Source organism: Bufo bufo, chromosome 2 (assembly GCF_905171765.1).
Source record: "Bufo bufo chromosome 2, aBufBuf1.1, whole genome shotgun sequence".
Taxonomy (NCBI): Eukaryota; Metazoa; Chordata; class Amphibia; order Anura; family Bufonidae; genus Bufo; species Bufo bufo.
In genome coordinates, this window is record NC_053390.1 from 769449575 (window position 1) to 769593753 (window position 144179).

General features: G+C 44.9%; 1 protein-coding gene across 6 annotated transcripts; it reads right to left on the bottom strand.

The window, feature by feature from the left end:
- Positions 1 to 9622: 9622 nt before the first annotated feature.
- On the bottom strand, positions 9623 to 95172 carry CPEB2 (cytoplasmic polyadenylation element binding protein 2). 6 transcript variants are annotated; one of them, XM_040419089.1, is made up of 12 exons: positions 93878 to 95172; positions 78392 to 78670; positions 59714 to 59804; positions 48657 to 48707; positions 38590 to 38673; positions 33675 to 33698; positions 24090 to 24260; positions 23820 to 23909; positions 18272 to 18390; positions 16599 to 16713; positions 14474 to 14655; positions 9623 to 12183 (listed from the first exon to the last, which is right to left on the bottom strand). In XM_040419089.1, the coding sequence occupies exons 1-12, from the start codon at positions 94934 to 94936 to the stop codon at positions 11956 to 11958; spliced, it is 2493 nt and encodes an 830-aa protein (XP_040275023.1). In that variant the 5' UTR covers positions 94937 to 95172; the 3' UTR covers positions 9623 to 11955. The 6 variants fall into 6 exon arrangements, with proteins under 6 accessions (XP_040275023.1, XP_040275022.1, XP_040275025.1 ...); XM_040419088.1 differs by having other exon boundaries at positions 78383 to 78670; XM_040419091.1 differs by lacking the exon at positions 38590 to 38673 and having other exon boundaries at positions 93878 to 95171.
- Between the last annotated feature and the right edge of the window lie 49007 nt (positions 95173 to 144179).

A 144179-nucleotide genomic window follows, 5' to 3' on the forward strand; every position in this document is an offset into this window, starting at 1 on the left:
ATACGGACGCGGCGATACCTAATATGTATACTTTTTATTTATTTATGTAAGTTTTACACAATAGTATCATTTTTGAAACAAAAAAAAATCATGTTTTAGTGTCTCCATATTCTGAGAGCCATAGTTTTTTCAGTTTTTGGGCGATTATCTTAGGTAGGGTCTCATTTTATGCAGGATGAGATGACGGTTTGATTGGCACTATTTTGGGGTGCATATGACTTTTTGATCGCTTGCTATTACACTTTTTGTGATGTAAGGTGACAAAAAATTGTTTATCTAGCACAGTTTTTATTTTTTACGGTGTTCATCTGAGGGGTTAGGTCATGTGATATTTTTATAGAGCCGGTCGATACGAACGCGGTGATACCAAATATGTCTACTTTTTTTTTATTTATGTAAGTTTTACACAATAACAGCTTTTTTAAAACAAGTTTTTTTATTTTTAGGGCGATTGTCTCAGGTAGGGGCTCATTTTTTGCGGGATGAGGTGACGGTTAGTTTAGTACTATTTTGGTGGGCAAACGCCTTTTTGATCGCTTGCTGTTGTACTTTTTGTGATGTAAGGTGACAAAAAAATTGTTTATTTAGCACAGTTTTTATTTTTTATGGTGTTCATCTGAGGGGTTAGGTCATTTGATATGTTAATAGAGCCGGTCGATACGGACGCGGCGATACCTAATATGTATACTTTCCCCCCCCCCCTATTTTTTACCAATTTTTTTAACTTTATTTGGGGAAAATGACGTTTTTGTTTATTTTTACTTGAAACTTTTAATTTTTTGGGGGGAAACTTTATTTTTAAAACTTTTTTTTTTTTTCACTTTATTTTTTGTCCCACTTTGGGACTTGAACTTTTGGGGGCCTAATCCTTTACAATGCATTCCAATACTTCTGTATTGGAATGCATTGGCTGTATGAGTAATACAGTGAGTAATACTCATACAGCTTCCGGTCTATGAGATCCAGGGGGCTGGATCTCACAGGCTCATCACTGGAAGGCAGCGCGATGCCTTCCTTAGACATCGCGCTGCCTTCCATGCCATCGCGTCCCCCCCACAGCCGCATGGGGACCCGATGGCACCGCCCGTCGCCGCTGCAACCGCAGGTAAAAGCCGCAAACCGCAGGTCTGAATTGACCTGCGGTTTGCGGCGATCGCCGATACGGGGGGGTTACATGACCCCCCCCGGCAATGTGACAGGATGCCCACTGAATGATTTCAGCGGGCATCCTGTTCCTATTAACCCCCGCCGCAATCTATTTTTAAACTTAGGACGTACCGGTACGTCCTGAGTCCTTAAGGACTCGGCAAACGTGGCGTACCGGTACGTCCTAAGTCCCTGAGGGGTTAAAAATCAAGTACCGAAAGTATTCAACGAACTCTCGCGTGACTTAGCGAATAACTGACTTCAGAGCCCTTACAACATCAAAGGGGTATTCCCATCTCAGACTGTAATGCAAGGCACCAACGAAACAGACCAGTGAGGATGAAGTAAAAGGGGTTTATTTACAAAATAAACAAAGTCCAGGTAAACTTTACTGGGCAAACATCAGGCAAACAAAAAACTAAGAAAATCCAGGAGTAGTCCTGATCCATGCATAAGTCTCTGTGCAACTTGCCAGGTAAACGGATGCATCACGGAAAGTCCCGGGTCCCACTGGAACGGACGGAGTCGGAGCAAACTTCAGTCAGTAGCTAGCAGTACTGCCCTGCACCTGGATAAGGAAGGATAACAGTGGGCACTGACCGACCTGGGAGGCCACCTTTTATGTGCCTGCTAACAAATCCCAGGGCGCCAAGTGTCCATTCCCCATAGGTCATGATCCTGCCCTACACCTGTGTACAAGGCTTTGGTCAGTCATTAGTCAATTAGACCAATGCCGGCCCCCTAATCTGCTTTAAACTTGAGGCCAGGTGCTATTCCCTTCGCTGGTCGGTGAAGCGCATAAGAAGCGTGTACACGCGACCGCGTATCCCCTTGCGAACCCGCTTTCGAACGTAAATGCGGATGCACGACAGGCTCTGCAAGAGTGCGCGAGCACGTTGACATGGACACTAGAATGGAATCCGCAATAGGCACCGGAGACAAGCTTGGTAGCAGCGTACTGCCACTAGCCCGGCCAAGCTGTCCCTGAAAGCCATGCGATCTTCCCCTCCGGTGCACATGCAAACCTATCCCCACGTTGGTTCGCAAAGGGGACGGAGCTGGTGTATCAATGGAGACACGCGTAACCTGTCCCGCAGCTCCACGAGGACCCTTTTTGGTCACACCGGAGTGCGAGACAGGTGAGGATCTTATACAGACAATGGGGGCATATCGCTAAGATATGCCCCCATTGTCTGATAGGTGCAGGTCCCACCTCTGGGACCCGCACCTACAACGAAAACGGTGCGGGGAGAGCTGTGGCTGGAGGACCCCGGATTTCCCAGGGTCCGTCCACCACCAAGCGCTGCTCCTCGCTGCTCCCATAGAAGTGAATTGGAGCGCACCGCGCACGCACGGCGCCTGCTCCTATTCATTTCTATGGGGAAGACAGAAATAGCCGAGCCAGCTCCCCATAGAAAAGAATGGAGGGCGGCTGCACATGCGCAGTGCGTCCTCCGTTCATTTCCTCTCTCCGTTCTCATTGTAGGTGCAGGTCCCAGAGGTGGGACCCGCACCTATCGATTAGAGAATAGGGGCATATCCTAGCGGTATGTCCCCATTGTCTGAGATGAACAAAGTGACTTTGGATGTAGCATCCCAAGCTCGCTTCGCTCATCAGAGGTACAGTATATGGTCTCATAGAAAGTTGATCAATTCATACACCATCCAAAGTCCATAGAACCCCTGGCAACCTATATACTGTACATACAGGTGAAACTCGAAGAATTTGAATATTGTGCAAAACTCCATTTATTTCAGTAATGCAAATTAAAAGGAATTGCATTCATGCAGCTTAAAATTAGAATTTTGTGAAGAGGTTCAATATTCTAGGCTCAAAGTGTCGCACTCTAGTCAGCTAATTAATCCATAACCCCTGAGCAAAGGGGACCTGAGATTGTGACTTTGGGTTTTCATAAGTTGTAAACCATAATCATCCAAATTATGACAAATAAAGGCTTGAAATATCTCGCTTTGCATGTAATGAGTCTCATCTGTTCGTTTCACCTTTTAAGTTGCATTACTGAAATAAATGAACTTTGCACGATATTCTAATTTTTGGAGTTTCACCTGTATCTATAGTAGGGGGCTGCCCCAATGGTAGCCTTCAAATAATAACACAGCAGCAGCCTTTTAGCGGTGAAAGCAAAGCAACGATTGTCTTTTATTCTTGACAAAACAATAAGGCAGTAAACGGCTTGCTCCAGCCGGCCTCAGAGAAACAATGAAGTCCCGTAACTATAGCACAACACAGGTATGGTTTAGCACAGTACCGTAACCCCACGGGGTGTATGTGGATTTCGCATTGTCCTCAGTCTTTCAAGCACAACAACTCAGCTCAGACTCTGATCCCACACAGCCCTCCTCAGAGCTCCACTGTCAGAGAGAGGTAATTATCCCCACCTGACACTGATGGCTGTTTTTTTGTAGGCCAGTCAAAACCTGGCCTGGAACGTGGGGAGTAGTCACCCACCCAGCACTATAACTACTACTCCCAGTAAGAGCCGTCCAGGATTAGCTATTCACAGCTATACTAAATAAACAAAGTGTCAACCACCTACTGCCATTGACATCTGAAAATACTGGCTCCTACTTCACCGAGGCCAGGAACCTCGGTGACACGTATCTACCATCAACGATGGTTCCTTCTGCCTTCCTACAATCTAATATATAAAGCTGAGTGTATGTGTGTTTATGTCCGCTAAAGGAATCCGCACCGTCGCATTTACAATCACGAAATTTGGCACACAGGTAGATCAGGTGTCCGGGAATGTTTTAGACTCAGCTCTCTAGGACGTACCATTCCTGAAATATTCCCCCCCAAAAAAATGCATTAGCCAATAGAAGCTTTGTCACATGACCCTTATGTGCCAATAGAAGCTCGCAGGTCCTCCACATACACTCCACTCTCTTATAGTGGATTTCAATTTACTCACCCCCCCCCCCCCCCCCCCACCTGCAAACATGGTGGAGGAGTTGGTCTTCTCCCATCAGACACCTGCTCCTACAGCCCAACTCCACTGTCACCCTCCATTACGATCACCATATTTGTTTGAAGTACACTCTGTTCGCATCTACTCTCCCTACAACCTTCAAGTAGCCGTCATTTACCGCCCCCCAGGCCCAGCCACCATCTTTCTTGACCACTTTAACACCTGGCTACTACACTTTCTTTCTGCCGACATCCCCACTATCATCATGGGTGACTTCAACATCCCTATTGACACCCGCCACTCGGCCGCCTCTAAACTCCTATCGCTCTCTTCCTCCTTTGGCCTATCACAGTGGTCTTCAGCTCCCACCCTCTGCCAATCCGCTCACTGGCTCTCCATTGCCCAGCGAATTCACTCCAAAGTACTAACAAATACATACAAGGCCGTCCATAACCTGTCTCTTCCCTACATCTCTGAGCTACTTTCCCGATACACCCCCACACGCACTCTCCGATCCTCACAAGACCTCCTTCTCTCCTCTTATCGCCTCTTCCCACAATCGACTCCAAGATTTCTCCTGTGCATCCCCCATACTCTGGAACTCGCTACCCCAACATATCAGACTCTCACCTACAGTGGAATCCTTCAAAAGAAACCTGAGAACTCACCTCTTTAGACAAGCCTACAACCAGTGACCCTGCTGCTGCTTTACCGCCATGACCAACTTGACCCGCACTTACTGTGTCCTTCTCCCATACCATGTAGATTGTAATCCCTCTCTCCTTCTGTACCAGTTTGTAACTCGTCTTGTTTATGATTAGTGTAATTGTCTGTATTATGTATGTATACCTCTTCTCATATGTACAGCGCTATGGAATGAATGGCTCTTTAATAATAAATAATAATAATACACAGTTTTACTCCAGGTTTCCATAACAACCCAGCCATTTATCTTCACTGCTGTAGGAGAGCTTTAAAAGGAAATCTGTCACCAGGATAATCACTATTGAAGTAAAGCCATGGCCTAATAGCACTTAGTACCTTATTTCCAGATGTGCCCTTGTTCCAGCAATAGATGTTTTCATCCTCTGAAAATCCAGTTTATTTGGTATGCAAATGAGCCAGTAAGGTGCCCAGACAAGCCCCCTGCCACAATGTGTCCACCCTCAAAAGACTTAAAACCCCGCCCCAATCTGGTTAGGCCACGCCCCTCCACTCAGCCGATTGAAAAAATTAAGGTAAAAAATCAACTTCTGTCAGCTGCAGAGGTGGGAGGAACGGTGACTTTCTCCCAGCAGCTGACACTCAAACAGCACAGTGCTGCTGTCCTAAAATTAGCTGTTCAAAAGGACACGCCCCCGATCCAGTAAAGGCCACTGTTAGGGGGACGGGCCCCTGTGGAGGTCACTGTCAAGGGGGTGGTATGCTGTGAAAGTCACTGTTAAAGGGGAAGGCTGCTTTAAAGGTCAAAGTTAAGGGGGTGGGCTGCTGTGGCAGTCCAATTTTAAGGGACGGGGAACTGTGGCGAGGGGGTTTCAGTGTTAAGGGGTTGGGGTGCTGTGGAGGTCACTGTTTTGGGGGCGGGGTACTGTAGAGGTCACTGTTATAGTGGATAGTGTTGATACCTTTTAATGACACACAAACATTAGATGAAATAGATTAAATATATGAATGACATTATGAGCACTCAACGGAAGCCGCACAATAAAAGAATAAAAGGTGGCAAACCTTTTGATCCATTTTTTGTGTTCAGGGGAAAACCCATAATTCCTACTCTTTGGTACTGGCTGAAATAGATGTACCAAAAATAGCATATATGAAATTGGCCTAAGACTGCATTCACATAGCCATAATACTGGCACATCATAGCGACCATTTTTAAGATGGCATGGTGAACAGCTTAGTAGGACCCCAGGAAGTCCAGATATTGCAGCTGAGCACAAAGAAAGAAAGGGAGAGGGAAGAAAAGAAACAAAACAAAAAGAACACCCCAGCATTCCTCCTTTCCTTTGATTTTGTCTCATATTATAGTAAAGCCTCATTCACACATGTCATCTGAGGTTCATGGACCATTAGGAGATGCAATGAAAATTAATTTTCAACTGTGCCGTGTCCGTGAAACACAGATGACACACGGAGAGCAAAAAACGGACACTGATCCTTCACAGATGAATCACTAACCATCTTATCACGGATTACATCACAGACATGGATGTGTGAATGAGGCTTTGAACTAAGAAATAACTACATCCATGCCCCAGAAACTCATGGCTACCTCCCTCTCCTCACTGTCCTGTATCTTCCTGTATGACAAGCAGCTGGAGCAGGACCCTCCCACCTGTACCGTCAATAGAAGTTACAAAAAAAAAAAAAAAGTGTCACTCAGCAGGCCTTCTACAACATGGTTTGTGTCAGGATTAGTGATGAGCGAAGCGAGCTTAGGATTCCACATCCAAAGCCACTTTGTTCAAAAATTTGGATTAATGAAGTCAGTTATTCGCAAAATTGCGCGAGACTTCGTTGAATAACTTTGGTAGTTAATTTTTAAAGCGGAAAACCACTTTAAACTTGGAACCGAACTTGGCTTTGGTTCCGACTGGTACCTCTGAACCGAAGCTGGATTCGATTTGAAGTTTTAAAGTGGTTTTCCTCTTTAAAAATGAACTACCGAAGTTATTCAACAGAGTCTCGCGTGACGAATAACTAACTTTGGCTCATCGTAGCCCATACATTCTAATGCTGTAAGGAGACGTATCTCCGTACAGCATTAATCCGAAGTTTTAAACAAAGCTTGCTTCACTCATCATTAGTCAGGATCATGCAAAAAGTGCTGCAGATGACAGTGAGGGCAACTATATTTCGTTTACTTTTGTCATCGATTTCTAGGTTTAAGATGAATTTACATGGTGCAATCATAGAGCAGATTATCAGAAAAAAAAACGTTACTGTGAACGCTCGTTCCCCACAATCACCCGTGTAAAGGTGCAGCCGATCACTTGATGAATGAGTGAAACCCTTGTCCATTGGGTTATACTGTCGTTCGTGCAGGCTAAAAATGATCGTTTCTGGGCAGCAGGCCATGCTGTCTTATCAGAGATCTGCTGCCCAGAAACAATGTAGCCGTATGAGGACGAGCGATCTCAATATCGACCTCTCGTCCTCATATGGTGGATGTGATCGCTGCATGTACATGCAGCCCTTCACCTCCACTGTCGAGCAGGCAATTTTTGGGAAGGAACACTTCCTTCCCGACAATCGTCGGCCTTATCTGCTGGATTAATACAGGCCTAAATCCTCTCTTAGCGTTTTAAACAGAATTTGCATATTAAGTCATTTTTCTACCACTAAAAATTGTGCGTGCAAAATATGGATACCATCTGTGTTGCATCTGTATTGTTTGTGGACCCATTGACTTCAAGAGGTCCATATTTTAAGGCCAAGTATAACACGAGTTCAAATATTTTTTTTTTACGGAACGGGCATATGGATGCAGTAAGCGCATGGAGCATCTGTGTGCTTTCCACAAATAGATATACGATGTGTACAATATGGTGACCATGGACCAACTGAAGTCAAAGGGTCTGTAAAAAAAAAAAAATCCACAATTTGTAGACCACAAAACGGACAGAGTCATGTGCATGAGGCCTAAATCAGAATCTTGGTTGCTTATAAATGTTAAAGGGGTGGGCCACTTTCTGGCTACTGTTGACCAATGTGTATGTAAGGTGACTATATGGCACTTACTAATATAGCCTTTGTTCATTTTCTGTGCCGTCTGCTATATTTCATAAGCCATGCCGCCTTCTGTGCTGTCCGTACAGAGGCCCGGTCCATAAGATGGCTGCTGATGGAGGGTCATGTGACTAGACACATCACTCAGGTTCCTCCGTTCAAATACACTGCACCTGTGCTAAACTCCCAACACTGCAAGTGCAGATGGCAGGTCCAGTTTATATGAATGGATGTGGGTTGACTGCTCACACGACCCATCATCAGCAGCCATTTTATGGACAGGATCTCTTTGTGGACAGCACAAAAGACTTGACCAACAAAGGGGCATACCTTATTAAATACAGAAAACTGCAGAATATCTACAAAGGTAATATTAGTAAGTGCCATATGGTTACCTAACAAACATCAACAGTGGTAAGTACTCCAGAAATATCCAAGACGACATCAGTATGGTGAAGAAAATAATAAGAAGCAATAACGAGACAATAAAAGAAGACATGCCAATAACTTAAGTTTATTAGTCAGTCAACAATATTACAAATATTTAAAAATTACTTAATATAAATAGTTGGCAGCAAACTATTTCATTACAGAGTTAAATTACCAGTACAACAGACAGACTGGAGATTTAGACACCTGGAAGATAACAGTAAAATTTTTAACTAAAATATCGTAAAAATAAAAAATAAAAATTCAAGCTGAAGGCAATCACCTAGTGTCCTTAAGCATGGGCTCTTAATTATACAGAATACCCAAAAATAAAATAGAAATCAACTAAATTTGCATATCAAAGAACCTTTAATAATTACAATCCAAACACTCCGTAAGCCACTTGTGCCATTCTATACAGAAACTCTGAATTAGAAACTAGTTGCTTTAATAGTACAAAGATTTCAGCTCCAAAAATAATTCAAAATAAAATAAAACTTTTAGCAATTAGCGTCATAAAATTATATTTTTCCCACATAAAAATACAAAATGATATTAATGACAAGAATATTACTTCTAAAAAACCAAAAAGAAAAAACAAACAAAAAAAAAACCCAACAAAATAGAAATATGCATGAAAAAGTCTCTCCTTTTGTTAGCAAAACACTATCCAAAATAACTACAATCATTTACATCAGTACAAAGATTTCTGGATTTTAAAAAATAGTTGCAATGACAAAAGGGGTATCTTTTCTGACAGTAAAAAATGACACTGTGGATAAAATCTGCAAAATATGCAATGAAAAAAATAAATTTGCATTAAAAAGGTTTACACTGTTTTTATACAAATATTAGAAACAGTATTGCACATCACAACACAGAATCGAGGTTAGTCAGCCTTCCAAAATGTGTTATATTCAAGTTTTCTAGCATCTTTGAGGAGAGGCTTTGTGCAGCCAGATGCAACAGGGATACAATATCAAGTGTTGTCCATACACAAATATATAAATGCTAAATGTTTCCTTCTTAACAAAAAGTGTGGATTTTAAAGTTTTTTTTTTCCCTCCATAGTCATACACTTGGGCAGCAATATGCACATTGGGGAAACAAAAGAGAAGCTTTAAAAATATAAAAATACAATCAAAATCAACTAGCATTCTTCTACAAAAATAGTAAAATAAATATGATTTATAAAAAATCCAATACAGTGTTCAACAATTAGAAAATAAGAATTTACTACACATAAGTACACACACACACAAAAAGCAGGATTGGAACTAGAAGCAGCAAGGGCCGCCTCACACAGAAGTGAAATGACGTATAATATAAAGGACTTTTCTTGCCAATCTTTCCCTTTAATTTTCATTTTGAGGAATTTAAATTTTCAAATATTTGGCTAAAAAAAAATTAAAAATAAAAAATTTCCCGACAGTTTCAACTTTATTTTTGCGTTTTCACCTCTCTAAAAATTTTAATTCATTAAGATTGATGGAAACTTTTTTTTTCCCCTCCTTGTAAAAGCAAATAATCGAGGTATTGCAAAAAAGAGATGTGAATTAAAACAAGCGTGTTCCAAAAACAGCCGACTGTCAAAGGTTTCTTTCAGAAATATAAAATATAGTGCATAATAAAAAAACTGGGATTGTTTGAGGGGGGTATAGGCGGAAAGAAGGGTGAAGATTGATTAAATACTATTAAGAGTTGAAGACCCGGGGAACAGGACAGATCATATTAAGTTACGATTAAGGGTACATAAATAAATTAGAGAGAAGTACTCTTCGGAACAGCAACAATTTTCAAACATTTAAAACGTGAACTACAACCACATAACAGCAAAGTGAGACAAGTCACATGTTGTACAGTACAAAAAAAGCACGCTGTCGACAACCGGTAGGAACACAATTTTTTTTTTCGTACACAGAAGATTGTCCCATGGATTTTACCAGGAAAATCCAATATTTTTTTTTTCCTTTTCAATTCTGTGCTAAAATTTATATTTTGTGGATTAAATATAAATTGCCTTTTTGTACTGATTTAAAAAAAAAAAATTTGGGCTAGTTGCATTACCCCGTGGCCCAATTTAAAATATTGTAAATATTTTTTTCCTAGCCAAAATTTATTTCCTTTTAAATAAATAGATATATTTTTATGAAAAATAATAGAAAAAAATAGCAGCCTTAATAAAATATATATAAAAAAAAAGTGTACTGGGGAATCAATTACAAAATTCAACTTTAGCCACGCGTCACTGTTGTCTTGAAGGTAGAAGGGGCATTGTTATGCAACTAGCCGTCGGCGATATACCATCTCCATTTTGACTTATTTCATCTAAAGCGTCAAGCATTCATTTTCTATTATTAATAGTCATATTATTTCTAACTAGTAGGCGTCAATACGTAGCTCGTGGGTTATACATTTGGTGGCTGATTACAAGTGTGCTGGCCATCTTTGGTCTTTTATGTTTTTGAGATAAAAGAAAGTTTTAAAATCCGTGAATTATTTTTTTTTTTAATTGGGCAGAGAAAACTAATTTTTGAATAAAATTTCAAATTTTTCCAGTTTTTTTTTTCCCTCTATGCTACTTCACGTCACAAGAATCAGAATCACACACCACGACTATTGCACGGGGATTACAATATTACACCCAATCCTTGTAAATTGATGTCCACTACTGACCAGGACACAAAATGGCTGCACTTACTATTCTAAAACATTTTTTTTTTTATATTGTACACATTTAAGGACATCTGTTTTACTTGAGTCACAATTCATGCAAGTATGCTTTTTTTTTTCTTACAAAATTTTGTCATTTTGCTCATGCTACTGTACCTAGTTTCAAAAGAGCTTTTTATTTTATTTTTTTATAATTTTTTTTTTCTTCTATATCTGCAATACCGTATTTGTGGTTAGTTAATAGTTCCAGTGCATGCATATGGTGTAGACAGGTAGGTAAACATGCATATTTCACATTTCTAAAACTATGGCAGTTTCGGCCATATTGTGCTGCCTGCCTTTTTTATTTTCTGCAATGCAGATTTTGAAAACGTTTCAATCCTGTATAAATAGGTGGCATTACACACAACACCTATGTAGCAGCAAAGCTAATACAGCTTATGATTAAAAATAGCTAATAAAAATCAGATTATCTGAGGTATTATTTCTTGCAAGTCAAAATGGAGAGCAAAAAAAATCAACCCTATATTTTCTTTAAATTTACATACACACTTAAAATATCAACGATAAAAATAATCTTTTAGTAGCAGACATTTTCCATTTTTTGTTTTTTTTCACTATTAATTGCTACCTTTGGTAAATAACTGGGGCTGATTTTTAAGTTAAAAATCCATGTCTAGAAATAAGTGCACACTTCATCTATATAGATATATATATTTATATAGCAGCAGACTGTGTTGCCCCTATGCAGAACATTCCCATATCTAATTTCAGCATTACATATAAAAAGAACTTGGAAAAAAATATATATAAAAAAAAAAAAAAAAGAACATGAAAATATATCACAAAGAATTAGTAAGCCTGAGATGTGGGGTTTTGGTGAAAAAACAAGAGGCTTTTAGTGTTTTGGCTGCTGATACAGATGCACGTGTAGAGGACTGGGGTGAGAAGCAGAAGAATGCACTTATTTCTTCTGCAGGTCAGTATCTTTAAACACAGTAAGCCGCATGCACCCTTCTCTCAGTGAGTGGTAGACAAGCGATGTCTAGTTCCAGCGGAAGTGGATCTGACGAGGCCGGTCGGCTCCTTCCTTCACCAGTGGCTTATGGAATTCCCGCCCGGCGCGAGAGTGGATGTTCGCCCAACAAAACTCACAGTAATACTGCAGGCATGTGACATTGGCACAAAAAAACGGAGCAAATTTTCCACTGCAACGGGCTCCCTGGCATTCATCGCACATCTGGTCATCCAAGACGTATGGCTTCACCTCCACCTGTAATCAGAAGATGGACATAATTCGGACTTTATTCAATGGTCCAAAACCAACAGTTCTTCTCCATTCAGGGCTGGATTAAAGGGATGGCACCCAGGACATGCGGCCCGAGGCCTCCACCACCAGATCTGCAGCTTTGGAGAGATGCTCTTTCCGAACCTGCAGATATCACAGTGGAGGCTGTACTATGACCCAAATAGGAGAGAACAGCTGCTGTACCTGCAGTCTGCTCACTCCTAGCACTGTATGGGGGCTGGAGTGAAGAGAAGTACAGCGCTGTAGTCACCTTTCCTATTATGGAGGAGAGAAAACTGCAGCGGCGGCCAGTAGGTGGCAGCACTACACAGCAATGCTACCTCCTCACAGGAGAGGAGACCTGCATGTCCATGGGGCTCTGAAGTAAAAAGAGATGGAGGAGAAGGGGAATGTGCAGCAGTCCTTCATCCCTCCCTACAACCAGAAGTGGATTCATGTGGGCCTCCTATGCACTTATTTGGTGAGTGACTGTGTAAGAGAGGTCAGGGTTCCCTGAAGCTGCTGTCTGGTTTAAGTACAGGGAGCAAATTCAGTGGAATTATGTTTTTCTATGTGCACTTGTGTCCCCTTTCAAAAGCCACTGACACCCACTGTGTCTCCCCCCCCCCCCCCCCCTCCCTTTCCACTGGCTTCTTCCCTCTGTCCCCTATCCCCATAGAGCCCCTGGTAGGCTTAGTTTTCCAATGCCCTTTTCTGTCCCCTTCCCCCAATGAGACCGGACCCTTTATGTTCCCCTCTCGCCCAGCACACATCTCCCCCTCACCCACAGAGACACCCCACCCCCTCAATAAAGTCAGTCCTCTGCACTGCCCTCGTTACTTGTCCCACTTTCAGTTCCCCTGACCCTAAATCCGCCAAATATAGCCCTGCCGCATTGTGCCTCCCTACCCCACAGAATCCTGACTGACCGCAGCATTTACACTAAACTATAGACTGATTGACCGCAGCATTTACAGTAGACTATGGACTGACTGACAGCAGCATATACACTGGACATGGCCTCACTGACAGCAGCATTTACACTGGACATGGCCTCACTGACAGCAGCATATACACCGGACATGGGCTCACTGACAGCAACATTTACACTGGACATGGGCTCACTGACAGCAGCATTTACACCGGACATGGGCTCACTGACAGCAGCATTTACACCGGACATGGGCTCACTGACAGCAGCATTTACACCGGACATGGGCTCACTGACAGCAGCATTTACACCGGACATGGGCTCACTGACAGCAGCATTTACACCGGACATGGGCTCACTGACAGCAGCATTTACACCGGACATGGGCTCACTGACAGCAGCATATACACCGGACATGGGCTCACTGACAGCAGCATATACACTGGACATGGGCTCACTGACAGCAACATTTACACTGGACATGGGCTCACTGACAGCAGCATTTACACCGGACATGGGCTCACTGACAGCAGCATTTACACCGGACATGGGCTCACTGACAGCAGCATTTACACCGGACATGGGCTCACTGACAGCAGCATATACACTGGACATGGGCTCACTGACAGCAGCATATACACTGGACATGGGCTCACTGACAGCAACATTTACACTGGACATGGGCTCACTGACAGCAGCATTTACACCGGACATGGGCTCACTGACAGCAGCATTTACACCGGACATGGGCTCACTGACAGCAACATTTACACCGGACATGGGCTCACTGACAGCAGCATTTACACCGGACATGGGCTCACTGACAGCAGCATTTACACCGGACATGGGCTCACTGACAGCAGCATTTACACCGGACATGGGCTCACTGACAGCAGCATTTACACCGGACATGGGCTCACTGACAGCAGCATTTACACCGGAAATGGGCTGGACACTAAGTAGGACAAAGGGCAACTGTGGTAGTTAGATGTTAGAGGAGTGTGGCAGCAGCAAGTAAACCCTTATTCTCTCAGCTATGTTAAAATGTCTTTACATATTTTAAGGGCCAAGGAAACATAAGCTGTGAACGCCATTCTAGGAAAAACATGTTTTTCTAACCTAGGACAACTCCTTTAGTAGAGATCTAAAAGAAATCTGCCCTGCAGTACATGAACCGTCCGAGTATTACACAGACAACCATTTATCTGAATAGTCACCATGTAAAATTTAATTTCCGTGGCAGTGACCACTAATAACTAACTGTTCACAGACTGTAAAGGTAGAAGGGTCGATAACCCTGGATCTATGACATGACTAAATGCAGGTTAACAATCAAGCACTAACCCTTTTATCAATATCGCCATGCTGAAGTTGCACAAATCGAGCACTGATGGCTGCGATGTAGCTCTGTTGATTGGAGAATGCAACACGTCCGGCACCTTTCGGATACTTCAATTCTGGATCGGTATCAATTCCGGCATAGCAAACTCCCCCGTAGAGACGATCCATAATCATAGCCAGTTCCACTATAGGAAAGAGAATAAACTGATTAATAGCCTGAACTGAAAGTGACTCTCTCTCTTCTGCCGACAGTCCTGATTTTGCTGGAACAATTCCATCAACTGGACTATAAAAAAAAATTAAAAATTCTCCCAAAAGGGCCCGTTTTAGCATTATTCCTAGGGGTGGGGCTTACATGTCCCAATTTTGCCGATTTAAATGCTGATACAGTAAGTACCCTTTCTGGATTCCATATTTCCCATAATGCTTTGAACAATTCCTTTTTTATTAAAAGGTTTCCCCAATCAAACTGAAGACAGGGTACCCCAAAGCTGTCATCTGTGGGGAACTTGGCATCGAGTGTTCAATTCCACTGCAGCACCACCAATGGTAAAATGAAGTATTACACAGTTCTTAGTGAAATCTATGCAATATAAGGACTGGACTGGTATTCTAGAAGGAGGGACGCTCTCTGTATATTCTCTCTGACAAAGAGATGTGGAGATTGAGATCCTTAATAGGGTGACTGACCTTTTTTGTCTTAAAGGCGATATTGATCACCTATCCCTAGTATCAGATCTGCGGGGTCTCACACCCGATCAGCTGTTAGAAATGGCCGGGCACTCTGTGTGCACCGCAGTCTCATCCTAAGGGATCATTCAGACGACCAGATCTAGTTTGCGGATCCACAAAACACAGATACCTGCCGTGTGTGTTCCGTTTTTGGGAAATGGCACGGCCATCTTTTGGAGCCCTATTGAAATGAATAGGTCCGCATCTGTTCCGCAAAATTGCGGAATGGATGCGGACACAAATATGCGGTCGTCCGGATGAGCCCTAAGCCACATGGCCTAGTATGGCGCTGTGCTTGATAAGCTGCCAGGTGGCCAAAGCGATTACTGGAGCTCCACAGCTCCTTCAAACATCTGAGCGGCAGGGGTAGCAGGACTTATTTCTCCACCAATGTGATAATGATGGGGCTAGGTCATTATTGTCCATTCCTGGATAACCCCTTTAAAGGGGCGGTCCTGGTGTACTGGAACAGAGGGAACACCTTTAGTAGAATGAGTTTTTTTATGTTTTATAAACCTGCCTCCTGTCTGGTAAATGTATAAAAGCGTAAAAAAAAAATACTTTTACAACAGAATTTAACATATTAATAGCTGCGCTCCAAGTCACACTGTATAATGTCTATGTTTAGAGAGTGAGTGGGTGGAAGCAGACAGATCATGAATATAGAAATTGCTACCATAACTCAGCCCTTCTTTCCAGACTGATGAGCGCCATGGAAATAGGGTTCTCTCTCTCATACAAACAGAAAAAACTGTTATGCCGAACACGTTTCTGGACTAAAATGCACCGTTAAACCATTGTATCCCAGTGGAGTCACTAACCATACCGAAAAGTTTATCATCTTAAAGGGGTTATCCAGGAAAAGATATTTATATTTAAGATATTCTCAGGATAGGTCATCAGTATCAGATCTGCAGGGGGTGCCACACCCCAGACCCCTGCCAATCTTCCTAGGCCATGTGACGTCACCATATATCAGTCACATGGCCTAGTTGCAGCTCAGCCCTATTCAAGTAAATGGGGGCTGAGCTGCAATACCAAGCACTGCCACTATACGATGTACGGTGCTGTCCTTGGAAAGATGCCGGGAACCTGCATCGCTCATCAGAGCTTCGATGGGTGCAGCAGCTCCCTGCAAGAGCTGAATATAAGCAGGGGTGCCAAAACTTGGACCCCCGCTGATGTGATAGTGATGACCTATCCTGAGGATAAGTCCTCATCCTCATTTACAGGATAATCCCTTTAAGATATGCAGGTGGTCTACAACATGCAGCCCATCAGCCTCTGCAGTGACAACTCCCAGCATGCATGGACAGCCGTCGGGAGCTTTTAAACCACTGGAAAAGCAAAGGATGGAGACCATGGCATGGAAAAAGCCATATTGATAACATTTTACCTGCTCGCAGTGGTCTGGGGACTCCTCCTACAAATATTGTTTTCCGGGGATCAAGCGGCTGGGACCCATCCATCACAAAGTCGCTGTCACTTAAATTCCAGGGGCGAATCTGAACCTTTTTACAGAAATGATAAAATTACTTACTAAACCTGTAACCCTGGACAAACATACATAAGCTGGGACTTCTCACTGCTTTCTCTGGGTCTATGAGATTTTGTGTGAATAATGTTAAAAAGGGGTTGTCCGCCTTTGTTTGCACGCTGCCAGTGCTGAGTGTTGACCCTGGTAAGTATGGCGCATGACCCCCAAGGGAAGGGATTGGCAGCCTGAGAACAAACATGGCAGGTGGCACATATGTGAAGAACAAAAGAGGTGTGGGTGTTTTTGCAGTTTTGAACTCTTGGACAACCCCTTTAAAAAACTTACACAATGGGGCAGATTTATCAAAACTGGTGTAAAGGAAACCAGGCTTAGCTGCCCACAGCAACCAATCAGATTCCAGCTCTCATTTTTCAAAGGAGCTCTGAAAAAAGAAAGGTGGATTCTGATTAGTTGCTAGGGGCAGCTAAGCCAGTTTTCCTTTACACCAGTTTTAATACATCTCCTCCAATGTATATATTGACTTTATATAGTCAAACAATGCATATATTAACCTAAGATAGCTGCACAATGTATGCATTGCCTTAAAGGGAGTCTGTCATCAAAGTTTCACCTTTTTAACCCTTCCCATAGCTTTCTAGCAGCCTTACAGTTAATAAAAACGTTACCTTTATGAGCAATCCTGGAGTCCGGCAAAAAACAACTTAGTAGCATATGCAAATGAGGGCTCGCAAGTGCCCAGGGGCGGCGTTACCCTCGTAGGTGCCCAGCTAGCTCTGCCTTATCATCGCTTCCCCCTGCCCATTCTTTCCCTCTGCCCGCCCAGCTACTTACTTCTTGTTTCGCCGAGATCCCGCGCCTGCGCACTCAGTCCGTCGGCCGGCGCATGCGCACTGCGATGCCCATTCCTTGTACGGCATCACAGTAATTAATACGCATGTGCTGGCTAACGGCGCGAAAACACCACAAAGGAGGCGGTCCATCGGCGCATGCGCATTAATTACTGTGATGCCGTACAAGGAATGGCCATCAGAGGGAAAGGATGGGCGGGCAGAGGGAAAGGATGGGTGGGGGAAAGCGACGATAAGGCTGAGCTAGCTGGGCACCTACGAGGGTAACGCCGCCCCTGGGCACTTGCGAGCCCTCATTTGCATATGCTACTAAGATGTTTTTTGCAGGTTTTATAAGTCCAGGATTGCTCATAAAGGTAACGTTTTTATTAACTGTAAGGCTGCTAGAAAGCTATGGGAAGGGTTAAAAAGGTGAAACTTTGATGACAGACTCCCTTTAAAGGGGTATTACCAGTACAGACATTCTGTAGATACATCATAAATGTCCTAGTATAAACTCTGCTAGCACCAACCCTTGTAGATATAACCGTTACATTCCCCATCCTCTGACAACCATTTGTGGTAATCAAACCAACAAACAAGAAGGAGACGGCCAATGTGCGAATACGATCCATCAATACTGAGCACTAAGCTTTCTGGGGATTTGTTTTATCCAGGTCCCCTGGGTAATTCGATGTGTGATATGTTCCATCCAGTGCCTGGAGAATATCATTGTGTACTTACTGGCTTGTCCTTGATGGTGGGGCTAGAAACGCACAGATAAAGTTTGGAATCTTCTTCGATGCAGGCTTCAATGAGAGCTTGAACTGAGCTTTCTTCTTGAAAAAGAAGAAATGCATATCCTGCAGCAAAAACACATAAAACATATATATTGAGAAAATAGCAACCACAGGTAACATATTACAAACATGAGATATTTCAGTTTTATAGTGTATAATGCACTTTTATGTATTGCATTTACAAGTAACAAAATGTAGCTTTTAAAAAATGTATATATATATATAGATTATATACACACACAATATATATTTATAAAGTCACCATAAACACCCTTCCGAGTACTAATGCTCCAAATCCCCTGCTTGCCTTGACAACATGGCACAGTACAAATAAGAAGTTAAAACGCTGGTACCTAAAGCCACCACTAGGGAGAGCTCACAGCAGATGGATTTACACAGCTACAACATGACTCCATGGTGTAAAATGCTCTAGGTAATGAGCTCCACCTAGCGGTGGCTGCAGGAAGTGTCTGTGACTGTCGGCATGAGGCCCTCACCTACCGCAGTAAGGTGGTCTGTCCGTCCATCTAATATTTTCTACCATATAATTTGTATTGACAGTGCCCATAATTACCACATCCACCACACAGGAGACATGGCTGAGAACAATAGCTGTAGCTGAGCTGTCTTTGTATTGTAAATTCAGGCCATGGCTGTGAATGAGATCCTGAGGCAGATCCGGCAGCTGTCCCCTAGCCTCCAAAGGCCACAGGGATCTGTTATTTATAAACTGAAATGGCTAAAATAAGCCGCAAGTCAGTCACCTCCGGGCGGCCGGGGATTAGTCAAATAGTCACACAACTGCGCCAGCAGGAGAAGGCCCCTGGATGCAAAACACCAGCTTGAAACCAGAGACAATGGCTTTGTGAGCATGACCTGGCTCCGGGTAAGGCTCTCCTCCCGATCAAGTATTTGCCTTTAGAAAACCCAAACATCCTTTTAGGCCAGAAGACTTGAAGTAATAAGAAGCTGTGTCCACAGAAATGACATCATCTTTACTAAGATGCTGGCTGATGACATCATTAACCATTCTGGTATAGGAAGCGTTTTAGATGGAGGCGTCAGAAATATACGACCACTTGAATTTGTAAGAAGAGACTCGTGATGACAAGTAACTAGCATAATCCTTGGCAAATAAAGTATACTTACTACAAGAAGTAGGTACCCACTGACAGATATCTGTAGGATAGGCCGTCAATATCTGATCAGTGGAGGACTGATTCCTCGCAGTAGATGGCATCCACTTCATTGTTTATTAGGCACAGCGCCTTTCATTGGGTAGTGGCTGTATGGGCTCTTTCACACGAGCGGATCCCGTGCGTGTCATCCGCAGAGTGAATGAGAGCCAAGCCACGCTCTGGACAGAAAAGACGCGGAGCAGTAACATGACTGATAATGCTCGGTGCCTCTCTGATCTTTTTACTACAAAATCACAGTGAGATAAAGTTGTCACTGTGGTTTTGCAGTAAAAAGATCACAGAGAGGCACGGAGCGTTATCAATCATGTTAATGCTCCGTGTCTCTGCTGTCCGGAGTGCGTCTCTCTTTCACGCAGCGGATGACACGCACGGCATCCGCTCGTGTGAAACAGCCCTATCTGGTACTGCAGCTTTCGAGACTGTGATGTTGCGCAGTACCAGGCACAGCCACAACTAAATGATATGAAATGAAATGCCGAAGGGGATTGCGGTGCGTCCTTCATCTATCTACTGCAGGTGCTAGGAGCTGGACCTCCACTGATCAGATACCGATGACCTTACCAATCAGATCGGCCATCGATATTACAGTCATGGAAAATGTCTTTAATCGGCAATATCCATAAGTGGCTCAGTCATGTGACTAAAAGAGTGCTCCAACCAGGCACCTCCTTTTATAAGTGCCAGTCAAGATCATGCGCCATATGCTAACTGGCTGACGGGCCACGGGGCACCACTCCTCTCTGCACACATGTGATGCCTCTTGACTAATCAGGCAGTTAGATGTCCTAATTAGCATATGGTGCTCAACTTCGAGTGGTGTCATAGGTGGGAGCTTAGGCCACTGAGTGGACGCAATATCACCAGCTGAAATACTGTACTATGGGCACCTTATAAAGGACTTTTCCAGTCGGAAACCGCTTTCTCTAAAGTAAACCCTGGTGTCTAGCAGATCAGTGCAGGTCCTGCTACTTATAGAGATGCTCCCAACTGAACCATTTGTGGCTGAGATCGAAATACCCATCTTATGTGAATGGGCCGCGCTGAATTATTTCCGTATCTCCTATAGGAGGTAGAGATTCAGTGTACAGTTGTGGCCAAAAGTTTTGAGAATTACATAAATATTGGAAATTGGAAAAGTTGCTGCTTAAGTTTTTATAATAGCAATTTGCATATACTCCAGAATGTTATGAAGAGTGATCAGATGAATTGCATAGTCCTTCTTTGCCATTAAAAATTAACTTAATCCCAAAAAAACCTTTCCACTGCATTTCATGGCTGTCATTAAAGGACCTGCTGAGATCATTTCAGTAATTGTCTTGTTAACTAAGGTGAGAATGTTGACGAGCACAAGGCTGGAGATCATTATGTCAGGCTGATTGGGTTAAAATGGCAGACTTGACATGTTAAAAGGAGGGTGATGCTTGTTCTTCCATTGTTAACCATGGTGACCTGCAAAGAAACGCGTGCAGCTATCATTGCGTTGCATTAAAATGGCTTCACAGTAGGGCTGCACGATATGGGAATTTTGTGCGATTGCGATTAGGGCCCTAAAAATTGCGATAACGATATGCGATGCAATATTTTAAGGGAATTGTGCTAGAGGTCTATTTGCTTGGATTTTCCCATATGAGCCGCTGACGCGGCTGGGTATGACAGTTATGGGGGATCTGTGGATGGCACTGTTGTGGGGAATCTGTGGATAACGCTGTGTTGTGGGGGATCTGTGGATGACGCTGTGTTGTGGGGGATCTGTGGATGACGCTGTGTTGTGGGGGATCTGTGGATGACGCTGTGTTGTGGGGGATCTATGGATGACGCTGTGTTGTGGGGGATCTGTGGATGACGCTGTGTTGTGGGGGATCTGTGGATGACGCTGTGTTGTGGGGGATCTGTGGATGACGCTGTGTTGTGGGGGATCTGTGGATGACGCTGTGTTGTGGGGGATCTGTGGATGACGCTGTGTTGTGGGGGATCTGTGGAGGACGCTGTGTTGTGGGGGATCTGTGGAGGACGCTGTGTTGTGGGGGATCTGTGGAGGACGCTGTGTTGTGGGGGATCTGTGGAGGACGCTGTGTTGTGGGGGATCTGTGGAGGACGCTGTGTTGTGGGGGATCTGTGGAGGACGCTGTGTTGTGGGGGATCTGTGGAGGACGCTGTGTTGTGGGGGATCTGTGGAGGACGCTGTGTTGTGGGGGATCTGTGGAGGACGCTGTGTTGTGGGGGATCTGTGGAGGACGCTGTGTTGTGGGGGATCTGTGGAGGACGCTGTGTTGTGGGGGATCTGTGGAGGACGCTGTGTTGTGGGGGATCTGTGGAGGACGCAGTTATAGGGGATGTGTGCTATGACACATAGGGCCATGAGGGGGGGCAGCATAAGACATATAGCATCTTATGCTGGTCGCCCTCATGGCCCTATGTGTCCCCTCATGTGTCCTAAACTGCGCACATAACTGGCTTTGTGTGTAAAGTATTTTACTAGTGTGTAAAACAAGCTCTCTCCTATTGATAACATGGCCGCCTCTGTACTCACTGTCACTATGAATGCACTACAGCGAGCTGGCCGGCCGGCGCGTGACTGACGTCACTTAGTAACGCCCCTCCCACTTCAGGAAGCAGGAGCGTTACTAAGTGACATTAGTCACGCGCCGGCCGGCCCGCTCGCTGCCGTTCGCTGCAGTGCATTCATCGTGACAGTGAGTACAGAGGCTGGACCTGTTATCAATAGGAGAGAGATTGTTTCACACACTAGTAAAATACTTTACACACAAAGCCAGTTATGTGCGCGGGGCCCCTTCATATATAATCGCAGCATTTTCGGGTCGGCCAAATCGCCATATCGCATTTGCCGATTATCGCGCTTCGATTATTTTTTTGATTTATCGTGCAGCCCTACTTCACAGGCAAGGATATTGTGGCTACTAAGATTGCACCTCAATCAACAATTTATAGGATCATCAAGAACTTCAAGGAAAGAGGTTCAATTCTTGTTAAGAAGGCTTCAGGGCGTCCAAGAAAGTCCAGCAAGCGCCAGGATCGTCTCCTAAAGAGGATTCAGCTGCGGGATCGGAGTGCCACCAGTGCAGAGCTTGCTCAGGAATGGCAGCAGGCAGGTGTGAGCGCATCTGCACGCACAGTGAGGCGAAGACTTTTGGAAGATGGCCTGGTGTCAAGAAGGGCAGCAAAGAAGCCACTTCTCTCCAAAAAAAACATCAGGGACAGATTGATCTTCTGCAGAAAGTATGGTGAATGGACTGCTGAGGACTGGGGCAAAGTAATATTCTCCGATGAAGCCTCTTTCCGATTGTTTGGGGCATCTGGAAAAAGGCTTGTCCGGAGAAGAAAAGGTGAGCGCTACCATCAGTCCTGTGTCATGCCAACAGTAAAGCATCCTGAGACCATTCATGTGTGGGGTTGCTTCTCATCCAAGGGAGTGGGCTCACTCACAATTTTGCCCAAAAACACAGCCATGAATAAAGAATGGTACCAAAACACCCTCCAACAGCAACTTCTTCCAACAATCCAACAACAGTTTGGTGAAGAACAATGCATTTTCCAGCACGATGGAGCACCGTGCCATAAGGCAAAAGTGATAACTAAGTGGCTCGGGGACCAAAACGTTGACATTTTGGGTCCATGGCCTGGAAACTCCCCAGATCTTAATCCCATTGAGAACTTGTGGTCAATCCTCAAGAGGCGGGTGGACAAACAAAAACCCACTAATTCTGACAAACTCCAAGAAGTGATTATGAAAGAATGGGTTGCTATCAGTCAGGAATTGGCCCAGAAGTTGATTGAGAGCATGCCCAGTCGAATTGCAGAGGTCCTGAAAAAGAAGGGCCAACACTGCAAATACTGACTCTTTGCATAAATGTCATGTAATTGTCGATAAAAGCCTTTGAAACGTATGAAGTGCGTGTAATTATATTTCACTACAGCACAGAAACAACTGAAACAAAGATCTAAAAGCAGTTTAGCAACAAACTTTGTGAAAACTAATATTTGTGTCATTCTCAAAACTTTTGGCCACGACTGTAGAACTGTTCCCGCAACTTCCCGAAGTCCAGTGTGAGGGCCATCATGATATCTTTGCCATATCACAGCAGATACCACCCTTTCATAAGCAGCTAGCATCATAGACACAACCCTAACAGCATCCAGTGTGGCCTTGCGACATCATGGCTGAGCGCTTATCTGGATGCTGAGGGACGGAAATAGCTTCTCATGTAAGTTCTAGGTGTTACACATTACAGCAGATCAATGTATCTATGAAGATGGAGGGAATCAACTTGTTACCTTTTGGTGGAAAGTAAGATTTGCTTTCTGCCTTGTGGGGCCAATCTACCACCAGGGGACCAAACCGACGAAAACTGGCAGTGATCTCGTCTGAAGAGAGAAGCAACATTTCCAAATTACTGCATCATGAAACCAGCAGAGACAGAAATAGAGCAGCAGAGTATTTGTCACATCCAATAATAAAACCAATCAATAATTGGTAGACAAAAGGAGCGTAAAACGGTGACAACCCCTCCCCACCACCCCCTCAACATCTCCACCATATCTCACCTTCATCTATATCAGGGGGAAGTCCACCAACAAACACCTTTCGTGAAAAGCGTTCAATTCTCTCGCCGTTTTGATGTCCAGAGTAGCAATTGGGTGAATTCAGAACGCCGACTTGGTCATTATGGCCATCATCAAGCAGACCATCATCTATTGGGAAGAGAGAGGAGCGACCTGAGGGAAACAAAGAGAAGAGTTATCATGTATGGCACCAACATACGGTATTTCTCCAGTCAATGAAGTGACAACGTTTCTGAGATACTTTCAGAACAGTGGTTGTCACTTTTCAACCTCATTCTAGTATTGTCTTTGAAAGCTCAGGATAATGTATTTACTGCTCAACTGTGCAAAGCAGAAAGATGGCGGTTCATTGTATATACGGATAGAAACTGTACAAAGCAGATAGATGGCGGTTCACTGTATATACGGATAAAAACTGTGCAAGGCAGAGATGGCGGTTCATTGTATATGCAGATACAACTGTACCAAGCAGATAGATGGCGGTTTATTGTATATACAGATACAACTGTACCAAGCAGATATGGCGGTTCAGTGTATATGCAGATACAACTGTACCAAGCAGATAGATGGCGGTTCATTGTATATGCAGATACAACTGTACCAAGCAGATAGATGGCGGTTTATTGTATATGCAGATACAACTGTACCAAGCAGATATGGCGGTTCATTGTATATGCAGATACAACTGTACCAAGCAGATATGGCGGTTCAGTGTATATGCAGATACAACTGTACCAAGCAGATATGGCGGTTCAGTGTATATGCAGATACAACTGTACCAAGCAGATATGGCGGTTCAGTGTATATGCAGATACAACTGTACCAAGCAGATAGATGGCGGTTCATTGTATATGCAGATACAACTGTACCAAGCAGATAGATGGCGGTTTATTGTATATACAGATACAACTGTACCAAGCAGATAGATGGCGGTTCATTGTATATGCAGATACAACTGTACCAAGCAGATAGATGGCGGTTCATTGTATATGCAAATACAACTGTACCAAGCAGATAGATGGCGGTTCATTGTATATACAGATACAACTGTACCAAGCAGATAGATGGCGGTTCATTGTATATGAAGATACAACTGTACCAAGCAGATAGATGGCGGTTCATTGTATATACAGTTACAACTGTACCAAGCAGATAGATGGCGGTTCAGTGTATATGCAGATACAACTGTAACAAGCAGAGATGGTGGTTCATTGTATATGCAGATACAACTGTACCAAGCAGATAGATGGCGGTTCATTGTATATACGGATAAAAACTGTGCAAAGCAGATAGATGGCGGTTCATTGTATATACGGATAAAAACTGTACAAAGCAGAAAGATGGCGATTTATTGTATATACAGATAAAATTGTACAAAGCAGAGATGGTGGTTCATTGTATATACAGATAACTGTACCAAGCAGATAGATGGCGGTTCATTGTATATACGGATAAAAACTGTACAAAGCAGAGATGGCGGTTCATTGTATATGCAGATACAACTGTAACAAGCAGATAGATGGCGGTTCAGTGTATATACAGTTACAACTGTACCAGGCAGATAAATGGCCGTTCATTGTATATGCAAACACAGTTGCACAAAGCAAATAGATGGCAATTCATTGTATATACTGAACTGTACAAAGCAGTTAGATGGCGGTTCATTGCAGATACAGATACAATTGTACCAAGATAATAGATGGTAGCACATTGTATATGTAGACACAGTTGCACAAAGCAGATTGATGGAGGTTCATTGTATATACTGATAGTTATACAAAGACAGATAGATGGCGGTTTTGCACACTGTACAGTTTGATGCTGAGGTGAGCAAAACATTGCAGATCATTTCTTAAAAAGGTTAACGAACCAATAATGAAAAAGCATTGACAGCGCCCAGTTTTACAGCCCTTAATTACATTCTAGCAGGAAGCTTCATTACATTGTATCAGGAGGGACCTGTATAGTTCAAAGAGGGCTATAAATCACAGCTTCAACATGGTGTTGGGCTGCAGCAGTATAATAAATGCCTCCGGAGTGTTGTAACCTGACAGGTAGGAGATTGGTTGATGTGAGCGGCCTGACTGAATGATGGATTACTTTGGCGATATAGTGGCCATCTTATATCACAGAAAATGCTCTGAGAAAAATCTTACAAGAACATGCACTTTCACAGAAATCCATGACACGTCAATTTGCTAGAAAACAAGACCAGTTTACCAATTAGCACTGAACTAGGTTATCACTAAACCGTAGAAAACGATAAACTCAAATCCTAGCAATTTAAGAAAGTTTGTTCAAGGATATATATATATATTTTTTTTTTAAGTCTACAGGAACAAGTTCACAATTCTGCACAGGTCTCCACATCCCCTGCACAGACAGAGAAGATAACATGCTGCCTATCTGTAGCCACCACTAGAGGGAGCACAGCTGCTTACTGCATACACTGAATTCAATAACACAGCATGCAGTAAGCTCCCTCTAGTGGTGGCTGAAGGTAGCCAGTATATTAGGTTTTAGCTCTGGATCATTAATATACTATACAGATATATTAAGGAATTAATCAGCAAATGATGTTGGACGCATAAGTGATGTCATAGTGAGGCATTCATCTTAAAATCTTTAAGTGTTCCCTTTAAATTGGGAATAAGCATTTTTATTACATTAACATGAGCAGCATTGTTTTTTTTAAAGTTTGCAAATTCAAAAGGGTAAAGCATAGGATAGGCCTAACCTACCATATATGCACATACTGTACATACAGCATCTACTGATCGATCGATTTATCTAGGATATATATAATTTCCACCGTTTTGAGCAGATGATATAGGTTAGGCGCCATATACAGCACTTTGTAAAGTCTAGCAGCCAGACGATTCTCAACAGTACTTTTTTGTAGGCAGCCCGATACATCGCTCCAGTGCAATACTCATTACTTACATTATAATCTATATGCAAAGACACAATACTAGTATGTATGACATAAGATGTAGCCATCAGTCCAATTAAGCTCCAAGGACATAGACAGAAAGAAGGTCTAGGAGACATCCACCTGTCCATAACTCACAGTACCCTAAAAGTGATCGGTTAGATTATCGCTAACAAGGCCTGTGTAAAGGTGGCACAGATTACCAGATGAACATGTGAAACGCATGTTCATTGGGTGATTGGATCACTCGTGTGGACACCTAAATCATCTGCTTCTGGCAAACAATATTTAGTATGGGGACGAGCGATGGGATTAGCGATCATTGCTCCCCATACAGTGGAGGAGATTACTGCATTTACATGCAGCAGTCATCTTCACCGACGACTGTCAGGAAGAAACTCTTCATTCCCAACAATCACTTGCTACATCGGGCTACGTAAAGGACAGTGGGTGTGAACCAACTGTATCGCTGATCGGATCTGACTTAAGGGCGTTATCTAAGTTGCTCCCCTGGTTTTCACCCCTGTACAGGGATTTGGACTTTAATGCAGAGAAACCACCATGAAGCTATCTCTTGAAGTAGTCTCCGTTCAGAGACAGCCGACGCAGGCAGGTCAAGAGACACCAGGACGGAGCACCAAAGGGACAGATTGTCAGTGGACAAGCTGAGGCCAGGGCAGGCAGAGTATTGTCTATCTGGTAAACAGGCAATAGGTAAGTGCAGGCGGAATAGGGTTAATATGAAGAACAGGTGGTGGTCGGGATGGCAGGAACAGGATCAACATGGGAAACAGGCAGAGTTCAGGCACAAGAGCTCAGAAGACACAAACAGCAGGAACAAGACAAGCTAAAAACCTCTATTCTCAGACACCTTCTCACAGGGCAAGGTCACCACTGGCTGAGTAACAATTAGGCAACAGCAGTCGCACCCTAAGGTACCAGGAGTATACTGGTGGCTGTGTGTGGCGGGGGAGTTAAGATGGTGGCAGGCGCGGACTGCCACCTTTACACAAAGTCTAAAGGGAAGCTGCATGACTTGAACACTAAAGACAGAAGTGAAGCACCAACCTTTTAAGCCATGCACTATGTATGACACAGTGTATCAAGGTTTTTGGGGTGTTCCTATATGCAAAGAGGTATCCCCCAAGAAAGAGAACCATCTCATCAGTGCCACCTACTGGACGCCACTATGATCAAAACCTGACTTTCCAACAAGCCTTGTGATTTGACAAGAGACCAGATATCCATCCGTAGACAGCTGTTTCGGGGTTCTAGTCTCTCATCGGTACAGAGTAGGATTCTGGCTGGCTGGGTGGGATGCCTTGGAAGTGGCTTAGGTAAGGTGCTGAATCTTCTTAAAGAGACCCGTCCCGTATAGAGACTTACTGGAAGTACTTCTGTAAGACATCCGTTTTCAGTCTGTAAATGTGCCATCGCCTTTTGGTTAATTTGATCAGACAATAAGCGGTAAGTGTAGTTACACTATCTTACGAGTCTATCATATTGAGACACTCCATATGACCACATCTACCAGGTGTCTATACACTAGGATGTGGGGTCAGAACAGCACCAGTTTGAATCAAATGCCTCTTGCCCAAACTTTAAGGGGCCGAATAATAATCAGCATTTGTCCTTTGGACTACAAGATAGGTCTGTTTTTAGTCTGTGCTAATTGAGGACCTTTAAAAGGACCTATGATTTTAATTTGAGGTTGGAATCTGAAGCAGTGCACACATCTCACCCTGAAACTAGTTTTTATTACGGCCATTTGTCTGGAAGCTTTAAGTGAAGCAGATGGGGCTAGAATTTCACAGACCTGACCCTCCGCTCACTGTGATCGAGTGACCAGCTGCAGGAGAAGAATGCCTTCCTTAGCAAGTGTCTAATGTCTGAAAAACACGTTCTACTAAATTTATAACCCAGAAGGTACTGGCATTGCAACCCCAGAGTGTCGAGACATCAGGAACTGTGGTTCTGTGGTCTGATGAATGATACCACCAGGAGAGGAGTCCTTCCCATGAACTGGCTCCAAGGACATGGAGATAAAATGTAGCAAGGATGAGCAATGTCATCATCTCTTGGTATTACAAGGATAATGTGATTTTGTGACGAGGACATACTGTGGGTATAACATTGGCATTTTATGCACTGTATTAGGGTATATTCACATGGGCAGGTAGTGTGGCGTCCAGTCAAAATCACATTAGCTGCAAATTACTACAATTTCAAGATGCAATTTTTGGCCAGGTTACATTGATTTTTTTATCTTTATTTACTCTTTTTATATGTTTTTTTTTTTTTTGCGCAGCATGTGTTCAACACTGATCTGTATTGGTACCGTCTTCAGCCCGATACGGATACAATCTAGATCCAAAGATGGAACAAATAGTAAAAAAAAAGAACAATCTATATTGTGCATCAATATCTGATACATATGCAAGTGTGCGGGAGGAAAATAGACCAGACACCGTAGTAACAGTAGTAGATGGTGGACTTACTAAGGGACTGATACATGAAGTCTCCATGACTTAGTGATAGGTCATCAATATCAGATCAGTGGGGGTCCCATTTCCAGCACCTCCGCTGATTGCCTGTCTGTAGGGGCTCCACCACAGCCTGGTTACTGCAGCGCTGCGCCCATTAAGGGTTATAGTACCTGGTTCTGGTGGCCGTGGCTCCTGCAAACAGCTGATTGGCAGGTTGCTGGGAGTAGAACCCCCAAGCGATCTGATATTGATGAAGACCTTTTTAAAAAAATACTTAGGTCCTTATATATAGAACTGCAAATTAGCATGTGTTTTCAACAGACATGGGGGGTGACATTTGCTCACCAGCTGCTCTTGGCTCTAAGCAAACCAATAGTACTTCAAGGGGGCGTTTAAACATTCCTTTTAGCTCATGTCAATGGGATCCCAATCCTGGAGGCCATTTGACCAAATTATTAACGGTAGTTAAATTTTGATAAACTGGATAATGTTGAGACTTCCTTTGTAGGATACATTTGTTCCATGTCTGAAAAATGCTAAAAACGTTAAAGTGGTTGGGAAATGCATCTGATGCGCCAATAGACTTATTGGCCAGACTCAAGGTGGCCATGATATATTCGTCCAAAGATGAGAAAACCAAAATGATAGCTCTTTGGGTGAAACTTTATCAGCGAACGATTGTTTTTGTTATACAAAGACAGATTATCACTGTCTGAAAAGAAGGTGGCCATGATCAAAATTTTTGTCCGATAAACGGGTGGAAGAAAGATTTTATTTTATTTTTTAAATGTTCAGAGAAAGATCTATCGTCCATCGCCCTATTTCATTGAATGTTTATGGGTCAGTCTGAACTACTTTAACGGTCAATATTTAATTGTGCATGGCCGTGTCCGCAAAATGGTCGGATGGCGCAACTGATTGAGAGCATACCCTTCTTTCCCCAACCTGCTGCTTTGTCTAGGAGAATTAAGGGTTTTAAAATATGAAGAGCGCCCATGGACAGGCCTTGGCTACTCAGTGCTTGCTAGGAGACTCCAGGGAAGCAGAGCAGAGAAGCTAAGGTTCAGAGAGCTTAGGGCCTTCCCTCGGTGAACTTGGCGTACTTTCACACATGCGTTGTTGGATTCCGGCAGGCAGTTCCGTTCCATCTGTATGCAAACAGATTCCATTTGCAGACGGATCCGGATCCGTCTCACAAATGCATTGCAATGCCGGATCCGTCTCTCCGGTTGTAATCTGGAAAAACGGATACGGTATTTATTTTTTTCACATTTTTAAAAGGTCTGCGCATGTGCAGACAGCATCCGTTTTTCCAGAACACTTGGGCATTAATGCATTTCAATGGAAAATAATGCCGGATCCGACAAGTGTTCCGGAATTTCGGACGGAGAAAATACTGCAGCATGCTGCGTTTTCTCCGGCCAAACACCGTAAAAGGGACTGAACTGAAGACATCCTGATGCATACCGAACGGATTGTTCTCCATTCAGAATGCGCGGGGATAAAACTGATCAGTTTTATTCCGGTATTGAGCCCCTAGGACAGAACTCAATACCGGAAAAGTTTAACGCAAGTGTGAAAGTACCCTAAAAGAGGTCTTCAACCTTTTGGGTCCTTGGCTGCCTCGCTCAGGTGACCTGTCCCACTGAGCAAAAAAAATGTACAATTTATACAAAAACCTGGGAAGAGTTCAGTCACATGCCTGCGTTTTAAAAAAAAACTATGAGTCAGCATGGAAAATAGATTAAAAAAAATTCTTAAAGGGGATTCCGGTTACAAAAATGTACCTCAATCCATAGAATAGGTGATAACTTAGATCGGTGGGGGTCCTGCCTCTGAAATGGATGGAGCGGCTGGTCAGAATGCCCACCGCCGCTCCAGTCATTTCTATAGGAACGTCAGAGTACCGTGATCTGCTATATCTGGCGGTGTGCATTCTGACCAGCCGCTCCATCCATTTCAAGGGAAGCTACACGGGGTGTGGGGCCCTCATTCTCGCGATCGGTGGGGGTCCTACCAGTGAATAGGGGATAACGTTCTGGAACTAGAATACCCCTTTAGGAGATGTTTTCCAAGAGATTGTAGCTAAACATAACTCAGCCATGCCAGGAATTGGTTAGCTGCCACTTGTGTTCATTGTCACCCGGGGAGTCGATGACGTAGATGCCACAGTCTATGAGGCTTGTAAGCTGCTATTGGGAGGGTGTGACTTCATGGTTCATACTGACCATGTGTCCTTTCAGTAACATCTCGCTGCCTGGGGTGGTTATTACCTTGGTCCTACAGCAAGTCTACAAAGGTCAACGCACTGTAAATGTCCAAGAGATGTCATCATAGTCACAATCTCTGGATGGCTGCACACATCAGAATATGCATGATCAAACCCATCCTTCTGATAACGTGCATTGTGGGTAAGGGAAGGTAATGATCTGAAAGATTTGGATAATACGCGTTTAGGGGATTCTAAATCTGCAACTCTTATGTTCTTCCATGTCTACACACATAACACAAATGACTTGATTAAAGTGAACCTCCACTATAACATTACATTTTTGATCAATTTCTTAAAATATTGTTAAAGCTGTGGCAGCTCCATTTGTCATACAAAGCGTCATATTACCTATATAGGGTTACATGCTAGAAATGCAGCCATCACCAGGGGACCTGAGAAGCTTACTGCATACTGTGTTATTATTGAGCTCAATGTATAAACAGAAAGCTCCTAAGCTCCCTCTAGTGGTGGCTACAGAAAGATAGAATTTTACCATCTAGCCCTATGTCTACTGAAATTAAAGGGGTTGTCTCGCTTCAGGAAATAGAATTTATTATGTAGAGGAAGTTAATACAAGCTACTTACTAATGTATTGTGATTGTCCATATTGCTTCCTTTGCTGGCTGGATTCATTTTTCCATCACATTATACACTGCTCGTTTCCATGGTTACAGACCACCCTGCAATCCATCAGTGGTGGTTGTTCTTGCACACTATAGGACAAAGCGCTAGCATCTCTGGTGGCCGGGACCATGGCATTGCACATAGGCTAGTGCTTGTTCCTACAGTGTGCAAGCACGACCACCACTGGTGGATTGCAGGGTGGTCTGTAACCATGGAAACGAGCAGTGTATAATGTGATATGGATAATAACAATACATTAGTAAGTGCCTTGTATTAAACCTGTTGATTTCAGCAGGACCTGCTGGCCATCTAATGTGTACAGGGGCCTCCTGACTTTACCCTAAGATGTTGACGGAGAGAAGGATCACACACGTGGATTTTAACATGCCCAATCCCTTTCTTTTCAGAGGAGGCTTAGGCAGGGTGCTGAATCTCCTTAAAGAGACCCGTGCTGTATGGAGACCTACTGGAAGCTCTCCATGGTATGGGGGCTTATTGGCAATGCTCCATGGGAAAAGAATATCCAAAGAGGTATCTCCCAAGGAAGAGAACCATCTTGCCAGTGCTTCATCGTGGAAGTGGCAAGAGTCAAAATCCAACTTTCCAAAAAACCTTGGGAATATAGCCAAATCAGATATCCATCTGTAGACAGCTGTTTCAGGGTGCTTGCCCCTCGTCAGTACGTAGGCTTCTGGCTGGCCACCTCCAAGAGGTGGTGCTGGTGGTGATATGGTTCTCTTACTTGGGAGACCCGTCTTTGTATGTTTTCAGAGGAGATAAGTGCACCAGAAGTGTCTGACAGCAGCTTCCATCCCTCTCCTCATTCAGGGAAGCTGTCAGCAGCTGCAATGTGTATCTATTTAACGTCCAAGGCGCTAATCTGCTGACATTTCGTGGCATGGTCAGATGTTCTAACCTGACCATGCATCAGCGCCAGTGACTGGAAGCAGTGATGGACAGTCTACAATTTTTAGGCCCCTTGTCCCTGATGTGGGCCATACATTGCATGTGGTCAGAAAGAAAGTAATTCCTATAGCCCTGATATAACTACAGCTTATGGTGTAATCATCTGATAAGGTTTTATAGGACGCATTCTATTAGTAATCAGTAGATTTGTGTTAATCAAAGCACATCATTCATCCATGAGGGAAATCCAGAAGTTCTGATTGAGGACAGGATGAGAGAGAAATCAATACTGATCAGGCAAATTAATGGTTAACTCAGCTTTAGTAATAAATGGATAGATGAATTACCTCGTCTTCTCCCATAACTCCTTGCTGCATGTAAACAAAGGATAACATGATCAATCTTTTATATAGTCAAAGCGCTAAGAAAACTAATATACGGCAATGAAGACCCAATATCAAACAACAGTACTTAAAGGGCATCTGTCAGCAGTTTTGTACCTATGACACTGGCTGACCTGTTACATGTGCTCTTGGCAGCTGAAGACGTCTGTGTTGGTCCCATGTTCATATGTGCCCGCATTGCTGAGAAAAATTATATTTTATTATATGTAAATGAGCCTCTAGGAGCAACGGGGGCGTTACCATTAGACCTAGAGGCTCTGCTCTCTCTGCAACTGCCGCACCCTCTGCACTTTGATTAACAGGGCCAGGTGTGATAATGTTTATAGTGCATGACCATGTCAAAGTAGAGAGGGCACAGAGTGAGAAGAGCCTCTAGGTGCAACGACAACGCCCCCGTTGCTCCTAGAGGCTCATTTGCAAAGCAGACACATATGAACATGGGACCAACACAGATGTCTTCAGCTGCCAAGCGGATATGTAACAGGTCAGCCAGTGTCATAGGTACAAATCTGCTGACAGATTGAAAGGAATTGTTCAGGAGTAGAAAAACATGGCTGCTTTCTTCCAAAAATAGCACCACCCCTGTCCATGGGTTGTGTCTGGTCTTGCAGGTCACCTCCACTGGATTCCATAGAGCAGAGCTGCAATGCTGCGCTCAACCTGTGCACAGGGGCGGTGCTGTTTTTGAAAGAAAGCAAAAGATGTTTTTCTGAACCTGGACAACTCTTCTAAAGGGGCATTACAAATTTAGAAAAGAAAGGTTATACAATTTTCCAATATACTTTCTGCATCAATTCCTCTACGACGTTCAAGATCTCTTCTATTGAATGACAGCCAGCAGAGATCTTGAAAAATAAGAAACTGATTAGGAAAAGAGATGAGAAAATTGTATAAATTTTCATTATGCAAAGAATAGCCTTTACTTGCTCAAACCAGAACACCCCTTAGGTAAGATGCCCGACCAGAAATAGACATGATAAATTCATATTTACATAGGATTTTAATAGAAGATTCGTATTATAAGTCTATGGCTTTATGGCTGTGATAAGCTTCAAAAAGGGTTTTCTTAATTATGAGAAATGCACCGGCTGGCCTCTGGGGGGCAGTGTTGCAATGTTTTTTTATGAGCGGTTTGAATACTGTACATACTGGGAGTAACAATACTCTGCTCAGAATAAGCAATGATCATCTAATTTACCAAACAAGGGTTAAATAAGGCACATTCCCCCATAGATCTGTCCCTGCTGTGCGGAGAGCTCAGGGTTTCTTGCCCGTCATGAGACTTGCCATGTCCTCTGTATTAATAAATAATCCTCCGCTGAATCGTGTGATATCCAGAGGAGGAAGGGTTTATTTATTAGGCCTGTACAACTCCACCCCACATACATGTATGACCAGTTTGACTGAGGCTACATGCACACAACCGTATGTGTTTTGCGGTCCGCCATCCGTTTTTTTTTTTTGCGGATCCATTGTAACAATGGCTAAGGGTACTTTCACACTAGCGTTTTTCTTTTCCAGTATTGAGTTCTGTCCTAGGGGCTCAATACCGGAAAAGAACTGATCAGTTTATCCCTATGCATTCTGAATGGAGTACATTCCGTTCAGGATGCATCAGTTCAGTCCCTCTTACGTTTTTTGGCCGGAGAAAATACCGCAGCATGCTGCAGTTTTCTCTCCGGCCAAAAATCCTGACCACTTGCCAGAATGCCGGATCCGGCATTATTTCCATTGAAATGTATTTGTGCCGTATCCGGAATTAAGTGTTCCGGCAAAACGGATCCAGTTTTCCGGTCTGTGCATGTGCATACCTTTAAAATAAATACATACCGGATTCGTTTTTCCAGATGACACCGGAGAGACGGATCCGGTATTTCAATGCATTTGTCAGACGGATCCGCATCCGGATCCATCTGACAAATGCCATCCGTTTGCGTCCGGATTGCCGGAACTGCCTGCCGCAAGTGTGTAAGTACCCTTAAACGGACAAGAATAGCACATGTTCTATTTTTTTTTTTGCGGGGCTACGGAACGGACATATTTTGTGGACCCATTGAAATGAATGGGTTCTCATCCTATCCGCAAAAAAAACTGAACGGACACAAACAACGTTGGTGTGCATGAAGCCCGAGTATGAATGTGACGTCAGTGGGGGAGAGAGAAGAATTCAGCTGCCAGGCTCTGGAGGAGGCTCATCTCCCTGGAGAAGAAAAGGATTGGGCGCAGCCCATCCTTCACTCCCCCCACATCCTCTGTCGGGGAAGAGTCGGGAGCTCCCCATACATATTAGATTGTTGGTCGGTCCCACCCACAACAGCCGGTTTGGTCGACAATAGGGCCTTTTTTTACATTTCAAAAAAATTTTAACGGTACATACACAAAATTTCTGTCACTCACTACCCCTTAGATCCGGGTTTCTCAACTCCCGTATTCGGGACCCACCTACTGGTCAGGATTTGAGAATATCCCACAGAATGAATACCTGAGGTAAGTCCTGATGCATGGACACTAATTATATCACCTGCTCAATACTAAGGAAATCCTGAACACATGACTGGTAGATGGGTCCCGAGGACCGGAGTTCAGAAACTCTGCCTTAGGCCTCATGCACACGACCGTTGTTGTGTTCCGTTCTGCAAAATGGGGTTCTGTTGTTCCGTGATCCGTTTTTGTTTCCGTGTGTATTCCTTTATTTTTGGAGGATCACCAGACATGAAGGAAAGTAAAAAAAAAGTCTAAGTCAAGTTTGCCATGCAAATGATAGGAAAAAAACGGACGCGGACGTCAATCTTGTGTGCCTCCGCGTTTTTTCACGGTCCCATTGACTTGAATGGGTCCGCGAACCGTTTTCCGTGAAAAAAAATAGGACAGGTTATATTTTTTTTGACGGACTGGAACCACAGACGACAAACGGTGCATTAGCCGAGTTTTCAACGGACCCATTGAAAGTCAATGGGTCCGCAGAAAATCACGAAAAACGGAACAACGGACACGGAATAAAACAACGGTTGTGTGCATGAGGCCTTAGATGATCAAAATTGAAGGGAATGTGTCATCAGAAAGGGACAGGATCAGAAAGTTTTTATGTTGAAATTTAAAAAATATTTTGTTGAAGTTACTTTTATTCTTCCATGTCACTATGCATGTTTAAAAAATAATAATAATAAAAAAATTAAAAAAATGGCGGTTTTTGCACCGGCCACTAAGTCTGCACAGATCACTTCTCAGCAGTCATCTCATTATCATCACAAGCAAGACATATATATATATATAAATCTAAATAAATAAAACACAGGATCCACCATTCACTAGAGGTGATACCACAGCTTATCTATTCCCTATCCCTGCACAATGACCTTTGCACAGGTCACAGATCAAGTCAGTGAGGTCCCCTCCCATCTATTGTGTCTATGGCTCATGGTGGCTGCTGTAAAGCATCTCTCTATAGGCTGTTAACAGCAGCTTTGGCAAGATGGCCGGCCCCATAATCATGTTCAGAAAATAGAATTTACAAAAAACCTACAATCAGAAAATAAAAACAGATGAGAGAGGGGAAAAAAAAAGGACACTATCCGGTCTTAACTGAAAGAAAAAACGTTATAGTTGACACATTCCCTTTGGCCCCTTTCACACGGGCGAGTTTTCCGCGTGGGTGCAATGCGTGAGGTGAACGCATTGCGCCCGCACTGAATACGGACCCATTCACTTCAATGGAGCTGTGCAGATAAGCAGTGATTTTCATGCATCACTTGTGCGTTGCGTGAAAATTGCAGCATGTTCTATATTCTGAGTTTTTCACGCAACGCAGGCCCAATAGAAATGAATGGGTCTGCGTGAAAATTGCAATCATCCGCAAGCAAGTGCGGATGCGGTGCGATTTTCACGCATGGTTGCTAGGAGATGATAGGGATGAGCAACCCCATTAAAGTCTAATCACTATTATTTTCCCCTATAACATGGTTATAAGGGAAAGGCTACATGCACACGACCGTTGTGTGTTTTGAAGTCAATGGGTCCGCATGCGAGCCGACAAAACTGCGGCTCGGATGCGGACCAAAACAACGGCCGTGTGAATGCTTACTAAAATGTGCCTTGAGGGGTTAAAAAAAAATAATATTAACTCTCCTCATCCACTTGATCGCGCAGCCGGCATCGTCATCTTTTTTCTTCTTTCAGGACCTTTATTGACGTAATCTCGCTCACCACGCGGTGACGTCAGCGCAGGTCCTGCTGAATGAAGATAGAAGGATCTTCTATCTTCATTCACCAGGACCTGCGCTGATGTCACCGCGTGGTGAGTGCAATTACGTCATTAAAGGTCCTTTTGCAGGTCCTGCAAGAAGAAGAAAGAAAACTATGCCGGCTACGCGATCGAGTGGATGAGGCGAGTTAATTTTTTATTAAATTTTTTTAACCCCTAAAGGCACATTCACATTTAGTGAAGAAGTCCGTGTTCGGATCTGGGTATTACATTCAGTTTTTTCTCACGCGCGTGCAAAACGCATTGCACTCGTGCGGAAAAAACTGAACATCGGAACGCAGCAATCGCAGTCAAAACGGACTGCAATTGCGTGCCTACTCGCGCGGGTTTCCCGCAATGCACACGTGACGCATCCGGAGCCAATCCGGGACGCCCGTGTGAAAGAGGCCTTTAACAAAAAAAAATGACATAACACACACCATAAAAGTTTGACTTCTGCATTTATTTCCGATATTACATTGTGTCAACTGTCAGACCCCGGGGCGAAAATGTCATTTTTCCAAAAGAACAAAAAAGTCTTCATAAAAAAAATATCACATGCTCCAAAGAACATCTTGTACATTCGCCACATACAATATAATAGTTGTAATGTCTGACCTTTATCTGCCCAATGCGACCGGACGAAAAAATTGCATGAAGACTTTTTCACCCTCTCGCCCATTGTCCGCTCGACAAAAGCCCCTTGTGGGAATAAACAAATCTTTAAACAAATGATAAAAAAAAAAAATTCCACTGTGCGGAAGAGGATAAAGGAAACGAAAATCCTCGTTTATGTAAGCATTTGGCTTGGACACACATAGCAGCAAGTTTTTGGAAATAATCCCTCCCTGCACAGAATTTTTTGGTACACCTTGAGCTCAACCCTGCAGGGCTAGGGCTTGATGAACAGCAGGAGTCATTTCTATATCCATTTGTTGTCTGTTTTTTTTTTTGCCCAAACTGAATCAGGTCTTTCTGCCTCTCCCAGGAGACTGCGTGCGCTTTAAAGGGATTCTCTCACCAGCGACCTCCCTATCCGAGTAGGGGCCTAGGCACCAAGCTGTGGTTCACCTGATTTAAACTCTGCTTTTCATTTCTTGATCCGAGGCTCTCTTCTTGAGTTATGATACTTTTTAATTATATGGAGATTAGGTGCAACGAGGGCACCATTATTGCTCTTGTTGCGCCAAAGCTTCTCTCCTTTCTGTGCCCAGCCCCTCACTAGTTGCTTTGAGTGACAGGGCCAGGCAGTGCAGACATGATGTCTCTTGGACATGTCTTCTGGCGCATGCGTCGTCGGTTCACATATCGGTGCAGTAGTCAGGGCCGAAAACAAGTGAACTGCGCAGGCGCCGATGATGTCAGCAGAAGAGATGGACACGGACATAACAGAGGACACGGTGGAGCACGCGTAGTAAGTTATTTTCATCCCTGTCTAGAATGAAAGCTGCGAATGCGTCGATACGTGACCCAACGGCGCATGTACGAGAACACTGCGTAAGACGAGATTAAGTCGCCAGTGCTTGACCCTGTCAATCAAAGCCGCTGCCCACAGAAACGAGCTGGGCTTCGGTGCAACCAGTGAGACCCTTGTTGCACCAAACTCCTAATTTGCATATTAACAAAGAAGTACAAGCCTGGAACATTTCCTCGGATCAAGAAGAGAAAAACGGCGTTTTAATCAAGTGGACCACAGCTATGTGCCTATATGCCCTTAGTCAGATAGGGAGGTGGTGGGGGCCGATTCCCTTTGAAAATCTAAAAGCTTCCAAAAAGGTAAAAAAAAATATTAAAAAAAGTACAAAAATACAACAAAACCTGTCTGAAAATTCTGGCAGTCTGGTACTTGTGGCCCAGATTGGTGAGAGTAGTTTATCAGGGGCCATTAGGTAAACTGTGCCAATAAGTAGCTCTTACTTTGCTTCCTTAAAGACCATGCTTTTATTTTATCATTTAGCTTATTTATTTATTTTAGCATTTTTGGCTTCTTTTTTTCCTTCTAAGGGCTCACGCACACGATCGTATGTATTTTGCGGTCCAAAAAAAAATGACGACATCTATTTTTCTTTGCGGATCCATTGTAACAATGCCTATCCTTATCTGCAAAACGGACAAGAATAGGACATGTTCTATTTTTTTTGCGGAAGGGACTTGCGGACACATTAAAATGAGTCATTTCCGTCTTTTTTTGTGGACCCTTTGAAGTGAATGGTTCCGCATACGGGCTGCAAAAAAAAAACCTGAACGGACACGGAAAGAAAATACGGTCGTGTGCATGAGCCCTAACACTCGGAACAAAACATTTTTTTCTGGCTCTTTTTCAAGGCTTATAGGGAAGCCTATGAGAAAAACGGTAGAAAGAAATAAAATAAAAAATACACTGAAAACTGTAAAAACCAGAAGTGCAGCACAAAGAACACTCCACAAAAATGTTTCATATGTACTGCATGTCCTAACGCACTTTAGACTTTAAAACAAAATCAGACAGCATATAAAAAAGTAAAGAAAAACTTAAAAACACTGCAAAAAATGAGAAAATGGCAACATTTTTTGAGTTACAATTATTACTTCCAAATTTGGCGCAAAGACACTTTTTTTGGCCTCTGTCAGGTGAATGGTGTCCTGCAGCTTTCCCCGACACATACCGCAAAAGTAGAGCGACGGGAACAGGCTCTAACATATCATGTGAGCTGCGCCAAATTATCACATGGCCAGTGAGGGAAATTTTGAGGAGCTTATGTCGGACTACTTAACTTTTCCTCATTTTATGCATTTACAGGTAACTAAATAAAAATGTAAAAAAATTAAATAAAAAATTTAAAGGGAATCGGTCAGCTTCCTTTAAAACGTGTGTAGTGTGACGCCAAGTCCGATTATGCGATTTCTTTTTCTTCATACTCCCTTCGACGCTGGGCTCCCACAAACCAGCAGTAAAAGGCATCGAGAGGACTCCTGAGCTCACACAAATAAGGGAGAGGACTCAAAGAGCAGTCCTCTCAATGTATTTTATCGCTGGTTTGTTGGAGCCCAGTGAATATGAAGATAAAAATGAGATAAAAGGAATTAGCGATTCTTACACTATACACCGCTCACTCTGGTTTGGAGCTGATAGATTCCCTTTAAAAATGTAGTAAAATTCCTTTAATCTGACATTCGGAATCTGGAATACTGATAATCTGGTACTAATTTGTGGCAGCAAGAAATGTCCTAATATTTCATGTCCATTTGATGATCCAGAGCACTAAAAGAACATTTTCCAATGCCATATCAATTTTTACTGCCACCTGGAGTCTGACAGAGGGGGGCGGCATGATCCCACGTCCATTCACGTGCACGCTCTGATTTCTACAATGATGCGTCTCATCTGGGGGGGGCGGCACAAATCGCCAGACCCGTGGTAAGAGGAATCTGTACACAGATGCATCCCGGGCCCAGACAAAATAAACGTGGATACTGGAAAGCTGGAAGGTCGGCTGATGTCTGCTGACAGGAAGTCGATGGACAAACAAGGCCTTTTAGCCCTTTTCCCATCTCATTCAGGTATAAATAACTGTCGTATGATACCGCCAATAGCTGACAAATACCAGCGCTACATGGCCTTCCTGTACGAGCCACAGCAGCCTCTGCTCGTCCATGGTGGAGAGCTGGCAGTCTAGGTCATGGCTCAGACTCTACGCGTAATTGACAGCTTTTAAGATCATGGGGAGATGCCTTCTCAGATATTTGCCGGCTCTTCCAGGAGTCCAGGTGAGTTGGCAAATATGACTAGACTGCAGATTTTTGGGCCCTGAATCAGGCCGACTCTAGTAAATAACCAACACTTCAGCTCACCCACGCTTGCCATGCACGGGACCCCCAGACCAAGGAAAATTCCAAAACAAGAACAAGATTCCAGCAACCAGACCGTAGTTAAAATCCCAAACCTTTATTTCTCAGACTACTTTCAAACTAGCGGTTTTTGCGGATCCGTCATGAATGTGCAAAAACGCTTCCGTTACAACAATACAACCGCATGTACCCGTCATGAACGGATCCGGTTGTATTAGGTCTTCTATAGCCATGACGGATCAGTCATGAACACCATTAAAAAGTCAATGGGGGACGGATCAGTTTTCTATTGTGTCAGAGAAAACGGACCCGTCCCCATTGATTGTGTGCCAGGACGGATCCGTCTTGCTTCGCACCACATGGCGGACAGAAAAACGCTGCAGGCAGCGTTTTAGTATCCGCCGTCAGAGCGGAATGGTGACTGAACGGAGGCAAACTGATGCGTTCTGAGCGGATCCTCTTCCATTCAGAATGCATTGGGGCAAAACTGATCCGTTTTGGACCGCTTGTGAGAGCCCTGAACGGATCTCAGAAACGGAAAGCCAAAACGCCAGTGTGAAAGTGGCCTTACTTTTAAAATCCATATGGCAACCGGAGTCACAAAGCGGTCTACGCGTTTCGACGTAGTGTCTTAATCATGACCAATGATTAAGACACTACGTTGAAATGCGTAGACTGCTTTGTGACTCCAGTTGCCATATGGATTTTAAAGGCCGACTCTAGTGAACAGGAATGTGGGACTGTAGGGTGGCACTGTCGCTCCTTATCTGTCCATCCATGTCTACCATGTCTATCCATCTCTCCCACATCGTGCGAGGCTCAGCGGCAAAGACCGCATGACCCAAGACGCAAAATTTAGCATCACAATTTTGATTGTGGCCTAAACAAAAATCGTAAATTATGGAGCATACCATATTTGCACCATAATTTTCAATTTTTTTTAGCTTCTCGCCATTTCATCTGAACATCCAGACCATTACTGCAATGCACCAACTGTTCAGCTCCACAAATTCAGCACTGCTATATCCGCAGTCTAAGGGCACCAAGAAAATAGGGTCATCATATGCTATAAAACCTGTAGGATTCTGAGCATGTAAACTGTAGGCATGTGCCTATAGGAACGCCGTGCCTCATATATAACCCCACACACAGTCACACCCCTCATACCCTTGTAAACCATGAATGAAGCCATAGTCCATCTGTGTAATGGTAAGGAATAAATAACCTCTCTGATTCAGAACGCTTCTCGTGCAGGAAAAGCAGTTCTGATGTTGGAGAGCGGGAATGAAATGGCTGCATTGACCTACAAACGTCCAACTCACGGTAAATGGTAGTTGCGCTGCAGGCAATCCGGAGATTTGCATGAAATTTGCCTGCACTCATTTTCACTCTCAATTACCTAACTCTGTTTTCTTTCCCAACAGCCTAGATCCCCTGCCAGGTGAAAAGTGATGTCAGCACGGATAGATGATGGAAAACGCGTGAGGTACAGTAAAGGTCTTAATCCCACTCCACCCCAGAGGCCTCTTAGATGGTTGTGTTAAGCTCCTGGAGATTTCAAGCAAAACCAAAGTAAATCATGGATCACGGGGAGCCCTTACGGAGGTTGTAAAGGCCTCGGGACTGTAAAACTTGGCCATATATAATGTTAAGTAGAAATAATTGGTGCAATATACATTTCCGACAAGCCTCAACACCAGTCAGAATGGAGTTACGCCAGACTAAAGACCAGTGGCCACTGGTAATTCTACTTTCCTCGACTAACAGTAGCTCTGTAAGGTTGAAGGAGTTTTTCAAGGAGATGATTAAAAAATAAAAAAAATGTTAAAAATAAAAACTAATCATTACTCACCCCCACGGATCCCTGCTGCTCTCCACTTCCTGCTCCTGTTTGACAAGCCAGATATCCCAGAAAAGGCTCACTCAGCCAATCATTGGCCTTAGCGGTGACCCGCCTCAGCCAGTGGGTCTTTTGTGGCATGACCCAGGACCAGTAAGAGAGCAGTGGGTACTGAAGAAGCGTGACACAGCAGCAGGGGGATCAGTGAAGGTGAGTAACTGCGCTTTTTGTTTAATTTTTTTAACCATTTCTGAGCTGTTGTTATTTAAAACCCTTTGGAATCAGATACAGTCATCAGGTATTCCAGTGATAAATATGTCCACTCCATTCAGACTCCTCCTTGCTGTGGTCGTGTGGGATAGGGGGAACTTGGTCCTCTGTTCTAGCATTGAGTGGGGTCCCAGTGATCAGAGCCCCTACGATACAGTCTAGGGGATAGATAAATGTATTGGGCTGAAACCCCCCTCTAAAACACATACAGTGGTCCCTCAAGATACAATGGCCTCAGGACACAATATTTTCAACATACGATGGTCTTTCCTGGGAGATCATAAGTTCAGATCCAACTAATTATTATGGCCATTTCTGTATTGGCGGTCTAGTGGCTCCTCTCTACAGTACAGTGCGGTACTACATGTCCTGTACTGCTCTACACCTGCTCCTATGTACACCGGGGAGGGCGGACCCATGTTATGTTTTTGGTACATTTACGTACAGTACAGGACCCTGAAGAAGCTCCTGTCCTCGCCATAGTTGATTTCCAGTTTCCAGCAGTGCCATTCCTGACTCATAAGTAAGGATTCGCTTTCTGTCTTACTTATCTGCTTATTTTTCTTAAATCTAAATTTTCTCTTATATTAGGATTTTTTTCTGAGTTATGGAGTCATTGTTCAGTGTTGGCTCTGTTCCAGGGGTGTAGCCAGTTTCAACAGGCTGCTTCCCCATGCTATGCACATTGATTGCCATGTACAAATACAACCGCACCACAAGTTTAGCTAGAGATTAGTACAGTGTCATCTGAACCTCCAGCGAGAAAAAAAGTGGATTATCAGGAAAATCAAGAGCCTTAAAGGGGAAGTCCCAAGATTTAATAGAGTCTGACTGCAGTTGGCACCATGCTAAACAGACGCCATCACTAAGTAGGGGCTGGCAAAGCAGGACAAACGTTTGTGGAGCTTTTCTCAAGTGCAGTGTGAATATGAAGTTTTATCCTGCCAGATTTTGCTGTACCAAGTGTCCAGAAGGAGGGGCTTCACAGTGAAGTGTTCTCTGATTTGCGCTGCTTCCAAGCCCCGCCCCTATGATCTGAGTCACAGTTATACAGGGCTCCTAGTGGTCTCTCAGAGCAGAGGGGAGGGGCTGTGAAGCAGGCATTGAAGTGCAGGAGCAGAATGCTGCTGAATAAAACTTCATTTTCTCACTACTCCTGATGAGAAAAGCGCCACAAAAGCTATGTTTGTCCTGCGCTCCCCAGCTCTTACCTAGTGCTGTCAACAGTTAAGCATGGTCAAAAATGCTGACTGACCCCCTTTAAACGTATCCTCCTACCTACAGGGGAGCCTATAAAAGCTTCATTGATTCTGTGGGATAGAACACTGTACTTAAGATACTTATGGCAGTCTGGTAGAGATGAATGGAGCGACAGCGCACATGCTCAATGGCCAGTCTATCAATATGGGGGACATAAGACTCCTATTCGCAGCAACTGAACCCCTATCGATCAGAAACCTATCCCCCATCCACAAGAAAGGGGATACGTTTTTATTGCATGGAGATTTGATTAAAGTAGTCAATGTTATATACGTTTTAACCCTGTAGAGCCAATATTCTGGTACTCAGAGAAAGAAAATGGCCATGACTGCCAGGGGAGATGTGAACCCCTGTCAAACAGCCCCAATATCTCAGCTTCCTGGACTGATGTGAGCATATTACTGTACATCTAGGCAGATTTTATATGAAGGAGACTAGGAAAGTCAGCTGACTACCCAGATGACAGCTGTTGGTTGTCACCTAGCTTTCTCATATACAGATAGCGGATCGCTGGGTGCCCTGATATAGCGAGACCGAATCCTTGGCAACAGAGCTAACAATCTAATTTTCCAAGAGTAGGCCTAGATATAACCAGGACAACCTATGCTGCTGGGGTCAGGAACATAATAGTGGAGTCGGTGACTTCCATGCACATCATTGTCAGGTTATCCAGGCCTTACATTTATGTAAATGCGGAGGGGCGCGCGCAAATACGAGTCGCTTGCGATAGCTGCAATTATTCTTCCCCAGCAATAAATTAGGAAATATTTCTGGTAGGACCTGGGCTCAGGAGCCACGACGTGCAGCTATAAAGTAGGTTTCTGGTGGCTGCAGATGACAAGATCATCCAAACAGTCCTCATGTTTTAGATTTAGCACCACATAAATTGCTGCTGAGGGGAATTTAGCGAGGAAAAGGTTCTAGTAATCAGTCACTAGATCAATGGCCATGGACGCAGACCATTATTCCTGCAGGGGCGAAAGGTCACCACTTCCATTGCCCTCAGCTTATTAACCCCTGGAGCCAAAGGTCAGACGTTAACAACCAACATACAGCTTTGGTGTAAAAAGTAAAAGCCAACCATGAAGACAAACAGATAGGACAAGGAGTGCGCTCCGGAGCTAGATGGGTTCAGCATGTCTCACGAAAACAAAAATCACCTTGACTTGTCCGCTGTTGTCCAGTAGTGAAATATTCCACTGGTAGATCTGGGTAGTAACCAACATGGCCGTCACTGCAACATTCATCACTCAGCTTTCCCAGAATCCTGAATGGCAAATCTGCCAAGCCGTGCGGCAAGGAGGCTTGTCAACCGTGGCATAGCCAAAATCTGGAGCGTCTTTGAAACAGGCTGTCGCAATGGGACACCCTAAAAGTCCATACACCTTAGGCCTCATGCACACAAACGTTGTTGGGTTCTGCAAAAAATGCCGCTCGGATGCGGACCCATTCACTTCAATGGGGCCGCAAAAGATGCGGACAGCACTCTGCGTTGCTCTATTCCATGGCCCCGCAAAAAATTAGAACATGTCCTATTCTTGTCCGTTCAATTATGGGTGGCCCGTTCTGTAAATTGCGGAACGCACTCGGGCAGCATAATTGTTTTGCAGATCCGTAATATGTGGACCGCAAAACACGGCGCAGTTGGGTGCATGAGGTTTTACTTCGATATTTCAGACTCCCTCATACACCTGCATCCTCAGCCTTGAGGAAAGGGGAATAAGCCGCTATATGACTCCTCTGGCAGAGGCCTCCATCTTGTGTGGATAAAGGCATTTTGAAATCTAAAGCTGCCCATGCAAATTCAATGTCGGCCGAACGACGGCTCTCTCTCCCGTCTCCAAGCATCACGTGTACGGCCAGCATAACACGCCTGATCCTTCTTTCACCCACCATCTGATGTTAACATAAAATAAGGGCACCTCACATTAGACAGACGGCTGATCCCACCAAAATTGGTAGATTTGGCCAACTAGGCCCTTTATACATGGGCCATTGATCGGGAACGATCATAGCCCGGTGAACACATGCCACCAATCACCGGAAAGACATTTTTTGTGGCAATAAAGCTCATAATCTGTCAGGGCACATGGCGGCATGTAAGAAGGGAATGTGGTGCTCAGAAATGTAAACGGCATGAGGATGAATGATCGTATGACAAGTCATTCATCCCCACAATGTCTGGCCAACAGTTGCATAATTTTAAGAGTAATACATCTGTTGACCTGCAAATTTGTCTGGCCATTGACCGCCGCAGTTGGGCTGGCTTTTGGCTGCATGTATCTGCTGCTGCAGAAGGTGGATTTAGACAGGACGATTATGCAGCCGATTCTCGGGAAGAAAGCGTTCCTTCCTGACAGTCGGCTGCTCGCTCAGTGACGGAGGCCACGCATTTACATGCAGTGATCTCCTTCACTGTCGGAGGACGCTTTTCTCGACCACACAATCTGCTGCCCAGAAACTATGATCAGTGGTGCCTCCGTGAATGTCAGGATAACCCGATGAACGAGTGTTTCGCCTGTTCATCGGGTGATCGGCCGCGCATTTACACGGGCGGACTGTCGGGAATGACCGTTCGCAGGAATGGTCGTTCCCAATAATCTGGACAATTATTGGCTTGTGTAAATGTTGATTAGAGAAAATTGCCGATTACAAATCTGCGAGACGCGCACAATTCGACATACTGATAGTATCAATCGGAGCTCGTGACCAGGTGGAATATCTGCCCATGCACAAAGACCCCTGTGTATGGGCACCTTTAGGCTACTTTCACACTAGCAGCAGGACGGATCTGACAGGCTGTTCACCCAGTCGGATCCGTCCTGCCGCTATTTCGCCGTGCCGCCGCTCCGTCCCCATTGACTATAATGAGGACGGGGGTGGAGCTCCGGCGCAGCACGGCAGTGCATGGCGAAATAGCGGCAGGACGTATCCGACAGGGTGAACAGCCTGTCAGATCCGTCCTGCCGCTAGTGTGAAAGCACCCTTAGCCATTCACCACTTATCTGTCACGATTCCTCCATTACTGCCGAAAATCCCATCCTGATATAGCTATATTTCTCCTAACATCAAAGGTGGGGTTTGGCTTCTGAAAAGCCACCAGAGATCCTGAGCGGACCCTGCCAAAATGATGGTGAACTGCCATAACAAGACTAATGTCCGAGTCATTTTAAGAGAGCCCTCATTAGTCATGCATTACTAAACGGAGCCATCATGAATCCGGCACAGAGCGGTGTGCACGGAGGTATACCGATACCAACGAACGTGATCATACTGCTCAATATCGTGCCCGTCAGAGACTACCGCGCTCGCTACCGAATGACAGATTACTTGGCACGCAACCAGCGCCAAGAACAAACTTAATTACAGTGGCATTATAATCTGCTGTTATTTCAGCTCTGCTACATATAGGTGGACGTACTACACCAGGAACACATGCAGGATGTAACGCTGAGCTAATATTTAATCAAGTAACTAAATTATTTACCATTCAGCATGAGAAGACTGTCCGTCCCCGGATGGGGGTAGTTCAAACGACCTGGAAAAGAAGAAAAAAGAATTGTTAAGTAACGGAGTTACAAGCAGTCCGGAAATGTGCTGACCTCGGGAGATCTGCCCCCCACTGCCCCTGTACCCCCTCTGTATCCCGAGCAGCAGGCAGCTTCCCCCTGTAGCCAATAAACCAACAGGCAGAAACATAATCCGCAAAACAACAAATTTCTTCATGTTGTGACATCGAGCAAACATTCCTGGTCTCCTGTGTGTCCCGCCACCTTCCTGCACCACACAAGGTGACCCAGGCCTCAAAAATAGGAGGTCATCGTCAATTTATTAAAAGGGTTTGTCGTCCATTTTTTTGTGGCTCAGCTTTCCTAGACCTCTGCACGTGTCCAGTGATACAGATGTGACCGCTACCTCTGCACACCCTTTACCTACTCCGTGTGGTTCCCTACAAATGTATAGCTAGAAGACCCGTCAACGGAGACACTGGGCGGAAATTACTGCAAGTGCCTCAAAGGGAACCGGAAAAGTCACTGATTAACCAGACACAAGGGGGGGCATTTACTAAGCATGTTGCGCCAGAATTATGGTGTAAAATGCGTCAAAAAGAATGGCGTTTTCATTTGCGCCAAAAAAATCAACTGGTTTCGCCCGAATTTTCACCGTGAAGAATGCATCACGCATTCTAAATGTCAAAGGAGGGGGGGCTATCAAATTGGGCGCATATGACACCTCATTTATCATCCTCTTATCGGCAGAAATGGCTCAAATTGTAGTTGATAATTAAGCCGTCTTATGTGGTGGTGTTTTGTGCAAAAAAGTCGCATTTATGGCAGAAAGATGGGACTTTTTGTCAAAAAGTCCCATTTATAAAAAGAAAGCCAACTTGTATTAAAACGGGACACATTTTTTTCTAATAGAAATGAGCCAAACTGCGGGGTTTTGTCAGTAAATTGACATCAAACAAAACAAAAGTCGCAATTTACCACTGGAAATGTCGCAAATATGTTTCAAATGTCTCACGTGTGGTCTGGCAGTGTGGGGGGGGGGTGCCTTAAATGGCGCATTTTAGTTTTAAAAAGTCGCATATTAGTGCCATTGGTGTTAAAATGTCGCAAATAGAGAGAAATAGGTGGATAGTCAGGTTTATATTTTAAAAAGTCACATTTTAAAAGTGGTGTGCGCCTTTTGATATATGAAGTGAAATAAATCACCACTTTTAATTTGTAATTTGCGCCAAAAAAATACTAACATTATGTCATTATTGATAAATGCCCCCCAGTGTCTTGCAGGACTAGCTCATCTGTGTGTAATGATAACTTTCACTTAACTTCAACCTGGGAAAAAAAAAAAGGTATTTAAATCTATATGCAAATGAGCAGTTAGGTGCACCGAGGGCGGGCCCAAGCCACTCGGTGCACCCATGCTCCTGCTGTTACCTTTGGAAGCCCCTCTCTCTCTCCTTATGGATTGACAGGGCCAGGTTTCTACAAAGTCATCTCGCCTGGCCCTGTCAATCAGGAAAGAGAAGGAGGGGCTGGCAGAGGAATCAGGAGGAGCAGTAGTGCACAGAGTGGCTTGAGCCCGCCCTCGGTGCACTTAACTGCTCATTTACTTATGGATTAAAAGTACCTTTTTTTTCCAGAATGAAACACCATATCGCTAAGTAAATGATATCATTACATTCAGCTGAGCTAGACCTTGTGCCTGGTTTATGAGAAGTTCCTGGTGACCGATTCCCTTTAATCTGCTCAGTAAATCTAAGTTCTGGAGAACTTCTTCAAGAACCTTTGAACAACTAAATTTTAAGTCTATGTACAGTATTCCTCTGGTATTAAAAGGGTTTTCCGAGATTTTTTAACTGATCCTCTGGAAAGGTCATCAGTATCTGATCGGTGTGGGTCTGACACCCAGGACCCCTGCCAATTAGCCGTTGGAGAAGGCAGCGGTGATAAGAGTAGAGCGGTGGCCTTCTCTCAGCTTCTACATTGTATAGTGACTGTTCTTGGTATCGCAGCTCAGCCGCAGTCACTTCAGTGGGGCCGAGCTACGGCTAGACCATGTGACCGATGAACGTGATGTCACATGGCCTAGATCAGGAATGCCCAACCTGCGGCCCTCCAGCTGTTGCAAAACTACAACTCCCAGCATGCCCAGACGGCCTACAGCAGGGCATGTTGGGAGTTGTAGTTTTGAAGAGAATCCCTGGCCTAGACTAAACCTGCGAGAAAGCAGTGGCGTTACTGCGAGTGCTGGTGCTTTCTCAAACAGTTGATCGGCAGGAGTTCCAGGTGTCAGACCCCCACTGATCAGATCTGATATCTTAACCACCTCAGCCCCCAGTGCTTAAACACCCTGAAAGACCAGGCCACTTTTTACACTTCTGACCTACACTACTTTCACCGTTTATTGCTCGGTCATGCAACTTACCACCCAAATGAATTTTACCTCCTTTTCTTCTCACTAATAGAGCTTTCATTTGGTGGTATTTCATTGCTGCTGACATTTTTACTTTTTTTGTTATTAATCGAAATTTAACGATTTTTTTGCAAAAAAATGACATTTTTCACTTTCAGTTGTAAAATTTTGCAAAAAAAACGACATCCATATATAAATTTTGCTCTAAATTTATTGTTCTACATGTCTTTGATAAAAAAAAAATGTTTGGGTAAAAAAAAAAATGGTTTGGGTAAAAGTTATAGCGTTTACAAACTATGGTACAAAAATGTGAATTTCCGCTTTTTGAAGCAGCTCTGACTTTCTGAGCACCTGTCATGTTTCCTGAGGTTCTACAATGGCCAGACAGTACAAACACCCCACAAATGACCCCATTTCGGAAAGTACACACCCTAAGGTATTCGCTGATGGGCATAGTGAGTTCATAGAACTTTTTATTTTTTGTCACAAGTTAGCGGAAAATGATGATTTTTTTCTTTTTTTTTTTTTTTCTTACAAAGTCTCATATTCCACTAACTTGTGACAAAAAATAAAAACTTCCATGAACTCACTATGCCCATCACGAAATACCTTGGGGTCTCTTCTTTCCAAAATGGGGTCACTTGTGGGGTAGTTATACTGCCCTGGCATTCTAGGGGCCCAAATGTGTGGTAAGGAGTTTGAAATCAAATTCTGTAAAAAATGACCTGTGAAATCCGAAAGGTGCTCTTTGGAATATGGGCCCCTTTGCCCACATAGGCTGCAAAAAAGTGTCACACATCTGGTATCTCTGTACTCAGGAGAAGGTGGGGAATGTGTTTTGGGGTGTCATTTTACATATACCCATGCTGGGTGAGAGAAATATCTTGGCAAAATACAACTTTTCCCATTTTTTTATACAAAGTTGGCATTTGACCAAGATATTTATCTCACCCAGCATGGGTATATGTAAAAAGACACCCCAAAACACATTCCTCAACTTCTCCTGAATACAGAGATACCAGATGTGTGACACTTTTTTGCAGCCTAGGTGGGCAAAGGGGCCCATATTCCAAACAGCACCTTTCGGATTTCACAGGTCATTTTTTACAGAATTTGATTTCAAACTCCTTACCACACATTTGGGCCCCTAGAATGCCAGGGCAGTATAACTACCCCACAAGTGACCCCATTTTGGAAAGAAGACACCCCAAGGTATTCGCTGATGGGCATAGTGAGTTCATGGAAGTTTTTATTTTTTGTCACAAGTTAGTGGAATATGAGACTTTGTATGAAAAAAAAAAAAAAAAAAAAAAAAATCATCATTTTCCACTAACTTGTGACAAAAAATAAAAAATTCTAGGAACTCGCCATGCCCCTCACGGAATACCTTGGGGTGTCTTCTTTCCAAAATGGGGTCACTTGTGGGGTAGTTATACTGCCCTGGCATTTTCCAGGGGCCCTAATGTGTGGTAAGTAGGTAAATGACGAGTGAAATCCGAAAGGTGCTCTTTGGAATGTGGGCCCCTTTGCCCACCTAGGCTGCAAAAAAGTGTCACACATGTGGTATCTCCGTATTCAGGAGACATTGGGGAATGTGTTTTGGGGTGTCATTTTACATATACCCTTGCTGGGTGAGAGAAATATCTTGGCAAAAGACAACTTTTTCCATTTTTTTTATACAAAGTTGGCATTTGACCAAGATATTTATCTCACCCAGCATGGGTATATGTAAAATGACACCCCAAAACACATTGCCCAACTTCTCCTGAGTACGGCGATACCAGATGTGTGACACTTTTTTGCAGCCTAGATGCGCAAAGGGGCCCAAATTCCTTTTAGGAGGGCATTTTTAGACATTTGGATACCAGACTTCTTCTCACGCTTTGGGGCCCCTAGAATGCCAGGGCAGTATAAATACCCCACATGTGACCCCATTTTGGAAAGAAGACACCCCAAGGTATTCAATGAGGGGCATGGCGAGTTCATAGAAATTTTTTTTTTTTGGCACAAGTTAGCGGAAATTGATATTTTTTATTTTTTTCTCACAAAGTCTCCCGTTCCGCTAACTTGGGACAAAAATTTCAATCTTTCATGGACTCAATATGCCCCTCACGGAATACCTGGGGGTGTCTTCTTTCCGAAATGGGGTCACATGTGGGGTATTTATACTGCCCTGGCATTCTAGGGGCCCTAAAGCGTGAGAAGAAGTCTGGAATATAAATGTCTAAAAAATTTTACGCATTTGGATTCCGTGAGGGGTATGGTGAGTTCATGTGAGATTTTATTTTTTGTAACAAGTTAGTGGAATATGAGACTTTGTAAGAAAAAAAAAAAATTCCGCTAACTTGGGCCAAAAAAAAGACTGAATGCAGCCTTACAGGGGGGGGGGGATCAATGACATGGGGGTGATCAGGGAGTCTATATGGGGTGATCACCCAACTGTCATTGATCACCCCCCTGTAAGGCTGCATTCAGACGTCCGTATGATTTTTACGGATCCGATCAGTCTATCAGTGGATCCGTAAAAATCATGCGGACATCTGAATGGAGCTTTACAGGGGGGTGATCAATGACAGAGGGGTAATCAATGACAGGGGGGTGATCAGGGAGTCTATATGGGGTGATCACCACAGTCATTGATCACGCCCCTGTAAGGCTGCATTCAGACGTCCGTATGATTTTTACGGATCCGATCAGTCTATCAGTGGATCCGTAAAAATCATGCGGACATCTGAATGGAGCTTTACAGGGGGGTGATCAATGACAGGGGGGTAATCAATGACAGGGGGGTGATCAGGGAGTCTATATGGGGTGATCACCACAGTCATTGATCACTCCCCTGTAAGGCTCCATTCAGACGTCCGTATGATTTTTACGGATCCGATCAGTCTATCAGTGGATCCGTAAAAATCATGCGGACATCTGAATGGAGCTTTACAGGGGGGTGATCAATGACAGGGGGGTGATCAGGGAGTCTATATGGGGTGATCACCTCCGTCATTGATCACTCCCCTGTAAGGCTGCATTCAGACGTCCGTATGATTTTTACGGATCCGATCAGTCTATCAGTGGATCCGTAAAAATCATGCGGACATCTGAATGGAGCTTTACAGGGGGGTGATCAATGACAGGGGGGTAATCAATGACAGGGGGGTGATCAGGGAGTCTATATGGGGTGATCAGGGGTGATCAAGGGCTAATAAGGGGTTAATAAGTGACGGGGGGGGGGTGTAGTGTAGTGGTGCAACATATTACTGAGCTGCCTGTGTCCTCTGGTGGTCGATCCAAACAAAGGGGACCACCAGAGGACCAGGTAGCAGGTATATTAGACGCTGTTATCAAAACAGCGTCTAATATACCTGTTAGGGGTTAAAAAAAATCACATCTCCAGCCTGCCAGCGAACGATCGCCGCTGGCAGGCTGGAGATCCACTCGCTTACCTTCCGATCCTGTGAACGCGCGCGCCTGTGTGCGCGCGTTCACAGGAAATCTCGCGTCTCGCGAGAGGACGCACCGGCGCGTCCACCCAGAACAACAGGACCGCCGCAAAGACGCAATCCTGCGTACGGCGGTCCTGAGGAGGTTAAAGGGGTTGTCTCATTTCAGTAAGTGGCATTTATCATGTAGAGAAAGTTAATACAAGGCACTTACTAATGTATTATTATCCATATTGCTTCCTTTGCTGGCTGGATTCATTTTCTTTTACATTGTACACTGCTCGTTTCCATGGTTACAGACCACCCTGCAATCCACCAGTGGTGGTCGTGCTTGCACAATATGGGAAAAAGCACTAGCCTATGTGCGCTCCTATGGTCCCGGCCACCAGAGAGGCTGATGATTTTCCTATATTGTGCAAGCACGACCACCGCTGATGGATTGGTCTGTAACCATGGAAACGAGCAGTGTATAATGTGATGGAAAAATGAATCCAGCCCGCAACAGAGGCAATATGGGTAATATTTAGAATAACTTTCTCTACAGGATGAATGCAACTTACTGACGTGAGACAACCCCTTTAACTGGATAGGTTCATGTCTGAAAACCCCTTTAAGGAGACACGTCCAAAAATGTCATTAGTACAGGTCTGTGGGCTAGGACCCTTATGATCAGAGGCGGCTCTTCAACCTTTAGCTTGAAGATCAAGGATCTCTAATGCTTCTGGTGTTTCAATAAACTTAAATAAAACCTTAACGCACGATTGAAAGGTTTTACGAAACAGGAGGTCCACGTTACAGCATACTGGCTGTGTGTGTTTGCGCAACTACAACATACATATTAGGGAAAAAATATCATTATCCGCTCAGGAAATGTGCTCCAGGTGATTTCAGAATTAAACCAACATTGACATAGTAGTCCTACTGTGCCGCCCCGGCCCAAATGATTTTAAGATAAACACGAATAGGAGAATAAAGGACAATAGTTCATTTACAAAGTCAACTCCACAGCTGTGAAAACCAAAAAACAACTCGCCGCAAGGGTGCGAAATGGTAGTTAGTAAAAACAGAGGCAAGTGGGGGAATTCGTCACCGACCAGCGTTTCAGGCCGGAGGCTGCTCACACCTCGTCAGATATTAGGTGCAACTCCGGCAGTCCGTGCCTCCAGCTGGCATAGATTTCAGTCTTCTTTAAGCCAGAAAGCTGGTGTAAAAGAAGATAAATATACATGGCCGCTAGCGTCGCCCCTCCCTGCCCTTGCCATGCCCTCACTTTGGTAAAGTGGCGAGGGCGGCGCAGCAACATCATTTGCTCCAAAGTTTTTGTGCAAGTGGCATTAAAAAGTTTTCCCCCATGGGCTTTAGGTCCCATTCTTGTATAAGCACCACGCCACCGCTACATGGGCACTTCATCTGGGGTAGGAGTCACGCAATGTGCGATACGGATCCTAAATACAGCAGTAAGGTGTTCCTATAGAAGCAGGCAAAGGGCCACATTTTCATCTACGGTATATGGAAAAAAACATTGTACCGCATTGTTCCCTAAAACCAAGTCAACCGTACATACTAAATGGTAAAACACTCGGTAACACCGACATGGAAAAGGATCTAGGAATTTTGGTGAACAGCAAACTAAGCAGTAAAGACCAGCGTCAGGCAGCTGCTGCCAAGGCCGATAAGATAATGGGTTGCATCAGAAGGGGCATAGATGCCCGTGATAAGAACATAACATAGTCCTACCACTTTACTAATCACTGGTCAGACCACACATGGAGTACTGTGTACAGTTCTGGGCTCCTGTGAACAAGGCAGACATAGCAGAGCTGGAGAGGGTTCAGAGGAGGGCAACTAAAGTAATAACTGGAATGAGGCTACTACAGTACCCTGAAAGATTATCAACATTAGGGTTATTCACTTTAGAAAAAAGGCGACTAAGGAGTGTGACGAGGGGACATCCTCTGCGTCTGGAGGAAAGAAGGTTTGTACACAAACATAGAAGAGGATTCTTTACGGTAAGAGCAGTGAGACTATGGAACTCTCTGCCTGAGGAGGTGGTGATGGTGAGCAGTGATGGCCAGTTCGAATGCGAACATATGTGGGCTACCATCGCCGGACTTGTGAAAAAAGATGGCAGCCCGCATATGTTCGCGGGCGAACAATGCGAACTGGCCATCACTGATGGTGAGTTCACAAACAGTTCAGGAGGGGCCTGGATGTATTTCTGGAGCGTAATAATATAACAGGCTATAGCTACTAGAGAGGGGTCGTTGATCCAGGGAGATATTCTGGTTAGAGCCGGGAAGGAATTTTTTCCCCTAAAATGAAGAAAATTGGCTGAGGGTGTTTTGCCTTCCTGAGCCTTCAGCCTGAACTGGGTGGGTCTTTTTTCAGCCTTACACACCATGTTACTATGTATACCTTTATATGACTTTTTTGTTCTTTTTGTGTGTAATACATAATGGTAGACCTTCCGAAATGCAATTAGGACTCCTGGCTGCAGGGTGTACATCCAATGACCTGCTAGAGTGGATGGGAAGGGCGCGGGGTGTACTACAACACAAGAGTTTTCTGTGTGCGCCCAAACACACGCAGAGACAAGATGCTCAGTCACAGGGGTGCGCTGTGAACCTCGTGCCTCACATTCCAGGCACTTTCTCCTCGGTTCTGCGGTGCTGCACACAAGATGCACTGTCCGTGCCTGTTTTGATTATTCCGATGAGAGGGGAGTTATTACTAGACACAAAGGCTTGCTTTCTTCCAGCAGAAGAATGTGCCTAGGAGTATACACATACACATTCCCAGCTATAGAGCCGGCCAGCGGCATGTAAATGTTAGCATTTATGAATCTGCATCTCTTCAGACCCTCCAAGACACAAGGACTACTCAGTGGCGGGGGCACCTACCTCACCCGGCAAGAACAAGCCAAGCCTTTCAAGGTTAGAAGGCACTGTGCCCGAGGCGAGATGTCGGTCATGAAAACACAAGAAAGGGACACTAAAGGGACGGGAATCATAAAGGGACTCATTTATAAAGCCCACAGCTCACCATCCAGCCACGGCTCTGTTCACTTTGGGCCGTATTTTTCATTCGTGCGCCATCTGCATCCAAACTTTTTGCAGATAGCGCGCTGACCCATTCATTTCTATGCGGCTATGCACACTGCCGTAATATTTGTTACTGAACATTTCCTATTCCGACCGCGTTGTGGACGAGAACAGCTATTTCTCTTAATGTGAGTGAAGAAAATGTAGAGTGCACATGGAATTTGGCGGATCCGTCGTTTGCAGACTTAAATTCGGACACGCGTGAAGCCTTATAATTGAAGCCACAACGCTGCGTCACATCCGCCATGGAACATATGACTACGCCACTGAACAATGGGGAAGCCAAGCCCCTTGCCACAGTTCAATTACCAAGAAGCCCTGAAGAATTAAAGGAGCACTCCGATACACCGTTTTATGCCTAGTGTAGAGTGAGAGAAGTCTGTGCATGACGCAGGGATTCCCTTTTTGAACCTCTTAGTCATGCTCCACCCCCTCAAGCCCCGTACTAGGCATAACATATGTACTTAAAGGGGATGTATCATCAAAATGACCTATTGTTTAAATCAAGTTAAGAGTTTTGTTATATTTTTTTTTTTCCCCCGATCCTATCTTTATCAACATCCACTCTGTTCATTAGGAGCAGCCACAGATACCGTATGCACAAAAGTGGTAGGGACCTACATGGGAGAGCTGTCTAGGCATGCTCTGTGACCTGTGCAGAGGTCTGGAGGGAGTAGATAAGCTGTGATATCACCTATTGGGTATGGTGAATACTGTGTTATCTACACAGAGGTGATATCTGTCATTGTAATCCTGCTTGTGATAATAATGCAATGGCAGCTGAAAAGTTACCAGTACAGAACAGGAAGTCTGCACACAGTTTTAGGCTTATCGGCCAGTGCAAAAACATCATGGTTTTATTTTTTTTATAACTTAGATAGTAATATGGAAAATTAAAAGAAAAATTGCCAAATCTTGTAAAAAAACATGTTTAGCATAAAAATGTGATTTAAATAATAAGTCATTTTGAATGACCTATTCCCATTACAGTAGTGGTCTGGCCAGGACAAAGCACATCTTATTCTCTACCTGCTTGGGCACGTGGAAGTCTCTACACAAGGTCCCCTTCTATTAGCCTAAGAACAGAGCTGTTGCAAAGAGCATCTCTTGTTCCGGAGGACTCGGCGTGACCATATATAACATTTCCCATAAATAAGGGCATTATACTATAATGAGAATACTGTCGTCCACACTACGCTCTCGTGGCTACCAGGTATAGGAGATCATAAGAACTTTTCATAAAGTCAGAAACAGCCAAGCGATTAGCCGAAAAGATAGAACTTGGGAGGTTTCACTAACACCACAGCACAGAGATAAGAAGTGGAATTTGGTGGAGTCCGTTACAGTTCTGAAATGTCAGGCCAGGGAGCGGATCAATAACCCCACTCACTCGTCCGGGGAAGACCCAAAGCAGCACCGCGATACTTCTACCTCGCTCACACCCTAAGGGCTCATTCACATGACCGTAGGTGTCCCGTTGGCCTAACAGGCCGTATGGACAGGAGCTTTCCTGGAAGTACAACCCCCTTTAAGTGAAATGTATTTAACCCAAAACTGGATACCCATTCTTTCCAGCCATGGGCATTTATCAACTATTGTCTGGAAAGGAGGTAAACGCTAGCTCGGCAGGGGTTGGATACAGCGGATAAGCGGTGTACTCTGCTGTTTCCGTCAGTGTCGCAGATGGCCGCATATTCGACTGTCACTTTATTCAAACTCCTCCTCGCTGTGGACTCGCCGTCCTCCATTGTGGAGATTGGTGGGACCTTCACTGATCTAGTACTTATAACCCATCCAGTGAATAAGAGATAAATGCTCCCACCCCTTTTAAGCTCTACATAAGAATCTGTTCACACTCGAGCTGGGTTCCCTTCTGTCAGGCTTGAATGAAATGCTTTTGATGCCCTGAACACTAGAGTCCGCTAGGCACCTGATGGAGCCATGATGGCCGTCTTAACAAAGCCATCACCCGGCATCATTAACTACACAGCCACGTTTTGGACGGAAGCGAGATAAGCATGGCAACATACAGTATTCACATACATGCCAACAGATATTCACATTATTTACCTGGAAAGTCTACTCACCTTTTAAGGGATCATGTTCAGCTCTCATGATTTCAATGAGGGAGTTTTCCAGTGAGTGCATATTCAAGCTGTCATACATTCGGCTACGATCCTAGAAGAGAACAGCAGCAGATCTGTATTAATATGTCATAGTCTATGGTGATCAAGTACAATTTGGAGTTGTTTTCTGGTACACAGTAAGGTAACATAAGATATTATAATGGGACAGCCCAGTAATGTTCTAGCAGTGTAATGATGCACATATCACAAGCAGGAGACAGGGAAGGCAGGCTGAAGCTGGATCACATAGGAATAAGAGCAGACTGTCCACACAGCACTCTGTCTTCCCTGGTCCCTACTTGTGATTAATAGTATTCTCACTTTCAGAGGAGAGCAGTGTGAAAACACACCAGAATACACAGCTGTGCATCATGTGAACTAGGGGACGGAAGTGTGATGAGCCTCTGCAAAGCCAAGGGCATCATGGGAAATGAAGGCTGCAGGGCGGCACATGAGATTACATTAGGGGGACCAGATCAGACAGGAAGAAGGGGCTAAAATAGTAGATGACTCAAGTATGGCACATCAAGTAGATCCGTGTACTACAGCCTCTACGTTATGCTGGAGTGCTTCCTTAATATAAGGATATCAGAAGTCAACAAAGTATATATAAACCCCTTGTGATAAGGGTCACAGTAAGACATGATGGCTTTCGTTTCTGGTCTTTCTATATTATCACTAAACTATATATAGTGTGTGTATATATATATATATATATATATATATATATATATATATATACACACACACACACACACACGCTATATACATAAATCAGGTCGTCCTATTAGGGGACTCATCCTCTTTACGTCTGTCTGGAGGTATCTGGCATTTCTGAAATATCTTCCATAGCCGAGTAGCGACGCAGGAGACCTCCAGGAAAATAAATGGTCAGCCTGGCTAAAATAAACATACAGCAATTTTTGATAAACCCGGTGGAAAAATCCCCCCTTTAAAACATCTGGCGAGTGTACGAAAGACTATACCAGAGAGGAAGCACCGTGTCCAGATCTCATTACTAGATATACAAATACAATCTGTAAAATACTTATGAAGGTATAGGACGGAGAAGAAACGCCGTTACTGTATTTAGAATGGTGCGCTGTTCTGTAGCATCCGGTATTTCCTCTTATGCAATATATGGGGATCCATATAAGTGACATACATCTTATTTCATTTCAGGGGTGTACAACAAGTTTTTTATCTCATACGTGCGAGAAGAAAAAAATTTATAAAAAAGTGATCAGACATGATAGAGGTATGAGAGGAGGCTACGGTGCCCTAAATTGCCGTGGGGACTACATACTGTATTGTACAGCGTTGTGGCCGTCGGGGTATGCTGAGACTTGTGGTTATACACAGTGCTTTAGAGTACACTTAGACCAGGTTGCCTTGTCTTCGGCTATGTTCACACTGACATTAGGGGCTCCATAATCAGTTACAAATGATCTTAAAGGCAGCACAGAAATCCCACAGGCCTCATTATAAGGCTCTTTTCACACTTCTGCTGAAAGCTCCATCATATTTCGTTGGGAAGTCAATGGCCTCCGTCGAGCATTATTTTCATTTTTCTGCTCCCGTGTCAGAAGTGTGAACACAGCCCAAGGGATCTGTGGTGCAAACGGATGCAGAACAGTGTCCGGACGCTGCGTTTCACGTGTGAGGCGGTATATGGTGTGGGTGCGTAATCGATGCGCAGTATATAAAATCCAACAAGCCTAATTTACGAGGCCCCGTAGGACAACGCCTCAAACCGCCGCCGAGTGGAAAAGTGAAATCAAACTGGAAGGCAACAATTTCTGAGCTGGAATCGTATTTCAGGGAGATAATCAGATTATCCTTATTAAGTCCGCTCTGTGCACCACTCGGCGCTTTTTAATACAGAGGGGCATTGTTGTGGAAGATTACAAGTCCTTCCATAGGGCTCCACATCATGGGCCTTCACAGCCAGGGACACCGCCGAGACCAGTCCCTGAACAAACAGCCGACCAATTAGAAGAAGCCATTAACGAGTCATTTGGGAATGAAGGTCAATATGATAGTACAGTAAACTGCACACAAATATCTGCTCCGTACCCTCCTCGTCTACAACACATTCATCTCCTGTGGATTATATAGCACCAACTTACTCCATAGCGCTGTACACAGTCATTCCCAGTACCTAGCAAATCCAACGTCACCTAAGAAACATTAGGCCCAATTAAAGGGGTTATCCGAGATTAGCGGCGATCCCATGCCGTACATTGGGCGGCACATTACTGCAGCACTCCACCAGTAAGACACATGAAAGTTTGCAACAAAAAAAATTAAAAATAAAAATGTCACAAAAACGGGGTCTTACGACTTTTTATACACCAAGAAACTGGTGCAGCGCCCATTGTAAATGACCACCAATGACACAGCCGAGACAACACAGGAGAGGCTTAGGGACAAATCTGTGAATGTCCATGAGTGGCCCAGCCAGGGGCCTGACATCTCTGGAGAGACCTGAAAATGGCTGTCCACCACTGATCCCTATCCAATCCGACAGAGAGGATCTGCAGAGAAAATGGAAGAAAACCCCCAAATCCTGGTGTACAAACCTTGTGGCATCATACCCGAGAAGACTGGAGGCTGTAATCGCTGCCAGAGGGGCTTCAACTAAGTAAAGGGTCTGAAAACTTATGTCAATGCAATATTTTAATTTTTTCCTTTTCAATAAATTACAAAAGATTTTTAACGTCGACTTCCCTTTGTCATTATGGGGAAAACTTTTATTTTTTATATTTTAGCACAAGGCCTCAACAAAGTGTGAAAAAAGAGAAATTGTCTGAAGACTTTCGGAATGCACTGTATCCCCCTGCTGCACCCCTGGGAGGCGACCATAGCACTGATACCTCTTCTGCTCCTGCCAAATTCCACACTATACTGTCATATGGGTTAGGGCTCAGGCACATGGCCGTAGCCGTTTGTGCGGATACCGGCTGTGTGCGGTCCGCATTTTGCAGAATGTAAAGTCCGGCCCTCTATAGAACTGTCCTAGGATAGGACATGTTCTATATTTTTGTGGACGCCACGGAACGGACATACAGATGTGGACGCCACGGAACGGACATTCTGCACTCGGTGTGCTGTCCGCATCTTTTGCGGCACCACTGCAGTGAATGGGTCCGCAGCCGACCCTCAAAAAATGTGGATCGGATGCGGACAAAAACAACGGAAGTCTGCTTGAGTCCTTAGACGTGTGTAATCAAATTAGGAGATATTCTGGATTACTGGATACCGAATTAAAGGAACGGTGCTCTAGATGCAGTCATATCACATTACTCTGGGTGACGCAGTGAGGCGGTGGGGGGAGGAGGCCTGGAGCTGGATGCACCATGGGAGAAGGACAGCTCAAGGTGAACGGCACAGCGACACAGGCATCCAGATTTACTGACCGGCCGGAAATAGCATGTGCACCGCAACATATGGATTTATGGATATTACACCGACACAGGCCACCACACGCTTTTATTTTAATTCATGCGTATTAGAGAATTATTATTTTTTCTTTTAACCACTGCAAATACCCTATTTTAACTCCTTCCTATCCAAGCAAGCTAGAGTAAGGTCCTGTGTATGCAGCTGTTACAGAAATCCTTATAGCGGTTGTCCCACAAAAAAAAAAAATAATATTCTGCAGTTTTCAAACCAGCACCTGGCTCCGAATACCTCTGTAATGACACGTGCCCACTGAGTTATTCACTAAAATGTATCTGTATAGCGACACCACCTGCTGTCTGCTTCTCATTGAGGTGGACGCACATGCTCATTTCTGACCTTCCATTGCCCCTGAGCTGTGACAGGGAGAGCTGCAGCTGAAAGGACACACCCCTGAGCTGTGACAGGGAGAGCTGCAGCTGAAAGGACACACCCCTGAGCTGTGACAGGGAGAGCTGCAGCTGAAAGGACACACCCCCTGAGCTGTGACAGGGAGAGCTGCAGCTGAAAGGACACACCCCTGAGCTGTGACAGGGAGAGCTGCAGCTGAAAGGACACACCTCTGAGCTGTGACAGGGAGAGCTGCAGCTAAAAGGACACACCCCTGAGCTGTGACAGGGAGAGCTGCAGCTGAAAGGACACACCTCTGAGCTGTGACAGGGAGAGCTGCAGCTGAAAGGACACACCCCTGAGCTGCCAGCTAAATGTAGCAGAGCAATTGGCGTAATGCATGGGGAGATGTCAGGATCCGTAATATGTTGACATCTCCATGGGTTTGCCATGACTGGTGGCTACAGCTGATCCTCTGCCACTTTGCGCCAGCCCCCTTAGATGGTCTCCTTTATAACTCTGCCCCTGATCTGGCGGGTTACTCTGCCATGTTGACGACGGCTTGTATGGACGATCCGACATGCGACTCATGGGTGGCACGTAGACTGTGTACTTCCAGACGTAGATAAAGTAAATGGCAGCAGTGGACTCGCTGAACGGACAGGAATGATCTTTATGGAAATTATCCTTACGATTTGCACAATTCCGAGCATTCATAACGAGGATCCACACGTCCGCACCGCGGGTCATGGACCCTTCTTGGTGGCACATGGAGTCGCCATTATGGGCCAGCAGACAATACGCGGGGCGCTGTACGGTGCCTGCGAGCAGCACAACCTCCGCACACAGAATTGATTTGGACATGGCAGCTCCATGTACATCGTACATACGCTCTGGTTGTAATAGGATTAGAAGAAGAATTTTCTTTGGGGGGGGGGGTCCAATCTTAACGAGTAAAGGTACATGTATTGGACCTGGTGAAGGTCTGGGGAGGCACACAACGGATAGACTATCTCCAGGGAATATTTACCCACTGCCGTCCTTTCCATTTTAATAGCAATAAAATAGACATAAAATGAACAAACAAAACGCGGGGCCAAGAAAAAGGTGTCGGCCTGTAAATCCCGCGGCCACGTATAAAGAGCGATACCAGCGGTGATGCGACATTGCCTCCAAACAATTCACTGCACACCTGCCGCCGTCACAGCTCCTGCCAGCAGCAGCCAGCTGTCCTGTGCGGCAGCCAAAAGGTTAATGGGGCAGAACTCCCAGTACCCCCTCCCCCACCAACTTCAGAAACGTTTCCATGCACCCGGGGCAGGTTTACACGCTCTAGCTGCCACATGCGTCCAAAACTCTGCCCACCCACGAGTGTCCGTGGCTCCACGATATGGCAGGTAAAGCGGAGGTCTTACGTTTCACGTCCGGATGCAGCAGTTCCGTGTAAGCGCAACCTTTGCAGTTGTGGTTTTTAACACGGGGATCATTTAAGTTCCACCTGTCATCAATGCAACCACAAAAAAAAAAAAAACGCAGCAGAACAGTGTGGTTTTTAACTGCACCTGAACTGCAACATTTGAATACAGCCTAAGGGCTCATGCACACAAGCGGATTTCTTGACCGCGTCCGTTCCATTTTTTATGCTGCTCCTATGCAGAACCATTCACTTCAATAGGGCCGCAAAAAAACCAGAAATGATTTCGAGTGCATTCTGTGTCCGTATGTTCGCCATGTCCGTTCCACTTACAAACAGAACATGTCCTATTATTGTCCGCATTACAGACAAGGATAGGACTGTTCTATTCTAGAAGGGACCAGCTGTTCTGTTACGCAAAATGCAGAATGCACATGGCCGGTAGCGGACCGCAAAACAACAACGGATGTGTGCATGAGCCCTAAGGGTGCATTCACGCGACCGTATGCATTTTGCAGTCTGCAAAACATAAGGAGGACGTCCGTATTACATCCATTTTTTTTTTTTCAAAGACCCATTGTAACAATGCCTATTGTTGTTTGCAAAATGAACAATAGGACACTATATTTTTTGTGGGACTGCAGAACGGACATTCATGGGTCTGTGTCCAATCCGCCAAAAATGCGGACTGAAAATATGGTCGCGTGAATGGAGCCTTAGGTTGCGGCCACGCCGGGCAGATTTTGCAACGGATTTGACACAGTGAATTGCGGAGCGGTGGATATTTGCAGCAAAAAATGAACGTCCTGGGGATGTGAAATCAACACCGCAGATCGGTTTACGCTGCAGAAAATCTGAAGTGTATCCGTCATGTGTGGAAATACCCTAAGACAGGAATGCTCAACCTGCGGCCCTCCAGCTGTTGTAAAACTACAACTCCCATCATGCCCTGCTGTAGGGGCATGCTGGGAGTTGTAGTTTTGCAACAGCTGGAGGGCCGCAGGTTGGGCATCCTTGCCCTAAGAGATCATTTCCACATAAAACCACCCTGGATCCCCAGCAGCTGGCACTGCCCAATAAATGTCCCTTCAGCATGCTGAAACCTAGCAGATAAGCGCCGCGCTGATCAGCCTGCCGTGAAATATTCATCTATCTTGTCCCACTGGAAACAAAAGGTTTTTACTGCACATCAAAACCAACCAAGCAAGAAGCAAACCGTCTAAATTCTGCAAAACTACCCAGGCAAATAATCCAAAAACAACTGAGCTGGATGGAAGCGGCATGGATCCTCTGCCTTATCTCCATTTCCCTGGTCTCGTCTCTGCCAGTGCTACCTCTGTGCCCGCTATAGCTTTAATTCTTAATTTGCTGATTTACATTTTCCATCCCACCTGCCGCTGAGATATACCGGGCAAATTAGCGTCACATATTTGAGGTTGGCATCTGGCAAAGGAGAAATTCAAAAGAATAATAGGTGAATCTAATAGCCCATTGTATTCTGTGGGATGGCTAACTGAGAAGATAGCGCAGCTCATCTCTTGTGGTATACGTTGGAAGGATTTCCTGATATATGGGCAGTGACCTGCTGGTTCACTGCTAAAGGGTTAATGCCATGGTTCACACTTTAAAAGCTGTTACTGAGATGATCTGTGCACTATGTATCCCAAACGGCTATGTACAAGTAGGAAATAGTTAACTGCCAATTGTCCGCTACAGCTGCCTGGTAGTGGGCTGACAGTCTGGTACTGAACGGGCAAGAGTCAGGCCTATTATGTGTGCCCTGCTGAAAAGTCGGCCAAGACAGAAGTTATCCAGGAAAACACCATTCCTGAGGGGAAAACTGCTAGAAAAGCTACTTTGTTTAGGATTATACACTGAGAGAAGAATGTTTACAAAAGGTTGAGGACCATTAAAAAAGGCCATGCTGGACAGACAGTAAGGTAAACTCACATATATGGCACTAGACTTTACTGCCTGCGGACTGCATCATATTGCATCTGACACCACTGCACTATCAAGACGGACTGGCCATCCGATCTAGAATTGCACCCTGTAGTTGGGCACTACTGAAAGAGTGGTTGCCCAGCTTTGGTCAATTTGGAAAGATTGCTAGTACCTATAGAAAGACTCTGGGAGGAACACCATTACAGCCACCTCCTATATACAGTCTTTGGGAAAAGCCTACTCTCTGCAATGTCTTAGACCTGTGCCTGTTGCTTGCATTTATACTGTAACTCCCATCATCTCTTCAGTGAAGAGAGACTATTTATCCCAACCAGGTCACTACCTGCACCATCCGTCGACCCTCTGACTGCCCTCCGGCCTTAGACCCGACGGCTTATTCTAACATCAAGGGCACAAAAGAGACCCCAAGGGTGTGCCCCACCACTCACTGCCAGAGCGGCCCAGGAGAGTGGAGTCGGGATTAGCCACCATGAGGACTACAACCACCCTCATTGCCTCAGCCTTCACTCCTATCCTCTCCACTCCCTGTGCCTCCCAGCACATCGTATACCTCTGATGGGTGCCACTATATAGGTATACAGTGGCATCCGTTGCCCATAGGCTCCCATGTTCAAAAATATATACATTAAAACAGATACGGCAAAAACGGGTATATACCAGCTGGACGGAGACTAAAAGAGCACACTTTTGGCCTCTCCATGGTTTTGGTGTATTCACCTGGTGTTTTCCCATCATAAACGACATACATGCGCAGTGTAAAAGCCTAAGCATGGGGCGTGAATACACCACATCACCTGCAAGCCACAGGTGTCAGAAGGTGGGGGAGGGGACGCTCGGTTTCTGTAATCATCCCACTAGATTATACACGACTATGAGATTGCAGGAGCAGAACATTTACAATCCCAACACTGCAACATCCAAGCCCGGCCTAACTTATCTGCAAGATGGAGACGGGGACTCATTGGCTGATTTTAGTCCACGATCTGCGCGTCCACAACTTGTACCAAGAAAAACTCCAATTTGCTGATGTTTGGTCAGAAAGGGCCACATCAGAGATCTGCAATATAGAAGGCTTCCCCTGGCAATCACTCTGACACGTGTGCACGGCTGAAATGCGCTAGCTACAGCATAACGGCAAGGAGCGCCAAGAACAAGTCAAGTTTATCCACTTTTATGCAAATCAGGTTCATTTGTTGCACCAAGGGCAGCAAATTTCCAACCCGCTGGTGTTTTAATGCTGAAGCATTTTCTAGGTCAATATCGTATGCAAATCGGGGGGGGCTTCTTCCCCATGTGGAGTGGACTTGTCAAAATTGTTCTATAGTCTTAGTGCTCCGTCCGGAAAAAAACTATGTACGAAGTGATGTATGGGGTGAAAAAATGGTAACTGTGGGGATCATGTCCGAGCACATCGGATCTGTGCAGCCCTTACAGGGGTTGTGTCATGAAGCATATTCTACATTTTTCAAAACCAGCACCTGGATCTGAATATTTTTGTAATTTCATGTAATTAAAAATTTTGCATAGCCTCTGAGGTATTCAATAAAATGTATCTGTATAGCGCCACCTGCTGTTTGTTCTTTTCCTTATTTTGTGTCCGTCTCACTGAGGTGGTCGAACATGCTCAGTTTAAATCTTCAACTGCCACCCGCCATCGGTTCTGTTAGAAGCTGTGGCAGTTACAGGGAGAGAGCTGCAGCATTAAGGACACGCCCCCTGAGCTGCAGCAGAAAGGACATGCCCCCTCCTGGGCTGCCAGGTTAATGATTATCTAGCAGAGCAATGAATAGGGAGATCTCTGGATCCGGGTGAGGTACAGGGCTGGTTCTAGCTTTGTTGGAAAGAGGTTGTCATGTCCTATATCAGGCATGCTCAACCTGCGCCCCTCCAGCTGTTGTAAAACTACAACTCCCACAATGCCCTGCTGTAGGCTGTTCGGGCATCCTGGGAGTCGTAGTTTTGCAACAGCTGGAGGGCCACAGGTTGAGCATGCCTGTCCTATACGATTTTAATTTTTTCACATCGATTTTGGCATAACCCCTTTAATCATCTTAACATGGCAACACTGCCATATAATACAACAGCGCTCACTTTCTATTTCCCTGCAGAGCGCTGACCGAGCTGTGGATCCATCAATATGTCACCAGTTCAGTTGTCACACTTCAATAAATACGGGAATGAAGTGACCTAGAACACAGAAAGCCAGTAACTGGGGGGGGGTCAGGGGGCAGCTAAATGCGCAAAATAATGTAAAGGAAAGACGTCCGCAATCACAGCCGGGCTCGCACACAATGCGTTATTTACACTGCTCACTACTGTCAATCACCAGTGCAAAAACACAACAGCAAACTGCACGTCCACCTGCTCAGTGCACAGCGGGGGGCACAACCTGCTGGACTCCGGGTAGGCCCACATTAGCCATGCACTCAAAGGGTCTATTCATCCCAACGCCTGGGCTGGAACACAGCGGGGGAGCAAATGCTACGGGGGTTGTGGGGGACAGTGGTTACAAAATGGTGCAACGATATCAAATCTACAGGGTGTATATATAGGGGGAAATCATGTGTCTGGCCGAGATTTTAGCCACATTTTGTACATAATTGGGCTACTTTTTGCCATTTTTTATAGCGTAAATCTACGCTAGCTCATCTTTGCTTTTCTGGCGCATGGACTGGCAGAAAATGCTCAGAATTTATCAAGAGGCCTGAATCCTATGGGATTAAAAGGGGTTTACTGAGATTACCTATCCTCAGATCGGGGGGGGGGGGGGTCTAACACCTGGGACCCCTGCCAATCCGCTGTTAGAAGAGAACGCAGTTATCCGGTGACCGACGCGGCCTCTCCCTAGGCCAGTGACGTGGCCCAGGCCAGCGGCAGCACAGCCACTATATCCAATGGACAGAGCTGTTCTTGGCAAGGTGCGAGGAGAAGGCTTTGCTTAAGGGATCGATGGGGGTCCAAATCCCAGCACCCCACAATCAAGTGTTTGAAAAGGACGCGGCACTCCAGTGACTGCTGTGAAGGCCCGAAGCGGTGGGGGGGGACGTAAATCTGAATCTTCTATTTACAGAGGCAGGCTGCAGGCAGGACAGAAAAAGACATTATTCCCGGAGAACCCCTTTAAGCTGTCTACAAAGATTAGATTAATTTGTAATGTGCAGGAGGAGCTGCCAGACACCCTCAAAATCTGCTCTCCATCAGCAAAGGACCAGATAAAAAAAAAATCTAATCTAGTCCTAGACACTTAGGCGGGGTGTCCACTTTCAGGTTTTTGAATGCAAAGCCAGGAGTGGATTCAAAATGCTGAGAAGACTTTCCTGGTCATGTCCTCCATTCATGATGCGGCTTTGGCTTCAAAAAGTGCATCAAGGAACCTGAACGTGGAAACCCAGCCCAAAACAAAAACTCTGCCTTGCTCTAGGTGCAATGAGATGTAGTCATGGATCAGGAGAACAGGTCCCTCAATGAAAGAGGACAATCGGGTCCGATCTCTCTATAAGAACCTGAGGGAACCAGGTGGAGTAGCTCATAATCCAAGAAACCGGCCTGTGCAAGGGGTGAAAAACGGCTTGTAGTTCTGGTCACAGACTCCCCAGGGCTAATGACAAGACTCTATGGAGGCATCAGGCCCTGGTCTACAAAGGTGGAAACAATGAATATTTAACTACTACAGACTGGAGGCAAACAATGCTGCATTGCTAGGTCACAAGGAAGGAAGATGCCCTCTAAATACCAGGCCTTGTAAGGACAAAAGGACTAAGGACGGCAGCTGACACCAGTGTATCCAACCCTGGCTGAAATCACATCACCCTCCTGAAGACGAAGACCACCACATGCCAGACCACTGAGCTGTATGGACGAGATAAAGTATTAACCCATGTGCCCCTACTGCTCAGTAACTTACAACTGAGTACTTAAAACCTTAAAGGGAATGTGTCACCTATATTTTTACCAATTAAAACCAGATGCTGACAATTTATTTATTTTATAATCTGACTGTAGATTATTTTTTTTATTCAATTTCTGGGCCGGATTATGTGGCCAGCCATCTTGCCTGAGCTGTAATAACAGCATTTAGAGATATGCTTTACAGCAGACACCTACACACAATAGACTGGTGATGTTTATTGACATCCATGGGAGAATTTTCAAGGCATGCTCCATAACCTTTGCAGAGGTCATTGTGCAGGGAGGGGGAGGTGGTGAGCTGTGATGTCACCTATGGTGAACAATAAGAATAATATTTTATATAGCAGCGCTTTACAGTTCCAATGGTAGATACGGTGTTATCTACAGTACAGACCAAAAGTTTGGACACACCTTCTCATTCAAAGAGTTTTTTTTTTTTCATGACTATGAAGGCATCAAAACTATGAATTAACACATGTGGAATTATATACATAACAAACGTGTGAAACAACTGAAAATATGTCATATTCTAGGTTCTTCAAAGTAGCCACCTTTTGCTTTGATTACTGCTTTGCACACTCTTGGCATTCTCTTGATGAGCTTCAAGAGGTAGTCCCCTGAAATGGTTTTCACTTCACAGGTGTGCCCTGTCAGGTTTAATAAGTGGGATTTCTTGCCTTATAAATGGGGTTGGGACCATCAGTTGCGTTGAGGAGAAGTCAGGTGGATACACAGCTGATAGTCCTACTGAATAGACTGTTAGAATTTGTATTATGGCAAGAAAAAAGCAGCTAAGTAAAGAAAAAGGAGTGGCCATCATTACTTTAAGAAATGAAGGTCAGTCAGTCAGCCGAAAAATTGGGAAAACTTTGAAAGTAAGGGCTATTTGACCATGAAGGAGAGTGATGGGGTTCTGCGCCAGATGACCTGGCCTCCACAGTCACCGGACCTGAACCCAATCGAGATGGTTTGGGGGGAGCTGGACCGCAGAGTTAAGGCAATAGGGCCAACAAGTGCTAAGCATCTCTGGGAACTCCTTCAAGACTGTTGGAAGACCATTTCAGGGGACTACCTCTTGAAGCTCATGAAGAGAATGCCAAGAGTGTGCAAAGCAGTAATCAAAGCAAAAGGTGGCTACTTTGAAGAACCTAGAATATGACATATTTTCAGTTGTTTCACACTTGTTTGCTATGTATATAATTCCACATGTGTTAATTCATAGTTTTGATGCCTTCATAGTCATGAAAATAAAGAAAACTCTTTGAATGAGAAGGTGTGTCCAAACTTTTGGTCTGTACTGTATATACAGGCGATATTGCGTCAATGCAATCCTGCCTATGATAATGAGACTACTGAAAAGCGTTCTCTCCAGAGCATAAAGTGAGGGCGTATTATTAGGCTTACTGATCAGTGTGAAAACTGCAGGATGTTAGGATTTTTTATTTTTATTTTTTTAAATATAGGTGACATGGAAATAAAATTTAAAATAAAATCCACAAAGATTGTAAAAAAAAAAATAAAAATATATGTTTAACATTAAAAATTCATTTAAACAATAGTTTTTTTTTCTGAGGAGGCTGCGGACCGATTTCTAAAAGGTTATTAAAAGGAATTTATTAAGCCCGGCATTAAACCAAAGTTTGTCAGAGTGATATGAGCCAAATGTACTACAAGGCTAGCGCGGCCACGGATTCGCATTTTCTGCCTTTAATAAAGATTTGTGCCCTTGACTGGTTAACTCCACCCAACGACAAGAACTATAATTGAAAATGGCGGCATGCAGAACACACCTGTTCAGCACTATGCAATCTTGTATATACCGCCCTACCTAATCAGCTACGGACATACTACTGTCCTTGTGTGACATACGGGCTACAATAGCTATATTTATCCATAGACACAGAAGATAATTCCTCCGGAACTAAGCTGGTTTCACCCAGTTTAAGGACTCTGCAATTATCCCAAAGCCATTCTTACTGCCCATAGGAAAACAAAGCTGACAAACACGCTCGCCCTTCAGAGCAGAACGGCCATGTAAGGCATTGGAGTGCATGCAGGAGGATGGCATGCTGCCAGGGGAAGACTGCCACTGAGCACACCTGCTTCACTGGCAGCCACACTGAATGTGCATCGGCTCCATGGGTTTGAAGCCCGGGATATATTCGGTATGGGTAACCTGAGGATCTGCAAATGATGTGAAATTTACATACTGTGTATAGGATATGCTGAAGCCACAACTATTAAAGGGGTATTCTTATTCCTGAATGTTATGGCATATTGGTGGGCTATTAGTGTGGGTCTTACCTGGGGGACCACTGGCGATCCAGAGAACGAAGGGATTCGGGTGCCTTTGGCTTCTCTCCTCCACAAACGTGCTCTTGCTATGCAGTGAATTGACACACAGCCCCATATAAGTGAAAGACATTGCGTTACATTTGCCACATAACCCCATCAAAGTGAATGAGATCATGTTACAGTTGCCCCCTCAGCACGACAATGAGAATCATTGCAAGGCCTCAATTACAGATTGCGCTAAAAAAACAGACATAAAAAAAATACTCCATGAAGGATTTTTCTTCCTCTTAGGGCTCATGTCAACGTGCTGCGGACCACAAATTGCGGTCTGCAATGCATGGGCACCAACCGTGGGGAAGCCACATGCGGATCGCGGACCCATTCACTTGAATGGGGTCTAGGGTTGTTGCGATACCAAAAATTCTATACCAAAAAAAAAAAACACAAAAAAGCCACGTACATTCCGCATTTTAAAAAAAATGCTGAATCGCACAGTTTTTATTTATTTATTTTTCTGTTCTGGCGTTCACCGCATAGGAGATTTTTTTTATATTTTAATAGTTTGGACTTTTCGGACGTGGCGATATGTGATATGTTTATTTATTTATTGTTTATATATTTTATATGTAAAATTGGGAAAGGGGGTGATTTATACTTAATATTTTGGTGTTTTATTTTACACTTTTTTTTTTTTTTTTTTTTACTTTTTATTTAAAGGGAACCTGTCATCAACTTTCTCCTGACCTCAATGAGGGCAGCATAAAATAGTGACAGAAATGCTGATGTCAGCGGTGTGTCACTCATGAGCTAAAAGTAAGTGGTTGCCGAGAACCAGCATCATAATCATTGCAGCCCAGGGCTTGAAAAGAGTCACATCCACCTGAGAAGAGTCCTGGTTATTATAATCTCCTGCTCTCCCGCCATCTGCTGATGATTGGCAGTTCTCTCCTAGAGAGAAAGTGAGAAAACCAGGTAGAAGACTGTCAGTGGGCAGGGAGAGCAGGAATTGCGGAGAAGAATAGGCAGTTCTATGGGGTGCCAGCCGGGTGTATTGCGGATCCGCAATACACTACGGACGTGTGAATGGACCCTTAGGGTGAATAGGACCTCACACTCTCCCTGCTTCCCTGTGCATAGTACACACAGCAGCAGGGAGCTTACCATGGCAGCCAGGGCTTCAGTAGCGTCCTGGCTGCCATGGTAACCGATCGGAGCCCCAGGATTACACTGCTGGGGCTCCGCTCAGAAGCTGCCACTGCCACCAATGGGGAGGAGGGGAGGGGACCCTGTGGCCACTGCCACCAATGATTTTAATACTGGGGGGGGCACACTGCCCCACCAATGATAATTAACCTTTAATACAGGAGGCGGGTGTCGGCAGCAGATCAGCGGCAGTTAACCTCTCAGCTTCTGCACCTGAGGGGTTAACTACCACTGCCGCTGATCGCAGCTCCCTGTCAGAGGCAGGGTGCCGGGTATGTGATTCTGCTGCCGGCACCTGCCTCCTGTATTAAAGGGGTTGTCCGGGATTGGGGACATTGGTGTAATAGTACTAGAGTGACATACATATTACATACATGCATGTCCTACCTTTGCCACATATTTCTGAAGCCCCGTTTTCATATAGGAAATTCTTAGCCGGAAGTGACTGTTTGCAGGGTCTCTTGCAGGCGAGCTGAAGCCTCTTCTTCCGGCTGCTCAGGGAGCCCGGTGACATCACCGTCACTGATGGGCGGGCTTTAGCGCTGCTCTAGCCAGTAAAACGGCTAGGGTAGCGATAAAGCCCGCCCGTCAGAGCCGGTGACGCCACCGAACACACTTCCGGGCGGAAGCCTCCGCCCGGCAATGTGTTATTGTAAACAAAAGAGCCTTTGCCCTGCGTATTTTAGCGCAGGGCAAAGAAGAGCATCAGAGCATGAACTACTCCGATGCTCAAGTGGGGGGGGGGGGCTGCCTGGGTGAAAATGGAGGAATGTCCAGGTTCAGCTCTGAACCTGGACAACCCCTTTAAAGGTTAACTATCATTGGTGGCGCAGTGCACCCGCCCCTCTTCCTTCTTATTGGCATCAGCGGCACAGGGGGGAGGGAGAGAGTGACTCCTTCTACCTTGTGCTGCTGAGGGAACATGAGCGCGCTGTCAGCGCACTCCATGTTCTCTGATGCTAGGCTGTGCAGTAGGGCAGCCTAGTATCGATAAATGTAAAATCCCGGTATCATATTGATACCGGGACAAAAGTATCGATTGGGTATCGATATTTCGATAATCGCAACAACCCTAATGGGGTCTGCGATCCGCATCCGACGGTCCGCACCGCAAAAAAGTAGTGCGTGCATACTTTTGTGCGGAGGCACAGTTCTGATCCGTGCTTCCGCACCGCATCTCCGGATTTGCGGACCCATTCAAGTGAATGGGTCCGCATCCGTGATGCGAAATGCACATGGCTGGTGACCCGTGTATTGCAGAACCGCTGTATGCAGTCTGCAGCACGGGCACGGAGCCCTTACGTTCGTGGGCATGAGTCCTTAAAGTGGACACCCAAACGGAAACTGAATGGACCCCATTATAGTCCACAGGATCAGTTAGGCTCCGTTGCTTTCAGCTACATGCCTAATCCAGCACTTCATCTCTAACACTGCAGAACAATGGAAATAACTAGCGGAAATGTGAATGTGGCCGTACATCCGTATCACACAGCAACATTACAAAAACAAGCAAAAAAACAAAACAGATAATCTATTAATAAAAAAATAAAAAACAAACAATATGGAATAAAACTCGATATAAAATGGAACAAAAAAAGGCTGTGCATTTGGCCCGCTTTACATACAGTATATCAGTTGTGCCTGGCCAGTTACTTTAGGCCGGGAGACGGACACAACTGATATACGTGTGCTGCATGTCCGTGCACAGCTATGTCTATACACTGATAGCGCTGGACAGGAAAACTGAGTATGCAGCGTTATTTATTTCATTATTTTTTCTGTTTGCCGTTATTTGACATCCGGCATCACAACTGATACGCTGGATGTAGGAGAACGACCCCATAGAAGACTATGGGATCAGTTCTCGCTTAAGTTCCCCTCCAGCTTTTTCTCATTCACACCGGAGGGGAACTAAACCGGATCTCTGGACATATGTGAAGGGACCTTTGTTGTGTATTTTCAGGTAACGTGAAGGTAGCCCAATCATCATCATTTAAAATGGTCACTATACTTTCACACTTGAATAGTACAAGCAAACGCAAGAAAATTTGTAATATATCTAATCGGACAGAAAAGCCTTGTTCTAGTTATCCACCAGCTGCCTGGTCATTGAAGGATCAGATTACACCATCCCATAGAAATCTATCGAGAGAAGAGGCAGGGAGGGCAGACAGGCATGATTCAGCAGCTAGTAGTAGGTGTTGGGTTTCACCCCATGTACTATCAGAAATGAGAGGTACACTTCAACCCCCTAAAAAGTCGCATCAAATGGGAAGTTGGAGATAGTCGAGAACAGTGCTTGTCTTAATGGAGCGGTGGCGTGCTTTTCAGACCAGCCACTCTATCCATTTCAGGGAACTCTACAGAGTAACTGGTGGAGGTCCCTTTGGTAAGACCCCCACCGATCTGACAGTTATCCCCTTATCCTGTGGATAACTTTCTATAACCGGAATACAGAAAACTCAGATATAAAAGTATAAATAAAGGATTTACTGAATATTCTCCCACAATCCATATATCGATCTGCTCAGCATCTCCTGCTCTACTACATGCGGCCTGCAGGCCGAGGTGGTGAGACGTCCCCTTTAACCCCTTCGCTACATGTACGGCGCTGGAGCGATGGGCAAACATGGCGCCCGCCTGCACGTGCACCGGGCGTCTTGGCGGGCAGCTCTCTGCTGTTTGAAACCCACAGCTAATTACCACAACTGGCAATAATGCCGATCGCTGTAATAAAAGCCTTTAGATGCCGTGCTTCTTACTGGCCTGTGAGGATGCCAGTATTAGATTTTAATACGCAGACCCAGGGCATTAAAGCTGCAAAAAATGAGCCATCCACACAGCTCAGTAGATATAACCATAAAAAGTTATGAGGGTCAGAATATGGTGATGTAAAAAAAAGGACAACTTGGCCTGCAAAAAAATAGCCCTCATACAGCTATGTGAACGGGGGAAAAAAAATAAAAAAGTTATGGCTCAAGGAATATAGGGTAGATAAATGAAAACGCAAAAATGAAAAGGGTTAAAGGGGTTGTCCAAGTTATATTTATTGATGACTTCTCCTCAGGACAGGTCATCAATATCAGATCGGCGGTGGTCCGACAGCCGGCGCCCCCGCCGATCAGCTGTTTGAAGAGAAGGCGCGCGCCGTGCCAGCGCTGCCTCCTCTTCATTGTTTACCTTCTAGCGATGAGTAGGTGTAATTACACCCAAGCCGTCCCATTCCTTTTAATAGTACGGATCGCTCCTATACAATGGGACGGCTTGGGTGTAATTAGCTGCAGATGCAACGGCTAGCAGGTAAACAGTGAAGAGGAGGCAGCGCTGGCACGGCGCGCGCCTTCTCTTCAAACAGCTGATCGGTGGGGGTGCCGGGTGTCGGACCCCCGCCGATCTGATATTGATGACCTATCCTGAGGATAGGTCATCAATAAATACAACCCCTTTAAGGATCGGTGGAGGTCCAAGCAGATGCAGCAACATCAATCAGTAAACGATAGCCTATCCTTGCAATATGCCATCACTTACAATATTGCAATCACCTTAACCAATATGGTCCCACATATCCAGTGAACAGCAGCCCTCAGCAGGTGTCACCAAAAGATATATTTTTTAAAAACAACATATGGTCATTTGGTCCTCTCCAAGGTCCACAAAGGAGGTTAAGGTAGGAGCTAACAGGTCAATAGTCTAGGGGAAATCTCATTGGTTTGGCCCATTTTAGATGTTTGGTGCACATCGGATATGGCGACATAACACGGCTGTTACACTATTTGTCACTGTGGTCCCCCATTATCATTACTTCTAGTGAACCGAGACTATGTAAATATGGCGTCATACACTGTACTAGTACATACTGATAGATGAGCCTTGCAATATGAGGTTTTATAGGATTTTATGATGTTAGGGTGGAAACTAAGAAAACATAAGAACTAATGGAAGCTCAGAGGATGGGGACAGTATGTATGATCTTGGCGGCCACTGTTGGAGTGTTAAGTGCATGTATAAGAGGATATGGACGCATGCATTAAGGGTAAAGTGCGGGTACATACCATTCTCACCTGTAAGGGTAAGAGAGAGTTGCTGTTGTTGTCCGTCCTGAACACATTGTCATCAATCCAAGACTTGGGTGTGAGCGATGGTGCAGATCGTGTGAATTTCGGTGGGGCGATGACGTTCCCAGAATAGGGCTTCTTTAAAGGGGAGATTTGGTTCATGGTGCCAGGCATTCCCATGTTAGCAGTACGGCGGTCTCTGCCATGCATCCCTCCCCAGGACATGCTGCCCGTGCTCCAGCCGCTGCCTTGGTGGCTGCTCCATGGAGACTGCTTGACCATCGGCTGCAAGAGAAACCAAGACATAGTTATGAGCACGTAGCCGTAGAAAGTTCCGTGTGATACAGATCTAGAAATATCTTCATGAAGACGTTTGCATCAGATTTTATCTAATCTAGTGTCATGTTATCTTTGGATTTACAGTCTGGTTATGCTGGTTACATCAAAGGTCTGCAAAAAGGGAATTTACAAGTGTTCTCCGGGAATGTACTGCATAAACAGAGGTGAAAGCCTAGAACATGCGTCCAACTCCTCATCCATAAAGCTACCCCTGCATGATGTCCATATTCTCCCATGAAGGAGCCTTACTAAGTAATCACATAGCAACCAATCAGATTCCACCTTTCATTTATCAGAGCTCCTTTGGAAAATGAAAGGTGGAATCTGATTGGTCGCTATGGGCAACTAAGCCAGTTCTACTTTACACAGTTTTGATAAATCTCCTCCTTATGTTTTCCCTTCACTTTTATGGAGTGCAACGGCGGGGGCAGATGGGGGGGCCACGTCTAGCTGCTCGTTGGCTCAGTATATTAACCGTCGTCATGCCAGAGAGCAGCGTGCTTGCGTACGTCACCCTAACACAACGTGAAGAATGTCTTCTGTGTTTCTACAGGGAAACACCAACAAGAAAGTGTTTTCCAGCAACCAAGACTCCAACACAAGACAACAAAAAGCAACACGTGAACAACTGCAACAATGTGACGGAACCGGCCAAACCATCAAGGTAGAGTCCTAATGAGAGGACACAGCTATTAATGGTAATGGGGCTGTCAATGAAAGGTTTTGTTTCAGGTGACTGGGTGGGGGACACACAAGTCCAGAACGGCAGGAATCCTAGGCGTCGAGTGCTACAAAGCTCGATAAACCAACTCCGTTTACAGGCAGGTCACACCCAAGTATCAAGTCGTGCCTGTCCTACCATCAAACATGGCCTGCCCACCTGTTCCTCCACTAAGGTAGTCATACAATATAGGTCTGTTCCGTCAACATTTGACAACCAATATGGCTGCAATCTGAGCTCCATCAGGGAGTTGTCTCCCAAGACTAGGTCTAGTTATGAGGGACTGTCACAAGTTGGAACCTCATCGGCCGCTATAGGCAGCAGGACCCAAAGGTGTAACTCGACGCCTCTGCCCCGATGCAGAATCTGTAGGGGCCATTTGTCTTTTGACAATGGAATATGCCAAAAACCCACCAGCAACCACGTGGAATCGAACTCCCACCGTTTTCAATGGGAGGCCGTGCCACAACAGCGCAATGAAAGTGCACGTCCTGGCATGGTCGCAGCTATGAACCACCACCTCATAAACAGCAGCGTGGCCGCCAGCAACTTTTTGGTGCAGAATCTTAAAAAAACAACTTTTTGAAGCCGCTCTGATAGTCTAATATACTTTGAGTTATAAATGATGATCCTTTAGAGGACCCCCAAATAATTCTCTAAAGGAGCATCTGAACATACATTTAGATGGCAGATGTATACAGAGACACGGCATGGTGGTGCCAGGCATGTGATGGGTGTATCGGGGCTCCATAAATAGAGGATATTAACACGCAGAAGACTCAACACTTGGCAAGGAGACAGAAGTCTGCAGATGAATGAGTAATTGAGGAGGGTGTTATTGCGGGTGTCACATTGTACTGGAGAATTAAGGAATGACGGAAGAGATGTAATTGTAGGAGATTTTGAAGTTAACCAAATCCATGCCGATAAGAGGTCACATGCAGCAAATAGAAGTCCAGTGGACACCTGCGATACCCACCCTTATCAATGCTGTCTGGCTTGGGAGGTAGGCATAACAAAATGCATAAAAAGACAGGGCATGAAAGGACTCACACAGCAAAATGGCAACGTGCCAACCCCAGCATTGGCACGCAGTCCTTTCTGCCAACCAATTTTGTAATATAATCAATCAATGCTGGTGGCCACCTGGATTACCTCCTGGCATGCCCACCTAACAATCAGTCACTGGTCTCAATACACAGAACAGCAAGTCCTACGCCATAGATGTACTGGAAACGCAAGAGTAGTACCGGTTGCACGGTTCACCTTACGTCAGTGGTCTCTGATCAGCGGACTCTCTTGAATGGGAGTCGTTGGTCTGTCACAGGTTGGAGACCACTGCCTTCCTCGTCACAAGTTGGAGACCACTGCCTTCCTCGTCACAAGTTGGAGACCACTGCCTTCCTCGTCACAAGTTGGAGACTACTGCCTTCCTCGTCACAAGTTGGAGACCACTGCCTTCCTCGTCACAAGTTGGAGACCACTGCCTTCCTCGTCACAAGTTGGAGACCACTGCCTTCCTCGTCACAAGTTGGAGACCACTGCCTTCCTCGTCACAAGTTGGAGACCATGGCCTTCCCCGTCACAGGTTGGAGACCACTGCCTTCCCCGTCACAAGTTGGAGACCACTGCCTTCCCCGTCACAAGTTGGAGACCACTGCCTTCCCCGTCACAAGTTGGAGACCACTGCCTTCCACGTCACAAGTTGGAGACCACTGCCTTCCCAGTCACAAGTTGGAGACCACTGCCTTCCACGTCACAAGTTGGAGACCACTGCCTTCCACGTCACAAGTTGGAGACCACTGCCTTCCATGGACTGGTGCAGTGTGAATATACACTCTACACACCTTGTATGTATACTTTTATGAAGGCTAAGAATGGGCTCTTCTGGCAGAGCTGCTGAAAGTAAAAGTGCCCAGGAGTCTCAGTTCCCCGGCATGGACATATTTTAAGAAAAGAGACAGTGTGCAGGGCACGTGACGTCCTTATGACTCCTTCCCCATGCTGAAGTCAGCTGTCTGCTACAGGAAAATGTTGTCGTTATAAAGGACAAAGAGCAACCGCGTCGTTCATTTCCTCACAAACAATAGCTGACATGGGGCAAAGAAAAAAATCACCAACCATGGCAATCTAGAAATCCCATCATGCCTCTTACCCGAACAAGGTCACATAAGAGTGAAGGGCCCTTTTACAGGGAGGTAGGGGGATGATCTCCAGAATAATCGCTCATATGAACCCTCTTTCCCGTCTGCCAATCAAGCAGGATGTGCTGCTAACAGTAATGCAGATTGTATGGGGATGAATGATCCCACAAACTGTTATTGCAATGTGAAAATAGAAGTAACTGTGAACTTGCTAAATTGTCAATGAAGGCAAGATACAAGTACCGTACTATATCTGCCAGTGAAAAAGGACCCTAAGGCTGGCCATACACGAGATGCCCTATGGAAGCTATAGATACAGAACTGAAGGTTTGAGTACAAGAAGAAATGGCAGAGGCTGGGCAGCAGAGAGTCCAGGGCCTAAAATATGGAAATGGCATGTGTGTGAAGCTTGTGCGGAGGAAAATGGAGTCCATTTAGCTCTATATCTCGTACTAGGTATCTCTGATTTAGGATGAATCTCCTCCAGGTTTACCTCAGCGCTAGCCCTGGCCATCTGGCTGTGGGAGGTCAGTGTACCACCATGAAGGCCCCCTTAAACAGGGAAGGGACACAGTGCGAAGCTCTTCATGGTCAGGACTGGTGGAAATTGCCCCTGAGATAATGTGATGGATTCATGTGTAATCTGACAGAAATACCTCTCTGTACCTCCATAACAGATCAAAGACGCTTTGAGGAACAGCTGAATCCCAAAGAAGTCCGGAGGATATAGGTAGCTGTAATACGGTCATGTACATGTGGGGCCTCCGGTCAGACATGGCACATTGTGGTCAGGGTGATAATACCGCCACGCAAGAGCTTTGGAAGATTCAATATGCTCAAAAGAGACTTACAACATGTGATACTTGTGACAACCTAAACTTTCCTTCGTCTAATGCAAATGGGAAGAACAGGACCCTACTGTACTACCCCTCTGGTGTCTGATGGGCGATAAGACCCTAACCATTGGGTGCAAGACTGGGTTCCAACAAGCTATTCTGCCCGTGCTGAGGAAGCAAACCAAATCTCTGCCCTGATGAGAAAAAGCCTAGCGAACTCTCTGACTACTGCTACATAGGGTCAGAGGGTCAATAGTCCCGTAACCCCCTTTCAGCTCTTGAAAAAGGACTCGGTCTGTGAGGAGGCATGAGGTCCCTTGGCACTACTGAATGACCAGGAGGACACAATTTTGATAAGGTGTCCTAAAGTAAAGGAATCTTCCAAGTTGATTCTAAACAGACCTCGTCAAATCTGCAGAATGAAGACAACGCTTGCTCATATTAGAAGCGGGGTAATGAGTATATGACATCTGGAGGAACTAGTCAAGATACAGGAAAAGGTAACCATTATTAAACAAGCATAGCCCTCACAAGTGCTAGGCCCAGCCGACCTTCTCCTAACATCAGGTCTCCTCCACAAAGACTGGTCTGTAACCCACAAACATGAAGAACGTCTATTTCTAAGGCCCCTTTCACACGGGCGAGTATTCCGCGCGGGTGCGATGCGTGAGTTGAACGCATTGCACCCGCACTGAATCCCGACCCATTCATTTCTATGGGGCTGTGCACATGAGCGGTGATTTTCACGCATCACTTGTGCGTTGCGTGAAAATTACAGTATGCTCTATATTCTGCGTTTTTCACGCAACGCAGGCCCCCATAGAAGTGAATGGGGCCGCGTGAAAATCGAAAGCATCCGCAAGCAAGTGTGGATGTTGTGCGATTTTCACGCATGGTTGCTAGGTGACGATCGGGCTGGGGACCCGATCTGTATTATCTTCCCTTATAACATGGTTATAAGGGAAAATAATAGCATTCTGAATACAGAATGCAAAGTAAAATAGGGCTGGAGGGGTTAAAAAAAATAAAAAATAATTTAACTCACCTTAATGCACTTGTTCACGCTGCCGGCATCTCCTTCTGTCTTGTTGTGTGAGGAATAGGACCTTTGATGACGTCACTACGTTCATCACATGGTCCGTCACATGATCTTTTACCATGGTGATGGATCATGTGACGGACCATGTGATGCGCGTAGTGACGTCATCAAAGGTCCTATTCCTCACAAAAGACGACAGAAGAGATGCGGGCTGCGCGAACAAGTGGATTAAGGTGAGTTAAATTTTTATTTTATTTTTTTAACCCCTCATTCACTATTGTACTATGCATTCTGTATTCAGAATGCTATTATTTTATAACCATGTTATAAGGGAAAATAATAAAGATCGGGTCCCCATCCCGATCGTCTCCTAGCAACCGTGTGTGAAAATCGCACCGCATCCACACTTGCTTGCGGATGCTTGCGATTTTCACGCAACCCCATTCACTTCTATGGGGCCTGCGCAGAAATCTCGCCCGTGTGAACTCAGCCTAAGGCTTTGCTTTTTAGGATGATGCTGGTTTCTGCGGCCGTCGGTAGCCGAGCATAGTGAGTGCCCTGTACTATATTAGAGGCGTTCTAGCTTTATACAGTACTCCTCACCTACACACTGGAAACAGCCATTTTATTTCTAGAGCCAAGTTTCATGGAAGGTGTCATGTCACAGTAAACTAGTGACCTTACTGAGGCTGCATATGTCACCCGATGTCACAGTCGTACAGGATTTCAGTCCATAGCTTACTAGTACACTTACTGGTATACAGGAGCTCTGTATGTACATGATAGGCTATGGAAAATAGGGGAGCAGGTTCAGAAATACGTCATCACGAGAACTATACAGGGTTAAAAAGGAGATGCATATGTCAGCCATTGACTTTCATTGTAAAAAAATAATAAATATAATACACACACACACATATATATATATACACACACACACACACACACACGCTATACTAATACTATATATGCTAACATTTGTGCTTTTTTAATTTTACTATTGAAGTCAATGGCTGACATATGCATCTCCTTTTTAACACTGTATAGTTCTCCTGATGGAGTATTTCTGAATTTAAAAAAAATTTAAATAATTATATATATAAAAATTCTATATTAACCCATACAACAACAAGAAAAAAAAAAAGTACCATGACGTCAACCTGTCAGGACAGTCCTTTAGCCCCAAAGAATGCAACGTGAAGGCGATTTCAGGTGCATTGGCTAACAAGAGTTTTGTGTAGTCTCACGAGAGCTTCATGAAGCTAGTTGCCTCTTCGCCATGCTTTATACTACAGCATTGCCTGTTAAGATTGGTTGCTATGTTAAAGCTTAAACCCAACACAAGCTCAATATTAAAGGGGTTTTCCAAGTGTTTAATACTGATTATCTATCCTCAGGATTGGTCATCAGTATCTCATCGGTGGGGGGCTATGCATGGTATTGCAGCTTAGGCTACTTTCACACTGGCGTTCGGTGCGGATCCGTCTTGTATCTGCAGACTGGTTGCATTATTCATTTAAAAAAAAGTCTAAGTCAAAACGGATCCGTCCTGACTTACATTAAAAGTCAATGGGAGAAGGATCCGTTTTCAATTGCACCATATTGTGTCAGTGAAAACGGATCTGTCCTAATTGACTTACATTGTAAGTCAGGACGGATGCATTTGGCTCCGCATAGTCAGACGGTCACCAAAACGCTGCAAGCTGCGTCTTAGTGACCGTCTAAAAAACGTAACGGACCCCAAACGCAGCCAAATTGATGCATTCTGAACGGATCCTTATCCATTCAGAATGCATTGGGGCTAAACTGATCCGTTTTGGGCCACTTGTGAGATCCCTGAAACGGATCTCACAAGCGGACCCAGAAACGCCAGTGTGAAAGTAGCCTTAGCGCTATTAACGTGGATGGGAGCGAGCTGCAGATAGGCCATGTGGCTGCGGCCTCTTCAAACAGTTGATCGTGAGGGTGCCAGGCGTCGAACTCCCACCAATAAGATACTGAGGATAGGTCATCAATACTAAGCACTTGAACAGCCCCTTTAAGTCAGGGCATGCAATGCTGATTAGAAAAAAGGTAATCAAGTAATGGCGGCCATGTATCGTCACATTATATAGCCAATCTTTTTCTCACCCCCAGTAATTGCAGGGGTAAGAGATGTGGGGCCGGATGGTTTCATATTTAAAAGGATGATACATTTGGAGAGTATTCCTGTGCTACAGATTGGCATGAAAGCATCTAATTCATTCTTAGAAATAAAGACATAGGGGAGATTTATCAAACTGGTGTAAAGTAGAACTGGCTTAGTTGCCCATAGCGACCAATCAGATTCCACCTTTCATTTTTCACAGCTCCTTTGGAACATGAAAGGTGGAATCTGATTGGTCGCTATGGGCAACTAAGCCAGTTCTACTTTACACCAGTTTGATAAATCTCCCCCATATTTTATATTTTCCTCTTAAAAACACTCAGAACATCTTGTACTGTTCCCAAAAACTGCAAAAAAAAATAATAAAAAGGCCTCTGAATTGTTCATCCTCCCCCCATTGATAACCGGCTATTATGCATCGCATGTACACTGCCAAAAAACAAAGCTTTCGTTTACAGAAAGCTGACCCTCTCGGGCTCTGCCTACCAAATTTTTGAAAGCGAGCCCAAGTGAGCGCCGCTCTATGTCTGACCTGGGGGGAGGGCGACTGGTTCGCCACAGTAACTAAAATTAATGCAAAGGATTAAGGGATCATCGCTTTTTTTTCACAGCCGCCCAGTCGCACCGGGATCATTTTTGCTGCCTGTAAAGATCCAGCCAGGATATATTAAAAACCTACAGTCGTCAGGTCTATAAACAGCGTCCATTAATAGCCGTGGAGAACATTGGAAGGGGCACGGGAACACCGACCTCAAAATAATCTGCAGTAATATTCATCCATTCATTAGGAATCCCTGAGGTTGACGCGTTTCATACCTCACGACTAAACTGTGTCAGTGGAAGATAGTAACCATGGCTTAAAGGGCACAGCACACGGCCAGCCTCTCCGGCTGGAAATGGCTGATAACAGAGAACAGCAGAAGGCCTGGAAGACCTGCTCGACCAGAAGCGGTCAGCAGCGGATCGGGACGGTTCTGTCGGGATCCTCCCACAATGTTATGTATATGGGCTGGAATATACAGTACCGGGCACGTATGGGCACACCCTTAGGCCTCATGCACACGGCCATGGCCGTATTGCAGCCCGCAAACAGTGGGTCTGCAATATGCGGGCACCGGCCGTGGGCTCCCTGCATCACGGATGCAATCCCATTCACTTGAGTGGGTCCGCAATCCGGAGCTGCGGAGGCACGGAACCCACAGAAGCACTGCGAAGTGCTTCCGTGGCGTTTCTGTCCGTGCCTCCGCACCGCAAGAAAATAAAACATGTTCTATTTTTTTTTGCGGCGCAGATGGATTACGGACCCATTCAAGTTGAATGGGTCTCGATCCGTCCCAGCCTCCGCATGGACGTTGCCCGTGCATTGGGGACCGCAAATTGCGGTCCCCAATGCACGGAACGGCCGTGTGCATGAGGCCTTAGGGTACATGCACACAATGGAGGAGATTTATCAAGACTGGTGTAAAGGAAAACGGGCTTAGTTGCCCATAGCAACCAGATTCTACCTTTCATTTTCCGAAGGAGCTCTGATAAACGTAAGGTGGAATCTGATAGGTTGCTATGGGCAACTAAGTTAGTTTTCCTTCCCACCAGTTATAGTAAATCTGCCCCAATGCAGATTGCGCTCGCTTTTTTTCTGCACAGATGTGTGTGTGGCAGTTCCGCAGGGTAATGCAGTGGCAGCAAAGTTAAGAGATTTTCCAAATTTCATGTACGCGGTCTGTATGGAAAATGACCTGCGGTGCAGCAATTAAAATCTGCAGCATGTCAATTTTGGTGGGGGCAGCCTGGCCGAAATTCTGCTGGCAGGCTCATCCTTTCTGCCTCCCAAAATTTCAGCAAGCCAAAATTACCTGAACGGGCCCTAAGGGTGCGCACGGTGCATATTACCTACGTGGATTTTCAGGCGGAAAATCGGAGGCGTGATACAGTACCGGCAAAGTTAAAGGGAACCTGTCCCAGGGATTTTGTCTATAGAGCTGAGGACATGGGTTGCTAGATGGCAGCTAGCACATCCGCAATATCTAATCCCCATAGCTCTGTGTGCTTTTATTGTGTATAAAAACAACGATTTGATACATATGCAAATTAACCTGAGATGAGTCAGAGCCTGAAAATATGACTCTTCTCTGGTCACACAAGTAAGATATGACTCTTATGTTCATTTGCATATGTATCAAATCGGGTTTTTTTACACAATAAAAGCGCACAGAGCTATGGGGACTGGGTATTGCGGATGTGCTAGCGGCCATCTAGCAACCCATGTCCTCAGCTCTATACACAAAATCCCGGTGACAGGTTCCCTTTAATACGTTTTTCAAAATCTCATGTACACGCTGCGCATTTTGTACCCATGGAAATCGACGCTGCCAAGTGGAATTTCAGGTGAGAAAGTAACACATGGGGATTCTGGTGCAGAAACACAGAGAATTCTGTATAAACGACACTGCTGTGTGCATGTAGCCTTAAAGGGGTTGTCCAGGATTAGGAAGAAAAAAAAAAACATGGCTGCTTTCCTCCAAGAACAGCACCACCCCTGTCCACAGGGTGTGTGCTGTATTGCAGAAACGTTGACTTGAATGGAGCCAAGCTGTAATTCCACACACAACCCTTGGACAGGGGTGGGGGCTGTTTTTGTAAGAAGGCAGCCACGTTTATTCTAATCCTGGACAACTCCTTTAAATCCGCTCTCTGGTAGTCCAGCACTTAGCTCGTACAGCGTAAAATATAAGACTGCGCAAAGAAGACTAGAGGTTTATCGTGTGCAGCGTTGTCTTCTCGTCACTTTGTACGTCACTAATCTTGCACAGTTCCCATATAATGGCCAAACCAGAAGCGGACGCAAAGGGTTAATCCTGCACCGCCATCAATCCATGCAAGGTTGAGTCAAGTAATGGAGGAAGGAAACATGACTGCGGCATGTACAGGGGTCTACTGCCATCTCCCTTGTTTTTACACCCACCGCCGACCAGCACCCTACGCTACAAACCTGTGGGGGGCGCTACGCTGCAGACTGGTCACCTGACCTGACAAACTGCAACGTAATGGAGGTGACATGAACCCTCATCTGCTTCTATTCCCGGTCACTGATAAGCGAAGGCCAAGTAGATTAACTCCTTCCTTGCTTTCTAGTCAGCAAGCACATCTGTGTAGGATGTAGGAGGCGATAATCACAGACTGTAATTTGGGTTGTCTACAGGCAGTGATCACTGGTAGATGACACAGAGCAATGAGCGCCTACTCAAACCGCAGCTAAAGTCCCGTATAGGGCAACATGGCATTCATATTGTCTTTGTTTCCCATTGCAACCAATCACAGGGCAGCTTTCATTTCTCAAGAGCACTGTGAGAAATGAAGGCTGCGCTGTGATTGGTTGCTATGGGCAACAACGCTTTTCTCCCAGGAAGATTGACAAACCTGCCCCCCCCCCAGTGTATGTACTGGTCTGTAACATGTGGAGAAGCCATGTGCTGCCATCGGAAACTATATAATATGGCTGCATCATGTATATATACAGACGTCTGTTCATTAAAGGCCTCAATAGTGTAGCCTGTTGCATAAGAAAACATGACAGAACCTTGGAAAGTCACACAACATGGATCCGTCATGGATGGCTCCTGTAAAAACCATGAACTAATCCTATAGACATAAATGAACCCCTCACTCCACCTCCATCATGCGGATATACATTGTATAGACACTACAGGGGAGATTCATCAAAACTGGCAACCAATCAGAATCCACCTTTCGTTTTGCAAAGGAGCTCTGAAAAATTTAAGGTGGAATCTAATTGGTTGCTATGGGCAACTAAGTCAGTTTTCCTTCACACTAGTTTTGATAAATCTGCCCCTACGTTTTTTTGAAAGTGATGATTTCGGTATCATGGCCACTCTGCCCTCTGGATATTCTTGTCATGTAGGCCGAGCTCAATGAGCGATATGTAAAAATCACACTGAACTCAGCTCTGCTACATCTGCATGTCAAGGAAGGAAGGTTGTGCCTCAGATGGGTTCAGTGACTAATATACATACCTACCTCACGTCTACATACCTCCATTATATCAATGTAGAAGGCCGCCACTACCTCACATCTATATCTATGTAAAAGGCCGCCACTACCTCACATCTATATACAAGTCCGCCACTACCCCACATCTATATACCGTCTCTATATCAATGTACTGTAGAAGGCCGCCACTACCTCACATCTATATACCGTCTGTATATCAATATAGAAGGCCGCCACTACCTCACGTCTATATACCGTCGCTATATCTATGTAGAAGGCCGCCACTACCTCACATCTATATACTGTCTCTATAGCTATGTAGAATGCCGCCACTACCTCACGTCTATATACCGTCGCTATATCTATGTAGAAGGCCGCCACTACCTCACATCTATATACCATCTGTATATCAATGTAGAAGGCCACCGCTACCTCACGTTTATATACCGTCGCTATATCTATGTAGAAGGCCGCCGCTACCTCACATCTATATACTGTCTCTATATCTATGTAGAAGGCCACCGCTACCTCACGTTTATATACCGTCGCTATATCTATGTAGAAGGCCGCCACTACCTCACATCTATATACCTTCTGTATATCAATGTAGAAGGCCGCCACTACCTCACATCTACATACCTTCTGTATATCAATGTAGAAGGCCGCCACTACCTCACATCTATATACCGTCTCTATATCTATATAGAAGGCCGCCGCTACCTCACATCTATATACTGTCTCTATATCTATGTAGAAGGCCACCGCTACCTCACGTTTATATACCGTCGCTATATCTATGTAGAAGGCCGCCACTACCTCACATCTATATACCTTCTGTATATCAATGTAGAAGGCCGCCACTACCTCACATCTATATACCGTCTCTATATCTATATAGAAGGCCGCCGCTACCTCACATCTATATACTGTCTCTATATCTATGTAGAAGGCCACCGCTACCTCACGTTTATATACCGTCGCTATATCTATGTAGAAGGCCGCCGCTACCTCACATCTATATACCGTCTCTATATCAATGTAGAATGCCGCCACTACCTCACATCTATATACCATCTCTATATCAATGTAGAAGGCCGCCGCTACCTCACATCTATATACCATCTGTATATCAATGTAGAAGGCCGCCACTACCTCACATCTATATACAGTCTCTATATCAATGTAGAAGTCCGCCACTACCTCCCCCATTGCACAGACACAAGCCCCAGTCAACGAGCGGACATTTCCAGGGCAGTAATTACCAGTGTGTACATCAGCAGATCGTGACGTGGGGTTTTTACCCTGTAAGATATACCTCAGCAAAACATGGGGGAAAAAAGGGAAAACAATTGGGGTATTAAAGGCTTTGCCCTCCCTTGTTCAGTTTCAGATCCTGAATGCCATTTAATCCCTGTGCTGACGGAGAGGACTACATCCCCCGCTCTGTGATGTCCTGCAAAATCCCCTCGCGTATCAAAGCGTGTTCAAGCTGTACACGTCTATTAATAAATGAATGAGAGACAAAAGGACGGCCCTTCTAGTGCTGATGTGAGGGGGGCACACGAGGGGCGCAGAAAATACCCGGAAAAGGAGAATTATGAGGACCAAATCCCACCTACAGGCCGTGGAGTGTAGAATATTAAAATAAAAAATCTACTATTTATCACTGTATCTAACTAATCTATCCATCTAGTATCATATCTATATCCATGTATCTGTATCTAATACCGCATGTATCTAATATTATCTACCGTAATATCTATCTAGCTATTTATCTATGTCATATCTAGTGTGTCTATCGATCTACCGTAATATATATAATATTCCTTTTATGTATTACCTATTATCTAATATCTATCTAGTATCTAAAATAAATGTCTGTCTCATTTATATGTAATCTATCTAATACCTCTGTAATATTCCATCTTAAATCTATGTAATATCGCATCTATCTAATATCTATATTATATCGCATGTACCCATCTATCTAATATCGTATCTATGTAATATCCATCTACTATCGGTATAATATCACATCTATCTGAGGCTACTTTCACATCTCCAGCACTGCAATCCGGCTGCCAGTTCTGGCAGAGAATGCCAGGATTCGGCCAGACGCAAACCGCGGCGGTTTCTGTCCGGCCAATTCTCTGCATATTTGCCGGACTACAGCCAGATCTCCGGCATTCCGTTCGCATCTGACAGTGCCGGAGTAATCCATGCCGCAGATGTGAAAGTAGCCTAAGGCTACATGCACACGAACGTTTTTTTGAGGATAGGATATGGAGGCATTCATTTCAATGGGTCCGCAAAAAATGCGGACAGCACACCGTGTGCTGCTTGCATCAGTATGTCCGCTCTGTAGCCCTGCAAAAAAAAATAGACCGTGCCCTATTCTTGTCCCTTTTAGTAACTATGGCATCCGTTTTTCTTTGCGTCATGTGCATGTAGCCTAATATTGTATGTATCCATCTATTATCTATCACTATCTAATATCCATGTCATAATATATCTCAGCTATCGATCTAATCTATCCAATATTCTATTTTAAAATCTAATATCGTATCTGTATAATACCGTATCTACAATCTAATATTGTATCTATGTTTCCATCAGTCATATCTGTCTAATCTAATAATTTGCGACCATCTACTGTCGGTCTCGTATATATCTACAGTAATCTATCAATCGTATCCCTCTCTGTTATCCATCTGTCTATCAGTCAGTCCGTCTTCTCTAATGGCCAGACGTGTCCTCCAGCGTGGCCTAGCAGAGGAAAGGCCGCACGGAAATGCACAAGTCACGAGTGAGATGTGTCAGACCATTGCTGGGTGTGAACAATAGTCATAGGCTTGACCCAGGAATGTCACAGAGGCTCCTTGCGCTAATTAGCAGCGATGTGACAGATGTAGCAGAGCCGTCATTCCGCTCTCTCCTACTGAACTGGAAACCGATTGTGCCAAATGACAAACCCAGCTTTACGTAGAGCGTTCTATAAGCTCGCTGGACGCGCCGCAAATGCAGAGACGGCCATTCTTAAAGTGCGGCGTCCGTGTCTGAAGAGAACAAGACCCCACATTATAATACCCTATGCCATATCCAAGGTCAGATCACGGAATAGGCAGACAATACGCCGTATTTATCACGCAGGGCGGCTACAAGCCACATCCTGTATGAGCCGAGCACGCATCCTATTTACCCCCAGGGAGCATTTCCATATACAAAATAGTAACGTATACACTGAGCACACACAAAATGGCAGCTGGAAAGGCCACAAAGCAGCAGTGCCCGGGGTGGGAGGAAAAGTGCATGATAATGACAGCTTCATGTGACATGAGGAGCCCACACCGTATGACTCTGTACGCGGAGGGCAGGGCTATCTCCGCCAGCGATACCAGTCATCTATCGCAGTCTACCGCATCGTAATTAGGGCCTAGCGCAGCTCAGCCATACATCACCCTGGCCACCAGAGCCTATTTTGCTTCACACACAGGGGTCAAACATGGACACCCATGTAGCAGAGCCCAGTTGGTCATTGTTCTTGCATCCCTATGTACCTGCAGTCCTATGTAAAAAAAAAAAAAAAAAAAAATTGATGGTGATATTCCGAATGTTAAACTCAGCTCTGCTACATTGGTCGGTGTGTATCTGGAAATAGGAAGATGCCACCTAATCCGATGAGGCACCCATATGTCACGCTGCAGATAAGGACCCATCACAATGACGGTGAGCACAGCAAGGTGACACTGGGGACCCGCGTCACTAGGCCTATGAAAGGGATGCGAGGGGGCGGGGGGCTATGTAACAATAGGAGGGGGTACATGCTCAAGGGGGTATCTATCATTTGGTGACTGACATGCGGCCCAGGCGCTACAGGTGCCACCATGCACAATGAAGCCCATTGGCACCCGGCGTTAGAAGAGGCACAATTGACATTTGAGGTGACGCTATAAACCGCAGTCCCATATCTTATCCTGCCATGACCGCCATATACACACACGTATGACACACTGGGATATCCACATCGTCCCGCAATCACTTATCAATAAAAGCTTGGATTTTACGCACATCCAAGACCAATAAGACGGATTAGTGTCTGTTGAGAGTGACAGTTCCCCAAACCAAGGGCGATGGTACCCATTCTGATGCTGCCCATTACCAGAATAAATAAACACGTATGGCTAGAAAAAACGGAGACAATGCAAGCCGTGCGGCCACTACAGGGTTAACGCAAGCAGTGACAGTAGAGAGGACATTACCTGATGGTGGTTGTAGTTGTTCCTCTGCTGTAGGAAGGCTGCAGCCTGGTGGTGCTGAGGGTTGAGCTGGGGGCTGACAGGGGACCTCCTGCTCTGCTGCTGCTGGGTCAGGTTGATGTGAGCCGAGAAGGGGCTGCTGAATCCAGGCACGTTCATGCCAGGGCAAGGGTTGGCAGACACAGGGGAGAAGCTGTGGAAGAAAGCCGGGTTGATGGAGGAGGGGATGCCAGGGTAGAAGCCGTCGGGCTCCGGGCTCTGCAGGGCGTTCAGGTTGTGCCCGGTAGGGTGGGGCGCAGCTGGCTGCTGCTGGGGGAGCTGGGATGGTGGGGGCGGCGGAGGGGATGAGGTCTGCACGGACCAGGGGGTGCCAAAGCCGGGCAGTGAGGGAGAACAACTGGATCCTCCGGGGCTCTGAGTGCTGGGTAAGTCAGGAGAGCCGGGGTAGGGGCTGCCCAGCAGGTTGGTGCTCCCGCTCAGTAGGTGCCCACTCTGTCCGTCCATCTGGAGCTTGTTCTTGGCTGGCAGCTGGTGACCACCCAGAGATGGAGGAGACCCTGACACATGGGGGTCTCCAGCAGCGGCGACCACCTCCTCTGCAGAACAGGAGCTGGAGGAGGAAGAGGAGGACGATGAAGGGGAGGCTGGCAGCAGCTTGTCAGGACCCTCCACACCCAGATCCTCCGCTTTGGGAGATCCCTGGCGATGATTAACCTCCCCAGGCTTCTTCAGCTCCTCCCTGAACGCAGCCGAGCTCTCCTGGGGGTTGTAGTCCTTCCTCTTGTGCCCCAGCTGCTTGTCCTGGGCACCGTGCTGCAGCAGCAGGGCAGGCGGCGACACCTGGTGATGCCCTCCGCCGGTCTTACTGTGGGCACAGCTCACCCCTAACAGCAGCTCATCCTGCATCACCTGCGGGTAGCTGGGCAAGAAGAGGGCGCTGCCCCCCGACGAGGGGAACTGCTGGCTGCTCCTGAAGGCTCCCCCACCGAATAAGCCGGTGCCCCCGCTGCTGCCAGCTCCGCTGCCGGCCGTCTGCAGTAACCCGAACCCGTAATCCCCCATTGACACCTCTATGGGCAGAGCAGCTAAGAATAGAGGAGCTCGGATATATGGTCTCTATGTACAACGTTACTACTGCACAGCTGGCTTCTCGTTACAGTGTTACAGAAGAAGACATGAGAGGCGCCGGCTGAGGAGGGTCGGGGCTCACGTTACTGTCCTCGGTTTGGGGGGGCTCCCTGGTGATGTTGCCCTGTGTGTTCTTTACTACCCCCCTCCACTCCTCCTTATGCCGGCTCCCTGACTGCAGCGCCGCCTTATAAAGGCAGGAAGAGACGTCAGCGTGACGGCGACGTGCTGCTGACACAGGGGGCGGGGCCTGCGTGAGGGTGACACCTGCAGCCCTGACAACAGGAGGGGGCAGGGCACTTGTGTTGTATACTGACTATCAGTACAGCAGATATGTAATAGTATACATTGTATGGGCCAGTGTGTACTAGTCTATAGGGAATATTAATATTCTACAGTGGGGCTCACAATCTAAGTATGTCCTGGAGTGTGGGATAAAACCCTTGCAAACACAGGGAGAACATACAAACTTCATGCAGACGTTGTCCTTGGTTGGATTCAAACCCAGGACCCCAGCGCTGCACGGCACCAGTGCTGACCACTGAGCCACAGAACAGTATGTCACATGTAAGGCCAGCGGAATAATATCAGGTATATTTATTATTAAAGAGCCCTTCACTCCATAGCGCTGTACATATGATAATGTGAGTGCAGGACGATAGCCCCGCGGGCGGCCCGATGCGCACAGTACCATTGTAACCTATGATGCCGCTCCAGGACATATGGCCCGCTTATGGACCGTATGTCTCGTATACCGTCGTGTGCACGAGCCCTGACCCTAAGTTCACACTTGCGCGTTTTACAGCGCGTTCGAACGCACTGTAAAACGCATAACCGATGCAAACCAATGCTTCCCTATGGGACTGGTTCACATTTTCGCGTTTTACAACGCGTTCGAACGCGCTGAATAACGCCCGACACATAAACAAGTTCTTGAGCTTCTTTGGGGCGTTTTGTCGCGTGTTTGCGGCCATAGGACACTGCTGTCAATCACACAAATGCGCGTAATACGCGCGTTGACTATGGACAAAAACACGCGTTAAACGCGCATATCAAATGCGCTCAGGTCTGAACCCAGTGTAATACTGATCGGTGGACCATTCACGTCTATGGGGCTGAGCTGCTCCTTGTCCATGTGACCAATGACTATGATGTCACTAGGCCTAGGGAAAGCAGCAAGACGGCCTTGGTGATACTGCAAGGCACCGCTCCATTCTAAAACAGCTGATCGGTGTCAGACCCCACCGATCAGATACTGATGACCAATCCCCTATTCTGTCAAGGTGTTAAAAATGCTATTAAGCAGTCTGACACTTAAAGGGGTTGTCCTATCTGTCCAATAGATGCGGGTCCCACCTATAAGCGCGCTCAGCTGTATTCAGATGTTCTGTGGAGCTGCCCATGGGAAGCCCATTCCCGACCTAGAGAGGGGAGGGGGTCCCAGAGGTGGCACCTAGCAGTCATTTATAAATGTCCAGATGGGACAAGGCCTCTGGTTCCCATACCTGCAGGTCCTTCGTTTGTAGATCCTTTGTTTATGGATCCTGTATGTCCTTTGTTTATGGATCCTGGAGGTCCTTTATTTATGGATCCTATAGGTCCTTCATTTATGGATCCTGTAGGTCCTTCATTTATGGATCCTGTAGGTCCTTCATTTATGGATCCTTTAAGTCCTTCATTTATGAATCTTGTAGATCCTTCATTTATGGATCCTGTAGGTCCTTTGTTTACGGATCTTGTAGGTCCTCCGTGTATGGATCCTGTAGGCCCTTCATTTATGGATCCTGTAGGTCCTTTGTTTACGGATCCTGTAGGTCCTTTGTGTATGGATCCTGTAGGTCCTTCATTTATGGATCTTGTAGGTCCTTCATTTATGGATCCTGTAGGCCCTTCGTGTATGGATCCTGTAGGTCCTTCGTTTATGGATCCTGTAGGTCCTTCATTTATGGATCTTGTAGGTCCTTCATTTATGGATCCTGTAGGCCCTTCGTTTATGGATCCTGTAGGTCCTTCATTTATGGATCCTGTAGGTCCTTCATTTATGGATCCTGTAGGTCCTTTGTTTACGGATCCTGTAGGTCCTTCGTGTATGGATCCTGTGGGTCCTTCGTTTATGGATCCTGTAGGTCCTTCAATTATAGATCCAATCCATCCCGCATATCTAGAAGAACAGCTCATGTAAACAGTGGGTCATGTATGGAGTTCTGGGGACCCCCATCACCCCACCTCTGTTGGCCCCACTGTGCCCTATTTTCAGCTTAGCAGTGCCCCCCTTTACAATAGCTGAACAGGCGGTATATGCACCCCTTTTGTTGCCTTGTGCCCAGCAAGGGGCCCCCTGGGGCCCTAAGCATTAGCTCGGTTTGTGTAGTGGTGCCACCCCCAACCCCTCCAACAGGAACACCCAATACATGGTGCACCACAATGTGATACGCTATCATGGTCTGCACTGCACCTCAGGTCACATCCACGTTTGTACTCAAAATTACGGATGAGGGCGGTCATCCGTGTGCACAACAGCCTAATTTGGACCTTGCGCATGTTTTTGGTGGTCTGGAGGCTCCTTAGCTTTCATATGAATGTGTACAGAGCTGATATCACACAGCACAGGTCAGTCAGTTAGTCACACACTGCAGAGCCCGGCTCCCAGCCTTTATTTCACTGCAGCAGTAGAGCTTGACCAAGTGACGTGGTCCCTGCAGCACAGACCGGGCTGCGCATGCGTCCCGGAGCCCGTCCTGTCAGGCTGTGGGCTGCCTCGACTCCAGCTCCGTGACGTCACAATGCAGAGTGTGGGCGGGGCCGACAGCCAGCCGTGGGAAAACGCAGGCCGGGAGCTCGCGCGTAACCCCTTCACTGCCGGAGAGAAGCTGCGATGAGCACTGGGGCTGGAGCTCTCTGCTTGTGCTGTGCAGATATGGGCTGCTCTAATGTAATGAGGGTAGATTGCAGTATATAGTCTACTGCTATATACATATTACTGGGACAGGGCCCTGTATTGTGTGATGTCATCGGCAGGAGTCACATGCTGAAAACATTGCGCAATGGGAGTCATCGTTATCACTTTACGAAGTGATGTCATGTCGTATGACGCGAAAACCGTATCAGGAAACGGAAACGGTTTACAGCCACAAACCAGCGCCCGCTGCCGCATATTTATAATATGGGGGTAGGTTAAAGGAAAGCTATAGCAACCATTTTCCAAAGGCACTCTGAAAGGTGGAATCTGGTCGCTATGGGCAACTAAACCGGTTTTCCTTTACCCCAGTTTTAATAAACCTCGCCCAGTGTCTCAGGGCGGATATCCTTTACTGGAGAGGTAGAGTAGCAAAGGGTTAAATACAGATCAAACACAACGGAGAGGCCTTTCCTCGAGATATCTCGTCTCCGCCATGTCGGGCGTAGCGACCTTGCCCCCTTTTGTCTTGATTTTTAGGATTCCAGCTCATTGTTAGCTCATTAAACAACCATTATGAAATCAGCAGTCAGAACATTTGCTTTGCCTTCCCTGTAACCCGCTGGGTGCCGTTACCCTCCAGGTGAAGCTTATACACTGCGTTCTAGGCAGTGCAGGGACTGAGGGGGCGGAGCATGAGAGAATCCCTGTGTCGTGCCCCACCCTCTCCGACCCTGCTCTACGTATAACAGGGCGTCCATTTTACCTTCAGTGCTCTTTTAAAGGGGTTTTCTGGGATCAGGATATTGATGTTCTATCAGAAGAGGACATCAGTATCAGATCAGTGAGAATCACGGACCGCAGCTCGTGCCGCCTCTTTCCGTGGCAGTTCCGTTTTTTTTGGGGGGGGGGGTTTGCGGACTGTATGCGGAACCATTCATTTTAATGAGTCCACAAAAAAACTGAAGTTACTCCGTGTGCATTCCATTTCCGTTCCGCCAAAAAATAGAACATGTCCTATTATTGTCCGCATTACAGACAAGGATAGTGCGGTTCTATTAGGGGCCAGCTGTTCCGGACCGTAAAATACATGTCGTGTGTATGAGCCCTTAAAGGGATTGTCCCCCTTTTATTACATGATGCCTATCCTCAGGCTAGGCCATCACAGCGGAGGTGCAGAGTGGCGGACCCCCACTGGTCAGCTAGTGACGGCCTATCCTCATTTGGCGGGCGATCGGCGACACCTCTACAAAAGCCAATCTTTGGGAACGAGCATTTGTACAAAGGTTAGTTAGCAATAATTGGCTTATAAGGGGAGGTCCTGTGCAGGATACGCCCCTTCATCATGTAGGGTGCATGGACAGAGGGCCGCACCGCCAATTAGGAGAGGTGAGGCGATCGCCTCAGGTGGCACAGCCCTGGTGACAAGTGGAGCGCGGCAGGGCACAGGGAGATGAGCGCTTCCATTGTGGAGGCACCCATCTCCATAGTCATCTGTATCGCCGTCCTCAGGACAGCGATACAGATGGATGCTGTGGGGCAGGGGAGAGACATCTCCCATCCCTGTTCCTCTGATAGGCTGCAGGCCTATCAGAGGCCAGTGCAGGCGGCGCGATGACATCATCCCGCCGCCTGAGCCGTACAGAGCGGGACACAGGCCGGAAGAGGCCTGCATTTCATCACTGCCAGCCTGATGGAGGTAAGTATAAGTGTTTATTATTTTTTTATATGGTACAATACAGGAGAGGAGCATGTGGGGGCACTTGTTACTAGAACATGATTTGGGGGCATCTATGGGGGAGCACTTCTTACTGGCACATGATTGGGGGGCATATGTGGGGGGCACTTCTTACTGGCACATGATTGAGGGGCATCTATGGGGGCACTTTTTACTGGCACATTATTGGATGGTACTATGTGGGCACTTTTTACTGACACAGGGGGCATCTATTGAGGCCACAAAGAAGGGGTATTTTATATTGGGGGCTCTGTATAGGGGCATTTTATACTGGGGCACATTATGGTGGGCACTATGGAGAAGGGGGAAGAGAAGTACTATGGGGTCATCCACGGGGGGCACTAAGAAGGGGTATTTTATACTTGCAAATTATGGGGGACACTGAGGGCATCTACTGGGGCACTATATATGGGGCATTTTATACTGGTACATTATGTGGGGCACTAGGAAGAAAGGGGAGAGGAGCACTATGGGGGCATTTACTGGGGGCACTATATAGAGGTATTTTATACTGGCACATTATGGAAGCACTATGGGGACATTAGCTCAACTAGGGGCATTAAAAGGGGGTATTTTTGCACTGGCACACATTATAAGGGGGCATTTTTTTATACTGTCACATTATAAGGAGAATTATTACTACTGGGGGCATTATGATGGGCTTTATTACTACTGGGGGTCTGGGGAACATGATTACTAGTATGGGCATTATGGGAGCATTATTACTTCTGGGGCACAGTGGGGGCACTGTAGGAGCACTATTACTACCATGTGTGCTCTAGCAGAGAATTATTCCTATTGGTGAGACTTTTGGGAGCACCATTACTGTGGGGGCACCTTGACACAGTATCAGCTTACCACAATTATCTTTGGGGGACGTTATGCTTACACTATTAGTGTCAGGGGTACTATTTGCTGGGCGCAGTTATTTTAGGGCACTGTGTGCCAATAAATATTGAAGGGCACTATCTGCATGGGGGGTTTATCTGTTTCTGCAGTATAGTATTGGGGAGCACAGCGGCACAGTATTGGGGGTGGTAGGATGATTTGTCCAGATGATGGGAGGATGATGGAAAAGTAGTAAACTAAGATTTTATTTTAAACTGCAGAGACAAGAAATGGCTGAAAAATGGTGGTCTGGTCTGAAAGGAGATGAGGAAAGAGACGTCACTGGATGTAAGAGGTATGTGCGCTGTATTACTCTGGATGTAAGAGGTATGTGCGCTGTATTACCCTGGATGTAAGAGGTATGGGGCGCTGTATTACCCTGGATGTAAGAGGTATGTGCGCTGTATTACCCTGGATGTAAGAGGTATGGGGCGCTGTATTACCCTGGATGTAAGAGGTATGTGCGCTGTATTACCCTGGATGTAAGAGGTATGTGCGCTGTATTACCCTGGATGTAAGAGGTATGTCCGCTGTATTACCCTGGATGTAAGAGGTATGTGCGCTGTATTACCCTGGATGTAAGAGGTATGTGCGCTGTATTACCCTGGATGTAAGAGGTATGTGCGCTGTATTACCCTGGATGTAAGAGGTATGTGCGCTGTATTACCCTGGATGTAAGAGGTATGTGCGCTGTATTACCCTGGATGTAAGAGGTATGTGAGCTGTATTACTCTGGATGTAAGAGGTATGTGCGCTGTATTACCCTGGATGTAAGAGGTATGGGGCTGTATTACCCTGGATGTAAGAGGTATGTGAGCTGTATTACTCTGGATGTAAGAGGTATGTGCGCTGTATTACCCTGGATGTAAGAGGTATGTGCGCTGTATTACCCTGGATGTAAGAGGTATGGGGCGCTGTATTACCCTGGATGTAAGAGGTATGTGCGCTGTATTACCCTGGATGTAAGAGGTATGTGCGCTGTATTACCCTGGATGTAAGAGGTATGGGGCGCTGTATTACCCTGGATGTAAGAGGTATGTGCGCTGTATTACCCTGGATGTAAGAGGTATGTGCGCTGTATTACCCTGGATGTAAGAGGTATGTGCGCTGTATTACCCTGGATGTAAGAGGTATGTGCGCTGTATTACCCTGGATGTAAGAGGTATGTGCGCTGTATTACCCTGTATGTTCTGTAGTGATATACATAATGTTAGGAGGGAAAGGGTTAGGTTGAGAATTTGGTATTGAGGGGGGGGGCTGTTTTTTATTTTCTCCTCAGGCAGCAGAAAGGCGAGGTGCACCCCTGCATGAACTGGTCATACATTTGGCCCAGCTGTATACTTAGTGAACGCTGACTCGGCACTCGGTGTTATTTCTGCACCATTTACCGACCCTCATCGTGCGGAGAGCGTTGCAGGGGGCTAGTTAAGTGTCAGGACTTGACCGCACGGCAGTCATGGATACAAAGGGTTAAAGTGCGGCAAGCCTCCCAGTAACTTGCAGGATTCTCCTTGGTTTTTCGGACCCGTCTATGTGTTTCGTACTGTGCGAGATGCCTCCAGCTATGGGAGGGTAGAGCAGGCAGTAATGGGAGAAAGTGCTACTTTCAGAGACTTGCTGAGACATGGGATTTTTCCCTAGTGAGAGCACAGATCTGTCTGCGCCCAAAGCAAATAACTAATCCATCTGCAGCTTCCCTGGCCTTCGGGAGGAGAAGGGGCGAACAAAGCCTAGGCCTTGTGCTTGTATGTTATAGATAAGAATCATCGGGGCAGGGGCCGTCACCTCGCCTGACATGTCTGTTTTACTACGTGAAATAACAACTCTGGATCAGGTTTTTATAGGACTCAGCCATGTACCGTTCCCCTGTTATTCCTCCTAGAATTGTAGGAATTCTAGGTTTTACTATTCCTCTTGTCAGAGGGGGTTGTAAAGCGGCTTCCACTCCACATATACACTCAGCCTGGACAAGCATGAATGTATTCTGAACGGGAGAAAGCCGCTGTCAGATACCTCTCCAAAGACACACTGATAGGGACCTTAGATTGTGAGCCCCACTGGGGACAGAGTGATGCTGCGGAATATAGTAGCGCTATATAAGTGCGTAAAATAAATAAATAAAATCAAAAGGATCAGGCATATTGACATCTAACTGCCCAATCCCTATGTATTGGTCCTGATTTATTATAGCGTTAGGAGGGCCCCGTACACAGTAATGGTCAGTTTGCAGTGTTCGCCAGCGAACACATGCGGGCTGCCATCTTGACTCTGAAGGCCCTTACCTGTGTCGCGAGCCGGTCTGAAATCAAATGCGGTCAGCGGGAGCAGGCAGTTCCGAGAACAGCCGCCGGGGGCCTTCATCGTGCTGTTCTCGGAACTGCCTGCTCCCGGTGACCGCATTTGATTTCAGACCGGCTCGCGGCACAGGTAAGGGCTTACCTTTGCATCGCCGGACGGGTGAGTCAAGATGGCAGCCTGCATGTGTTCGAACTGCGAACTGACCATCACTGCCCGTACACGTTATATATGGTCGGTCCATCCTGCCAAAATCCATGGGTTCATGCATGTAATGTGTATGGGCAATTTTAGACTAGATAAGGACCCAGCCTCAACTGGCAACACCCAATTGTCAAATTTTGCCAAATATTTTATGCATATTTTTTCTTTATTGTGCTGTCATGAACCACATTCGGAGGCCTCAATCATGTACCACTTTGATGCCATGTTCATTGAGGGTGTTTTGGGTACTTTATTGGAGAGCCTGGTGTGTTGGGCTTTTTTATGTTTTTTTCCTCTTGCACTGACCATTTTTATTCTTACAACGTTGGCTTTTATTTGTTACCAGTTTTACAAAATGTAAAAAAAAAATCCTTGATAAAAAAAAAATGTAGAAAAAGAAAAACAGCTGCAGGTGACCCCTCTCCTTTTCAGTTGAATTTGTTTAAAAAAAGAAATCCTCATAATAACAGCATTTCTGCTTTCTGTCAGTGAACAGAGACATTCTTAGGGCTCATGCACACGAATGTTATGAGCCACATTTTTTGTGGCTAGGATGCGGACCCATTCACTTACATAGAGCATGTCCTATTCTTGTCCGTTTTGAGGACAAGAATAGGCATTTCTACTATGGGCGGCCCATTCTGTTCTGATAATTTGCGGAACACACACGGGCGGCATCCGTGTTTTGCGAATCCACATTTTGCAGGCCGGAAAACACGGCACGGTTGTGTGCATCAGCCCTTAGTAGCATCCAGAGAACTGTAATCTGGTACAGATTTTCTGCTCCTCACCGTTTTCTACAATGTATCCTGACTGGTAAATCGGTCGTGTGCATGAGCCCGTACAGTGACAAATAGCACCTCTGTATAGATAATACGGGATCCTCCATTTACAATAGGTAATGGACACAGATCATATACTCCCCCTCGCTGCACAATGACCTCTGCACAGGTCACAAAGCATGCCTAGAAACCTCCCCCGTGAAAGTTGATGAACTTCTCCTGTCCATTGTGTCCATCTACAATAAAACAAGTGAGACATAAATGTGTGTCACTAATTGGTTTTAATTAGTTAAAAAAAATAAAAAATACAGGTGACACACTTAAGCAATACATGTTTTGTTTGCTTTCCAGTGCCTCATTTAAAAAAAAACCAGACCTGCTAACAAGCTGCACTGCTCGGTTAGGGGATTTAGATACAGGGTTAGGGCTCATTCACATGACTGTATGAATGAGTCCGCATCCGTTCTGCAATTTTGCGGAATGGGTGCGGACCCATTCATTTCCATGCAGCCGCAAAAAATGTGGACACGAATCACGGACAAGAATAGGCATTTCTATAATGGGCCGCCCATTGCATTATGCAAATTGCAGAACACACATATGCGGCATCCACAATTTGTAGTCTGCAAAACACGGAACGGTCGTGTGAATGCGCCCTTAGGGCAGCAAACAGAATCTTTGCCCTGGGTAAAGGAAAGTCGAGCTGCGACTCTTTCTTATCTTTTAGGGGATTACCTACACTGGACCCTCGTAGCAAACTCTCCGGTGTGAGAGAGTAGACTATATGGTTTAATGCACTGGCGTAACTAGAAGTGACTGGGCCCCACAGCAGAATTTTGAACGAGCCTGACAATAACATTTGTCAGTCCTCTTCCCAGATGGGCCCCTTCTGAGTTCGGGCCCCTTAGCATCTGCAGGGTAAATGGAGTGCTCACATTTTGTAATCCGCAGTCTCTCTGTAGAGAGTGGTACTGAACAGTTATTACAAGATGAGAGCATGCAGAAAGCCTAGAGCGCTACATGCTATGGTGGTAATCAGAACTTCGGTTTTGCTGCTCCGCCAAATTTCATAAAGAAATTCGCTTTTGTGACGAATTACTTTATCAAGTGCATTTCTTTGTGAGTCGTGGGCACAATGACGGTGAACGGCGATTGTGCGTTCAACTCTGATCACGGCACCTAAGATTGGCGATTGAGGGCTGTCAGGAATTAATCTGTTAAAAAACAAAACAAATAAAAAGTACTCACCTTCCTCCATTTGATCGCAAAGAGCCCACTGCCGCCATCTTGCTTGAAGATCCAGTGCGAAATGGACAGTACGTAATGGCATCATCATGCTGTCCGGCGTGGTGACATCATACGGCACCGCGCACAAGATTTTGCGCGGGATCTTCAATCAAGATTGCCGGGAAGGACTCTTTGCGTGCAAAATGGAGGAGGTGAGTAAAAAAATTTTTGGTTTTACCACCAATTTAGGGAAAATTGATTCGTTACCACGAAGCACGATTAAATTCGGCGAATCAAATTTTCCCTGAAATTCATATCGAAGTCCATTTTGTGAACTTCGATTCGCTCGACACTAGTGGTAATGTAATAGAAAGTTCAGCTCACCCATGACTAATAGGATGCTCGAAAAAATGCTGAGGGTCCAGCATATTACTAATTTGTGGAGGGGTTTCAGCATTTAAATCAGTTAAAAAATCCAGGCTTTATTAGGACATTATTAAAATCCGAGGAACACAACAAACGTGCTGCTAACGCATTTCGGACCTACTATCAGTCGCACAGGACACCACACTGCTAATGTGTTTTGCACCTACAAGCTGTCTTTCCCTATGTAAGGAATGCCTGCTTGTAAACCTGAAATGCGTTAGCAGTGCAGTTTTCAGTGCTCCTTGCAGGATGGACTGCATGTAGGTCCAAAATGCGTTAGCAGTGCAGTTTTCTGTGCTCCTTGCAGGATGGACTGCATGTAGGTCCAAAATGCGTTAGCAGTGCAGTTTTGTGTGCTATTTGAAGGATCTCTTGTAGATCTGAAACGTGTTAGAAACTGGAACCTCTGTACATATTATGTTGGCACTATGAAGGAAACTATTCAACTGCCTTTGATATAAACTATCATTTATTTACTACTGTGGGGTAGTATTGTGCTAATGTTACTGGTCAGGTAGTGGCTCGTCCATGGCGGATACAGTATATATACAGCACCTACAGACTGTATGAATGGTCTCTCTGTGCCATGCTTCTAGAACACAGCAGTAGCTACAAAGCTCACGGTAACCTATAGGCCTAGGCGTCCAGGACACCAACGACATCAAGATGCAACCATGGTAGTTTCTGCTGTTCTGAAACTTGCTTTATATACGGTACATCTCGAACAGCCCGGTACTACTACCCCCAACAACCACTGCCACCTCATCCTATGTACTAATAACATGCAGATTGTCTATTAAAATATTGCAATCTTCAGATTGTTTTTTATTTGGTGTTCTGTCCTTCACTGCATTCCAAAAGTTATAACTTTTTTTTTTTTTCATTGAAGCAGTTTTTTATGTTGTGTTCTATTTACCCTTTTTAACTGTTTATATACTGTATTATTATACTTAAAAAATGTCCGTGTCTTACTTGGAGACATTTTTTCATTCTTATTACCTGTCAGGTACGCCTTAAAGATTATGGTCTGAAATCATGTTTTCATGATGATCTTTAATACAAATTTTCAACAATGTTTCCTATACATCTTTCACTTTCAATGCCTCTACAGACTGTTGCTTTCTCAGTGAATCCGTCAGAGAGCTGCTCTGACAGCTCGATCTCTAGCCGTTATCTGCGTACTAGACTGCCCGATTCAACAGGCGTTTGTCGGGAGGGAAGCTTTCCTTCCTGGCAATCGTGTGCTATTACTTGCAGCGATCTCCTCCTCAGTATAGGGAGTAGCAATCGTTATACCGTCGCTCTTCCCTATACTGAATCATTGTTTGCCGGCAGCAGATCATGATTAGACACCACGATCTGCCGCCTGCAAAGGATGACTTTTTAACTTGTCAAAAGATTTGGATCGCCCAATGAACGAGCGTTTGCCCGATTAACCCTTGTTAGCGATTACCTGCCGAAAAATCGGGCAGTGTAATACAGGCCTAAGAGTGTGTGAAGGAGCTCTTATGGGGAATTGTCCCAGGAATTAAAAACCATCAGTCTTAGTGATTGTTATAGCTAGGATGGTGATCGGTATAGGTAAATTATGTACATAACTAGAACCCTATCTTTAACCATCCTGAGGGACCTCAGCCCTATCTGTGAGGATATGGTTTCCAGAGCTAGGTCAGAAGCTGTGATCGATGGTAGAAGAAGAAATGACTTTGTGTTGTGCTCCTTGAGCCCTGGTCATCTGTCCTCTGAGTGAAGTATGGGCCTAGAGTGTATGCAGGGCCTGGACCACTAACAGTCCATCCTTGACCTTACCACTATGCCCTCATCCCCAATACCAGCACATCCCATGACAGGGGGCACAGTGTTTCTTACCCATCTCATGTAGCAAGGAAGAAGACTGTGATCTTCCAGCCTTTTTCTCATGTCTTATATGCTAAAGTGAGGACAAGGCCAAGTTCCAACCTGAGCTGGGGTCACCTAATGCTAAAGTGAGGACAACGCCAAGTTCCAACCTGAGCTGGGGTCCATAGGCTCTTCTGCAGTGGCAAGGTATTTACTGTCTTGATCCCAGCAAGAATCTCATGGTTTCCAGATTTGACTTTAGAAACCATTCAAACCGGAAAATGGAGCCTCTAATTCGGATACAAGGAGCTGGAGAAATGATTGTGCTCCCAAAGGACACGCTTATACGGTCAACTGCACCACAGAAATAGAATTGTTAAATACATTAGGACTGGTTCATTAGTAATACTTATATGGCTTCACCTTGTCCCAAACCTGAGTATATACACTGCGTGGCAGAAAGGGGCCTTCTTCAAGGTAGTCCTTCAACACATGAACCTTCAGAGCTAGAAAAATGCTAGAATTCAAGCAGGTCAGTCCCTCCGGAGCTGCAGTACTCAGCCCTGTCCTATCATAGAAGAGTCATTGTACTCAGGCAATGGTGCTGAGACCGTGTCCTTAGCTTTTTATACATTTCCTAAACATTTTTGCGATGAATGTCCATTAGATTAACACAATTACCACATATACATAAGGGTTTGTTCACACAACTGTGTCTGTTTTGCAGACCTCAAACCGTGGATCTGCAAAACACGGACATGCATGTTGTGGTGCAGACCCATTGACTTCAATGGGTCTGCAATACGCAAGATGCGGCAAAAGAATAGGGCATGTGTTATCTTCCGTGTGCTTCCAGATCCATGCGGCCGCAAAACGTAAGACATGTTCCTTTTCTAAGACCTATTGAAGTCAGTGGGTCCACACCGCGATGTGGAGAAGACACGGCCGGTGCCCTGTGTGCAGCCTTCATTGTGAGGGTTAGTATGTTTACAGATTTATATCGTTTTGCTTTAATTCTTAAATGTATTGGGATCACCGTACTCTCACAGTCATAACCTTTTTTTTTTTTTATAGTTTTGTCTATGGAGCTGTGAGGGGGCTGTTTTTTGTCGGATGTGCATTAGTTGTTTTTGAAACCATTTTGGGTTATGTATAACTTTCTGATCACTTTTTTTGCAGTTCTTTTGGGAAGTGAAGAATAAAAAAACGACAATTTGGTCTTATTTTTATTTTTTTCACACCATGCACTGTACAGGATAAATATTTTATTAACATTGTACATGCACAACTGACAGGTGACCTAGGGGTTAATAATTGAAATAGCATTTTGGCCGCACCTTTATAAATGGATTTATTTTGGACGTAGTACCTGTGTATGTGCAATACTTAAGGCAAGTACTTACTAATGACTTGTAAAGTGGCAAGACAACCACCGTCTTCTGACCTTAATCCCTCTACCTGTATAGCCACATATTGTACTGGCTTACCTCACTGCATTCCCATACCACATGCCTAATTATTATATTATATTAGGAAGTACTTCCTGGAATAATATAAAGGCCAGGTACACTGCCCTATTTCGGATCCATTGTTTTACCCATGGACTCCAATGCGCACATAGTATACCTCTGATTTTATGTGGAGGCATGTTACATCCATAACTATGACTCAGTAGTACAGAACGGTAAGATCTTTGGCACCATTCACAGTGCCTGAGGCCATAAAGTAGTTGCGTAGGACCTTAAAATGATGGCTTATCTTGGTCTGACCTCTGGGACCCCCACCCCCAGGAGCTCCTTCAGTCTGCGCAGGTGTATGTGTGACAGGTACTGCACCTCTGCCTATTCAAGCAAATGGTGCTGAGCGATCCGGCGATGTGTCTGAATAATCAGCTAAGGGGTGTATGGAGATGACTCCAATTCCATTTATTTAACCCATCACATGCCGCTGTCAGTAGCTACCACATAATTTGTGTGATTAGACAAAGGCAGAGGGCTCCCTCTGTCCTCCGATTGGAGCCCCTACAGAAAAATTGTGGAGCTCCGATCGATTTCTATTACAGCCTAGGGCTTTGTGAAGGCTCCCAGGCCTACCATAGTGAACTGTCTGAAAAGCCCTGCCTGAGGCATGGCCTGACAGGCAGACTGTGAAAGTCAATATGGTGATTCAAGAAAAAATAATGTTTTTTTTTTTTTAAACAGTAAAACGTAACAGAAACTATTTATTATTGCACCAACCGACAGCATAGGGTCATCATGTCATTTTTAGCACATGTGGAATGCAAAAACCAAAACACAAAAACCTTTCTTTTTTCCCCATTTTCCAATACAAGTTCTAGTAAATTATATGGTGCCATTAAAAAATACAACTTGACCTGCAGAAAAATAAGCCCTCATAAGGCTATGTCAATGGAAAATGTAAAAAGTTTTAGCTCTTGGAAAATAGGGAGGAAAAAAATGAAAATCTGCTAGACCCAAGGCAACGGGTCTAGTCCAAAGTCCAACAGTTTATATATTTAGGTGGCGTTGTCTTCATGGGTCCTTGATCATATCAGAACCGGGGGCAGGTAGGGAGGATAATTAATCCCTGGCTGGTATACAAGTGAATTCTGTCCACCTGAGACCTGTAGCTCCACAACCCCAGAAAATGGGCCCCTAGCGAGTCAAACTGACCATCTCTTTGGAAGCCCATTTCTGTTATTCTAGTGTATGAGTAGAGAGGACATCACGTAATATATTATTATAATATATATAATAATATGTAATATACTTAATTGGCTAACTGTAGATATTGTCCAAGATAAGTTAAATAAAGTAAATGTGAACAAGGCTCCGGGTCCAGATGGATTACACCCAAGAGTGCTTAAAGAGCTCTGTTCAGTCATTGCTGTGCCCCTGTTTATAATTTATAAATATTCTCTAGGGACTGGTACAGTGCCATGTGATTGGCGCAAGGCAAATGTGGTGCCCATATTCAAAAAAGGATTTGGGTACTTCACAGGTAATTATAGACCAGTTAGTTTAACTTCTTTTGTGGGAAAGATGTTTGAAGGACTCTTAAGGGACTATATACAGGAGTATGTAACTGTAAATAATATTATAAGTGATAACCAGCATGGGTTTACCAAGGACAGAAGTTGTCAGACTAACCTGATTTGTTTCTATGAGGAGGTGAGTATTAGCCTGGACAGAGGGGCGGCTGTGGATGTAGTGTTTCTGGATTTTGCAAAGGCTTTTGATACTGTCCCTCATAGACGTTTAATAGGTAAAGTAAGGTCTATTGGCTTGGAAAGTATAGTTTGTAATTGGATTGAAAACTGGCTGAAGGACCGTGTCCAGAGAGTTGTGGTCAATGATTCCTATTCAGAATGGTCCCAGGTTATAAGTGGTGTACCCCAAGGTTCAGTGCTGGGCCCCTTATTATTAAATTTATTTATTAATGATATCGAGGACTGGATTAATAGCACCATTTCTATATTTGCAAATGACACTAAGCTGTGTAGAACTGTACAGTCTATGGAAGATGTCCATAAACTACAAGCTGACTTGGACACTCTGAGTGATTGGGCATCAACTTGGCAAATAAAGTTCAATGTGGACAAATGTAAAGTTATGCATTTTGGTAGTAATAATCTCTGTGCTTCATATGTCCTAGGTGATGTACCACTGGGAGAGTCACTTATAGAAGGATTTGGGTGTCCTTGTAGATCGTAGATTAAATTACAGCATACAATGTCAATCAGCTGCTTCTAAGGCCACCAGGATATTGTTATGCATTAAACGAGGCATGGACTCGCGGGGCAGGGATGTAATATTACCACTTTACAAAGCGTTGGTGCGGCCTCATCTGGAATATGCAGTTCAGTTCTGGGCACCAGTCCATAGAAAGGACGCTCTGCAGCTGGAAAAAGTACAGAGGAGAGCGACTAAACTGATAAGGGGCATGGAGGGTCTTAGTTATGAAAAAAGATCAAAAGAATTGAATTTAATTAGTCTTGAGAAGAGACATCTAAGGGGGGACATGATTAACTTATACAAATATATAAATGGGCCAGACAAAAAAAAGACAAGGGGGCACTGCCTCCGACAGGAGAAGAAATATTTCAGTCTCCAGAAGCGTCAAAGCTTCTTTTCTGAACGGTGAATAGACTTCCTCAGGACGTGGTCACGGCAGGAACAGTGGACGGTTTTAAAAAGGGTTTAGATGAATTCTTAAAAGTAAACAACATTAATGCTTATGAAAACGTGTAGAAATCTTAGTTTCATCTCCTTCTGGGATTCGCATCCCTTGTTAAACTTGATGGAGCTATGTCTTTTTTCAAGCGTATTAACTATGTAACTATGTAATGTGTACATCAAAAGTAAAACCTCAAAGAAATTCACTTGATACAGTTTGAGGAAATAGCTAGGAACTTGTTAAGACAAGCAGGGTTTTGACCTCAGACATGTCAGCACTTGTCCTGTTCTTGTATAGTAGACTCTGGACTGCATGTCTACTCATTAACAATGCACAGAACCTGGACAGATTGGACAAGTCGAGCCTGTTTGGGGTGTGAATGTGCTTTGTATCAATGAAACCACCTGTCATGAAAGAGTTTTCCTAATATCAGGCCAAGAACACAGTAGGAAATTCTGGAAAAGCCAGGTTAGGTCAGCAGCATTATCTCTCCTAAAGCCATCAACACCTTGAAAGAAGGGAAGCTAGAGTTCCCAGTATTGACGGCTGGTGATAAGTCCCTACTTTGGAAGCAGAGGAGAGACCACGAAATGTGCACCTGACAGATAAGAAGGGTGGACTCTGGCAGGTCCGGTGTTTCCTGAGAGTGACCAGGAATAATGCAGAGGACGAGAATAGATACGTATTCCAAAATTACTCAATCCCAGGCAGGAGTGGTGTATACAAGGGCAGTCTAAGGCCCCTTTCACACGAGCGAGTATTCCGCGCGGATGCAATGCGTAATGCGAACATGGAATCCGGACCCATTTATTTCAATGGGGCTGTGTACACGTGCGTTGGTTTTCACGCATTACTTGTGCGTTGCGTGAAAATCGCATCTATATTCAGTGATTTTCATGCAACGCTGGCCCCATAGAAGTGAATGGAGCTGTGTGAAAATCGCATCCGCGAGCAAGTGCGGATGCAGTGCGTTTTTCACGGATGGTTGCTAAGAGATGTTTGTATACATTCAGTTTTGTATCACGCGCGTGCAACATGCATTAAATCGCATTGCACCCGCGTGATAAAACTGAACAACTAAACGCGATCGCAAACAAAACTGAATAGAGAATGGGCGAGCACTCATCCATTCAGCATCCACTTGAAGTGTACAGAAAATGTAAAGTATAAAATACACATATATGCATAAAATCATTAAAAAGGCAAATTAAAAATAAAATACAAACAGGTGGCTAAATTTGAGCAACCTGTATTCAATCTGCAGCCATTTCACGCTTACTGTTAATAAACCACTTTAAACAGTATCAACAGATATTCCTCTATATTCGGATCATCACTAATGGGGTCACTAGTGAAATGTCACTTTTTGGGTGCGCACGTTGCACCTGTTACAAAGTCTCATAAAAAGCGCGCTTGTATGTTTTCCAATGGACCGTATGACACTACGCATATAAACTGTATTTGTAGAGTCTTTCCCTATGTTTCTTAGACTCCCATTTTGCCGATGTAGAGGGACAATCTTTAAAGGTATTTGTCAATTTCCTTTATCAAATATACTTTTATATCTGTATATTTTTATATTTTATATTTTATATTTTTTTATTACAATAACATGTGCGATACAGTATCTGGGTCGCAGCGTCGTCTATGTATGAATTTTACATGTATGGATATCTATTATATGTATATTACCAGCATGAGGAATGAAAATCTGTGTTCCTGACTATAAGCAACCGTAGATGCAAATTTTACTACATACAGTAGTGTATTGCACTAAAAGGAATGTACAGAAAAACCGCAAAAAGCATCATCAACAAAACGCATTACATCACAATTTCTCTTTCAACTGAGAAAAGTCTGGAGTAGCAGGTGTTTGTAATTAGGATTCAATTAAAGACAATATAAAGAATGGAGGCTAAGCGGGCAACACCTGACCACTGAGGAAGGGATAGCGTAACATCCCGAAACGCGTCTGGTGCAACAGGTGGACGAACCCGCGACAAAGTCCTTCTAAAAACTGTATGGCCATACAGAAAGAATTCTGAAGAAGCAAAGTAGAGAATAAGGAACAAACATATTCCAGGATTTGAATATACAATATCGCGGTGGAAGAGCTCCCACGAGATTTGTGCTACTCCCGCGAGATCCGAATTGTCTTGCTTCGAGGCATGCGACGGGAGACGCCGGCAACATCGGGAAGGAGGTAAGACAAATACCTTTAAAGATTGTCCCTCTACATCGGCAAAATGGGAGTCTAAGAAACATAGGGAAAGACTCTACATATACAGTTTATATGCGTCGTGTCATACGGTCCATTGGAAAACATACAAGCGCGCTTTTTCTGAGACTTTGTAACAGGTGCAACGTGCGCACCCAAAAAGTGACATTTCACTAGTGACCCCATTAGCGATGATCCGAATATAGAGGAATATCTGTTGATACGGCCACAAATGAAATTGTTTAATAGTGGTTTATTAACAGTAAGCGTGAAATGGCTGCAGATTGAATACAGGTTGCTCAAATTTAGCCATCTGTTTGTATTTTATTTTCATTTTTAATTTGCCTTTTTAATGATTTTATGCATATATGTGTATTTTATACTTTATCATTAAATACATTTTCTGTACACTTCAATTGGATGCTGAATGTATGAGTGCTCGCCCATTCTCTATAGACATAATTATACACCATGTAGAGGGTTGGGTGTTCCCTTTTTTGGGCTTGCAGCACCACACCAGAGCTAATCAGGAGTTAGACACCTCAGTTTATTGAAAAAACTGAATAGAGTTGATTGCGAAATCGCGCAGTTTTTACAGAACGCATCCACAGCGCATCCGCAGTGCATCCGGACCTAATCCGAACACGCTCGTCTGCAAGGGGCCTAATAAATCCACCCCTCTATAGGCTTCATTAACAGTAGTAACGATGATTGTTACCATTCTTCATCATTTCTAGTGTTCATATACATATACAACTACCAGAAGGAGCCGGCTTCGCACGGGTATATTTCATCTATTTCATTTAATGTTTGTGTGTGTTATTAAAAGATATCAACAGTATCCACTATTACAGTGACCTCCACAGCCCCCCACCCCTTAACACTGACCCCCCACAGTGCCCCGCCTCCTTAAAATGGGACCTCCACAGCAGCCCACCCCCTTAACTTTGACCTTCACAGCAGCCCGCCCCTTTAACAGTGAGTTCCACAGCAGCCCACCCCCTTGAGAGTGACCTCCGCAGGGGCCTGCCACCTTAACAGTGACCTCTACAGCACCCTGCCCTTAACACTGACCATAGGTTACAGTCCTCTTAACTGTGACCTCCACCATTCCCGGCCCCCTTAACAGAGACCTCCACAGCGACTGCGCCTTTAACAGTGACTGCCACAGTACCCTGCTCCCTTAACAGTGACCTCCACTGTACCCTGCTCCCTTAACAGTGACCTCCACTGTACCCTGCTCCCTTAACAGTGACCTCCACTGTACCCTGCTCCCTTAACAATGACCTCACTGTACCCCGCTGCCTTAACAATGACCTCACTGTACCCCGCTGCCTTAATAGTGACCTCACAGTACCCCGCTGCCCCTTTAATAGTGGCCTCCACAGTCCCCTCCTCCCTTAACAGTGACCTCCACAGTGCCCGCCCCTTTAACAGTGACCTCCACAATGGCCGCCCCTTTATTAGTGACCTCCACAACACTGTCTCCTTAACAGGGATTTCCACAATAACCCGCCCCCTTAACAATGACCGCCAAAGCACACACCCCTTTAACAGTGACCTCCACAATGGCCTACCCTTTATTTGTGACCTCCACAGTACCCCGTCTTGTTAACAGTGATTTGCACAATAACCCACCCCTTAACAGTGACCTCCACAGAGCTCCGTTCCCTTAAAATTTGACCTCCACAACACCCCACCCGCTTAACAGTGACCTCTACAGCACCCCGCCCCTTAACACTGACCTCCATAGCGGACCGTCCCCTTAACTGTGACCTCCACCGTTCCCTGCCCCCTTAACAGAGACTTGCACAGAGCCCGCCTCTTTAACAGTGACCTCCACAGCATCCCGTCCCCTTTACAGTGACCTCCAAAGCGCCGCTCCTTTATTAGTTACCTCCACAGTACCCCATCTCCTTAACAGTGAAAGCTGACCTACAGCAGTGAAGAAAAGTGGCTGGGTTGTTGAAACCTGGTGTAAAACTGTGTGTATGTGGGGACTAAAGGCCTGCAAGCTTCATTGGCTGATAAGGGTCATGTGACCAAGCTTCTATTGGCTAATGCATTTTTCTGGGAATATCTCAGGAACAGTGTGTCCTAGAGAGCTGAGACCTGTTCTAAAACCTTCTGGACACCTGATGTTCCTGTGTGGCAAATTTTGTGATTTTAAATGTGATGGTGCGGATTCCTTTAGCGGACATACACACACACATACACTCAGCTTTATATATTAGATGGCTTTATTACTATTCTTATACTGTATTTCATAAAGGGTTAATAACAACTAGATGATGTCGCTTTATTAGTAGTACCTATATCACTATACCAATAGTACCTATATCACTATAATAATGCTACCTGTGTAACTATTGGTAGTATCTAGATCACTTTATTAGCACTACCTGTATCACTGTATTAGTATCTATTACTATTTGATTAGTATCTATAGCAATATATTATTAGCACTCGCACTATATTATTAGTACCTATATTACTATACTAGTAATACCTGTATTACTATGCCATTAGTACGTAAATCACTATATAATTAGTATCTATATAACTATATGATTAGATATTATTAGTACCTGTATCACTATATTAATACTACCTCTATAACTATTAGTAGTACCTATATAACTATATTAGTACCACCTATATAACTGTATTATTAATAAATATACCACAATATTAGTAGTAGCTATAGAGCTATGTTAGTAGTACCTACTGTATGTCATTATATTATTATTAGCTATATCAATTCATTATAACACTGGTATCACTATATTAGTGCTACCTATATAACTATATTAGTAATACCTATATCACTATATTATTAGTACTGAAATCACTATATAATTACTACCTATATAGTTATATCATAAGATATTATTAGTACCTACATCCTATATAGTAGTACCAGTATAACTGTATTATTAATACATATATCACAATATTAGTAGTAACTATAGAACAATATTAGTAGTACCTATTGTATGTCATTATATTAAAGGGGTTGAGCTGAACTCGGACATACCCATATTTTCACGCAGGCTGCCCCCCTAATATGAGCTTCGGATAATTTCATGCTCCGATGCTCTCCTTTGCCCTACACTGGATTGCGCAGGACAAAGGCATTTTATGGCGTTCCGGTGATGTACTGGGCTCTCCATAAAGACTGGTAGGTGGAAGCTTCCGCCCAGCAGTGAGCCTGGTGATGTCACCGGCACTAATGGGCAGGCTTTAGCGCTGCCCTAGCCTGAAAAATGGCTAGGGCAGCGCTAAAGCCCGCCCATCAGAGCCGGTGATGTCACTGGGAACACTGCTGGGCGGAAGCCTCCGCACAGAGGTGTGTTATTATAAACAAAAAAGCCCTTGCCCTGCGCGATACAGCACAGGGCAAAGGAGTGCATATATTAGTGCTAACTATATCACTATATTAGTAGTACCTGCTATATCCATTAACCTGTGTCCATACAGGTCCTTCTCAAAAAATTAGCATATTGTGATAAAGTTCATTATTTTCTGTAATGTACTGATAAACATTAGACTTTCATATATTTTAGATTCATTACACACAACTGAAGTAGTTCAAGCCTTTTCTTGTTTTAATATTGATGATTTTGGCATACAGCTCATGAAAACCCCAAATTCCTATCTCAAAAAATTAGCATATTTCATTCGACCAATACAAGAAAAGTGTTTTTAATACAAAAAAAGTCAACCTTCAAATAATTAAGTTCAGTTATGCACTCAATACTTGGTCGGGAATCCTTTTGCAGAAATGACTGCTTCAATGCGGCGTGGCATGGAGGCAATCAGCCTGTGGCACTGCTGAGGTGTTATGGAGGCCCAGGATGCTTCGATAGCGGCCTTAAGCTCATCCAGAGTGTTGGGTCTTGCGTCTCTCAACTTTCTCTTCCCAATATCCCACAGATTCTCTATGGGGTTCAGGTCAGGAGAGTTGGCAGGCCAATTGAGCACAGTAATACCATGGTCAGTAAACCATTTACCAGTGGTTTTAGCACTGTGAGCAGGTGCCAGGTCGTGCTGAAAAATGAAATCTTCATCTCCATAAAGCTTTTCAGCAGATGGAAGCATGAAGTGCTCCAAAATCTCCTGATAGCTAGCTGCATTGACCCTGCCCTTGATAAAACACAGTGGACCAACACCAGCAGCTGAGATGGCACCCCAGACCATCACTGACTGTGGGTACTTGACACTGGACTTCAGGCATTATGGCATTTTCCTCTCCCCAGTCTTCCTCCAGACTCTGGCACCTTGATTTCCGAATGACATGCAAAATTTGCTTTCATCCGAAAAAAGTACTTTGGACCACTGAGCAACAGTCCAGTGCTGCTTCTCTGTAGCCCAGGTCAGGCGCTTCTGCCGCTGTTTCTGGTTCAAAAGTGGCTTGACCTGGGGAATGCGGCACCTGTAGCCCATTTCCTGCACACGCCTGTACACGGTGGCTCTGGATGTTTCTACTCCAGACTCAGTCCACTGCTTCCGCAGGTCCCCCAAGGTCTGGAATTGGTCCTTCTCCACAATCTTCCTCAGGGTCCGGTCACCTCTTCTCGTTGTGCAGCGTTTTCTGCCACACTTTTTCCTTCCCACAGACTTCCCACTGAGGTGCCTTGATACAGCACTCTGGGAACAGCCTATTCATTCAGAAATTTCTTTCTGTGTCTTATCCTTTTGCTTGAGGGTGTCAATGATGGCCTTCTGGACAGCAGTCAGGTCGGCAGTCTTACCCATGATTGCGGTTTTGAGTAATGAACCAGGCTGGGAGTTTTTAAAAGCCTCAGGAATCTTTTGCAGGTGTTTAGAGTTAATTAGTTAATTCAGATGATTAGGTTAATAGCTCGTTTAGAGAACCTTTTCCTGATATGCTAATTTTTTGAGATAGGAATTTTGGGTTTTCATGAGCTGTATGCCAAAATCATCAATATTAAAACAAGAAAAGGCTTGAACTACTTCAGTTGTGTGTAATGAATCTAAAATATATGAAAGTCTAATGTTTATCAGTACATTACAGAAAATAATGAACTTTATTACAATATGCTAATTTTTTGAGAAGGACCTGTACACCTTCAATGGCTGATGACCAGATGCTTGGGTTGTGGGGCTTTCACACCAGTAAGGAATAAGGACACCGCTGCGGCTCCCAGAGGGATGGTCTGCCAGAGTTCCTGAATTGTTAATCTGTCATGTTATGCAATAATACAGTTTCAGCTTCTCTACATCTGTATACAAGGACATACACAGATCTCATAGGGCCCCATAGCAAAACCTAGGGCCCCCTGCACTACCCAATTTCCCAATGTGCATGTGTCAAACACTCCCAGGCAATGCAGAACTGAAAGCACAACTCCAAAGACTTCTGATGAATATACGATTTTTTTTTTTATTAAGCAGGAACAGCTGTCTGCAGATGGGTATCTGGCTTGGCTATTTCCCTTTGTTATGTCCCAAAGCTTGTTAAAAAGTCGGATTTTCACTCATTGGGAACCACTTCAAAAAGGTGGTGCTAGTGAGATGGTTCTCTTTCCCTGGGAGATACTGTACCTCTTTGCATATTATTTTTGAATGTCAAGGGCGGCACACAAATGCCACTTGCGACAATATTTTGTTGCAATGGCACTTAAAAAGTCACAAACATGGTGCAACTTTTTTACACCAGAAAACTGGCATAGAGTATATAATAAATTCCCCCCTATATTTCTCAGTTCACTTACATCACACGGCTCTCATAAATACACTGTTAAATCTCCCCCATACAGGTCTACGTTTGTGGCTCCCCCCAGTGAATTGCAAAAATACTTGCCTGAAGCCACCACTAGGTGGAGCTCAGTGCATAGCAATTTATACAGCTACCATTGACTGCAATGGACGCTGTAAAATATATTTGCACCGAGAACCCTTTCTAGGGTGACAGTATGAAAATGCAGTGTCAGGAATAGAAGGGGTTTAGCATAAGGCCCCCCTCAACCTGGATCTCATAGCAGTCTTGTGGTCTGCCTCCATGGAAGGTAGGTCACTGGCTGTATAAGTACAGTACAGTCAGAAGGGTACAAAATGGCAATTGGCACCCAGCCTCTTTTACCTCCTTTTTTCAGAGATCTAGTCCCCTATTTGATTTGCTGTGGTTATGTAACATTATTGTATATGGTGCAGATAGTGACTATGCATATATGGAATGCTGTCAATCACTCATAGGACCGCCCACTGGACTCCTAAGCCCAGAGCAAGCAGGGACTTAAATAAATTACAAGTTATCCTGAATCCTTCCCCATAAAACGATGTATCAATCTGCTCATCTCCTCCTTCTCTATAACCTGCTGTGCTATATGTTCATGGTGACAGGTTCCCTTTAATCCTCATTTAATGGTATGGTTTCCTGCATTTAGTCAGTTTACTGACAGTGAATAACACAGAGGACCTTGGTCTGTACAAATAATGTAAAATGTGCCTTATGCGGTTACACTAGTCATCAGTTTAGCAGATTGCTCTTTGTGGGGATCCTTGTTTCCCTTCCGTCCTGTCCCTCGTCTCTCACCACTTGCGTATTCCCACCATTATCCAGTCTGCCTCTGGCCTGCATCTGCTTTCTCTATCTTCGCCTCCTTTGTCATTATATGAGTGGCCCTTTGTCTCCTCTCGCCTTGTATAGTCATACATGCTACTACCTTACCTCCCAGGGCTCTTCACGACCTTGGCAGCTGTGGATTGTCATTGAAAGAACTCCTCCCAAAGTGTCCTATCAGGTCCAATGCATCTGGACGGAGCTTAGTTCGGTGGCCGTTCAGACATATTAGATACTACAAGAGAATTTAGACTAGAACCTTCAGAAATCACCGGTGCATATGTATCCATGAAGCAAACATGATTAGAAAAAAGAAAATGGCTGCACGCCGTTATACATAGAAACTGTAAAAGAGTCTATGGAAGCTCTTAGGGTCCATTCACACGTCCGTAATTTGGGTCCGCATTCGTTCCGAAATTTGCGGACCCATTCACTTTCAATGGGGCTGGAACGGATGCAAATCCACATTTCCTGGATCCGCATCCGTTTTTTCGGGTTCCGGGATCCGCATCCGCAATTGCGGACCAGAACAGGCATTTTCTATTATAGTGTCTGTGATGTGCGGATCCGCAAAACACTTACGGACGTGTGAATGGACCCTTAGGCTCCATTCACACGTCCGCAAAATGTGTCCGCATCCGTTCCGCAATTTTGCGGAACGGGTGCGGACCCATTCATTCTCTATGGGGACGGAATGGATGCGGACAGCACACAGTGTGCTGTCTGCAGCCGCAATTGCGGAGCGCGGCCCCGATTTTGGGTCCGCAGCTCCGCAAAAAGATAGAGCATGTCCTATTCTTGTCCGTAGCTTGCAGACAAGAATAGGCATTTCTATGGGGGTGACGGGCTGGTGCGTTGCGGGTCCGCAACACACCACGGACGTGTGAATGTAGCCTTAGTGTGGGCCCATCTACCAGGCGTCATGGATATGCACCTGTGATTTCTGAAGGTTCTAATCTAAATTCTCTTGTAGTATATATTGAGGGTAGCGCCTCTTTTAGACTGAACATGCCCATCTACCTGGGGCTTCTGAGCAGAGTAGATGCAGAGTACACTGCCCTAAATATAATTGTAGGCTTAGGTAAGTCCAAAGAGAGGCAGTATACTAGTGTTAGGGACCCTTCTGCGGAAGCCACCTCGACGCCTGGTAGATGGGCCCGACACATGTTTGATCAAATATGATCTTCCACAGACTCATTTATAGTCGGTATTGTACCACTTTTATTTAGAATGACCCCCATTTCTTAGCTCAATTGTTTAAATGTATAATGGTGTGCAGCCATTTTTCTTTTTTACAGACATATTAGACAGACATAGCATTCAGCCGAAAGCTCCTCCATAAACATTCATGCTTGGCTGAAAATGTGAGACCTTCAAAAAGATAATCGTAGTGAGCTGAGTGTCCAACTGTGAGGTGAGGACCCATGAGCTGGGCCCCAATCATACACACGTCAGAAGGCCCTGCCTTACTCCTTTCAGGGTCAAGGATCTGGCATAGCCCCTGTCTTCTGTCATTGTTTGGGCCTCATATTGTTGGAGGCGAGTTCACACTATAGTAGCATTTATCATGTAGAGAAAGTTAATACAAGGCACTTACTAATGTATTGTGATTGTCCATATTGTCTCCTTTGCTGGCTTGAGTCATTTTTCCATCACATTATACACTGCTCGTTTCCATGGTTACGACCACCCAGCAATCCAGCCTACGTGCGCTCCCAGCCACCAAAGAGGCTGGCACTTTTTTCTATAGTGTGCAAGCACGGCCACCTCTGATGGATTACAGGGTAGTCGTAACCATGGAAATGAGCAGTATATAATGTGATGGAAAAATGAATCCAGCCAGCAAAGGAGAAAATATGGACAATCACAATACATTAGTAAGTGCCTTGTATTCACTTTCTCTACATGATAATTTGCTGAAGTGACAAAACCCCTTTAAGGGCTAAAATTAGTTTTGTCACTAAGGGGTTAAAAGAGCAATTGCGTCCCGTGAGTTTTGCGCCATCCTATATTTACTTCAGACATATAATAAAAATCTACAATAAAAAGTGATATAGTAAAATAGTTTTACCAATTTTAAGGTGATTGTAAGGAGGTTTAAAGGGTTTCTATCACTTGGTATGACATAATTAGCTGTCAGACACTAGCGATCTGCTAGTGTCTGCTCTGGCCAACCATCCTACTATAATCACTTGTGGGGCAGCGGTTTTGCTAAAAAACTAACTTTTATAAATATGCTAATGAGCCTCTAGGTGCTATGTGGGCGTCATTAGCACCTAGAGGCTCCGTCTACCTTCATACACAGCCGCCGCCCAGCGCGTCCCTCCAGCCCGCCCATCTCCTCCTCCGTGTGACGCAGCGGACGAGTTCTCGCGCATGCGCCGTGCGCGGCTGTATTCAGCGCATATGAGATCTCAGCTCGGAGCGGTCAAACATTCAATGCGCATGCGCCGAATACAGCCGCGCATGCGCATTAAATGTGTGACCGCTCCGAGCTGAGATCTCAAATGCGCCGAATACAGCCGCTGCGTCACACGGAGGAGGACATGGGCGGGCTGGAGGGACGCGCTGGGCGGCGGCTGTGTATGAAGGTAGACGGAGCCTCTAGGTGCTAATGACGCCCACATAGCACCTAGAGGCTCATTAGCATATTTATAAAAGTTAGTTTTTTAGCAAAACCGCTGCCCCACAAGTGATTATAGTAGGATGGTTGGCCAGAGCAGACACTAGCAGATCGCTAGTGTCTGACAGCTAATTATGTCATATGAAGTGATAGAAACCCTTTAAGGAGTTGTCCACTTTGGGCAATACTTTTTTTGTCAGGAGAATAACTTGATGACCTTCTGTGTAGGAATCGACAACAGCGCCGCTGCAGGAGAAATGAAGCATTACACAATTTCCTTTGAAATGAGTGTAATGTGTGAACATGCTGGGTCCTTCAGATGGAGAGATGCTCTATGCAACTGTTCCTAGCCCAGTCTAATAGGGTCCTGAAAATGGCTGCTCTGAACCAGACCGCCCCTTTAATGCCCCTGAACACCCTCAATGCTTGCATTTTTTTTATTTTTTACCTCTTGTTTTTGTTTCTTCCTGTTTAGTTCTCCTCAGAACTTGACACCAGAGATAATGACATCTGCCTCCATTTCTATGCACGTGCAGCTTAATTCACCTTGAATTCGTTCCAGGTTATCAGCATCGAAGGAATATGTCTGCAACTGTGATTGCTGAAAGGAGCATTGGCTGAGCTCCAGAGGCATTCTGGGTAATACGGAAAATGAGGACAGCAAGGTGTGAAATTGGCGCAGAGGTCAGGTGACACCGCGCCATGCCAAGTTTACCGCAAACAGCTGAGAGCCACATCTTTTGTCTGCAACATTATGTAATATAAGCAGAACAGGATTACGTTTCCTGCCTCTGTGGAAAAGCCCTGAGCTTGCTGATGCCTTGTCCCCTGGTTTATAGCACATTGTGTCAGTGTTTTGGGACACACACCTCTTGTTAAAAATGATTAGCCAGTATTCATGACAGTACCGTATTTTATGCTCCAGTACTGCAATGTATATTGTGTATCCAGTATATTGTATATTTGGAAATATATATAGACTAGCTGAAGGAGCCGGCTTCGCTCGGGTATATTTAATCTATTTCATTTAATGTTTGTGTGTGTCGTTAAAAGATATCGACAGTATCCACTATAACAGTGACATCTACAGTACCCCGCCCCTTAACACTGCCCTCCCCCCACAGTTCCCCGTCCCTTAAAATGGGACTTCCACAGCAGCCCACCCCTTAACTTTGACCTTCACAGCATCCTTCCCCTTTAACAGTGACTTTCACAGCACACCACCCCCTTGACAGTGACCTCCACAGGGGCCCGCCCTCTTAACAGTGACCTCTACAGCACCCCGCCCCTTAACACTGACCTCCATAGCGGACCATCCCCTTAACTTTGACCTTCACAGCAGCCCACCCCCTTAACTTTGACCTTCACAGCATCCTTCCCTTCTAACAGTGACTTTCACAGGACACCACCCCCTTGACAGTGACCTCCACAGGGGCCCGCCCCCTTAACAGTGACCTTTACAGCAATCTGCTCCTTAACACTGACCTCCATAGCGGACCATCCCCTTAACTGTGACCTCCACAGCAGTCTGCCCCTAGGGTGGCCAGAGGTCCAGTTTTAGGCCGGACAGTCCGGTTTTCAGACTCCCTGTCCTCCATCTGGCGTAGGGCCTGGACAGACACAAGGATGTCCTTTTGAACAGCTCACTCTCAGACAACAGCACTGTGCTGTCTGAGTGTGAGCTGCAGGAATAAAGTCACCCTACCTCCCACCCCTGCAGCTGACAGACGTTGATTTTTACCTTCATTTTTTAAATCCCTGTCGGCTAAGAAGTGGGAGGGGGCATGGCCTAACTGAATCGGGGGCGTGGCCTAGTGGGACCTAGAAGTAGATTTTTAACTTTATTTTTTCAATCCCTGTCGGCTAAGGAGTGGGAGTAGGCCTAACCGGATCAGGGGCGTGGCTTAGCGGGACCTGGGGGTGGGGTTTTAATTTAGTCTTTTGAGGGTGGACACATTGTGGCAGGGGGCGTGCCTGGGCTTCATCCTGCAAGAGTGACGCCCCTCTGGCCACCTTACTGGCTCATTTGCATACCAAATAAACTGGATTTTCAGAGGATAAAAACATCTTTTGCTGGAACAAAGGCACATCTTGAAATAAGGTACTAAGTGCTATTAAGCCGTGGCTTTACTTCAATAGCGATTATCCTGGTGACAGATTTCCTTTAAAGCTCTCCTACAGCAGTGAAGATAAATGGCTGGATTGTTATGGAAACCTGGAGTAAAACTGTATGTGGAGGCTGAAGGACCTGAGAGCTTCTATTGACTGATAAGGGTCATGTGACTAAGCTTCTATTGGCTAATGCATTATTATTATTATTTTATATATCTCAGGAACAGTACGTGCTAGAGAACCGAGACCCGGTCCAAAACCTTCCCAGACACCTGATGTACCTCTGTGCCATATTTCGTGATTGTAAATGCGACGGTGCAGATTCCTTTAGCGGACATACACACACATACACTCAGCTTTATATATTAGATTTATAGCAACATTGTATCAAACATTTTCGTTTGTCCCCCTTTGTTCTCCCCTCGATAATCTGCCCGACTATCGGGCAGTTTAATCCCGCTATTACTCACCTGCCCGTGCTGTAGTGCTGCCGCTGGTCCCACAGGATTCCTGCAGCCAGTCATTGGCCTCATCAGTATTCTGGGATATCATCGATACTGAGAGACCGGCAGCAGCAATGACGTTCCCAATAGAGATGAGGAAATCATTTCTAAAATTTGTACATTCAAGCAGAATTTTTCAAGAAGTTCTGATTCTACCAAACCTAAATTTTGTAAGATTTGATTCCAGAGAATCATGGAGTGAGAGAGAGAGAGAGTGAGTGAGTGAGAAAGACAGAGAGAAGAAGAGAGACAGAGAGGGGGATAGAGAGAGGAGGAAAGAGAGAAAGACAGAGAGAGAGGGAGAGAGAGGGAGCTAGAGAGACAGAGAAGGAGGGACAGAGAGAGGGACAGAGACATAGAGGGAGAGATAGAGGGAGTCAGTGAGAGAGACAGAGAGAAGAAGAGAGAAACAGAGAGGGGGATAGAGAGAGGAGGAAAAAGAGAGAGGGAGAGAAGAGAGAGAGTGGAGGGAAAGAGAGAGGGAGGGAGAGAGAGATAGGGGGAGTCAGTGAGAGATACAGAGGGAGTAAGGGACAGAGAAAAAGAGGCAGAGAAAGATAATGAGAGGGAGGGAGAGAGAGAAAGAGATACAGATTGGTGGAGAAAGAGAGGAAAAGAGAGACTTTTCCAGACAATCAGAGCACTTTCAATTCCCGTCGGATTTGTTTGGACCGGGATTTCCGATCAGATGGCCAAATCGGACCCGAATCAAATTTTTAAAAATCGCCTGTCCCTAGTTCACAACTACTTCATGTGACAGATGTTTGATTGGCTGCAGAGATAACATAAGGAATAGTTTGGAAAGTCATCGATGCATTGCCAGAAATCGGTGGGCAGTACAGGAGCAGCAATGCTGGAATAGAGGGGGAGCGGACGGGTCAGAAGGAATTCTTTTGCACTTTCATAATAATCCCTGCAATTATCTAACATTTTTAGGGCCTTGGAAAGTCCCTTTAAGTTGAATGTTTTTTGTTGTGATACAACTTTTATATCTTGTGGTCATTTGGCATGTAGCATGTCAGGTCTAAATTTGCTGTATTGCTGAATACAAGCTATTGTTGCATGTCATCAGCTATTTTAAGCAAGGGAGAGGCTGAGATGGTGTAATTAACAAGCCTAGAAATTAGTTTTTCCCCATGATTTACTACTTTATGACATATGTCTCCAGTTATGTGTCTTTAAAGATATTTCATATGTGTGAATTTTATCAGCAGCTCCTATACAATCTTTTTTGCCTTTATCTTACAGATTTATAAATGCATCAGCCTTTTTTTTTAAACTTAAATACCTTTATGATATAATTTTTGGGACAAATGCCATATATGAAGCCCCCCATCACCCTTTCTAAGGCCTCAAGCAAATGACCTTAGTTTTTGGTCCATGTCCGATCTGTATTTTTTTCGGATAGCATGCTGACCCATTCATTTCTATTATGCAGAAAATGCAGACAACACACGGATGTGATCCATGTGCTGTCCACATCCGTGTGGCCATTTCAGAAATGATAGAACATGTACTATTCTTGTCCATTTATCGGGCATGAAGAGGCAGCTCTACTTTGGTGGGGCAGCCAGCTCTAGGAAGAGTCCTGGTTGTTCTAAACTTCTTGCATTTAAGAATTATGGAGGCCCTGATGCTCTTGGGAACTTTTAGTGCAGCAGAAATTTTTCGTCCCCTTCTCCAGATCTGTGCCTCCACACAATCCTGTCTCTGAGCTCTACAGGCAGTTCTTTCCTCCTCATGGCTCATGGCTGAGACCTCATGTATCTTTCCAAATCATGTCCAATTATCCATTTCTTAATTCTGAAGATAAAGTACTTTTAATCCATATACAAATGATCAGCTATGTGCACTGAGGGCAGGTCCAAGCCAGTCTGTGGACCCCTGCTCCTCCTGCTTCCTATACCAGCCCTTCCCTCTCCTTCTTGATTAAGAGTTCAGGTTCCTGCATAGTCATCTTGCCTGGCCTTGTCTATCAAGAAGGAGCCTATATATACACTTTAATGGGAAAGCACATGTGCTTGGCTGGTATTTGTGGGGACCCGCATCCTCTACTGTATTAGTACATTTCTCAGCAGATCTGCATACAACTAAGGGCTCATGCACACGACCGCATGCCCTCTGAGACATACGGTCTATGAGCAGGCCATATGTCCCGGAGCGACATACATCGTGCGCACGGGAGCGCACAGCATCATAGGTTGCTATGATGCTGTGTACATCGGGCCGCCCGCCGGACTATTGTCCCGTACTCATATGATATTATGAGTGCGGGACAATAGCCCCGCGGGCGGCCAGATGCGCACAGCATCATAGTAACCTATGTTGCTGTGCGCTCCCGTGCGCACGATGTATGCCGGGACATATGGCACGCTCACGGACAGTATGTCTCTGAGGGCATGCGGTCGTGTGCATGAGCCCTAAGTGTTGTACTTATTTTTTTAATGATAACCCCACCTATGACAGATGTAGCCACGGTTCAGACTGCAGGATGCTCTAGTTCTATTATTTCAGAGCATTTTTCACCCTAAAACCTTACTTGTAACATAAACTGCTGTCTGTGTGACTTATGTCCAGTTTTATTTTGGAGGAGAACCAAAATTAAAGTCATCATTAGGCCCCATTAGGCATCGCAGAGCTCACAGCCTGGGAGAAAAAACCTCCCAGGCTGTGAGCTCTGCGCTGCGATTGGCCAGCGCTACAGCCTAGGAGAAGGAGACACCCGCAGAACAAGGGCAGACTCCTCCTACTATAACCAAGTCCCCGAACATACCGGAGGGCATAACGGGAGAACGGAGCGGCGCCCAGGGATAATAGTAAGTGCAGTGAGATCCCTGGGTGCTGCTGTACATGTCATGATACTTAGTTCACTATGTCAGGATCGGTGAAAGGTCCTCTTTAACTCACACTGCGATCACACATTGAGTAAGCACATTTAAAAAATTATCTTTATAGAATAAAACATTTTCCTCAATTTTCTTCTCACATGGCTATTGTAGTGCCCAGAAAGGGAGGTTACAGATATGATCCAGGGCCTGGAGACAGGGGTGTAACTACCATAGCAGCAGACCATGCGGCTGCTATGGGGCCCAGGGCAAGAGGGGCCCAGTTGGGATCATCCCCTCTTCTACTAGAGGTAAAAACTTGGTCAGGACTCTACCCTCTAAAGGAAAAACTTTTAGCAAACGAGGCAGTGGAAAAATGGCCCAAGGGTCTTTGAACAGGGTTTAGGCAGAAACCCTTCTGTCCTGTGTGGGGGGCCTGGTTTGATCCTTGCTATGAGGCCCTTACTTCTCTATGTACACCACTGCCTGAAGAAGCTGGCACTGTACACATGGTGGTGTCATATGTGTCATATGGTGCACGCTTCTTCTACTGTGACTTTAAGCTATCGTTCTTGTTTCCTTGGTTCACAAATGCGTGTTTTGTGCCTATTTTAAAGGGGTTATCCAATGAGTCTGACTAATGTAAAAAAAAATACAAATCAGACATCATATAGTACATGACAATCTCTTTCTAACAAAGCTAGAACCAGCCCAGTACCTCACATGGATCCCGAGATCTCCCCATTCATTGCTCTGCTAGATTTATATAAAGCTGAAAGCTCAAGGGGAGTGTCTTTTTGCTACAGCTCAGGAGGCGTGTCTCAGCTCTGCCTATCACAGCTCAGGAGGCAGTTAAAAGAGGAAACTGAGCATGTGCGACCATCTCAGTGACCAGGTGAAAGAAATAAGAAAAAAAAAAACAGCAGGTGGCGCTATACAGATACATTTTATTGAATAACTCAGTGGCTATGCTAAATTTTCAATTACATGCAATTATAAAAGTATTCCAATGCAGTTGCTGGTTTGAAAACTGTAGAATATTTTTCGTGGGACAACCCCTTTAAGTCTAGATGTTGTATTTTGTACCGAGTCAAAATATTTAAAGATTATCCAGTCTAAATGAATGGTGGCAAGTAGGGATTTCTTTTAATAAGGTCCATTAGCATAAAGTAAGTCCTGGCATTGTTATGTATATGCCACCAGGCTGTCGTTTTTTCTTTAGATACTAAAGGGTCCCTGATATCTCTTATCAGGTAGTTCTAATGAGCCTGCACATGGCAGATGGTTCAGGCTGGGCACACATGCTGTTTATGGGGGGCTTAAGACGCTCGGTCACCACATCACTAGTTAATGATAACGTAAGCCACATGTGCCTCATGGAGAAGAATCAAAGACCCGCAACAGAAATGGAAGATGAAAAATAGAGAAAATATATGAAAAAATTATTTACACTCAATCATATAATTGAGAGTCCAAAATATGCCATCGGTCACTGAGCCTGCAGATTATGGTCCGGAGCTCAGGCTTCACCTCGTAGAGGATTGCCTAGTCTACAATACTAAGGCCCCGTTCACATTGCAGTTTGGTTTTCCGTTCTTCTGATCTGTCAGAAGAACAGAAAAAAGCTAAAAACTAAATTTTAGATGAAAAAAAAAAATCCTCCACAAAGTATTTTTTTTCCATCTAAAATAACAGATCTCAGACGGCAATGGCAAATATGGACACAAAATGTGCATAACTGAGCATAATGGATGCTTAAAATACAGGATCGTTTTTTTTGTTGATGAATCAGAAGAACGGAAAACCAAATGGCGATGTGAACCCCGCCTAACCTGTCAATCTTGTGGGCAGCGGGAAGTTAGGAGAATCAGTTTTCAGCTTTGAATGGAAGCAAGGATAATTCCATTTTTTTGTTGACAGCAAGTAGAGATGTTGGAAACTGGAAAGTATTCAAACACATAGGGTGAGATTTATCAAAACCGGTCAGTTTCTGAAAAAGCAAAGTTAGTGAAATTAGTGAAATCTCATACGCTTTGCTGGTACTGTATTACGCTGCGAGAATTCATGCAGAAAAACTGCTTGTAATCCGCAAAGTATGCAGGTGGTCTTAGGGTAAATTGCGGCTCCGCAATAAACCCGGCCGGCACCCCCATAGAACTGCCTATTCTTGTCTGCAATTGCGGACAAGAATAGGACATGTTCTATTTTTTGCGGAGCCGCGGCCCAGAAGTTCGAGGTCGCGGCACGGAAATGCGGATGCGGAGAGCACATTGTGTGCTGTCCGCATATTTTCTGTCCCCATAGAGAATGAATGGGTCCCCACCCGTTCCGCAAAATTGCGGAACGGATGCGGACCCATTTGCGGATGTGTGAATGAAGCCTAATGCATTGTTCATATCATTACTTCTCACATTAGAAATAGGAAACATTGATGACATCTCCAACAATATACTGATCCAGGTCACACTTCATGTGCAAACCTCTGTGTCTCCATACTCCATTGAAGTCTCCCATGATTTGAATGACAATTCCCCTGCCTTCTGCTGAGACCGATGATGTCATCAGGCCACATGTCTGACCGCAGCTGACCATTCTCTCACTTTTTTCACTTCCCATCTATGAACCCTGCCTGACCTTATACTGCCTTCTCACGCCATATTGAAGCACCAGCTCCCTATGTGAACGCATTGTCAGGCAAACAATAAAAGGATCTTTCCGGGGTTTATTAGGGAAAGATCTCCATTCAGGGAAATTTCTTAGAATCGTCTTTTTACCACTGAACATTAACCCTGTAATGACCAGACTTAAACAGGTCCTACGGTACTTCTTGTAGTACTTCTCGTCCTGTGATTTGATATCTTCCCTGGTGGTGCTTAGGTTGGTAAGGGCCGTAAATTATGGCCCCCACAGTATTCCTGCCATCAAAATGACCAGAACCCATGTCAATTGCGTCTGCCGGGAGGCATCCGGATCTGGGATGGCTGTTATCTCCCCAGCATAGATGGAAGTCCTAATGACAGTATGAACAGTGGACAGAGGACCTTGCACATGAAAAATTCTGAATATATCTGGTACAAGCCTTCAGAAGAACCTGAGGAAGGCTTCTGAGTGAGCAGAAACTGCAAGAATAGATAAGAGATCCCTTCTTTTATGTGTTGTCGTCAGGGCCGTCTTTAACGTGGGGCAAAAGCGGCAGCTGTCCCGGGCCCAGTTGCTCCTGGGGGGCCCAAGGCAGCTGCCTTTTGAGCCCCGCTGGCCACTGCCCACAATCGCCGGTACCGTGTCCCAATCCTATCCTTCACTATGCGAGCGGCATGGCTCGCATAGTGAAGGACTTACCTGGAGGACCGGGAAGCAGTGAAAGCTCTATACTCACCTCTTCCCGGTCCTCGGCTCTCCGCTGTGAAGGCTGCGCTGTTACCTCACGCTGTGCGCGCCAGTTCACTGCACAGCAGACTGAAGAAAAGGAAGACCAAGCGGGGGCGGTGAGGAGCAGGAAAGGTAAGTGTTTTATTTTATTTTACTTTATATGAGGCTGATGGAGGCACTGGGGGCTAAAGAGAGGCATATGGGGGCTGAAGAGAGGTATATGGGGGCTGAAGAGAGGCATATGTTGCTGGGGGATGATATGGGGCATATGGGGGCTGATATGAGGGCTAAAGAGAGGCATATGGGGGCTGATATGAGGGCTGAAGAGAGGCATATGGGGGCTGATATGAGGCATATGGGGGCTGATATGGGGACTGATATAAGACATATGTGGGCTGATATGATATGGGGGCTGATATGAGGCATATGGGGGCTGATATGGGGACTGATATAAGACATATGTGGGCTGATATGATATGGGGGCTGATATGAGGGCTGAAGAGAGGCATATGGGGGCTGATATGATATGGGGGCTGATATGAGGGCTGAAGAGAGGCATATGGGGGCTGATATGAGGGCTGATATAAGGCATATGGGGGCTGATATGATATGGGGGCTGATATGAGGGCTGAAGAGAGGCATATGGGGCTTTATATGGGGCATAAGGGGGCTGATGAGAGGCATGGGGCTCTTATCTGAGGTCTGATTGGGGGTCATTCACATTGGGGTCTGAGCTGAGGTATGATTGGGGGTCTGATCTGAGGTCTTATTGGGGTCTTATTAACCTTGGGGGTCTGATTGGTGGACTGACCTGAGGTGTCATGAAAAATATTTTTTTCTTATTGTCCCCCTCTAAAACCTATGTGCGTCTTATGGGCCGGTGCGTCTTATAGGGCGAAAAATACGGTACTTGCTTGCTCCTCCTCCCGACCTCCCCTGCCCTTTGTGTACGCCGCGCGCCGTGACGTCACGCGGAGGCACTGCAACGTTAGGGTGAGCCGAGCCCCGGTCTCCTTCTTGAATTGCCCACTTCCAGCCCTGAGCCCAGCTGCCCAGAGCACTGATCCTGAGCTTGCTGGAGTCTTCAGAATTGTACGTATTTACAGTAATTCACTGTAAGCTATATTATATACACTCTCTTCAATAAAATAAAATAAAAAAAATAGAGTTCACCACTGTGTTTTCTTCTTTTTTGGCGTCGCAGACTACCGTGTGAAGCGGGCTTATTCACATTCAACAAACAGTTCAAAGGAAGGTGTCGCGCTGCCTCACTTGGCTGTGATTCAAAGGGCTTGATCAAGATACGACAGCTTTTAGGTGATGCCAAACAGCGAGGTTCCACAGGAGGATAATCTCGGTCACAAAACCACCCCTCTGTAGATATAAAGGTGCAGGCACATAGTGAAGGTCCACCAATGTTTCCAATGGTAATAGCTTTTATTATACTCACAAAGGTATAAGATCAATAGGCATAAAACATAATAAAATCTCCGTAGTTATAACACCTCTCATATACACTGCCTGTCCCAAAAAAAAGTCGCCACCAAAAAAAAAAGGTCACACACTCTAATATTTAGTTGGACCGCCTTTATCTTTGATTACGGCACGCATTCGCTGTGGCATTGTTACTATAAGCTTCTGCAATGTCACAAGATTTATTTCCATCCAGTGTTGCATTAATTTTTCACCAAGATCTTGCATCGATGATGGTAGAGTCTGACTGCTGCGCAATGCCTTCTCCAGCACATCCCAAAGATTCTCAATGGGGTTAAGGTCTGGACTCTGTGGTGGCCAATCCATGTATGAAAATGATGTCTCATGCTCCCTGAACCACTCTTTCACAATTTGAGCCCGATGAATCCTGGCATTGTCATCTTGGAATATGCCCATGCCATCAGGGAAGAAAAAATCCATTGCTGGAATAACCTGGTCATTCAGTATGTTCAGGTAGTCCGCTGACCTCATTCTTGGAGCACATAGACCTGACCAACTGCAGCAACCCCAGATCATAGCACTGCCCCCACAGGCTTGTACAGTAGGCACTAGGCATGATGGGTGCATCACTTCATCTGCTTCTCTTCTTACCCTGCTGCGCCCATCACTCTGGAACAGGGTAAATCTGGACTCATCAGACCACATAACCTTCTTCCATTGCTCTACAGTCCAATCTTTATGCTCCCTAACAAATTTAAGCCTTTTTTTCTGGTTTTCCTCACTGATTAGTGGTTTTCTTGCGGCTCCACAGCTGTTCAGTCCCAATCCCTTGAGCTCCCTTCACATTGTGCGTGTGGAAATGCTCTTACTTTCACTATTAAACATAGCCCTGAGTTCTACTGTTGTTTTTCTTCGATTTGATTTCACCAAACATTTAAGTGATCGCCAATCACGATCATTCAGGATTTTTTTCCCGCCACATTTCTTCCTCGAATACGATGGGTCTCCACTATCCTTCCAGTTTTTTATAATGCGTTGGACAGTTCTTAACCCGATTTTAGTAGTTTCTGCAATCTCCTTAGATGTTTTCTCTGCTTGATGCATGCCAGTGATTTGACCCTTCTCAAACAGACTAGCATCTTTTCCACGACCACGAGATGTGTCTTTCGACATGGTTGTTTAAGAAATGAGAAGCAACTCATTGCACCAGTTGGGGTTAAATAACTTGTTGCCAGCTGAAAGATAATCGCCCATGCAGTAATTACTCAATAGAAGGCTCATAACTATTTGCTTAGTTAAATCCAGGTGGCGACTTTTTTTTTGGCCAGGCAGTGTATCTTACTTGTTTTATGTGAGTAAGGGTGGTGGGTGGATGGAGAAGGGGGATAGAGGGGTGGATTAAGGAGTTAGTAGTACAGTACTATCTGCACATTGTAAAAAAAAAAAAAGTAATCTGCAAAATACTATATATTTGTGTCAGAAGTTGTGCTTTTTAAATTTTTAGAATAATGATACAGCCATTTTATTTGATACTTTTGTGCTGATTCTTTTTCTCTATATTAAGGGACACTAAAGTCACCAGAACCACAACATCTAAACGTAGTAGTTCTGGTGTCTATAGCATGTCTCTGCAAGCTTTTTTAATGTAAATGCTGCCTTTTCAGACAAAAAAGCACTATTTACATTACTGCCAAGGAACACCTCTAGTGGCCACTTATCAGATGGCCACTCATCAGACGGCCACTAGAGGTGCTTCCTAGTCCAGTGTTGCACAACGTGGCATTCACGCTAAACACTCCTCATAGAAATGCATTGATTCAAAGCATCTCTATGAAGCTATGCATGCGCAATAGCCTCCCATTGCTTCCCTATGGGAAAGCAGTGGGTTAGCTATGATATACTCACACACTGCACATTTTTTGTGTATGTTGTGGTGGAGGGCGTGATTGCATGCTACGGTGTGGGAAGTCGGGATCCAGGGGGCCCAAGTAAATTCTTGCCCAGGGTCCAATCACTATTAAAGACGGCCCTGGTCGTCGTGTAATATTGTTGCTGGTGTGAACAGAACCTTACATTCCTCCTAATAGCTAACACAACATTTCCACTGCAGGAGAAACAGGTCACGCTCCCTGGTGATAATAAAGGCAACCGCTTATTTCAATAGAAATCCTAACACCCAGTGATCAGATATAGTTAGAGATGCTGCGTATGTTCTTGCATTTCCCCCTATACCAGGGGGAAAAATTTAATATTACATGGCGGCTATTCAGATGAATAGCCATCCATGCAATGCAAAGCAGGCCTTCTTCTATGGCAACCACAATTAAAGGGGTTGTCCCACGAAAAATATTCTACAGTTCTCAAGTCAGCACCTGGATTCTGAACACATTTGTAATTGCATTTAACAAAAAATGTTGTATAGCTGCTGAATTATTCACTAAAATCTATCTGTATAGCGCCACTTGCTGTTTGTTTTTTCCTTATTTCTTTGTCCGGCTCACTGAGATGGCCGCACATGCTCAGTTTCGTCTTTCAACTGCCTTCTGAGCTGTGATAGGCAGAGCTGAGACACGCCTCCTGAGCTGTGATAGGCAGAGCCGAGACACGCCTCCTGAGCTGTGATAGGCAGAGCCGAGACACGCCTCCTGAGCAGCAGCAGAAGAGACCCTCCCTTTGAGCTGTCAGCTTCATATAAATCTAACAGAGCAGTGACTGGGGAGATCTCTGGATCCATGAGAGGTACAGGGCTGGTTCTAGCTTTGTTAGAAATAGACAGTCATGCACAATATAATGTTTGACTTTCAATTTTTACATTAGTCAAGGGATAACCCCTTTAAGAGGAGCTGTCACCTCTCCTGACATGTCTGCTGTACTAACTACTTGCATTCCCCATGTAATAACAATTCTGGAGCATCTATTTATATCTATTCCTCTGTTATTCCTGCTAGAATTTTATGAATAAATTTCCAACAGTCTGCAATGAAGGCCCAGCTGGGTGTTACCAGTTGGGGGAAGGGGTGTTCCTGTACTGTCTGACATTATCCAATCAGTGCTGCCAGTGTCAGACTATGCAGGGACACCCCCCAACTGGACCTTCATTGCAGACAATTCATTCATAAACTTCCAGCAGGAATAATAGAGGAATGGTACAATATAGAGTCATTAGAATAGATTCTTCATAATTCTTTTTACATGGGGAACACAATTAGTTACTAAAACAGATATGTCTGCAAAGGTGGCAGGTGCTCCTTATGAAGAATAAAGTATATGTTTTCCGTAAACATGGAGTATTTTGGAAACTGTTCAGGATTGCCGTTCTCTGCAATGACAAGCTAATTAAGATCATTTTGGAACAGTAAATGTATTTAAACCGTACATGTGAACAAAGCAATCATTAGCTACCAACTGTTCCCAATTCTGACAATGCAATAATTACAGTGGTGGAACATGGTGTTTTGGCACCCACAACAAAGACCCAGTCCTGCTCCTCGCAGCTCATAGGCACTGACTATTCATGTGTTTGTATTTATGGTGACGCTCCAGATTTAATTAAAAAAATCTAATTGCCTGCTAAACGTCATTCATGAGAGATTTACGTGGCCGCAGTCTCCGGAAAAATATTGGCAAATAATGTTTCATGTGTAGTTGTAGTGCGGCCGTCATCCTTCCCCTCTTCAAGTGAGCACGTCTTTCCAAGCAGGCAGTCACTTGTATGGTCCATGACGCTGTAGTGAGGGATGCCTGGACTAAACAGTCACGAAATATACTCTGCCTTACTGCATTTGGCCATCAGGGGCGTAGCTAAAGGCTCATTGGAGTTCAGCTTGGGCCCCCTTCCTACAGTGCTGTGTGGCCTTCATGCTGCCTGATGCAAAAATTGAAACAGACCCCCCCCCCCCCCCCATGCCAAATTATTCTCCAGCCAGAGGTGTAACTTGACCAGCATGCACTTTCTATAATACCAATGTCTTCTTATGCAGCACAAGGGTCTTTGGGCCCCCTCAGGCACCTGGGCCTGGTATCGACTGCTGCCTCGGCACCCCCTATAGCTACGCCCCATCAGGAAGGTCCATCAGCAATGGAGTTATCTGTCTGCTAATGGCAGGGGTTGACTGGCCATAGACCCTTCTGGTAAATTTCCTAGTGGGCTGATGCCCAGAGGTATTTGTCTATGCTTGGGTGGCATAATGTGCCACAGTATGGCATTGCTGGCCCTGACTACTTGTGTTGGCCCTGCCTTCTGTTAGTCTGGATCCGACTACAAAATGGGGCTACTTTTAGTTTTTCATTCCAGGGCCACTTTAAAGGGCTTCTGTCACCCCGAAAACACATTTTTTTTTGGGGGGGGGGGGGGGGGGGGGGGGCTTGTTAAAATCCTTATTTAACTACTATTCCCTATATAGGGATCTTACCTTGTCCTGTGGCTTCTTTTCCTTAAAAAACGATCTTTTAAAATATGCAAATCACTTCACTACCAGCAAGTAGGGCGTCTACTTGCTGGTAGCCGCCGCAAAAAACCGCCCTCCTCCTGTTGATTGACAGGGCCAGCGAGCGCTCTCCTCCTCTGACTGGCCCTGTCAGCATTTCGAATCCCGCGCCTGTCTTCATTTGGCGCAGGCTCTCTGAGAGAAGGAGGCTCGCCTCCTCAGCACTCCCTCAGTGCGCCTGCGCCAATGACGTTACCGAAAGAGAAGACATGATCGGCGCAGGCGCACTGAGGGAGTGCTGAGGAGGCGAGCCTCCTTCTCTCAGAGAGCCTGCGCCAAATGAAGACAGGCGCGGGATTTGAAATGCTGACAGGGCCAGCCGGAGGAGGAGAGCGCTCGCTGGCCCTGTCAATCAACAGGAGGAGGGCGGTTTTTTGCGGCGGCTACCAGCAAGTAGACGCCCTACTTGCTGGTAGTGAAGTGATTTGCATATTTTAAAAGATCGTTTTTTAAAGAAAAGAAGCCACAGACAAAGGTAAGAGCCCTATATAGGGAATAGTAGTTAAATAAGGATTTTAACAAGCCCAAAAAAAAAAAAGTGTTTTGGGGGTGACAGAAGCCCTTTAAGTCCCTAGCCTGAAAATGGGAAGATGATTTGGGGGTTACCATCTCCGGGCCTGAGGCCCTAAAGATATGTACCTTAACACACAATATGTCCTTGGCATCCCAGGCGAAAGAGATAAACTATAAAATATTAACAAGGTGGTATTATTGCCCGGTACAGGTACATCGTATGTACCCTTCAGTTTCAGAGGCATGTCGGCATTGTGGTAGTGAACGGGGTACTATGTTACATATTTGGTGGGTTTGCCCTGATATTAATAGGTTTTGGGAAGACGATCAGGGAAGAGGTTAACTAATACTCCTCAATGCGCTCTCTTTTCTCTCATACCTGGAACTTTTGGCACAGGTCAAAACGAACATTCTGCAACATTCATTAGTGGCAGCTAGAATGGTCATCCCCAGACATTGGAGGTCAACCCTAGCGTCCTCTCTACATGAATGGACAGAGGAAGTCAGGCACATCCATAGATTGGAAGAACTAGTCGCGGCCGGAAGCCTGATCTGTTTTTCCGGAACACTTGGTACCAGATCCGGCATTAATGCATTTCAATGGAAATTAATGCCGGATCCGGCATTCTGGCAAGTTTTCTGGAATTTCGGCCGGAGAAAATACCGCCGCATGCTGCGGTATTTTCTCCCATCAAATATTGTACAAGTGACTGAACTGAAGACATCCTGATGCATAATGAACGGAATGCTTTCCATTCAGAATGCATTAGGATAAAACTGATGCATTTTTTCCGGTATTGAGCCCCTAGGACGGAACTCAATACTGGAAAACTTTAACGCTAGTGTGAGGGCAGTATGACAATTTACAGATCTTGCAGAATTTCACCAAGGATTTCACCTAGTGTAATGCATAGGGCGACGTCCATGGCAAATCCGCAGCAAAATCTGTGACAAATTCACATGCAAAATATTTTTCTGGTGCAAGGATTAGAGGAAAATACCAGCTCACCAATGTCTCTTACAGAATCCTCTGGCTGCTCAGATACTTGTAAGGAGGAATAATAGAATTGATCCGGTGTCAAGTAAAATCCAATTTATTGAAGAAATATTAAAACCCGTGAGACTCCTGGACCCCAGTGTTTTTTCACTGTCAGTGATTTGGCTTCAGTGGTCCGTGTCCGATTTTGCTTCAGTTGTGTTTCCTTGTGTCTTCCTTTTTTTTTTGTCTGACAGGGGAAAGAAAAGGAAGGTTAATGAAAAGTGTAATTTTATTGCACCAAGGTCTTGTAGAAAAAAACGGACACGGACACGACACGGATGACATACCAGTTGTGCATCCGTTTTCTTTGATGGACCCATTGACTTTAATTGGCCCTGTCATTCAAAGTGCAGAGGGCGCGGCAGTTGCAGAGAGAGCAGAGCTTTTTTCCAGCTCACTCCAGGTCTAAAAAGGGTGTGTGGTGTAAGCAGCCTAATAAATGACCCCCTGTGTGTTTTATTGATGCGTTATAGGGCACAATTATCTGTATTCTTAATAACAGTATTGCTGGACATGGTATGACATAATGTAAAGATCTTTTCTCTACTTGGAAAGACAAATTTCATGAAAATTTGGATTCGCCGCGACACCGAATTTCCTCGTGCTTCGTTACAGCGAAATCATAATTACCTTATCCATTTAATTGCGACCAGCCGGCTGCCGCCATCTTAATTTAAGATCTCGCACTAAATCCTGTGTGCGATGACATATGACGTCACCACGCTGGGCGAAGTGATAACGTCATCACGAGCCGCGCAAGCTTTGGCACTAGATCTACAATCCAGATGGGGGCGGCCGGTTCATCGGGATCCCAAGGATGAGGTCAGTATGATGTCATCTATTAGTTTGTGTTATTGCTGTGAGATGCTGCGACCAGCTATGAACTCGGCATCGGAGGGTTACAATGATGGGGAGCGCCACAATCGATGCTCCCTGTTATTGCACCCACTATTTACAAAGAAATGCGCTCCGTGATAAAGTAATTAGTCACAAGGCAAATTTTTTTGTAGAATTCGGTGAAGCAGCCGAATTGAATTTCCTAATACTTCGCTCATCACTGGACATAATGCATCCAATATATGAATTTCTCCTTTAGCAATGTCCCCTTTCTTATCTATGTACATACATTGCCACTGCCGCCCCCCTCCAGATATCCTTGTATTGTAATCTTCAAAAGACAATCTGTTTGTCAGTAGCATAACCTGATAGGAAAGAATAGACACCCACCCGTCATAGTATTCATAGTAACTCTTCCTAATAACCACACATTATAGAAGATTAAGGGCTTCTTCTCTACGTAGCAGGTGCATTTGTCAGGAAGCATTATTTCTTTAGACATGTTCCATGCGTACCCTAATTGCTTCTGTGTTTTCCATACTGAGTCATTTCATGGTACTTTTTCCTTAGTTCTGTTTAGTAATATATTTTAATTAAAGGATCTGTACATTGTCATGATGCCAGGAGGCCCATGAACTGCAGCCACAGAAAATGATCTCATTTTATTCCAAAGAAAATCACAGAAGAAAGAACCTCCATTCTGTTTTAGGGTGGGCCGTGTAGCCTCCTGGCTGATGAAAAGAATGCTACTACAATAGTGAAGGCTGACCCCCTACCCATTTCTCTCCCCTTAGCTCCAGGGAACAGTCAATTCTTGAAGTTTTTGTATTGGAAGCAGGAAATATGGTAAGTGTAATGTTCTAGATGACTGGGTCAGAGCATCTCCAAAAAGACGGGTCTTGTATGGAGTGGTTAATACCTACCAAAAGTGATCCAAGTAGGGACAACAGGTGAAAGGACAACAGGATCATGGGTGACCAAGACTTATGGATATACGTGGGGAGCAAGGCCTAGCATATCTGGTCTGAACAGACACTGATATCTCTATTCATTATCTTTAGACGGGAGTCACAACTTTCTCTGTTATTATGTCTATATGACTTCTGAAGAACCTTTGTAGAGTTTGTGCTTCCATCTTGTCAATAAATCAGGCTAATAAAAGATTAAAAGAGGCAAATGTTCCTTCACCTCCCACTGCACATCAGTGGACATGTTATTTCATCTGGTTTATGAGAGTTTCTGCAAAGCTGAGCTAAAGGGTTTTCACTTCTTACCCCCCATGGATATTCCAGTTTGTATAAACTGTAACAAATGCATGTGAGATAATTCCTACACAGGACATACACATAATCCATTCCTCTGACCAACCAAGGGATGAGCCATAAATGTTTAATGGGTGAAGGGGAAACAAGAGTTTCCAGATCCCAGTCCTGACAGTCGAGAGCTTCACGCAGATGGAGAGGTGGCCATCCATGCTTATGGCTCCCTCCATTAAAGGGCTCGTTCACACGACCGTATGGCTTTCTCAGTGTTTTGCGGCCCGTTTTTTTGTTTCAGTAGTGTTTCTGGTTTCGTTCCGTTTTTCCGTTCTGTTTTTCCGTATGGCATATAGAGTATATAGTAAATACATAGAAAAAATTGGGCTGGGCATAAAATTTACAATAGATGGTTCCGCAAAAACGCAACGGATACGGAAGACTTACGGAGTACATTCCGTATGTGTTCCGTTTTTTTTTTTTGCGGACCCATTGACTTGAATGGAGTAACGGAACGTGATTTGTGGGCAATAATAGGACTTGTTCTATCTTTCAATGGAACGGAAACGGAATGCATGCGGAGTACATTCCGTTTTTTTGTGGAACCATTAAAATGAACGGTTCCGTATACGGACCGTATGCGGAACACAAAAACCATTTGTGTGAACGAGCCCAAAGTCCGTGGAAGATATGGAGAAAGTCAAGCTGTGGAAATGCAAAATCTCCTTTGAAGTCCTTTTTGCCCTGCAGCCGACTACCCTGCTCTAATGCCTAGATAGGAGATAATTCCAATCCCAGCTGTTTAACCCGTTAGAAGTCATAAACAGCAACTGAAGCAGAGGGGACTCCCTCTGTAAGGCTCCATTCAGACGTCCGTAGTGCATTGCGGATCCGCAATACACCTGGCCGGCACCCCCATAGAACTGCCTATTCTTGTCCGCAATTGCAGACAATAATATGACATGAAATAGAGATGGGACGGATCACTCACTATATACACGGATTGGTGCCAATGTCCAAAAATAGAATCATAGAATAGGACATGCTCTATTTTCTTGCAGAGCTGCGGACCGGAAGATCGGGGCCGCGCACCGGAAATGCATATAGAGAATTAATGGGTCCGCACCCGTTCCGGATAATTGCAGAATGGACGTGGACCCATTCTACGGACGTCTGAATGGAGCCTAAGACATTGGTGATGATGACCTAGCAAAGGTCTCCAGGTCTGGCATGTAACTAAGCTTATTAGACCTTAAGGTCTGGCATGACAATGTAATACATGTATTACTTAATCAGTGTCAGTTCCCATAGTGGGACTTGAAAAAAGTGAAATTTGTAACAATAAAGTGCTAGGAAAAAATCCAAACTAAAAAATAATCAAGTTGTATGAATAAAAACAAGTTGTTCCTCAAAAATAACTTAAAGGGGCCGTTCAGTCGATCCTTTATTTAAGACTTAGAGTAGGATTTAAAAAGGAAAAAAACAATATAGGTCATACTCCACTGATCTCCCACCTCTCTTGTTCCAACACTTATTTGGTTACCAGTTGGTCTCCACAAAATTACTGCTCAGCCAATCACTGAAGATGAGACCAGTGACCCAGTGAGCTTCAGAATGGGAGGGGCAGTAGATTGGTGCAGGTGAGTATGCCTTTTTTTAATGCCACTCTGAACCTTTAAAAGAAAATAGATTGACCAAACATGTCTTTATACCACACAGTGAACCCTGTAAGAAACAAATCTCAAATATCTTATATGGCTACATTTATAGAAGAATGGCTTCTGCAATGTGGTGATGAAAATAAAATGCTGCATCCTTATGACCAAACCTAGGATGTGTCTTTCCTGCAAAATACTGTGATTGTACAATGTGTGGAGCTGAAGAAACAAAAGACAACGCAACAGCACTCTGCAAACCAAATGAAGTACAATAATGCTTTAGTTATAGAAAATATTCTGGTGCTAATGCTACGCTTATTTTGTAAATTTGAGATTCTTGGTAAATACATTTTGTACAAAATTATTTGGGCCCGTCTGCCAAACGTCAAGGCGATCTCTGTAAGACAGGAACCTAACACTAAATACTACCTGTTATGTGCCATACTGGTCACTAGAGATGAGCGAATTTTTCAAAAATTCGATTTGGCTGGTTTATTCGCAGTGAATGACATAAAAAAACGGCTATTTCCTGGCTGGGGAGAGCCTTTATAGGGGTGTAGAAAACTGTGCCTTGCAGTAACACGCATAGGGAGTCTGCTGTGGTAGTGAAATAATACTGTGAGTCAGTATGACATGCAGATGAAAGGCGTCGCTCCTGGAATCATTGCACACTTCACTTATTTGGGCAGTCACGGGGCCAAAACTGACCAAATAACTCAAGTATCAACTCAGCCTTACAAGTCGATGTTAGCGCCAAGAAGAAGCGCACTCCTTTTACACCGCCGTCAGCTGATTCCACATAGATGTCTACAGAACCTGTTCTATTAAACGCTTATACAAGTAGAGCCCCCCCTGACAGAGTGAAGAGGGTGTCAGCAGTAAGTTTGTGTTGACGTCACTGATTAATTTTCCCCATTCTCTGATCCCTCAGAACCATAACCCACAAAAACAGATCCTGTCTGTGGAGCATCCGGATTCACTCGGTCAGAATTTGCTCAATAATCCATCAGTATTGCTAATGCAAAAAAAAAAACAGGAGTGGACCTAAAACAGAGATGACACATGAATGGAATATTTGCATATCTTCTGTGTTTTGTACCAACTCCTGCTTTTGGCTACAAAATCATATTTTGTAAATTTGAGATTCTTGGCAAATACATTTTGCACAAAATTATTTGGGCCAGTCTGCCAAACGTCAAGGCGATCTCTGTAAGACAGGAGCCTAACGCTAAATACTACCTGGTAT

What these genes read in the sequence shown, in the direction of transcription:
- CPEB2 (XM_040419088.1), bottom strand. Translation starts at nt 94,936, where the DNA reads ATGGGGGATTACGGGTTCGGGTTACTGCAGACGGCCGGCAGCGGAGCT. An exon ending in TACCCTTACAGGTGAGAATG is followed by an intron (nt 59,805 to 78,382) that starts GTATGTACCCGC and finishes GTTCTCTTCTAG; the next exon opens with GATCGTAGCCGAATGTATGA. An exon ending in ATGGCGATATTGATAAAAGG is followed by an intron (nt 12,184 to 14,473) that starts GTTAGTGCTTGA and finishes TTCTGATTACAG; the next exon opens with GTGGAGGTGAAGCCATACGT.